At 43.9% G+C, this 124972-nt stretch overlaps 1 protein-coding gene and 1 long non-coding RNA gene across 7 annotated transcripts; one reads left to right on the top strand and one right to left on the bottom strand.

Annotated features, from left to right (window-relative positions):
- Nucleotides 1-4870: 4870 nt before the first annotated feature.
- On the top strand, nt 4871-66011 carry hmg20a (high mobility group 20A). 6 transcript variants are annotated; one of them, XM_033015080.1, is made up of 11 exons: nt 4871-4966; nt 11135-11207; nt 37599-37722; nt 42374-42521; nt 48759-48971; nt 50168-50300; nt 50693-50730; nt 54507-54585; nt 56359-56574; nt 60751-60883; nt 63037-66011. In XM_033015080.1, exons 2-11 carry the CDS (start codon nt 11189-11191, stop codon nt 63038-63040), a joined length of 1107 nt encoding a protein of 368 aa, XP_032870971.1. In that variant the 5' UTR covers nt 4871-4966; nt 11135-11188; the 3' UTR covers nt 63041-66011. The 6 variants fall into 6 exon arrangements, with proteins under 6 accessions (XP_032870971.1, XP_032870969.1, XP_032870970.1 ...); XM_033015078.1 differs by having other exon boundaries at nt 42374-42524; XM_033015079.1 differs by lacking the exon at nt 63037-66011 and having other exon boundaries at nt 42374-42524; nt 60751-60887.
- A 50161-nt stretch (nt 66012-116172) lies between these two features.
- On the bottom strand, nt 116173-122782 carry LOC116968293. Its single transcript, XR_004410450.1, has 3 exons — nt 122736-122782; nt 121795-121799; nt 116173-116191 (listed from the first exon to the last, which is right to left on the bottom strand). It is a non-coding gene; the product is annotated as an uncharacterized LOC116968293 (long non-coding RNA).
- Between the last annotated feature and the right edge of the window lie 2190 nt (nt 122783-124972).

Raw genomic sequence — 124972 nt, 5'->3', positions numbered from 1 at the left:
CAAACAATCTCAGAGTGGTCCAGCATTACTGTGTCAGGGAAAGGGGTGCAGTGAGGTGAATTCGAAATGTTCCGTCTCTCTCAATATGAAGATGTTTAAATGTTTACTTTAATAAATAAACTGTAAAGTACCTGCATTAATGTAACATTCTTCATATCCTCAGGATGGAATCCCTATTTATCCCTCACAAAATGCTGTGTTTCAACCAGGTGTCAATGGCCCTTTCCATCTTGTGATGGGACATTGAAATTCCTGTGACTGCTTCCATTTAGTTCTGATTTTTTGCTAAATATAAACCATACTGTTTGTAAAGTCAAACTAAATATTACAGGAAAAAAGAGTCTGTCACCACCATGAAACACTTTAATATAACAATTTAAATCTCTCCCTCTCATTAGTCACTGAATTATTACAACATAGATGAGTCAAGTATGTACTAACTGTATGAAAAAAGGAATCCCCACTCTTTCTTCATAGCCCTGTAAATCTTTCTTTTAGTTACTATCCAGAAACATTTTGAATATTACAGTTTAATCTGCATCTATTACTACTTTTGCATTGCATTACAAGTCCTAATCTCCAGTATATATTTAAAAATACTACGTCTATTTTAGTTCTTTTGCCAGTCACCTTTATTTATTTTTTGTCCCCAGGTCTTAATTATTCTGCCAAAGGGAACACTTTAAGAAAGTAAGAACTAGGAGCAGTAATAGACCATCTGACCCTTCAAAGCTAATCCACCATTCATCAAGATCAAGGCTCATCTTCAGTCTGAAGAAGGGCCTCAACCCAAACATCACCAGTTACTTCTGCACTTTGTGTCATCTTCTCTCAGCTCCATTCTTCTGCACTTTTCCTATATCTCCTGTTTTCCTTAATATCCAGACATCCATTGATCTGTTTTGAATGAACTTAAGTCCCCTTCAAGGCACAGATATGAGTTGAGAAATGTCTCCTCATTTTATGATTAAATGGCCTACCCCCTAATCTGAGATTGTGTCTGTAGATCAGTGCATGCTCCTTTAACATAGTGACCTCACCACTACTAACCACGCCCCATTGTCTCCTGTATAATTGTAGCTTCCCCGCCTCTAGCTCTCTCTCTAGTCCCAGTGATGACCACGGACAGCTAGGGCATAATGTATGTAGTGAATGAATAAAGATACTTGGTAAGAGACTTTGAGTGTTGGATCAAACCCTTTTACATGGTGTCAGAAGTGGGATTAGGTGTCAGCGCGGTAGACTTGCGTCTCCTGTTTATCGGTTTTATTTTATTATTTGTTTCTCCCAGTTGTTTCCCCACCTTTACATTTAATATGGGCAACACTTTCACCATTGAAACGGACCACCAGCCGCTGGTTTCTATTTTGAACAAGCCTATCCATGCGGCCTCCTCGCGGTTGCAGCGAATGATGCTGCAGCTCCAACGATTCACATTCAACATTGTGTACCGCAAGGGCAAGGAAATGTTCGTGGCCGACACATTGTCCCGTGCGCCGCTCCCTTCCGTTGCCCGTCATCCATACGAATCGTCTGACCTGATGGTACTGAACGTTAACATTGTTCCCTCTTGGCAGATGCAGTCCCTGGTCGAACACACTGCCGCTGATCCTGCCCTACAACAGCTTGCGGGCGTCATCCGCCGTGGCTGGCCTGACCGACGCTCTTCTCTACCGGCCGGTGCCTTGCCCTACTTCCTGGTCCTGGTGGACTCCTACTCCAGCTGGTTCGAGGTGGACCAGCTGCCCTCCTCACGTCTGTTGCCGTCATCGGGAAGCTTCGCCGCCACTTTTCTACCTTTGGCTCCCCGGTGACTCTCCAATCCGACAATGGCGGGCAGTTTTCCAGCGCGGAGTTCGACGCTTTCGCCGCACTATGGAACTTTCGCCACATCACCAGCAGCCCCGAGTACCCGCAGAGCAACGGCCTTGCGGAGCGCGCTGTCCGCAGCGCCAAGGAACTGCTGGAACATTGCCGTCTGTCCCATTCGGACTTCCATCTTGCCCTCCTCAACCTCCGCAACATTTCCCGGGACCCCGCACTTGGTTCGCCTGCCCAGCGCCTCATGTCCCGCACCACTAGACCCCCTCTCCCGGTTTCTCAGCAATCTCTAACTCCCGCTGTCCAAAGCCCTGCCGCTGTCAAGGATCGCATCATCGAGAAACAGGTCATCCAAAAGCGCTCCTTTGATAAATCTTCCCGATTACTTCCCCGTCTGTTCCCGGGCCAGGTTGTTCGGATGATGTCCACCTCCGGTCATCACCGGCTGGCCGTTGTCGTTGGCAATGCCGACTCTCCACGGTCCTACCTGGTTAATTACGAGGGCACCGTGTACCGTCGGACACGCCAGCACCTGCTGCTAGTCAACGAACCTGCTCCACCTCCCGTGGACCCGTTTTCGCCGCCTGTTCATTCCCCGCCGCCTGCCCGCCCCCTCCGCCAGTCCGTTCACCGCCGCATGCGGCTACTCCTGCCCCTGTCACTCCTCGTATGCCACGGACCCTTCCCTCTCAGCTCATGGTGCCCAGCCCGCACGGTCCCCCTTCTCCTCCTTCACCTGCTGTGGATCCCGTTCCGTCGCCTTGCTCTCCTCCTCCAACTGGGCTTTCATCTCCCGGTTCCCCTATCTCTGTCCCTGCACCCGTTCCTGTTGCTCCTGCGGTGGAAGGGGAAGGCGGGTTGCGCACCCGCTCTGGGCGTTTGGTCAAGCCGCCTGTCCGGTACGGAGTGGGCGAGTAGTCTGCTTCATTATGTTTTCCAACTGTTTCTGGTTTGCCTCTAGCGTATGAGCCGTGGTCGCTTTGTTTCCAAGAGAAAGGATGTAGATCAGTGCATGCTCCTTTAACATAGTGACCTCACCACTACTAACCACGCCCCATTGTCTCCTGTATAATTGTAGCTTCCCCGCCTCTAGCTCTCTCTCTAGTCCCAGTGATGACCACGGACAGCTAGGGCATAATGTATGTAGTGAATGAATAAAGATACTTGGTAAGAGACTTTGAGTGTTGGATCAAGTCCTTTTACAGTGTCCTCGTGTTCTAGGTTCCTAAAATGGAAAACATCCTCCCTGCATCCAGTATGTAGAGTTTGTTTCTATCTGCTCTTATATCAGATCATTTATGTTCCAAGAACAACCAAGGCTGTATCACTCTAACCACATAAATCAACTCCATAATGCCTGGAATCAGTCTGGTAAATCTCTTCTGTAAGCAAAAGACAAAGTGCTGGAGGAGCTCAGCAGGAGCTCAGCAACATCTGTGGAGGGGATGGACAAGTGACGTTTCAAGTTGAATCCCTTCTTCAGAATCTTCTGTGCCTTCTCCAAAGTTCTCACATCGTTTTCTGAACTGTGGTATCCAGATCTAGGCACAATACTCTACTTGCGGCTAAACATGTGCTTTATAAAGGTTTATTATGTAGAGACAAGGAACTGCAGATGCTGGTTTACAAAAAATCTAAAGGCATAAAGTGGTGAGTAACTCATCTGCTCAGGTAGCACTTTACCTTTTATCTAGAGAACATGGATAGGTGACTATTTGGGTCAGGACCCTTCTTCAGACTATATTTTGATTGCTCCACTGCAAAATCTCTTCCAGTTATGCCAACTTTGAAGAAGTTCTTCCTCCAGTATGAAGAAGGGTTCCATCACAAAATTTCACCTAGCCATGTTCTCCAGCACTCTGTGTCTTATTAATTTTTACTAGACCATGTGCAGACCCGTTGGGTCTGTTCCTCCAACGCCCGGTTGCGGTGGGGGGCTCTGTGTCTTATTCATTTTTATAAGGCTCTTCATGTCTGTCGTGTACTTGCACTCAATACCTTTCTACAAAGCCCAGAGTCCACACTCCTTTTTTAAGAACGTTTTCAAACTGCCTTGCATCTTTCAATAAATCAAGTTCAAGTTCAAGTGAGTTTATTGTCACGTGTCCCTGTATAGGACAATGAAATTCTTGCTTTGCTTCAGAACACAAAACATAGTAGGCATTTACTACAAAACAGATCAGTGTGTCCATATACCATAATATAAATATATACACACATGAATAAATAAACTGATAAAGTGCAAATAACAGAAAATGGGTTATTAATAATCATAGTTTTGTCCTAGCAAATGTGGGGAAGTAGCTATTCCTGAATTAGCTATAAATGATGTACATCTAACCACAGACCTTTGTTCTTGCACCACTTGTAGAATTATATCCTCCAGCTTATATTGTCTTTTCTTCTTCCGACCAAAATATATCACTTTACATTTTCTCAGCATTAATCTTCATCTACCTGCCTGTCTGCATCTGCTGGAGTCTATTACTACTATCCTCCTTGCAGTTCACCTTACCTCCAACTTTTACATCATCTGCAAGTTTAGCCTTGATCTTTACATTACCCTTGTGATAGAAACACACTATGAAAACACAACAAGCATGTTTTGGGGCAATTATTCGATGCATTGCATGTACATAAACTTTAGAAAGTAATTCAGAAGACAAGGAGGACAATCTCTCTGCCATACTGACTGTGGATCATGGGAGTGTAGTTTTGCTTAACCTTTCGCACCCGTCTAGAAGTGAGCCAAAGGTTGACATAAACTACAACTCCCGGCAGCCTTCACGGCCGGCGGGTGATCCGGTTAAAAGACACAGTTGGCAGCTCTACCGCCAACACGAAATAATCCGGCAAACATTTCGCCCGCGAGTCTGATATTGACAAAAGGTGTACGCCTAAGATTTAAAAATAGTCAACATGTCAGTGAAATATAATCTCTCCGCCGAATAAAATATGTCTTTGACATTTTCGCAGAGTTGCGGTTGACAGTTGGAAGTAGTTCCGCTGGTGCGGAGGGAGTTTGCAGCCACCGTTTGGGTGAAGCGGTGCTGCAGGGTTCCACGCCATTTTGTTCATTTGTGGAACCCCCCCTCTAAGGAGCAGAGTGCAGCCAATAGTTGGAGGGCGGGCGGCTCTCTTGCAGGTCAGTGTGAGATCCTGCAGAGCAATGACCTTGACTGTCTCTAAACTTTCTCTTTCAAATAAACCTTCTCATTCATTCAGAGAGAGAGGGGCTAATGGGGCAAAAACACCAAATTTCATTTTCTCCCCAAAATATAATTCCTGTCTTAAAAGCTGATCAAAGTATTTGTTTGCTCTGACATTACATCTCTACGTTTTATACCTCACTTGCCTTTTTATAGCTATGTCTGTCAAGGCCAGCATTTATAGTCCATCCCTAATTGCCCTTAAGATGGAGGTGGAGGTGGTGGTGAGTTGATTTCCTGAACTGGTTAGTGTGGTGAAGGTGCTTCCACAGTGTTGTTGGGTGAGGAGTTTCTGGATTTAGACCCAGAAACAATGAAGGAACAGAATATAGATGTTCCAATGAGGATGATGCACTTGGAGAAGAACTGTTGTCCTTATTCGCAGGTGCCTGTGGTTTAATGGAAGAAGGTTATAAACTTGTTTAAGAAGGAACTGCAGATGCTGGAAAACAAAAATGCTGGAGAAACTCAGCGGGTGCAGCAGCATCTATGGAGCTATAAGGTTATAAACCTTACCTGTGGCACACCTGGTGGTTGTAGATCATCTGGCAATTTGATCAGATGAAAGGTGATGCAGAAAGATCAGTCAGTAGTGCCTGCCATTGAAGTAGGAGAACAGTCCAATGGAATAGTGACAATCTTTCCACTGTGACTTTAGATTCACTTGACAGAATGATCTCACTCTTGCTTTTTGGCCTGCCTTTGAGCATCAGATTGGTGCAAGTCCATAACAATGGGGTTGCTCTTCCCTTGTTACGAGCATCTCAAGGTAAATTGTGTTGGATTTTTCTGTTAATCTATCTGGAATTGCCCTTTGCGATATAGATCCTGTGCCATGCCACTTTATAAGTAAACACATTTAAGTGCCAATTTGTCTGGATTTGCCGCAAATTGCGTGCGAATGGCTGCACAAAATAGTGACATTGACCAAATTAGTGTTGAGCTGCATGCTTGCCAGATGTGGCTAACTGCATTTTTGATTAAAATAAAAATAAATGAAATATACTGTAGTTAATCTTATGAATTCAGTGTTTATGTTGACATGATACATGTTTGCGCATTTGAAGCTTTTTGTTGTTGTTTCTGGTAAAGTCTGATGCAAAACAATGTGCAAAGTTTTGTTTGATCGTTGTTAGTCCTCAGTTACTAAATTCTGGTGTATGCACATGTGAAATGTATTACTTGAATTATTTCACTGCATGCAAGATATTTGCTCACATTGATGCATGAAAACTCAAAGGCTTTGCTCAGTATGTGTAGTTGGTGTTTTGTAACCTCTTGTTCATTGCATTGAATACAGATTAATATGCTTGAAATATGAGGTTCAAACAAGGTGATTCTAGGTTTTTCAAAGTTTTATTCAGACCTCTCATGCACAGTAATAACCACATCAAATGTCAAGTTCACATATTTACAGACACTATGCTTCCTTCCTATTTTAAAATAACTAATTTATGAAGCAGAAACAAGCAATCTACTCTGGGCTAATGTCCAAAGAGAGGTTGATGTATGAATCCTTAATTATCTTTTTTTTCCCCAGAGACTCCTTTCAACAAAGTTATGAAATTAAGCTAAATACAATGTTCCCATCCATCCTTGCATCCTACAGCCAATTTCTCCTCAGCAGCCACTGTAATTGATCAATTCGTTTTTCCCCCGTCACAACGGATAATACGTTCTACTAACGTCATCTGGGTTTTGCCAAAATATTTCTCAACTTTAATGTGCAGTTTCATAATGGCACCTTCTGGTGATGTATATCCCCTCCAGGGGTTATCAACAACCATCTCAATGTTAAGATCTTCTGATCATCGACCTTGAGTTTAATTTTGATGTGTTTAGAGTTACAGCACAGAAATTGTCTTTTTAGCCCACCAAGTCCACACTGACCATTAATCATTCGTTCACACTAATTCTATGTTATCCCATTTTCTCATCCATTTCCAACGCTCTAAGGGTGAATTACAGAGTCCAATAAACCTGCAAACCCACATACGTTTTCAAAGTTTTAAACAAACAGCTATGTAAGTAAGTTTATTGGCCAAGTATTCACATACAAGGAATTTGCCTTGGTGCTCCGCCCACAAGTAACAACATGACATACAGTGACAGTTACCAATGACTCAGAAAACACTACACAATAATAATAATAAAACATTAATGATAAAACACCATTGATCAGGCATGTGAACCAACAAAATACCGGATCAAATGGAGGCTATAGATTTTTGGCTGTTGAGTAGAGCAACTATTCGTGGATAAAAACTGTTTTAATGTACTGAATGAGTGCAATAGCAGCAGATTTCCCCACCAGACTCACTATTATTACACTATGCTCAATGTTATAGGCTCAAAGAGGCCTGCCAATGCTTCGATCACTGTTCTATGTACCATGATCAACAAAACTTTATGCATTAACTAAAGTTCCTGCACACTTTTTGGATGCGGTTTATATAGATGTATAGTGTACTCTCAGCTATCCAGCATCAATGGGGAATGTGAGATGCCGGTTGCATGAGAGTTTCTCCAAAGTTCACGTAATAATATTCCATGCATACATTTCCCTAATCTGTCATTCCCTTCCCCTTTTAAATGACAATTTTTGATCATGTATTTCCATATTTTAAGGTTAAATAGTATAAATGTAAAATGCAGCAAAAATTAATCAAATGAATGAGAAATGTCACCACCACATGAACTGTCAAATCTTCAAAGTGGATATAGACTGATTAGCAGTAACTGCATTGACCTTGTCTATAAATATAAATAAGCTGAAAATGTCTTTGCATGCTTATTTTGCATGGCACGTAAATTAAGCTCACTTTGAGCTTATTTTCTGATGTTTAATATACTTAAAAATATTTGTACTTTGCATGAGAATTCTGGATGCATAAATACCTTGATGAACAAGGTTATTGTCGACTCAATTCTGCAGATGCAGGAACCTTGAGCAAAACACGGTGCTGGAGGAACTCAGCAGGTCGGGCAGCATCTGTGAAAGGAATGGACAAGCCATTTTTGGGATCTGAAGAAGTGTCCCAACGCTAAATGTTGTCTGTCCATTGCCTCCACAGATGCTGTCTGACCTGCTGAGTTCCTCCAGCACTTTGTATTTTGCTCAAGATTCCAGCATTTGCAGTTCCTTTTGTCTTTGTTCCTTTGTTCACCATTTCCGTTCCCCCCACATAAGTTACTAGATCATCAACCTCTCCAATCTGGTTTCCACCTTCCCACTTTCCACACATCTAACCATCTGGGTCTATTCTCCTTTGTCCTACCCTTCCTAGTCTCTCCCATACCTAGGTCCACCTGCCCATCATCCCTCCCTTCCGTGGTTCCACTTAGCACTTTCCAAATTTGGAAGTCAATTTGCTGACAACTTACAAGTATTTGGTGCTCTGTCTGCTAACTAGGTCATCATCGTGCCTTTGTGTATAGCCTTATTCCATTATCTGCAGTCTCTGTCTTTATTAGCTAGTTTTGCAATGTGTTCGTTAGCTGGTCTTGCCATGTATGATCAAAGAAGGAAGGTACTGAAATGCCAATTCCATACGAATCTTGTTAGGAAAACTCAACAGTCACTGATTGTCTTTTCTGACTTTTGTTGCATTACGGACCGAGTTTTCGTAGTCCTTTGATGCTGTGGTCAAATGATTATACAGCTTTGCTGATTTTGCTGACAACATACAAGTATTTGGTTCTCTATCTACCATCATCTTGCCTTTGTGTATAGCCTTATTGCGAACATTTTCACTGTCATAGTTGCCCTAAAAAAAACCCCGATGTATTAATTTGAAAGTTCCTCAACTGTTGTTGCTCCTATGATTTCCAATATATTGGTCTGAGACTGGACTGTCATTTGCTGTGGTCTTTCACTTTCCCTGTTATTAGGTTTGGCGTGATAGAAAAAATTGCAAATGCTGCTTTTCTTTCCCCTTGAGTCCACATCTCAGACTTGCCGCAATTAATCACCAGCTTTTCAGTCTCTCTATCAGCACAGTTGTGTAATCGCTTGACTGTCCTCAACGTCATTGTCACTTTCAATAGCTGTTTCTTTGCTATTGCATTCTTGTCATCAGCATAAGTTATGTGGGCTCTCTGAGTTCTTAACCTCTACAAAGCTCATTACAGACTGTACTGTGATAAAAGTGATATAAGCTCAAACAAGGGTGTCTTTCGTGTGTTTAAAGTTTGCCTTGTATATCTTCTGCACATAGAAACATAGAAAATAGGTGCAGGAGGAGGTCATTCGGCCCTTCGAGCCAGCACCGCCATTCATTGTGACCATGGCTGATCGTCCCCTATCAATAACCCATGCCTGTCTTCTCCCCATATCCCTTGACTCCACTAGCCCCTAGAGCTCTATCTAACTCCCTCTTAAATCCATCCAGTGACTTGGCCTCCACTGCCCTCTGTGGCAGGGAATTCCATAAATTCACAACTCTGGATGAAAAAGGTTTTTCTCACCTCAGTCTTAAATGACCTCCCCTTTATTCTAAGACTGTGGCCCCTGGTTCTGGACTCGCCCAATATTGGGAACATTTTTCCTGCATCTAGCTTGTCCAGTCCTTTTATAATTTTATATGTTTCTATAAGATCCCCCTCATCCTTCTAAACTCCAGTGAATACAAGCCTAGTCTTTTCAATCTTTCCTCATATGACAGTCCCGCCATCCCATGGATCAATCTCGTGAACCTACGCTGCACTGCCTCAATCACAAGGATGTCCTTCCTCAAATTAGGAGACCAAAACTGTACACAATACTCTAGATGTGGTCTCACCAGAGCCCTATTCAACTGCAGAAGAACCTCTTTACTCCTATACTGAAATCCTCTTGTTATGAAGGCCACCATTCCAATAGAACACATTTGATATTCTGTCATAAACGATGGCACTTATTTTAAATATACTGTGAGCATATAATTGAGGTGTTCAAAGTGAATTCCATTTTGTCAGGTGGGATGAGCGAGAAAGGGGAAACTTGGTCGGTATGGACAAGTTGAGCCGAAGGGCATGATTCTATGCTCTATGACAATATTTACAAAATGACAAAATAATTTGGAAATGTACAGGGATTTTTAATTTTAATAAAAACTAAATGGTATTCTGTGGAATGGATTTCTAGCAGAGGTGAAGAAACCATAAACCTAGTGTTTCAACAAGAAATAGAACAGGTTGTTGTTAGAAATTAGGATTTGATGTGTAGGAAGGAACTGCAGATGATGGTTTACATTGAGGATAGACACAAAATGCTGGAGTAACTCAGTGGGACAGGCAGCATCTTTGGAGAGAAGGAATGGGTGACTTTTTGGGTCGAGACCCTTCAGAATGAGTCGGGGGGGGGGGGGAGAGGAACTAGAGATATGGAAGGGTAAGGTGTGATAATGACAGATCAAAGCAGACGATGATCAAGGAAACGTAGAATGGTTGCTTAATATCAGCAAAGACATCAGTAAGGTTTCCTAGAATATGCAAAAGCTCTGTACTTGAAAGTTGCGGGTTATTTTTTTGCCATTTATGTCACCACTGCAAAATAAAATGTTTAAAAAGTAATATTTTCGGTTATGCCGTCATTTTTAATGAGGTGTTAGTTTTATTTGGAGTTTCCCTTTGAACTATCACTGAATGCCTAGACTATTTGATGGCTCTTTGGATGGAAGTGTTGTTTGAGCCATGAAGACCAAATTCAGTCATTTTTTTACCCTGGATTAGTGAATCATGCTCTGATGTCAATCTGTTGAGAACATCACACTCTGGCTGAATAATTTTCAATCTTTTTTTGTTGTGCCTATTTCCACCGTTAGTCACATTGATAGAGTTATGTTAAAACTATTTTGACCCACTATAAATGCATCCGATCAGCACATGATGTGTTAGTTTAATGATGCGATCTGGACTTGGTGCCAATGGCTATACTGCTGGAATCCAAATGAGCAAATAATGATGGTAGAAAATTGTGAATCGAACTGTACATATTCGCCGAAACTGGCTGTCATTGACCATCTTTGTAAACAATGACTTACATTTGTGTCAATTAAGTTATTGTAATGTTTGCAACCTTCAGAACAATGATAGCAGTCCTTGTCTCTGCCTCCTTGTTTCAGGAACAAGTCAGAGAATTCCTGAGCCTGCAGATTACTTTGCTGGAAAGCATCAGAATGGCTGATCAGAATTGCAGTGGGTTCTGGCCTTCACTTGGCTTTTTCTCTTTCTTGGCTGCCTGCATTATTGTATGTTACAATATCCACTACATTTCCGTAAGGCCACTCATTTCATTGGCCTTGAGCGAAATGTCAGATATTTAATCTGTTTTTTGCACCTGCTGAGAGCTTGACTCGTGTGTCCTATTTAGCTTGTAGGTTATTTATGCGTATGTTGTCATAAAATAAAATAGGCTAGAATGGATTGTACGAAAGTAAAGAAGGTTGACGTTCCTCCTTAATGAGGGCAAAAGAGCATGTACTGGCCTTATACAAGGGCATAACCTTCAGAAATTTAAATTTGCTGAGTTTATAAGGACAACACAGATGTGTTCTTAATGTTATGGTAAAATGGGTGAGTGCAAGTCCACACCTTCAGTTCTTTAAGTGATTATTGGGGATGTAGGTTTAATGTGCCCCTGCTTTCTTCCATTTATCTCTTTCTTTTCATGTACGTCCCGACACAAATATTTATCTGAGATTCTTTGAAGATGTTGCAAGAGGAGAGGTTGGCTGGGACAATTCTTTGAACAAAGGAGATTGTGGAAAGATATAAAAATGCTTAATATCCCGAGGTTACTGGTAATAAATTTTCATCCAGAATCATAACTGTTGGACATACCGATAGCAAAACTGGTAGAACAATAGGAGAGAGATTGAGGTGAAGTGTTTGCATTCACTTCTGGAACTAATTGCCTGAAAGAGCAGGAGGCAGATGCAAACGGGGAAGTTTCCTGATCGAGGACTTTGCGCCACAATCTATGGACCGAATGCTAAGAAGTGGAAGTTGTCAAATTAAATCTATTTTTTGACGTTCTTGAGCCAATGAGCACATGGCTTTGTGTTGTAAACTTGAATATTTACATACAAGAGTCTCCATAGAGCAGGAGCAGCAATTGATGCAGCTTAAATCTTTACAGATGCAGGTTTTCATCATTGCCAGATAAAAAGCTGAGTTTGCCACCATCTAATCTGGTTGTTTTATATTATTTATTTAACTGTTACAACACGAAAGGAGATTCTTTTGCTCCTATCACTGCCAGGCTTTGTCCCACCATGTTTCCAGCTTTCTCCCTCTCACTATGACTTGTCTGAAGAAGGGTCTTGACACAAAATGTCACCTATTCACGTACTCCAGACCAAAGGTCCTATAGCTCGCTATAGGATCTTTGCTCTAGACATGCTATCTGTCCCGCTGAGTTCCACCAGCACTTTGTGTTTTACTCAAGATTCTAACATCTGCAGTTCCTTGTTTCTTCATTTTGCCAATTGGCATTTGGCACAACTGCTCCCAATAAACAAATCCCACCAGTCTAATTTTCCTTATTTCCCCATAACATTGTAACACGTTCTCACATTCCCTTTATTTTTGCCACTTGCCAACTCTTAATAATTGGTAGTTGCCAGTTAAGCTACTAGCAAGTCTTTTGACATGTGTGAAGAAACCTGCCTTGCAGAAACCCTTGTGGTCGTGGAGAAATCATGCAAGCTTTGCACATAGTAGCCAAGGTCAGGTTCGAACCTGAGTCTGAAGAGCTGTGAGGCAGCAATACTAATTGCTGCACTGTTGTCCCACACTGTTGAAAATGAATTCCACAGGGGATGATATTCTTAAGTTGTTACTGGATGTACAATATTGGTGGAAAGCTTCAAGAATGAATATGATTTTTCTCCATTGGAGCCTTTTTCACTCTCAGAATGCAGTGACTGCTATCAAAAATCTTGCAGAATAAAACAAATTTCTGGTATCCCTAGATTTTAGAAATGAAGCATTTGGAAATTGTCCAAAACTGCTACGACAGGTCCAATGAATTTGCAGATTAATCAGCATATTGGGTAACTACAGTTGTTAAACATTGATACTATTAAACCTTGCATGTTTAAGAAAAGGTTCCGAGTTTTTGGCCGAATGCCAGCTCATTGTCTGATGTTTTGTTGAATGAACAGCAGCTTGAGTTAGATCATGTTTCTAAATAATGAACACGAGTTGCCCAATGACTACAGTGGAGATCAGTACCACATTTATTCACACAAGATATTTAGTAACTTTCTCTTGGATTACCTGGACTGACTGAATTTGATTGTAATCTATCATGGTTGAATTTCATTTGAGATCACTGAAACATTGATGGCATATGCAAGTTAACTTTCAGCACTGCTGAAGAACAGAGAGGAGCAACTCATTTTTCCATAGCTGCAGCAGCTGTTTTGGGGCCACAAGAAAGATTCAGTCACCCACTTTGGTTCTTCCTTTAGCTTATTTATTTTGAATGTATTCTACTAGTTTCTGATATGGACATTTGTAGCTTTATGAAGATCAGTGGCCCGGAAGAAAAATATTTCGGAAATTGCAATTAATTTGAAGTCATTGTTAAAGATTATCATTATTATGATATATTTTTCAAATTCATTTCAAATTTTTATCAAATTCATTTCATTTGCACTTTATGTGACTTCAAATTCAGTCAGTCCAGGTAATCCAAGAGAAAGTCACTAAATATCGTGTGTGAATAAATGTGGTACTGATCTCCACTGTACTTTATGTGCAAGTGACGAATAAAACTGATTGTATTAAAGATTTTAACCTAGATATTCTGGTGCACCCTCAATGGTTGGGAGGCAAGGAGGATGCATCAAGGGTTAAAAGGCTAGGACTTGACTGAAAGGTGTGTCAATCCTTGATTGCGTTGGGCTCAGCAGGTTGTCGGGGCTTTGTGTCATATTCTGGAAAATAAGTAACTTTTGATATTTACAGAGCTGAAGTTGAATTAAAAACATTCTCTATATTCAAAGGCCAACATCGTTTGGTGCAAATTTAGGTTAATATATCAAATGAATTTCTGTGTGCTGTAACTTTGGGTTATCCCAAAGGACTTTGCAGCCAGTGAAGTACTTTAGAAACATATGAACTGTTGCATGCAGAGAATTGAACAGTCAGATTGGAGTAGGAATGTTAGTAAAGCCGCAGTCTGATAATCAGCATACTGTGATATTGCTTGAGGCATAAATATCGGCCAAGTCACCAGGGCCATAGCTGTACTTTTTTTTGCATGCTCTGGAGCTTTTGTTTCTGTCTGGGAGACTCAATAGGATCTTGGTTTAATATCTTGTCTATCGTGATCTTGCTCACTTAACTAGCTTGTCTCTAACCCCTTGATATCTTTACAACCACTCTACAATTCTCATTTCCATTGAGCTTCGTGCCAACAGTAAACCTTGGAATATTACTTTTGGTCGTCTTGGCTGAATTATTGACGCAGATTGTGAATTATTGGGTAGGCCACTGGCACATCAAGAAACTGGAAAAATACTGCAAAATAATACTCCAACTCCACAATGTCAGTGTCCTCTCCCAGGCCAACATCCCATTAATGAGGGTACACAAAAAAGCTGGAGAAACTCAGCGGGTCAGGCAGCATCTCTGGAGAAAAGGAATAGGTAACGTTTCTAGTCAAGACCCTTCGTCAAACCCAATTATTCAGCTATGCTCAATTGGTTACAATGGGCATGAAAATCCAAATACACCATTCTCACAATTTTTAAGAAATTAAATTTCTCTCCCCCCCCACCCCTCTCATCTGTTTAATTAGATAAGTCAAACATTTTTTTCCTTTCCACTAGTTCATACCAACTCTACTCACTCATTATTATATTCCGAGTGACTTAATATCACATCCTTTATTTTTATTTCCAACCTTTATGTAACCACCCATGTCAGACAAGCAGACTGGTAGTTACTTGTTTTTTCTCTCTGTCAACACTTCTGTTTGATTACTGACTTGCAACATGACAGAAGTTCAAAATCTATGTCTCGTTTGGGACTATTATTTTCGGGGCGGCACATTGACATAGCGATAGAGCTGCTGCCTCAAAGCGCCAAAGACCCAGGTTTGATCCTGACTGCGGAGTTTGTACATTCTCCCTGTGATCGTGTAGATTTCCTCTGAGTGTTCCGGTTTCCATTCACATTCCACAGACGTGTGTTTGTAGGTTAATTGGTTTCTGTAAATTGCCCCTGGTGTGTAGGTTGCGCGTGGGGTAACAGAGAACGAGTGTATGGGTGATCGATGGTCGGCGTGGACTTGGTGGACCAGAGTCTGTTTCCACGCTGTATCTCTAAACTAAACTGATCACTCTTGGAATGGATCAGTCTGAGAAGGGTCTCGACCCGAAATGTCACCCATTCCTTCTCTCCAGAGATGCCGCCTGTCCAGCTGCGTTAATCCAGCATTTTGTGTCTATCTTCGATTTAAACCTGTATCTGCAGTTCTTTTCTACACTGCTGGAATGGTCATGGGTGTACTATACCATATCATGACACACCCCAATATGCATTAAAACTATTGTCACAAACTATTTGCAAGAAATGCTTGAGTGGACCATGGAAAAGAACAACATGTGTTTGTTAAAGGACACAGAGTGCTTGCGTAACTCAGTGGGTCAGGTAGCACCCTTGGAATACATGGATAGGTGATGTTTTGGGTCAGGACCCTTCTTCCGCTCTTTCGGGTATGAAGAAGGGTCCCGACCCAAAACATCACCAACCTGTGTTCTCCAGGAATGTTGCCTGACCCGCTGAGTAATTCCAGCATTTTGTGTCTTTCTTTGGCAACCAGCATCTGCAGTTCCTTGTTTCTATACTTTATCATGAATCATCTACAACAAATGCTTGAGTAGAACATGGAAAAGAACAGCATGTATTTGTTGGTCTGCTCGCCTTTAAATGTTCCCTATCCAGGCTTAAAAGGAAATAAGACATTTCTTTAATGCTTTCTGCATCCCTTTCAGAACATTCCAAAGTGTTTTCCAACCAATTTTGTACTTCGAAATTTTACACACACGCACACACGCACGATTAACTTGAACACCAAGAAGAATTCCTCTGCTCTTTTTGGAAATATGTGATGCTTTTCCTCTAACCCAGTGAGAATGTGGGCCCCTCATTTAATGTCTTGACTTAAAGATGACAGCTTATCAGGTCTAATTTCCTTATTAATGCACTGGGAACATCAGCGTAGATTTTAGTGCTTGAGTCTTGGACGGGATTTGAACTCGTGACTATCTGTCCCAGAATTGAATGTAATCAACAGCCCAAATTAGAAATTCAGAACTCTGTTATTCTTGGGAGTTGTTCTTGCCAAGACTTATAAATTTGAGAACTTTTCAAAAGATTTTCTGAGTTTACTCACTGGCTTCTATTTTGTCCCCCTGGCTACAGTGATAACTTGTTATTTTTTTCGAGTTCGCTTTTGTGATAGATGTCATGTCATTTTAGTTTAATTGATGAGATCTGGCCCACCACCCATAGTTACTGCTTGCCTACACCTGCATGAGCCAGACGCGAAAACATTTTGAGTTGGTCCTCAGGAACCTAGACGGTGTTAGGTGAGGTACAGCACAGCATTTGTGGTAGTGTCATGCACTTGAAAACCATTGATATTTTTTGATTGGGGACAAAGATGTGGTACTTTGCCTCATTATGGCTTTGTAATACATTAGAAGTGTCTCTGATATTTGATTGAAAGTTACAGAATGGAAACGGACTATGCAGCTGACCTAGTCCACGCCGACCATCGATCACCTGTTCACGCACGTTCTATGTTATCCCACTTTCGCATCTATTCCCTAAACACTAGGGGCAATTTATAGAGCCCAATTAACCTACAAACGCTCGTGTCATTTTTGGGATATATAAGAAAAACAGTACCTGGAGGAAACCCACTCAGTCACGGGAAGACTGTGCAAACTCCACACAAGCAGCACCTGAAGTTGAGATCAAACCCGGGTATGTGAGGCAGCAGTACTACCGGCTGTCCTGTTAAGAAATGTGATGAAAGACAGTTGTTATCCAGTCCGATGGATTAAGGTTTATTGCATTATTGTTTAACCGTAAAGAGTGGAATACATTTAAAATAATTCACTTTAGAAAAGAATTAAAGCATAAAATAATTTTAAAAATATATTGACACAAAATAATAATTATTTCCAAATTTCAGTCCAGGAATCCTCATTTAAATGAATGAACGCTCTGTCTCATGCGAAGTCTGGCAGAATTGGAGAGGTAGATGGTCAGATGATTTGGTGGGGAATTCCAAGGGAAAGTTCTACTGTTAAACTATGTAGATGCGGACTAGTATCAGGAACCAGCGCATCGCATACTCCATGCAAATCTGGGACTTAGTTACCTGAGGATTTGCCATTCTACAAGGACAAATGGGGCCATATATGTTACTCGGCAATTCGATCGCCCAGGGACGAAGAAGAATGCAAAAAGTATTGAACACTGCCCAGTCCATCATAGGTACTGACCTCCCCACCATCGAAGGGATCTACAGGAGTCGCTGCCTCAAAAGGGCAGATCGCATCATCAGAGACTCACACCACCCTTGCCACACATTCATTTCACTCCTGCCATTGGGAAGTGGTACTGGGTCATGAAAATGTCCAGCTTCTTCCCATACAAGCATCAGGCTATTAAACATTGCAACCTGCAAATTAGCTCCCAACTGCAGGTACATGATTTTTGTCTTTACACTTATTATTTTATTTAAGTACACACACCCGCATAATAATAATAATAATAATAATATATTTTATTGTCATTGCACATATGTGCAACGAGATTTGGTATGCAGCTTCCATCCGATGTCATAACTTAAACTACTAATAAAATTTAGATACCCCGAGAAACATGATTTATAAAAAATAAAGAACAGTAAAACAGTCTAAAGTGCATGCACTCACACAAACCTTTTTGTTCATTCTGGTTTACAGAGTGCTATCTTTACATATCTGTTTTGCGGCTGCAAGTAAGAATTTCTTTTTTGGGACATATGACAATAAAACATTCTTGACTCTTGATATCTCTCTTTACTTTTTTTTTCCTCCATCTGCCTAACTCTGACCTGTTTGAAATGAGGTTTTTGAATAGCCATTCTTGTTGTTTCTTTATAAAATTGTTGATTTCTTTGCACATGTTGGGGCAAGGGTTAGAGCATTCTCTTCCTCAAGTCAAATGTTTCACTGAACAGTAAAATTAGAGGTTATTGGGGTATAATGTGAACACAATGAGCTGCGCGAATCATAAAATTGAATGGACAAAAGCAATGGGAAAAGAAGATAATGAGCGAGTATACAGTTTATGGAAAAACATCTGGGAAAGAATTGGTTCTTTTGATAAAGGAAACAAAACAGTCTCTGGTCACTAATAGAGCTAAAAATAAAACTCAAATGACCAGAAACATTCCTGCATTTGCAAACTTGGCTGTGCTTTCTTTAATGTTCATTATCAGCCTGAATCGCTAAATTATTGCCCAATGTCGAGAAGGCTGTTCCCATGTAACCAGTGTTCACAGTATAGTACTTGGTTGCTAATTACTGTCGGGCTGTTAAGGCTGGATAATTACCTTATAGCCATGCTGGGACTGTTTAAAAACCTTTGTTATACGACATTATGGACGGTACAAAAAATGTTTTATTTTTAAAGAGACATGCCTGTGACAGGCTTGCAAAAGTCATTGTGCAAGCGCAATTTTGTTTATATGCAAGGAACTTTGCCGTAGGTTTTTAATCTTAATGCTCAGTCACAGAATAATGGCAAGCTGATAATAGCATCCAAGCAGCAATGCTCAGCAATTGTTTTGCGAAACTATTCCCATTATGAAAATGATATTTACACATTGGGCAAGATAATGAACATCACTTTATAAAACGGCTGTATGAATGGGGCGACACATTGGCGGGGCTGGTGGAGCTGCTGCCTCATGGCACCAGAAACTTGGTTTCGATCTTCACTTTCGATGCTGTAATTGTGGAGTTTGCACATTAGAGTCATAGAATCGTACAGCTCAGAAACAGGCTCTTCGGCCCATGCTGACCAAGATGCCCCATCTACGCTAGTCCCACCTGTATATATTTGGCACTTATCCCTCTAAACCTTTCCTATCCATCTCACTGTCCAAATGTCTTTTAAATATTATTATAGTACTTGCCTCAACTATCTCCCCTGGCAGCTTGTTCCATATCCTTATCAGCCTCTGTGTGAAAAGGTTTCCCCTCGGGTTCCGATTAAATCTTGCCCCTCTCACCTTCAACATATGTTGTCCTCTTTTTGATTCCCCAACCCTGGCTAAATGGCTCTAAGCAATCGCCCTATTCCCCCTCATAAGATCACCCCCCCCCCCCCCCCCAGCCTCCTTTGCTCCAAGTTATAAAGCCTTGGCCTAGCCCACCTCTCTCTACAGCTCAGGCCCTCGAGTCATGGCAACATCCTCGTAAATCTTCTCTGAACTCTTTCCAGCTTAATTACATCCATCCTATAGCAAGGTGACAAAAAAACTGAACATCGTACTTCAAGTGTGGCCTCTCAGCTGCCTTGTACAACTGTGACATAACATGCCAACTTTTATACTTAATACCCATACTGATGATGGTCAATGTAACAAAAGCCACCTTTACCACCCTATCTAAATCTGATGCCACTTTCAAGCAATTATGTACCTGCACTCTTAGGTCCCTCTGCTCTACAACACTCCCTGGGGCCCTGCGATTCACTGTGAAGGTCCTGTCCTGCTTTCACTTCCTCAAATGCAACACCTTGCACTTCTCTGCATTAAACTCCATTAACCATTCCTCAGCCCACCTGCCCAACTCGCTATGTACAATACCACCCACTTTAATGTCATGTGCAAACTTACACATTCTCATCCAAATTGTTGATATAAACCATAAACTAATGAGCCCAGCATAGATTGCTGAGGCACGGCGCTAGTCACAGGCTTTCAGTCTGAAAAACAACCTTCCACCATCGCCCTCCGCTCCCTTCCATGAAGCCAATTTTTCTGTTGAAGCTGTCCCTATGAACCTCCGTTGCTCCAGTTTCCTCCCACTTCCCAAAGACGTGTGGGTTGTAGGTTAATTGGCCACCAAATTGCCCCTAGAGTGTAGGTAGTGGATGAGAAAGTGGGATAACATAGAATTAGTGTGAGCAGATGATCGATGGTCGGCTTGGACTCGGTGGGCCAAAGGGCCATTTTCCATGCTGCATCTTTCAATCATAATGCATCCAGATCCTGTGATGATCACATTCCTGTACATTAAGTAGACATCAGGGAGGAAATCATTAGTGAACTTGGCAAAGGGTTTGATGTTTTAAATTATGTTTTGAAGATCTAACCTGTGTCGTCTTGGGTGTCAAAAATGAACCCCATGGGATTGGAGATAGGTTTGGGATAATTGGGTGATAGGGTGAGACAAACAATGAAGGCTGAATGTGACATGGTTCCTTGTGTGGAACTCTAGCAGCTTCATGGATGTATTGAAGGGTTAGAGAATTTTGTATCTCAGTTCCAACAGGAAACAAGGTTCCAAAAATTTGAAGTATGTAGGAGAAAATTAGCTAATGATACTCAGTGTGGGAAAGTGAGTATTGGATCTGAGCAAGACAGATCAGAATATCTCCTCAACGCTGTCAAATTTATGGAGAAACAAAGTTAATTATGGCTTTTTAGACGAATAGATAAAAACTAGTTCTCAAGGTAGTTGACATAAATGTCAGATACCATTTGAAATATCATTTTCCGTTTAGAATGTAGATTTTAAAACCAATTGTTAAACTCGCAGATGTACAATACAAAGCACCAGAGTTCTATTGCCATAATAGGTGAAGTTATTGCACAACCAGCAAGGGAGAGCAAAAAAAGAGATAACATAAAACAAAGACCAATAAAAGGGATAAAATAAAACAAAAGACCAATAAAAGGGATAAAATAAAATGAAGGAAGGAGACTGCAGTATATTTTAGAATTCTTTGCTTTTAGAAAGAGAATACAACTGAATTTACAAATGTACGAAACACAAATATTCTCAATAGCTGGGGGGAAAAAAAATCAAACTTTCAAACTTAACAGGCCTGGCAGGAAACTGATGGAGATTTCGCTATCACCTGCGATGGAGATAGTAAGGTCAAGAAATGGTAGGGAATTGTCGGAAATGGTCCAGGTGTATTTGAGTGTCGGATGGAAGTTAGCGGTGAAATGGATGAAGTCTGAGTTGTGTGTGGGTGCAGGAGGTAGCACCAATGCAGTCGTCGATGTAGCACCAATGCAGTCGTCGGTGTAGCGGAGGTAGCACCAATGCAGTGCAGCACCTCGTATTTCGCTTGGGCAGCTTGCACCCCAACGGTATGAACATTGACTTCTCTAATTTCAGGTAGTCCTTACTTTCTCCTCCCCTTCTCAGCTCTCCCTCAGCCCTCTGGCTCCACCTCTTCCTTTCTTCCTCCCCACCCTCACATCAGTCTAAAGAAGGGTTTCGACCCGAAACATTGCCTATTTCCTTCGCTCCATGGATGCTGCCTCACCCGCTGAGTTTCTCCAGCATTTTTGTCTACCGAGAAAACTGATGGAACTGGAGTGCATTCCATCCTGTGCCCAGCTATGATTTCTGGTGAGAAAATGCTGAAAATGTTCATCAGGTCGGGCAGCAACTATTGAAAGAGAGATTTTTTCCAGTTCTTCTGAATAAGTCACAGCCCAGAAATATTAACTCTTGTTTCTCCACAGATAATTCTTGACCTGCAGACTACAATATTTTCAATTATTTCAGTATTTTGCTTACAGATGGAAATTGGTATTGGCTTATTGTTGCCACGTGTACCGATATAAAGTGAAATGCTTTGTGTGCTAGACACAAAGAGCTGGAGTAACTCAGCGGGTCAGGCAACATCTCTGGAGAAAAGGAATAGGTCACATTTCAGGTCGAGGCCCTTCAGAAGAAGATGGGCCTCAACCAGAAACGTCACCTATTCCTATTCTCCAGAGATGCTGTCTGACCCGCTGCGTTTCTACAGCTTTTTGTGTCTATCTTTGGTTCCTTCCTACAAACTTTGTGCTATCCAGTGGTATCATACTGTGCCATCAAGCCATATACAATCAATGCTGTACTATCAAGCCATCTATGTTTCTATATTTCTATACCAATCCAATATACCATACACCATTTTGTGTCTACCTTCGATTTAAACCAGCATCTGCAGTTCTTTCCTACACATATACCAGTACAACAGGTAGTGCAAAAATGAAAATACCAGTGTCCGGAATATAGCTTTAAACCCCTGTCCCACGGTACAAGTTCATTCCAAGAGCTCTCCCGAGCTTGCCCTGATTCGAACTCGGAGATTTACAGCAATGGCCACTCATCCATACTCGGGGATCTTGTGGACAATTTTCGACAGGTTGAAAAATCTTCACGGGTCTTCCCGAGCTTACCTGCCGTTAGCGAGTCTTCCCGAGTACCTGACGTTCGCGTTATGAGCCGGTAAGAGACGTCCCCGAGCTCCGCTACATTCATTCTCCGCGCTTACCACGAGTCAGATTTTTTTTAAACCCGGGAGAGCTCTTGGAATGAACTCGTACCGTGGGACAGGTGTTAAAGTTAGAGAGAAAGTGCAGCTAAAACAAAAGTGCAATAATAATAATAATAATACATTTTATTTATGGGCGCCTTTCAAGAGTCTCAAGGACACCTTACAAAAATTTAGCAAGTAGAGGAAAAACATGTAAGCGGAATGAAATAAATAGTAGAGACATGACTAGTACACAAATTAAAGACAGAATTACAAAGATCACAATGAGGTAGGCTGGGAGATCAGGGCTACACTCTGAACTTCTGAGAGGTCTGTTCATTGTCTGATAACATCCCTGAATATGAATAGCGTTAAATATTAAAAAATAAAGACATTCCTTTGAGATTCTCTACACATTTTGTCTAATACTGCTGGTCCTTCAAAAATATTATGCAAACATTACACCGCATTAAATGATTAACATTATTATTAATAACACACTAGAGGAAAAATATGTCTGCTTTTGTAATATGTGGTATGATCAATGGCTATCCCTACAATAAGTGCCATTTAGTGTGAATTGTAACTATAATTATGGTTTATATCATCAAAGTGGCAACGTTGTATTTCTGTTTTACTTTTCAAGTCTCTGTCTCTCTGGCAGGATTAAAAGTAGTTAACATTTCCACAGGCATTTGTCTTACTTTGGTGACCAGCCCAGTGTTCCTGGTGACTTTCTATTAATACTATAACTGCACGCCTGAGTACACAATTTGTTTTGGCTCTGCAGTCAAATAGCCTGGTATACAGTAGTCCACTATTTTGGCAAGCATTCACGAAATGGTGTCTGTTAACCATGGAATAAATGTTTCACCTTGATCACCATTGCAATAAGTATTTGATATTGGATTTGTTCAGAGGTGAAAAAAAGACAACTTTAACCTGAAATGACTCCCCGGTCCTCTTCGATGTAGGAACTTGAAAGGTTACAATTCAATCGCTCTGCGATTTGGTGATATTGCCTTAGAAGCAACAGTGACTTAAATACTGCTTCATTCCTCCACTAGGTTCCAGGCACTCACGATAGGTTTCAGAATTTTGACGGAAGCATCCACAATGGAAAATATGTAGGAAGGAACTGCAGATGCTGGTTTAAATGGAAGATAGACGCTAAAATATCCACTCTTGACTTGAAAAGCTGGAGTAACTCAGCGGGACAGACAGCATCTCGGGGGGAGGGAAAGGAATGGGTCACCCATTCCTTTTCTCCAGAGATGTTGTCTGACCCACTGTGTTAATCCAGCTTTTTGTGTCTATGGAAAATATCCAGCTCGGTGGGGGGCTGGCAGCCCTGACATTCAGAATGCAAGTGGGCTACCTGGTGCAAATGGAATATTAACAGTGAGATGTCATTTGAGATGGTGAACATGAAACTATTGTTAAATCTTAGGTACACAAAATTGCTGGGGAAACTCAGCGGGTGCAGCAGCATCTATGGAGCGAAGGAAATGGGCGACGTTAAATCTTTGTGCTTTGGGGCTTAATGATGTTCTGTTGTATTAATGCTTTTTATATTTGAGGTCATGTTGTAACGTTAGTGAATTTATTGCTGTTCAATTGTCATTGAATTCTAATTCTTGACCAAGCGCTGGAAGTTGGCTATTACAACATTCATGCAAGTCACAGTAATAGTCATTCCATCCTTTCGATGAAGCACTTTCAATAACGGATACTTTACTGGTGCAGAGGTTAGGATATCATTCCAGTGGTCTGGCGATCTAGACTAAATTCAGAGACCTAAACTGAAATCACACCACCATGGCCGGTGACATTTTTAAGTTCAATTAATAACCTGGAATTATTATTTTTTAAATAGTTACAGAAGTGCTGCATTATAATGGCACCCATCTGGTTCACTAATGTTCAATCTGCCATCCTTAACTAAATGTTACACCAAGCCAATTAGCTTAGTTTAGAAATACAGCATGGAAACAGGCCCTTCGGCCCACTGAGTCCACATCAACCGTCATCACCCGTTCACACTAGTTCTATGTTATCCCAATTTCTCATCCACTACCACGCACTTGGGGGCATTTTTACTGAGGCCAATCAACCTACAAATCCACACATCTTTGGGATGTGGGAGGAAACCGGAGCACCCGGAGGTAACATTAATTCACAGGGAGAGCATGCAAACTCCACACAGACAACAATCAAGGTAAGGATCAAACTCGGGTCTCTGGGTGCTGTGAGGCAGCAGCTCTACCAGTGGCAGCTCTGTGCATGTGGAAGAAATCTGCCATTCTCAACCAGTCTGGTTTCGATGTGACACCCAAACCAGCTAATAACTCAGACCCGAAACGTCACTCCTCTCCAGAGATACTGCCCGTCGTGCTGAGTTACTCCAACATTTTCTGTCCACCTTCAATGGGTTCAAAGTCAGTCATGTCCAGAACCCAAAACCCCCCCAAAACTTAAACTATTCTACAATAATTAAAAGTAGGTTCACTTTGTCAAACTAAGTATTTTAAATATCTGTTGACAAAGTAAATGAATGTTCAAACTGATGGAAATTTCTATCATTGAGCAGCTGGAAGTAACTCAAATTTCACTGTACCTTAATTGGTACATGTGACAATTAAATTGAATCTTGAATCTTGGGCCAAATGGCCCTGTTCTGATCTGTAATGCTGTGCAAACTCCTCTATACATGGAAATCAATTCAAATATCACAATTGAAATGGTGTGGTAAAATAGCATTTCATTTCCAAGCATGGATACAGAAGCTTGCTGTGCTTTGCTTTCTGCTGAGATATTATCTGTCAGAAAAATGAAAAAGTATTTGGAGCAGGATATGCAATTTAGACCAATCCCCAAAGGCACCTGTATGTTAATGCATATAAATGGCACAACTTTCAGGATAATGATGCATCTCATGAGATTGAACAGTATCTATCCAACCATGTTCCCATGCTGTAATATTCCTTTATGAGTTACTACATTTTGCTGCTTAATTTTCATAATGCATTATTATTCACATACAATACAATTCAATTTATTGTCATTTGGACCCCTTGAGGTCCAAACGAAATGCCGTTTCTGCAGCCATACATTACAAACAAATAGACCCAAGACACAACATATTTTACATAAACATCCATCACATTGCTGTGATGGAAGGCCAAAAATACTTTTCTCTCCACTGCACTCTCCCCCCCCATGTCAGAGTCAAAGTCAAAGCCCCCGGCGGGCGATGGCGAATTGTCCCGTGGCCATTAAAACCACGCCTGGTGATGCAAGGTCGCACACCGGGTCTTGGTGTTAGAGCCCCCGGCGTGCGCTCGCAAACTCCCGCGGCCATTCCAAGCCGCGCGGGGCGGTGATGTAGGCCCCGCTCCAGGTGCTCTTCAACCCCGCAACTCGGGCGGGAGAAGTCGCCGCTGCGGAAGCCCCGAAAAGCGGTCTCCCTCCAGGGACCCGCGGGCTCCCGGTGCCGTCCGCCAAACCCGCAGTTGCAGCCACCGAATCTCCGGGGGTCGGGTCGCAGCAGCGTCCACCACAGCTCCGCCCGCTCTGGACTCGGCCAGCTCCGCGACGGTGAGGTGAGTAGTCGGCACCACAGCCCGGTCTTCCTGTTGGAGGCCGCTCCTCGTTGCAGCCCCAACGACAACGGAGACCCGACAAAGAAAAGGTCGGGTCTCCCGTGCAGGGAGAGATTTAAAAGTTACCCCCAACCCCCCCATACCACCCCCACCCCCCCACACACATACCCCAACAAAAATAACAAAAACTACATTAAAACATAGACATAAAATAATAAAAACGCAGACGGACTGCAGAGGCCGCTGCAGACGAGAGTCGCGCCGCCTACCGAAGTTAACAACATCTGATTTCATGTTACACCATGCTACACCATGTTAACAACATCTGATTTCTATTGGGATGCTTTTGGTCCTGTTTATTTTTATAGGAAAGTGAACATTACTGACAAGGGCAATGTTGACCTTGACGAGCTGTGAAACTGTGAAACAGTTGTGGTGAAACTGACCGATTTGGATTCCAGATATTTGCCCTGGTGACAATGAAGGATACCTGGCCATTCTTGGTGTCTCGGCCAAACAGGGCTGCCAAATATATCGTGTTGATATTTCAGATCTTAATTTAGGACAATCATATGGTTAATTAGAGTTAAGCAGCAAATAAGTTTATAACTGATTTTCTATTAATTTGTCACCTTATTATTCTAATTATTATGGATGTTGATTGTTATAGACGAGGCGGGTGCTTTTGATCTATTGTGGAAAGTCACAACCTTGCATGCATGGAGATGGACCATCTTTGAGGCATTGCCAAATTTCACCCTTGTCTGGAAATCTCTTCCTTGCCGCTATCAACTCCGTCCAACGTGTGTGAAATACTTGTTATAAATTCCCAGCACAGAGCACCTGTTCACTGCTGCTAGGAGTCCACTGGTAAATATTTAACAGCCGTAAATAGCACTGCAGTGCATTCCTGTGATGTGAGCCAGCAGAATCGTCTCATTCTTTGCTGCTGCTGTTGTACTGAAACTACTTGTGTAGTGAAATCTTTTGTCCTGTTTAGTCTCTGTGTGGCATTCTTTTGGAATGAGATATCTGGTGCTTTTGACCAGTTTCAATATAAACTATTAAACATTTCAACCAGTTGTGAAACTTATGACTACATTGTAAGAAAATGTTAGTTCCTGCCATAAACCCTTTTCGATTTTGGACTAAAAAGGATATAATTGAGGCATCGTTATGAGTCTGAGGCAGTATCGGTTCAGGGAACTTTGAACTGTGAGACATTTTGATGTCATAGTGTTGAATTATCACATTTTCCCTGCTATTCCTTTTTCCATAGAGGCACCCACCACAGCCCTGGTCATTAAGTGGCCATTCTTTATAAGTGCTTTGACTATTTTAATATGCGGTCATTTAATTGCAGAAGTATCACAGATGACTCATTGTCCTGGTACATTTAAGATGAATTTAATCTGACTCTGGAAGTTGGGGGAAAGAATATTTTTCTTGACGATTGCCACAAAGCTTAATCAGATAGAAGATACGATCCACAGTTTGAGGAGCATCCTCTTTTTTCAAGACCATCTCCAGTGAATCCAACTCCACCTCTAGGATGGAGCCAGCCTTCCTGATGTTAATTCTGTTGCCGTCCGCGGCCTTCGCCCTGCTACCTCAGCATGGCAGCAAAGAAGATGACACTGGCCACCACCGATTGTTAGAAAATCTGCAGCATCTTACTGCAGATGTCGAAAGAGCGGAGCCTCCTCCGAAAGTACAGATGGCTCTGTCCCTTATACAGTGCCTCAATGTTCCTGGACTAGTCCAGTTTACTGTCCAGGTAAATTCCAGGGTACTTGTACTCCTTGGTAATCTACACATCCACACCATTGATGGAGACAGGAGTGTTCCTCTCCTCCTAAACTCTACCACTAACTCCTTCGTCTTGTTGGTGTTAAGCTGCAGGTGATTCAGCCCACACCACTCAACAAAGTCGTTGACTACACCTCTGTATTCAGCTTCCCTCCCCTCACTGATGTAGCCCACAATTGCAGTCATCCGAAAACCTCTACAGGTGGCAGGAGTCTGAGTTGTATCTGAAGTCCGAGGTGTAGATGATGAACAGGAAGGGCCCCTGTGTTGCTCGCTATCATGTCCGAGACGCAGTTCTATAGCCTGACATACTGTGGTCGTCAAGTCGGGTATTGGTGACCCAGGACACCAATGGAGCATCCACCCCATCTTCGTCAGTTTGCTCTCTAGCAATGCAGGACGGATGGTGTTGAACACTGGAGAAGTAATAAAACATGACTCTCACTGTGCTTCCCGGCTTATCCAGGTGAGCATGGAAAGATGGAGCAGGTGGATGATGGCGTCCTCAACCCCCATCTTTGTTGGGTAAGCGAACTGCAGGGGGTCCAGTTAGGGTTTAACCAGGGGTTGCAGGTGAGTGAGCACCAGCCTCTCATGATGTGTGAGGGCAGCACCACTGGTCTGTAGACATTGGAGGAGCTAGTTTGTGTCCTCTTTGGTACAGGAACCATGCAGGATGTCTTCCACATCACTGGAACCCTCTCCAGGCTCAGACTGAAGATATGTCTGAGTACTCCGCGCAACTGGCTGGCACACGCCTTGAGTACCCTAGGGCTGACACCGTCGGGACCTGTAGCTTTGCCTGGGCCCAGTCTGCTCAGCTCTTTCCTCACCTGCTCAGCCTTGATGGTCAGGTGCAACAACGAAAGGGGAGAGGAAGTGGACCAGGGAGGTTGAGGGGGAAGAGTCTGTCGGGGAGCAGGGGAGAGGGTGGACAGATCTATTTAGCTCATTGGCCCAGTCCTGATTGCTTTCCCTCCCCAGATCACTGGTCATCTTGTAGCCTCTAATGCTCTTCATCCTACTCCACACATCCCTCATGTTGTTCTGCTGAAGTTTCAGTTCCAGCTACCTCCAGTAGTTATCCTTGCCATGTCTTAGTCTCACCTTCAGATCTTTCTGTACCCGTTTCACCTCCTCCCTGTCACAATTCCTGAAGGCCCTCTTCTTCTGGTTGAGAAGGGCCGTTATGTCACTGGTGACTCTGGGCTTGTTGTTGGGGAAACAGTAATGCAGTCTCTTCAGGGACCACTTTATCCACACAGAAATGTATGTAACTGGTAACACAGTCCGTGAGTCCATCAATGCCCTCTCCATGGGAACCACGGAGTGCGTACCAGTCTGTGACTACAATGGTTTAAGAATATAGCTTGCCAGCATTTCCCCTCCATCTCCCACCCTCCACAACCTTAGGGGTAAATAAAAATGGGCAATGAATGCAGGCTTTGCCAGTCAGGCCCAAATCCTGAAAACTTTAATGAATGAAAACAATTGCTCAGGTCAATTGCAGCATTTCTATAATCAGCAAACTTCAAAATGAGGATCAAAACTGGAAGAGCTTCTGACCTTCCCTTTAACCTGAGGACAGTCCATTTTGTTTTCAAGGGCAGTGCAACTTAATCCAGTTGTCTCTGTTCATTCATGACTCAACATGAGTGTGACAATGAGAGATTTTCCTCGGGTTACAGTCTTAGCCTGATATTCATCCATGTGCACTTTGTTTCCCAGCGGTCAGCCATGTTTCTAAATTACCAAACTGCTTTCAGTGATATGTTGACCCTCTGAACTTGTGTTCTTGTGGTTTATCCCTATATCCTACTTGATGTTGAACATCCGTTTGCAGTTGGCTCCTGTCCAAGAATAGCTAGTTAAAAACCACTGTCATCTTGTAGCAGAATAAATAGATTCCCAACTCTGCAGACGCCTTGGATTTTTTGTTGTTGTCTGTAATTTAAGCTTAATTCTGCAGCCTGAGAGCATCCATTGCTGCCTCTGAAACCATGCTAAATGATCTGAGCAAATTCTCCAGAGTAACTAAAACCTCAGCTGGTGAAACATCCATATTTTGTGGAAACACAAACCATCTACAAGTGGATAGTATAAACCATTGAGGTCACTAGTTTATCTTCTACAAATGCAAGTTAATTCATCTTCAAATATTTTGTCTTTAAGTTCACGTGGACTTACTAAACTGAGCATCTACTATTCCATGTACTGCGAAATGTGAGCACCAACCTTGTATGCTGTTGTTTATTGCTGGAACCGTGGACTTGGAATTACCAGTCATTTCCTTTCAAATGGTTATCAGTTCCCTGCTAGCAATCATTTTCCTGCAGACTTGCATCAAAATATTTTTGACCTTGGGACACATCTAATAATTTAATTCCTTGCCTCCATGTTTTGATTAAATAGCAAGCAATTGCAGTTCTTCCGTTTGTGCTGAAAATGTCTTTGAAAGATAGAGCCACCATTGGGTTCTATGACTAAATATGGCTATTTAGCTTAATCTCATGCCAAAGTATGCATGTGATTCACTGATTCTCAGCTTCAAGCAGATTCCCACTGAGAAATATTTCCATTTTCATTTGCAGATTCGTTCTTTAACCCCTAATATCTGGACTGCCATTTTAGAATAGACTTGTTGTGAATCCAACCTGTTGAGTCCCAGCTGTTATTCTGGCTGTGATACTTTGCCGGCCACAATAAGGTTGCCATAGTGTGAATAAATACCCAAGCGAGGGCGCTATTTTTGATCCATGTTCTTTTCCCCTGAAAGTGGTGGTTCATATTGAGACCTATTTTAATAAATGTTGACATCCTCGTCTACTGCCTGGAGATAGTTTAAAGAGCACAGTGACAACGCTGGTTGAGCCGCTGCCGCAGTGCCAGGGACACGGGTTTGTTTCTGGTCTCATGTGTTGTCTGTGTGGAGTTTGCACACTCTTCCTGTTACTGTGTGGATTTACTCGGGTGCTCTGGTTTTCTCCCACGTCCCAAAGACGTGTGGGTTTGTAGGTTAATTGGCCTCTGGAAAATTTCCCCTAGTGTGTAGGGAGTGGGTGTAAAAGTGGGATAATATAGAACTCATGTGATTGGGTTGGTGAGGACTTGGAGGGCAGAAGGGCATGTTTCTATGCAGTATTTCTAAGTGCATAAATACTGAGCACAAAGAATGTGTGCCAATGATTGGGACTGACATAAATATCAGCATCCATGTTTCAATCAGGCACAAGAGTTCTTGCTCGCTTCTCCCTATAAACTTGGGTGCATTGAGGATAGTTGTAGATTCAAGGAACTGCAGATGCCGGTTTAGAAAAAAAAGACAACATGTTTAGAGTAACTCAGCAGGTATCCACGTTTCTCCAGAGATGCTGCCTGACACACTGAGTTGTTCCAGCACTTTATATTTTTTGCAGCAGAAATTGGCGAGACACAAATTTCTATGCACAAAGTCATGCTGACATTTTGAGGATAATTCTGTTGCCCGTTCGTTACTTTGGCTAAGATCAGCATAGTTTATTTCTGAGTGCTATCTAATTGAAACTGAGTGCCGGAGACCTGGGAGAGCAAATTGCCTGCCACGCGATCTTTTGCGAATATCACAGAAGTTTGAAATAAAACAAAGTAACTTCTGTCTTTTAAAAAAGAAAAAGATCTACCTACATTACTGTGGAACAATGCTAGACCACATTTTCCTTACATTATCCTTGTTGACGAGTAAACCTCCAGAATTGTACTGCTAACGCACACTAAAGGTAAAAATATGTGATTTTCATAAAGGGAATGAGTTATGTGATTTGTGTTAATGTTATTTGTGTAAATGGTAACTCGCCCTTCATTGAGGTCTGAGCTACAAAACATTACCAGCATTTCCTCTCATGCCTTGAACTGTCTGTTTGCTTTGGTGATGTTGGTCAACCAGATGTTGCTCCATGGGAACTGAATTAAGAGCTCAGCAGGAAAATGGGAAAAGTATTCTACTCTGACTTGATTCCCCAAAAAAACTTATTAAAGAAGAACAAAGTCAACTATCCGCAACCCACCTGTCTCTTCCATGTCCAATTGTCAGGAGGTTACTGATGTCTGCTTTAATACTTCCATGTACTGTTTCCCTGTCGCTGGAGTCTAACGCTCTATTTACAAAGCTGTTATGTTTTAAATCTTCTCAATCGAAGTTATGCAACATTCCCTTGGGTTTTACTGCTTGGATATTTGTTATTCCGGAGGCAGAGAGGGGGACGATATATATGCAACATGAGTCCTGGGAAGCAAGAATGATTTATTCTTTCCAGCTATTTATTCCTGCAAAACAAACTCTGACCATGAGCATATGTTCAGCTTTGTGGTTTTACAGTTGTGTATGTTGCCCTTGCCTCAACCCAGACCACAGATAGTTTCAGGAATAAATAGGGTTGTAATAGATGGTACACAAAAAAGCTGGAGAAACTCAGTGGAGCGAAGGAAATAGGCAACGTTTCGGGACGAAACCCAAAGGAAATAGGCAACGTTTCGGGTCGAAACCCAAAGGGTTTCGGGACGAAACGTTGCCTATTTCCTTCGCTCCATAGATGCTGCTGCACCCGCTGAGTCTCTCCAGCTTTTTTGTGTACCTTCGATTTTCCAGCATCTGCAGTTCCTTCTTAAACGGGTTGTAATAGGTATTTGGCTTTCCAAATGTCGACTTGGACTGCCAAAGTAGGGCTTGGATGGGGTGGAATTTAAGTGTTTAGGAAAACGTTATTAAATTAATATGTAGATAGCAAAACGTTGGTCATTTTTTGGTCCATAAAGCATCATTCCATTAGCTTTACAATAGTTATGGAAAAGGATCAGACTGTCCACAGGTTGAAGTTCTAAATTGGAGCTAGGCCAATTATTTTGGTATTAGACAAGAAGTTTTAAAAGGTGATTTGGTGGGGCAGGTAATGGGAGGTCTGGTAAGTTGGAGCTTTTTAAATGAGATGGAGAGAGCTCGAGGACTGCATGTTCCTACTGGATTGAAGGCAAGGCTGGAAGGTATAGGGAACCCTAGATGATGAGATTTAGGCTCTGGTCAATAAAAAATGGGGCATATGTCTGGTGTAGGTAGTTGGGATCAAATTGATCCCTTGAAGAATATTTCCCTTAAGAAGGAAACCAGAAGGGTGAAAAGGGGACATGAGATATGTTTGGCAGATAAAGTAAAGGGGAATCAAAAGAGATTCCACAAGTTTATTAAGGACAAAGGTCTAATTAGAAAGCAAATATGGCCCCTTGAGATGAATAAGATTGGTTGTGGCTCCATACATGGTCAAGGTAAATTTAGTGACTTGACAATGTGTGGATCCACAGGAGATGGTGAAATGTTAAATTCATCGGTTTTATTATCCATGGAGAAAGTCATGGATGCTGGGGAAGTCAGAAGTTAGTGATGTCTTGAAGAGAGTTCAGACGACAGAGGAGTACGTGCTGGAGATTGGAAAACACATAAAATTAAATAAATCCTCTGGACATGATTAGGTGTTCATTGTGGGAATGTAAGGAAGAAATGCTGGGGCCCCAGGCAGAGACAGTTATAGCATTCATAGACTCAGGTGATGGCTAAAGAAGTGTATTTAGGATTCGGAAAGGTAAGGATTGGCTTTGGATAGTCAGCATGGCTTTGTAAATGGAAACACGTGGCTTACCACTTTGACTGTTTGGGGTCAACTTTTTCACACACAGGTGGGTATACGGAACACACTGCCAGAGGAAGTAGTTGAGGCAGATAGTATGACATTTAGAAGATAGTTCGATAGGTAAGGTTTAGAGGGATATTGGCTAGCTGCAAGCAAGTGAGACTCCTTTGATGAAACAACTTGGTTGGCATGTTAAAGGGGAAAGCATGAATTTCATCAGTCTGTTGGAATTAAAAAGGCCTTTTTAAACTGCTATTAATCTACTTAGCTCCCAGAAAATATAAAATGTATGAAGTCAAAGAATGGAATCCTTTCATTTCCACTTGCATGAATGTTTCAGAATGACACTTCACTGTGCTACTATGGTTACCTGCCAACCAGCAGTATAAATGCAAAAAATACATTTTGAAGTTCCCATATGTTTTTCCCGATAACTACTCGAATGCCTTTCACTCCAGTGTGCAATTCCGTTAACAACTCCTCCAAATGATACAGTCTGAGTGCAGCATGTCCTGGAAAATGTGCAGTGATGGGTTAAATGGCAAGTTATGTCTATGCCACACATGTCAAACCAACCTCCCGCTTCTCTTCCCTGTGCCCAACCTGGATGCGCACTCATTCCTCTCATTATTCCTCTCCTCACCCCCCTGGCTCTCCCCTCCCTCATCCCCTTCCACGCATATTCCTTACTCTGACCACATTTCACTCCTTTTCCCCTTTTCTTCCACCCTTTTGTCTCCCTCCAGCGTAACAAATCATCCCTCCCCCCCTCATCGTTTGTATCCATATATCACTTGCCAGATTGTGTCCAGCCTCCACCTCTCTTTTCTAGACTTCTCCCCCCTACTACAATCACTCTGAGTAGGGTCCTAACCTAAAATGTCATCTATGTATGACCTTCAGAGATGCTGCCTGTCCTGCTGAGTTGCTCCGGTACTTTGTTTTTGTCTATAAACCAGCATTTTCAATTCCTTGTGTCTACCTCCCCTTGGTATTTAGTGGTATTAATATTGCTTAGCGTTTTGGAATCCCCCCACTATCACCACCAACCAGAAAATGAATCAGGTACGTTACTAATATAATGTGTATGAAGGAACTGCAGATGCTGGTTTAAACCAAAGATAGACACAAAATGCTGGAGTAACTCAACGGGACAGGCAGTATCTCCGGAGAGAAGGAATGGGTGATGTTTCGGGTTTGAGATCCGATGACCTTCAGTCTGAAGAAAGGTCTCGTCCTGAATCATCACCCGTTCCTTCTCTCCAGAGATGCTGCCTGTCCCGCTGAGTTACCCCAACATTTTGTGTCTATCTTAGGTTACAAACATAGGCCACTGCCTGATATTCTTTCCACTGCCTTCAAGTATCAAATCTGAATTATCATGAAGAATGCTTCATCAACATTCACGCAACTGATCAATCTAGCCCAGCTGAATGAGACCCCCTCCTCTCACGGCGGCCAAACCACTCAGTCTTCCACCACCATTGCATCATGTCCTTTTGACTTCAAGAAGTCAACTCGCCACCAGAATCTCAAGGGCATTTAGGAGACCTTGCTGAGACGCCTCGTTCCCTAAAGACTTAAAATTAACATCCAGTGTTTCAGAGATGCTGCTTGTGCTACTGAGTTAATCCATGTTTTGTGTCTATATTTTATATTCAGGCTAATGTGATACATTCACCAAATGGCATCTGAGGATATGACTAGCCTTCTTGACTTTGAATATTGAAAGGGAATTAAAACCCATGGGCCTGTGTGATTCTGTTATTTCCTCATTTCCTTCCTCGACCTCCCAGCTAACTGACGGGATAGTGAAGGGCGTAAAGCTCACCACCTAGTTTATAATGCTCTTTCTAACCCATGGCGTTGAGCAACATTTAACATCCTGACTGCTCTGCCAGTTTCAGGGACTTAAAGTTCCTGCCATTATCTTCAGCTGGATCTAAAATTGGACGGAGAAATTTCCTCTTTCAACGGGGCACTTCTTTATGTACACTCATCAGAGTCTAGGGCCATTGTTTGGAAAGAATGAGACTTAAGTGAGCAATTGGAAACTCACAAAATGTTTGATTTTTTTTGATATATATTCTTGATTTTCCACTTCCATGACAATAGTGCCATGATTGCCAATTCATCTACAAGTACAAGATCCCCACTCATATAAGCAGCATAGTGCCTTAAAGTTCCAGTCTGAGTGACATACAATTCCATCACAAAAACAGCAGCACATTGGCCTTGAGGGTAGAGGATTAAGGTCAGCGGGGGAAAGTTTAAAGGAGGTTTACGGGCAGGTTTCTGTACAAAGAGTGGTGGGTTCCTGGAATGTGCCTATGGAGGTGGCATATCTGGTGGTGGTGTTTTAATAATCTTTTAGGTAGGCATGTGGATATGGAGGGAGATAGATCACATACTGACAGTGGAGATTAGTGCACTAGGGTTGATTAATGAGAAGTTACCCAATAATCTACACCTTGGCTGGGAATGGCAGCAGGAGCAGATTTCATGGCGTTATATCATGACATTGGTACAGTTAGTTTATTGTCACGTGTACCGAGGTACAGTGAAAAGCTGTGATCTCCAAGCTAATAGTTTCTTGCTTCCATCCTGCATATTTTTTTAACCATTTCCAATCCCCTCCAACAACGAATTACCAAGTCAGAATATTAAAAAAATATGAATTGGGAGTTAATTTTGCAGTTATGAAAGTTTAGTTGCAACATGAGACTGTCTCCACGACACCTTTGCATTTAACTAATTGATATGAATGTGTTCCAGAATAAAGAACTGCAGATGAAAGACTCCATGATGCCCTGTGTTTAGCCCAGCCATTTACAATTCTAAGTGAATACTCGGGCATGCTGTTAACTGCAAATAACCTGACCAGCCATCCTGTCTGATCCCAGATGGGCAATCATTAATATACAAAAGTGTTTGTTGAACCAAATTATACTGATACAGTTTCAGCAATTTTGAACATGAATTTGGTGTTTAAAATCTTTAAGCAGAAAGGCATTGAATTCTCCGACTTTAAGTAACTTAACTACAAAACACTAATCCAGCTCTCCATTCTCTCTTCCGTTCACCACCTCCACTCCCCACACCTTCCACTTATATTCTTTTGATAGACACAAAATGCTGCAGTAACTCAGCAGGACAGGCGGCATCTCTAGAGAGAAGGAATCAGTGACATTTCAGGTCGAGACCGTTCTTCAGTCTGAAGAAGGGACTTGACCCGAAAGGTCACCAATTCCGTCTCTCCAAATATGCTGCCTGTCCCGCTGAGTTACTGCAGCATTTTGTGTCTATCTTCGGTGTAAACCAGGATCTGCAGTTCCTTCCCACACCTATATTCCTTCACAATTCACCTCTTCTACCCTAATCTCACACCATCGTGTCTTTTCATCTCTGGCCTTTGTCCGACCATCTGCCTATCAAAACCTGCCCACCCCTGTATTCACCTATCACTTGCCAAGCTTGGTTCTTCCCCCTCCTCTCTTCCGGTCCAGCTTTCATCCCCTTACCCCACCTCCCACCACAATCAGTCGGAAGAAGGGTCCCGACCTGAAACAATACCTACCAACATTCTCCAGATATGTCGTCTGACCCACTGAGTTATCACAACACGTTGTGTCTATTTTTGTAATCCAGCATCTGTAGTTCTTTGTTTTTCCAACTCCTGTTTGGACGACATTGTGATGACCCAAGATAGACACAAAATGCTGGAGTAACTCAGCGGGACAGGCAGCATCTCTGGAGAGAAGGGATGGGTGACGTTTCGGGTCGAGACCCTTCTTCAGACTGAAATTAGGATGATTGATTTTTTGGAGACTCTATCAATAAGTGACACACAAATGCCTGCCAAACTAGTTTCAGTTGAACTAATATTTTAACCTATTGAGCTAATTGATGAAGCAGTCAGTAATATTATTAATTCCCAACTTAAATTGCCTGTGCAGGAAAGAAATTAAAGCATAATCCTCTTAGAATGATGGGTGGACTCGCATCAAACACAACGCTGCCTTCACTTTTTGCTGATGATGATGTATCAAAGGAGAGTGCGGACCTGACAGTCGATGCTGGGTATGTTTTGCATTCTTTTACTAAAAATTACTAAAACACTATAATGTTGCACACAACGAATAAATAATTGGAATGCAACAGATGCCAAAATCTGGATAAATAAGTCGGCAGTATCCCTTTTTAAATAAACTCGGAACGTTGTTTTATGCTTGCGGACTGTGAGATGTGGTGACTGTTGTTGCAGGATGGATCCATAGATCTCGACTTACCCCCAGCTTTCCTATATTCTGAAAGGCTGCAGAATCTTTCAGTCATGCCATATTCAGACTTGGTAGGAGTGTTTTACTGATAAGAAAAATGTATAATTGTGCTAACTTTCCTTTGTTCTGTGAGTGGGAGCCCGAGAAGCACTGAGCAACGTTTGTGCTCATTGTAATCTTGCCGCTCCCGTCTAACGAATCAATTAGAGATTGCCATGGTTGACCTTTAACAGTTTTTGTTGCTATCTGCTTTGACACAATGGGGGTGGAGGGGAGGGGGCAGCTGGGAAGGTGGGTGGAGTGGCAAGATGGGAACTGGAGGTGTACAAAGCAACTGCAGATGCTGGTTTAAACCAAGGATAGACACAAAATACTGGAGTAACTCGGGCAGCGTCTCTGGAGTGGGTGTTGTTTTGGATCGGGACCGGTGGATAGAGGATGGGTGACCAATAACTTGCAGACTGAGCCAGGCAAAGGAGGGGCTGGTGTATTGCAGAGCTGAGAGATGGAGAAAGGAGGATGATGAGGGGGAACGCAATGACTACCAGTGCTGGAATCTGGTAAGTAAAGAAGATGATAATGGGAACCATTAGGTGCAAGTAAAGATCAGACAAAACCAGACCAGATGGGGAGGAAGCCTGTGGGTGAAATGTGTGTGTAGTGGGTGGTTGGAACCAGAAGGAGGGGGGGGGGGGGTAATGGGGACAAAAATGAGTGATGGGTGGGTGGGGGGGGGGGGCTGGGAAAGGGCAGCAAAAATGCTTTGTGCTCGCAATGCTGCTGCAAGTAAGAATTTTGTTCTTCTGGTACACATGATAAAAACATTTTGTGGACTCTTGAAATGAGAAGCCCAGAGTAAAGTTGGAAGGGGAAGGGGATAGAGAACTAAACCAACACTAGGTCGGGGAGACTAAGCGTAGGTTGGGCGATCGTTTCGCCGAACACCTCCGCTCAGTCCGCAATAACCTACCTGAACTCCCGGTGGCTCAGCACTTCAACTCCCCCTCCCATTCCCAATCCGACCTCTCTGTCCTGGGTCTCCTCCATTGCCAGAGTGAGCAACAGCGGTAATTGGAGGAACAGCACCTCATATTCCGTCTGGGGACCTTGCGTCCAGATGGCATTAAAATTGAATTCTCCCAATTTTGCTAGCCCTTGCTGTCTCCTCCCCTTCCTTAACCCTCTAGCTGTCTCCTCCCACCCTCCAATCCGCCCGCCCTCGGGCTCCTCCTCCTCCTCCCCTTTTCCTTCCTTCTTCCCCCCCCCCCCACCCCCCATCAGTCTGAAGAAGGGTTTCGGCCCGAAACGTCGCCTATTTCCTTCGCTCCATAGATGATGCTGCACCCGCTGAGTTTCCCCAGCAATTTTGTGTACCTTCGATATTCCAGCATCTGCAGTTCCTTTTTGAACACTAGGTGAGCTTGCCTTCCGTTGTACAATGCAATGTTCCTGCCATTGTGGTGCACGTAACCCAGGCAGAATATGAGGTGTTGTTCCTCAAGCTTGTGTTGGCAGTTGGGAAGACCGTGGATTGCCGGGTTGGTGTGGGAATGGAAAGGGGAATCAAACTGAAGTAGATCTTCAAAACCTTTCTTAGGAAATGAGTTCCAGCGCTGATTCTTATGAGGTATAATTTTAGACTCTAGTCTCCCAGGATCCTTCTCAGTTTCCTTTCTTCAGAAACAGCCACGGCTAGCAGCAATAGCAGGCTATTTAAACGTGGGGATTCCAAAAAAGCCAGTTCTTTCTCAATCTGTGTGCATTCAGAAGCAGTACATTTTTAAAAATCCTTCGCTATCCCTGGAGTGCAAATGGTATTGTGGATACAGTGCTGTGTAAACCACTCAGCCAGTAATTCATCTCCAACCTGCTGCCTGGAGAGATGCCATGTATTCTCACTTTCTAAATGGTACATATAAACCGAACCAAACCGATTCACACCAACTAGATCTTGAACTCAAAAATGTGTACATCGTTATATTACAGATTTGCCACCATATTTTTTTAGTCTTGTTGAATGATTGCAGCAATTGTATGAGTTTATCGGTTTCATCATCATTGAAGTCTTGACTTCTGTTTATTGAAACGTAGTGAAGTGTGTACATTGACAGTAATTTGCCCATTTCCAAATCATAGTCATTGTAAACGTGTATGAACCATGACCAACCGTAGAGTAGGGTGCAAGTATTAGAGGTACTATAACTGATCTATAAGAGTGTGCGTAAATGGGAAGTCTTGTTGTTTGACTTGAATCAATGCTGTCACTGGATTTACTTATTATTCCTTGTATGCTGCAGGAAAAAATAGGATGCACTAAAGTTTGTGATAACTTCGATTGACTTCATCAGCACCACTGCTGATAACAAGGCTGTTACTGATGGTCCTTTTGTGTCACAAAGTCTATATTATAGATATAGATACACGCACGCACATACGTACACACATATACGTACACACATATACGTACACACATATACGTACCCACATATACGTACACACAAATACATACACACACACACACACACACATATACACACACACACACACACACACACACACACACACACACACACACACACACACACACACACACACACACACACACACACACACACACATATATATATATATATATATATATATATATAATGTGTAATGTATGTGCAATGGGTGTGTGTATATATGTGTGCGTGTGTGTATATGTGTGTGTATATATGTGTGTGTGTATATATATGTGTGTGTATATATATGGGTGTGTGTGTATATATATATATATATGTGTGTGTGTATATATATGTGTGTGTGTGTATATATATATGAGACCAAATCGTAATTTCAATACTTTAATTTGATATGACAGTGCTAGGTGCTAACACACAGTTTAAATGTACATCATGTTTAAGAGGGAACTGCAGATGCTGGAAAATCGAAGGTAGACATTCCTTCGCTCCATAGATGCTGCTGCACCCGCTGAGTTTCTCCAGCATTTTTGTGTCCCTTAAGTGGACATCATTTGAAAATATGATTAACATCATTATAAGCAGAAAGTAAATCAATTATCTTTCAAAAGTCTATGAAATGCATTGATAAATGTTGTGATGGAATGTCCTTGGGCAGTTTTACAATTGTATTGTGGTAGCTTTTGTGATTTCTCCAGTGGTCTGCCTGCCAGGGAAATCACCAACGAATGCAAACTGCTGGAGTAACTCAGCAGGTCAGGCAACACCTCTGGAGAACAGGGATAGATGACGTTTCGGGTTGAGACGCTTCTTCGGACTGGAAGGGTCTTGACCTAAAACGTCACCTATCCGTGTTCTCCAGAGATGCTGCCTGATCCACTGAGTTACTCCAGCACGTTGTGTACTTTTGTGCAGTAGTTTTTTTTGTTTTTTTGTTTTTTTACAATACAATACCTCACATGAAGTTCAAACAAAATTTGGTTTCTGCAGCCATACAAGAAAAGAACCAAGACGCACACCAACACAATTTACACAAACATCCATCACAGTGAATCTCCTCCTCACTGTGATGGAAGGCAAAGTCCCGCCTCTCCCCTGCTCTCCATTCTTCTCCCGAAGTCAAAGTCAAAGCCCCCGGCGGGCGCTAGAAAGTCCCACGGCCACTTAAAGCCGCGCCAGGCAATGTAAGGCCCTGCTCCGGGTCTTGATGTTGGAACCCCTGGCGGGCGCTACCAAGCTACCCTAACCCACCATCTGCAGTTACTTGTTTCAACATGGGAATCACCAGCCTGGAATGCATTCAGTAATCACATCAAACTGTTTCCAGCTGGATTATTTCTTTAAAAAAAAGCTCCGTCAGCATCATAGACACAAAACATAATGAATTTGCTGTAACAAATGTCCACGGGCATTGACCTCAGTCAACCTGAATACAGAGATGTGTGTATCTGTACAGATGGACAAAGAGGCATCTGAAATGTTCTCAGCCAGTATGTAGGATTTATCTCTGGGGGAAATTGGTGGGGATGTGAATTGCTTGCACTGTGCTCTGTGAGAAACATCAGTGTAGCAATCTTATACTTCCGGAAAGATACTTAATGACGGTGATTTCATGGCGGTTTCATGTCTTAATGGTGGTGAGAACAGCTTATGATGGGAGAAAAAAAATCAATGCTCGAGAAGCAGATTTCAGTGGAACTTTTGTTATTTGTGCCAGTTCAGTAAACAGGCATGAGAATATCAGTGGTACACAAAAAAGCTGGAGAAACTCAGCGGGTGCAGCAGCATCTATGGAGCGAAGGAAAAAGGCAACGTTTCGGCCCGAAACGTTGCCTTTTTCCTTCGCTCCATAGATGCTGCTGCACCCGCTGAGTTTCTCCAGCTTTTTTGTGTACCTTCGATTTTCCAGCATCTGCAGTTCCTTCTTAAACAACATGAGAATATCAGTATTCTTTGAACAACAAATGTTTTTTTTCTTCCTTTTGAATGCAGATTTTCAGGCGCAGAAGGCTCGTACAGTTCAGGGGTGTCTCAGTCTATGAACAATCCAGAGTTTGTGGAGGATCTGTCTCAGGTGCAGTTACTGGAGAATGAGTCCCCTCGGGCAGCAGATACCAACGAGCAGAGAAGTGAGGAGGAGGAGGTGAGTGGGGAAAACCATCTGTGTTCATCCCTGGGTTGTTAAAACCACACAGTTAAACCATTGTATCCACGGGAACAAGCAGTCCTACTTTGTTTTTGCACAAAAGTCCGCACTCCTCTGCCAATTAAATTTGCACTATTCAAGTCCCACATTTTGTGCCATTCATGAGAACCTGTGAATTGCGAAAGCTGAACATGAAGTGGAAACATTAAAAAAATATGGTTAGTTTTTGTGCGGAGGAGGCAGATCAGAGCTGAGTGGATAAAGAGCATGGCAGTGGCCAACAGAGATGTCATCCATTGTCTCGGTGTTGGAGGAAAACAACATCAGCTGCAAAGCTTTTTCTTTATTTATCTGTTCCATTCCGATTTCTCACCGGTAATTGTGACCCCCCCCCACCGCCTCCCAAAGAGGAACAAAATTCTACCTATCATTTAGATTATTATCAAGGGCGGCACAGAGGCGCAGCTGATATAGCTTCTGCCTCACAGCACCAGAGACCCGGGTTCGATCCTGACCTCGGGTACTCTCTGTGCGTGCGGCGTTTTGCTAATTTGACCGCTTGGGTTTCCTCTGGGCGCTCCGGTTTCCTCTCATCTCAAAAACAATCGGACTTAAGTTAATTGCCCTCTATAAAATTGCTCCTAACGTGAAGGGAGTAGATGAGAAATCAAGATAGCAGTGTGAATTGGTGAGTGTGGCTAAGTGGGCTGAAGGACATGTTTCCATGTTGTACCTCTATCTAAATTATGGTTCTTATATGGTGTTGTATGTCCCTCTGTACCTCACCCAAGTACCCATATTGCAGTTATAACCTGACATCTACAGCGCAGACTCCCTGTGCAATATGTAGATGAAGAAATTATTGCTGTCTGTGTGGCATCCTTTCACTGGGTATCTCATCAGGCTAGAAATCAAATGGCCTTTCAAGACTGAGTATAGGTTGACACAGTGGTGCAGCGGAAGAGTTGCAGTCTCACAGCACCAGAGACCCGGGTTTGCATGTTCTCCCTGTGGCCGATTGGATTTTCTCAGGGTACTCCAGTTTCCTCCCACATTCCAAAGATGTGTGGGTTTGTAGGCTAATTGGCTTCTGTAAGTTATTCCGAGAGTGTAGGATAGAACTAGTCTACGGGTGATTGTTGGTCGGAATGGACTCAGTGGGCTGAAATGCCTGTTTCCAACTCGAAATCGCAACAAAATGTTACCAGTGCAATTAAAACCGAGGACACGTCATATCTTCAGTGGATGAATTGAGAAGGTTCATATTTTCATCACTGTCAAGCAATATTCTGAGAAAAGATTGATCATAAATCCATTTTTTTCCTATTGAAGGGAAAGTGAAAATATTCAAAACTAATCCGAACCTTATTTCTAAAATGCTGCAGCATTCTCTCCTGTGGTGATTGTATTATGATTGCAATAGTTGGCTGGCCAGGAGGATTTTATGTCAAAGTGAATGACCAACCAAACTCAGCAATCACGAGTGTGTAGAAAAGAATTGCAGATGCTGGTGTTTATACTGAAGATAGCAAAGTGCTGGAGTAACGCAGCGGGTCAGGCAGCATCTCTGGAGAAAAAGGATGCTTAACGTTTCGGGTCAGAACCCTTCTTGGTTCTTGGTTTCTTGGTCCTCCAAAATATTCCAAATGGAATTTAAACTGGAGGTGGTGAAAGGAGGGCTTAAGCCAGAAAGGGTTATTGGGAAGAAAGAGCTACTTTAAATGTAGTTGCATCTGGTTGGGTAACTATAGTTGGGTGGAGATTATTCCATGCTTTAATTGTACGAGGGAAGAACGAATTGCTGTACACATCTGTCTTTGTAGCTGGGATCACAAATTGGATTGAATGCCCTCGTCTGCTCCTAATTGGTTTGGGTTTGGTGTAGGTCTTGTAGTCCATGTCGAGCTGACCATTTAACATTTTATAAAAACAGGTCAAACGGTGAGCTTCACGTCTGTCTTGGAGAGGGTTCCACCCCAGAGAATTCAGAAGTTTGGTGACACTCGCTTCTCTCTCTCATAGGTGTTAGTAACAAATCGAGCTGCCTGTCTTTGGACACGTTCTTCAGACAAGCAATCACAAGGCAGTTATGGTGCTGCAAATGCACTCCAGTTGAGTTGAGCTATTTCATTCTTGTTGGACTCCCAGTCCAACTAAGATGCCGACTCCCAAGTAACATATCGTAAATGATGAGAACCTAATTATGCACCTTTTCAATTGCAATTCACCACAGGTTCACAGGCAAGCTGGCATCTTAATTTTGGTATGTGTGCTGGCACTGACTCAGCTGAATGGAGACATTGAGTCAACTATTGACATAGGGGTTATTTGGGAACTGTAAAATAGAACGAGCTGGAAACTGGCTCCTATTTTGAAATCCAACCCAGATTGGTGGGATGAAAGTCTTAGCCTCAAGGCTGTAAAGGTTCCATGTGAAAATGACTTCTGAGAGTCTCAGTCAAGCTTGCAGCACAAAATTGTTTTGTTTGGCACTTAATTAAAATCCCTTCAAGTGCCAATAGGTTATGGGGAAAATGACACATTGGTGCAGTCAGATTGGAGCTGAGACATTACAGTGTTTAATTCCTCTTTACCCACTTGTACTTGATGTTTACTCTGTGTGACTGAAATGATTATTGTTCTGTTCCCCAGTTCTGATGTCTTTTAAATTGATGAGCACAACATTCACATCAAAAAACAGTCCCTACAGGAAAGAGCAGTATTGAACATTTAGAATATTGTGCACTGTAATCCTTTTGTCGTTCAGCACAGTGCATGCCTTTGTTTTTAAAATCACAAGGATGACCTCATGGTTTTCATCCTGGTTATCCTTCTTTTATGTCCAGAGACTCAGTAATATATTTGCTGCCTGCCAACATTATTATGCGTAACATGATAACCAGCTTGGTGGTTAGAGTAACTTTAGGAAAAGTTCAATTGCAAACACCGACACAGGTGCAAAAATAAATCACTCACAAGTTCGGACTTTATAAATGCCCAGAAACTTGTTCCCTGTGGGGTCATTCTGCTAAACATCTGAAAGACCTGTTAGATTGTGGCCGAGGTTTGGGTTTATAGATGCACACACCTTTGTAATAAACTCACAATCCATCAGATCATTAAGACTGTAGTTTTTGATGTTTGAAGGCCCTCTTTGCACGAGTCATCTTCACATGTGCTGCTCTATTAGTTAACTCCTATAAACCAGTGCAAATGCCAACCAAATGACTAATGCTCATTCCAAAGCTGAGTCTAATCCCCTCTGAGAGTCATAGAACAATGCATCATAGGAGCAGGCCCTTCAGACCGCCTTGTCCATGCTGACCAAGTTGGCATACTGGACTAGTCCCATTTGCCTTCATTTGAGCCACATTCCTCTAAACCAGTGGTTCCCAACCTTTTTTAGCTCATGGCCCCCTTGGGATCTTTTAATTTTTCTGTGGCCCCCCCCCCCCCCCCCCCCCCCCGACATTATTAGCGGAAAAAAAGTACTTCAATATTATAATACCTTCCATAAAAATATCAGTGTGTATTAATTGCACATATATTCTCTTTTATTCTATTCCACAAACATCAAAAATATTTCAACTACATAGATTTAAATTTATTAGAACTAAAATTTAGGAGGCAACAGGGTGGTAGCTCTGTGGCCCCACTTCATTGAACCTGTGGCCCCCTAAATCCCCAAAAATGTCTGTGGCCCCCCCTGAAATTCTCCATGGCCCCAGGTTAGGAATCACTGGTCTAAATCCTTCCTATCAATATATCTGCCCAAATGTCTTTTAAAAGTCATAATTTTATCCACTTCAATGTTTAAAGGAGATGTTCGGTGCAGGCATTTTTTTACACATATGGGGTGGTGGGTGCTTTGAATGGGCTGCCAAGGGTGGTGGTGGAGGCAGAATAGATAGTATTATTTAAGAGGCTTTCAGATTGGCATGCGGATATGGAGGGTATGGAATATCTACAGGCAGATGAGATTAATTTACTTAGCATGTTTGGCACAGACTTCATGGGCTGAAGGGCCTATTCCCGTGTTGTACTTCATGTTCTATCTTCTATAGCCTCGTGGCAGCTCATTCCAGATACAGACAACTCTCTAAATGAAGAGTTTACTAACACAGGTCTTGAAAGAAGGGTTGCATCGAACAATTCCAGTTGTCAGTAAGAAAATCAGGAAAGACGATGAATTTGAGACATTCTGTTGTTTGCCATTTTATTTTATGGGGCACTATCTTCACTGTGTGCTTGTGTATACATGAAAATTATCTTTGGCAATTTGTGCTAAAACTGTTCTGGGTCTTGCATTGATAGGGAGACAGTCAAACTTTTTTTCCCGTAGATGGAAGTGTCAAATACGAGAGGAATAGCTTTAAGGCGAGGGGGGGCAACGTTTAATGGAGCCGTGCGAGGCAAGGTTTTTTTTTTACACACACAAGGTGTTGGGTGCCTGGAACACGCAGCCACGAGTGGTGGGGGAGTCAAATATGATCGTGGCGTTTAAGTGATTTTTGGATCGGCAGTGAATGAAGGGGTATGGTTTATGTGCAGGCAGATAAGTGTTGGCCTTGGCATCGTGTTCAGCACAGAAATTTTGGGCCGAAAGGCCTGTTCTTGTGCTGTACTGTGTGTTCTAATAGAACTTTGTGGCTGCAAAGATGGAAAGCATTTAATCTGATTGCCTTTGCATACATGATTGCTGTGGTTCATGCACAGCAGTGGCAATTATCCTCTGTTCCCACCGATTGGCAACCCACGCATCATCTGCATCACTGATGCACTGTGGCTGCAACGTGCATTAACTGCATAATGAGCTGCACTTACTCCAACACTACCTATTACCAAGTGTTCAAGAAGGAACTGCAGATGCTGGAAAATCGAAGGTACACAAAAATGCTGGAGAAACTCAGTGGGTGCAGCAGCATCTATGGAGCGAAGGAAATAGGTAACGTTTCGGGACGAAACCCAAAGGAAATAGGCAACGTTTCGGGTCGAAACCCAAAGGGTTTCGGGACGAAACGTTACCTATTTCCTTCGCTCCATAGATGTTGCTGCACCCGCTGAGTTTCTCCAGCATTTTTGTGTACCTATCACCAAGATGGTTACGATTAGCAGGCAAGTGTAAATCAGTCGCAGCCTTCCTTAAGATTAAATACCCCGTGTGACTTAGAAATGTCAGCGATCCTTCCTTGCAGGATCTAAATTTTGTATTATCCTACCTAACAACATTGAGGGAGCACTTTCACTGGAAGGATTATGGTGGTCGAAGAAGGAGCTCATCACCAACTCTCGTTAGCCAGAGGGTGGTGAATCTGTGGAATTCATTGGCACAGATGGCAGAGGAGGCCAAGACATCGGGTACTTTTAATCCTCAAAGGCCGTTGGTTATGGGCTTTAATGTTACTTTCATAGCAACATCCACATCCTGTACTTTCTTTAAAAAAAGTAATCGTAGACATGCCATACAATAGGTTATGCCCCTGTCCCACTTGGGAAACCTGAACGGAAACCTCTGGAGACTTTGCGCCCCACCCAAGGTTTCCGTGCGGTTCCCGGAGGACCTCCGGGAACCGCACAGAAACCTTGGGTGGGGCGCAAAGTCTCCAGAGGTTTCCGGAGGTTGCAGGTAGTGGAAGCAGGTAGGGAGACTGACAAAAACCTCCGGGAACCGCACGGAAACCTTGGGTGGGGCGCAAAGTCTCCAGAGGTTTCCGTTCAGGTTTCCTAAGTGGGACAGGGGCATTAAACTACTGATTTGAATGGAAGCTGGGCAAGGCAATATTAAATCGGTCAGAAGAAGAGTCCCAACCTGAACATCGTTTGTCCATTTCCTTCTAAGCCTAACCACTGAAAAGCACTTACAGTGTTTTGCTGAAGCCAATACTAAAGTTGGGTGATTCTTCTGGCTGAGAATGAATCAAGTCTACAGTGAACATTAGCTTCTGCTTTTGCTTGTGGCTTGGGAGTGTTGAGTGTAATGTGTGTGTGTGTGTGTGTGTGGTGCACAGAAACTGGAATGCCATGTATGGAAACTTACATAAAGCCACTCTAGTTTCTTTGACTTTAAAAAAAAAAAAACTTCCTTCGAGGATCTGAAGATGGGTCCCGACCCAAAATGTCACCTCTCTATGTTCTCCAAAGATGCTGCCTGACCCGCTGGATTACTCCAGCACTTTGTGTCCTGCACCTGCAGTTCCTAGTTTCTATTTTTCTTTGACTTTTATTGCGCAGAAATCTGTCAAGAAGGCAGCCTGGCCCAAGGGAAGGAAAAGGAAAAAAGCGACCAAGGACAGCAATGCTCCCAAAGCCCCGCTCACTGGGTATGTGAGGTTCCTCAACCAGCGCCGGGAGCAGCTTCGATCCCAACGGCCCGATGTGCCATTCTCCGAAATCACGAGGATGTTGGGGAATGAATGGAGTAAACTGCCTGCGGACGATAAACAGGTATTGAAACGTTGGGTTGGAAACCAAGTGTAACGTATCTGACATTCCACAGCTGTTGACAAGTCCACAAGTTATAGGAGTAGAATTAGGCTATTCAGTCCTTCGAGTCTGCTCCGCCATTCAATCATGGTTGAACTCTGCATCCTAATCCCACTTTCCTGCCTTCTCCCCAAAACCCTCGACACTCATACGAATCAATAATTTGTCGATCTCTGCCTTAAAATCCACTTGTTGACCGCATAGATGCAATCTGAGTGATTACTTACAGTAGAAGACCTTCTCCATAACATGATCAACAGAGCATGCATTAATGTATGGGATGGTGAGCATGAAGATGTGATTTGTTGCAGCAACAGATTTGTATGCCTACAAGTGTCTAGGCATGATTTCTCCTGTTGATAAAATTGGTTTGTTTAAGTTTAGATTTTTAGTGTGGAGATACAGCATGGAAAGAGTCCCATACTGCCCGTCGATCACCTGCAGGATTGAATCTGGGTCTCTGGCACTTTGAGCTCTACCAGCTGCATCACTGATCCGCCTAATGTAGTTGCATTCAGTTGCATTTGAATGAATCTGGAATGGTTTCCTCTACCATCGACACCTAATGTTTTATGGACAAAGTAAAGACCAAGGTTCCATAATTGGGGTCAATGTAAAGACTAAGATACAAAATAAATAAGAACACAACCATCATCTTAGACTGAGGTTTTGAAACATTTTAAGGTTGGGAATGAAAAGAAAAGTGGTTCTGTGTGGTTTGAATTAAATATGAGATTTTGTATGGAAAGCATTGTTCTTTAACATCTAACGTGTTATCACACAAGCTCTGTCTGCATGCATTTAGCATTAGAGCAGCCTGCAGTCATACAACTGACTGGGGAATTGATTTGGTTCATTACAATTCTTTGCTGGAATCGTATGTTTACTTGGGTCAGCAAGGACATGCTATCTGCAGTCAGGTATTGTTAGTTTAAAAAATCATAAAACCACCAGGCAGAGATCGTTACAAGTGGCTATGAACTGAGGTTTTTAATCACAGTGTACCCCTGTGACTACGCAATTTGTCTGTCTGCCATGCCCCGCCGCTGATGTCTGGGTGAATAACTGATCAGTTTGTGTTCTTTGCTTGGCATTATCCCCGTATAAATTCTTAATGCACCCCATCCCTGATCATTCTTTTCTGTCTGTCTGTCCAGCATTATTTAGATGAGGCAGAGAAAGACAAAGAGCGTTACATGAAGGAACTGGAGCAGTACCAACAGACTGAGGCTTACAAAAGATTCAGCCAGAAAGCAGATGATAAACGACGGACAAAAGGGCTTAGCCAAGGTAATAATTGAAGCTTGTTTTGACTGAAGCTGTGTCAGCTGTTTCATTACAGCTTGAATTAGCTCTCAAAACCTGAAATGTGTACCTTTTTTCACCCCTTTTATATTCAGTGTACTCCTTTTTAAATGTCTGCATGAAGGCATTTTATAACGCTAAACGTTTGTAGCCAAGTGCAGACACAACTCCCTCAGATGGCCAGAATATAAAAGATTGAATTTCTCAGATTAACGTACATATTCAGCAGAGAAGGAATAAAACTAGCCCAAAGAAAACATTGTTCTTTGACTTGATCCAGGGAGCGATTGGAGGTTAGAATCTGACATTATAAATGGATTGACTTCTCCAAATATTAACACGTGGAATGTTATTTTTATATCTCCCCTGCCCTTTAGATGAAGGATCTCGAGCCAATAACATTCCTGTTACAGAGGTAAGGCACGTCTTATATTTTTTCAGCACCAAAGCGAAGGAACAATATATTTAATAAAAATCTCTAATAAAGATAAGTTTGCGTGATTGAAGACAGGAAGCAATATGCCAGAGTCTATCTGAAGGACATCAGCAAATGGTTGGGAAAGCAAATGATTTAGCTGCCACCTTCTACTGAAAGTACAGACTGGGGGTCTTCAGTCATCCAGTATCTCACCAGGGTGGTAGATGTGGAGGGCAGGCTTTATCATGGGTTAGGTTTTAATGTGAAAACTTAACCCATCACTTAATTTGAATTGGTTTTAGAAATTGTTGTATTCAGAAAGATGTCTCTCTTCAGAAAAGGTGTTCTCTCAATTTTGCGCAACGGTTTATAGGAAATTTCCATCAGGTTAAAAAAAAGGACGGGTTACATCTCGAGGATCAATGGATTTCATAAGGTCATAAGGAATAGTCTACTCAGTCATTCAATCATGGCTGATCTACCTCTCCCTCCTAACCCCATTCTCCTGCCTTCTCCCCATAACCTCTGACACCTGAACTAATCAAAAATCTATCTCTGCCTTAAAAATATCCACTGACTTGGCCTTCACAGCCTTCTGTGGCAAAGGATTCCACAGATTCACCACCCTCTGACTAAAGAAATTTCACCTAATTCCCTTCCTAAAAGAACGTTCTCTAATTCTGAGGCTATGACGTCTAGAGCTCTAGACTTCCCACCAGTGGAAACATCCTCTCCGCATCCACTCTATCCAAGCCTTTCACTGTTCTGTACGTTTCAATGAGGTTCCCCCTCATTCTTCTGAACTCCAGCCAGTACAGGCCCAGTGGCAATAAGCGCTCATCATAGGTTAACCGACCCATTCCTGGGATCATTCTTGGAAACCTCCTCTGGACCCTCTCCAGAGCCAGCACATCCTTCCTCAGAAATGGTGCCCAAAATTGCTCACACTATTCCAAATGTGACCTTACCAGCACCTCATAGAGCTTCAACATTACATCCCTGTTTTTGTATACAAGCCCTCTTGAATTAAATGCTAGCATTGAGTTTGCTTTCTTTACGACTGATTCGACTTGCAAATTAACCTTTTGGCAATCCTGCACCAGCACTCCCAAGTTCCTTTGCACCTCTGATTTCTGGATTCCCATTTAGAAAATCGTCTACACGCCTTTATTCTTCCTGCCAAAATGCACGACTCCACACTCTTCTACACTCTATTCCATCTGCCACTTCTCTGCCCAATCTCCCAACCTGTCCAAGTCCTTCTGCAGAGTCCCTGCTTGCTCTATGCTGCCTGCTCCTCCGCCTATTTTCATATCATCCGCAAACTTTCCCACAAAGGCTTCAATCCCCTCGTACAAATCATTAATAAATACATTTGTAGGATCTTTCCCAAATAGTTTTTGAAAGATGCTGCACCAAAACAGCCATTCAACCCACTTAGTCCATGCTGACAAACAACCACACATTTTTTCCCTAATCCTACCATAATCCATTTTATTCACCCCACCGTCTCAGCTCCTCCACAGATTCTCATTCTCACCTCCATGCCAGGGGCAATTTACAATATAGAGAATTCAACTACCTGCACATTATTGGGATGTGGAAGGAAGCTGGAGTACTCGGAGCTAAACACAAGGAACTGCAGATGCTGTTTTTCAAAGAAAGACATTATTGGAGTTACTCGGGTCAGATAGCATTTCTGGAGGACATTTCTGGATAGGTGATGTTTCATGTTGGGACCCTTCTTTAGCCTGGTCCACACTAACTTTGAGAACATGCAAACTCCACATTGACAGCAATGGAGATCAGAACTGGACCTGTGAGGCACAAATAGCTTACAAATGTTATCTGATGATAATAATAATAATAATAATATATTTTATTGTCATTGCACATAAGCGCAACGAGATTTGGTATGCAGCTTCCATCCGATGTCATCCGATCAGCAGTACTATCAATGTGGAGTTTGCACGTTCTCATAGCAGATTAGTCTGAAGAAGGGTCCCAACCCGAAATGTCGCCTATCCATGTTCTCTAACGATGCTGCCCAACCTGCTGACTTACTCCAGCACTTACAGTCTTTTTTTGTAAGCCAGCACCTGCAGTTCCTTGCTCATTGACTAGTGCCATGGTGAAATCCTATTTGGTAGTAGGGTTGAGTGTGATATGTTTCAGGCTCATGTTGCAGCAGATATTTTAGCCTCTTCTGGTCAGTCTTTGATGAACAAAGTATCATAAGGAAAGTGGCAGATGCAAGGTTAACATCATCAAAGAAAACCCTATGCATTGAGAGATTAGATTTCGCAACCTTGGCAATAACACCATCTCCACAGGGGAATGTGCTATTCCTGAGAAAATAAGCAAATAAATTGCTTTCTGGGCATTATAATTGTATATGGGAATGATTTTCCAGACTCCAGCTCATTGCCTGCTGCCATTAACTGGAATCTATGTATCGAAATAAACCGTGGAACTTGTGAGAGTCAAGAGGCTAAAATGTCTGTCCAGATAATCACAGACTCAACTATCTGTAGCTTTGAGCTGCAAGACTCCAATGGTTTTCTACTGACATTAAGGCCATCTTTATCAATGAAGTAATAATTAATAGGCATGACATTATGATCATGCAATTTCTAATGTCGCTTCAAATAGGGTCAGTGAAAGTACAATGATTTGTAATTTGTGAACAAAATGGATTTTAATTATCGTGTAAATTATTTAATTACTGTGTAAATTTAGCAGCACGCTGCTTTACAGCGCCAGAGACCCGAGTTCGATCTTGACTACAGGTGCTGCCTGTATGGAGTTTGTACGTATTTCCAGGGTCTTCCAGTTTCCTCCCACGCTCCAAAGATGTGCAGGTTTGTAGGTTAATTGGCTTTGGTAAAGAATGTAAATTGTCCCCAGTGTATAGGATGGTGCCAGTGTACAGGAATTGTAGGTTGGCATGGACTCCAATTAATTAAAAAAAAATCATGATTTTGTGCCTTTGTCTGTGAAGTGTTCTGTGAAGCATAAAAGTGAAATGCATCTTGATTGAGAGATGCAGTTAAAGGAAAAGGGGACTAACCCTAAACAGCACATGGATACCTGTTGCTCAACAGCACACGACGTCCGACACTGAACAGCTCATGGGGGCGCAAAGGTAATTGATAATTTTGAATTCCAAGCAATGTACTTGAAGACATGGAGTCATAGCGAGAACCAACATGGATGTTTGCTCTGACCTTCACCCACTCATTTACACTAATCTGACATTAAACCTATGTTTATTCTCCATTCATTCTCATCAATTCCCCCTAGAGGCTACCCCACACCTAAATATAATTAGAGGTAATTTACAGTGGCCAATTGATATCAAACTGCACAGCTGTGGGACATAGCAGGAGACCAGAGCAAAATACACACTGAAAACGTGCAAACTCCACACTCGGAACCCAAGTATATCTAAGAACCCAGGGCAGCACAGTGGCTCAACGATAGAATTGCTGCCTTGCAACGCTTGCAGCACTGGAGACCCGGGTTCGATCCCGACTATGGGTGCTGTATGTACGGATTTTGTACGTTCTCCCCGTGACCTGTGAGGTTTTCCCTGGGTGCTCTGGTTTCAAACACATACATTAGACCAAGTGAGAACCGTTGGGTCCCTGTCACACGGGAGGCTTGGTTCCCCAAACCAACCCGTTCCCCAACGCAATATTGCACCACAAACTAATATATATAGATATATATTTATATCTATATAAATATATTGGGCACATTTTATGTTACAGAAGCAAGGTGTTGGCCTGAAGGATCAATCAGTGTTGGATATTCCTATTTTCTCTGAAGAATTTTTGGACCACAGTAAAGGTAGGAAGAGCCAATATAAATATTCTAGACGGGCCAGAATGGCGCCTGGATTATCTATGAAGAGAGGTTGCACATGGACAAACTTGATTTGTTTTCTCTGGAATGCCAGAGTTTGATAGGAGACCTGATGGAACTATGAGAGGCATAGATAAAGTAGACGGGTAGAACCTTTTGTTGGAGACTAGAGGGCATAGCTTTAAGGTGAGAGGGGCAAAGTTGAAAGGAGATGAGTGAAGCAATTTTCTTTTACACGAAATGGCTCATGCCTGGAATCCTGCCCAGGGTGGCAGTATAGACAAATTTGATAGTGGCATTTAAGAAGCTTTTAATAGGCATGTGGACATGCATACAAGCGGGGGGGGGGGGGGGGGGGGGGGGGGAAGAGATATGAATAATGTGCAGGAAGAGGAAATTAGTTTAACGTGGCATCATATTTGGCATGGACAGTTTGGGCCAAAGGACCTTTTCCTGAGCTGTACTTTTCGACATTCTAATCCTTTCAACTTTGGGGGGAAGAGGTGGGGGGGGGGGGAGGGGGAATAAAAGCAAAGATACACATAGAAAACATGTTTTTGGTCCAAACAGACCATTTCAGCTAAGTTCTTGTCACATTTGACCATTCTGTTCACATATCCTTTCAACTGCCTTTGGTCTAAAATACCACTAGCTGACCCGGGATTCCACAGCTTCATTATTCTTAATGTGGGGAATTTTCTCATGCCTTTCAGTTCTAAATGGTTCCGATTCAAATTTGTACCAAGCCTTTTGTTCCTGTAGTAATAACTGGAAACAATTGACTTCTGTCTACCCTGTTCAATCTTCCATCATTGTAAACATTTTAAAATAATTTCAATGCTTCTTTATTATCACTTGTACCTAAGCGCAGTGAAATGTTGTTTTTGCATACAGTTCAGTATATTATCACAATGCATAGCACAATCCTAGATTAAATACAAAGTGTATAGAAACAGTTCACACTCATCCCATAATCTGAATACTAAACAGAATAAACTTATTTCAGGTTTGCTCTTATTTATATTTCCTCATTAAAAAGGGTGTGCATTAATAATTATAATACTACTAATAATAATAAATAATAATCCAAGAATCTCTCGAAGGCATTCCCCCCCCCCCCCCCCCCAGGTTGTTGGGATGAGCAAAATTACATGAATGTTGAGTTGTTAAGTATATTTGGGTCTGAGATCAACTGTGTGAGACTTGAGATTTACAAGGATCAGGCAGGAAACGAGTCCAAGGATGATTCGGGCAAGGTTTTATTAAATGGGTCATGGGTCATTTAGCATTCTTCTGCTTTATATGAGGAAGGGTCTCTAGGCAAAACATCACCCATTCCTTCTCTCCAGAGATGCTGCCTGTCCCGCTGAGTTACTCCAGCATTTTGTGTCTATCTTCGGTTCAACCAGCATCTGCAGTTCCTTCCTACACACTGCTGCTTTATTCCCCCTGAAGCCTCCACCTTTCTGACTGACTGCACACAGCACTCTGTAATTCTAATTGTAGAGGTCTGCCGTTAAAACGTTGCTATTTTATATGACTAATATTGAGATATAAACCTAGAATGCTATTAGTTTATTTGTGTAATCTAGAATGCATGTTCCACTGCTCTCCTATGCCAATAGGGCTTATTCATCTCTGTACAATTACGTTTTTCTATTTTAAGTTTCTGTACTTTGAGTTAAAAAAAAAAAATACTACGTCTCCTCACCACTAACCAAATCTAAAATGTAATCATTTTATTTTTTTCATGTGCAGCTCGGGAGCGGGAGCTCCGCCAGCTACGGAAATCCAATATAGAATATGAAGAGCGAAACGCGGCTTTGCAGAAACACGTGGAGAGCATGAAGACGGCGGTGGAGAAGCTGGAGATCGATGTGATGCAAGAACGCAACAGGAATGTGCTCCTTCAGCAGCACTTGGACACCTTGCGGCAGGCACTGACGTCCAGCTTTGCCACTGTACCGTTGCCAGGTAATTAAACCTTTGTCAATTCAGGGCATAGACTTTGTGAGGTGGAAAGGTGAAAGCATTTCAAGTTAGATTATCCAACATAACCATATAACCATATAACAATTACAGCACGGAAACAAGCCATCTCGGCCCTACAAGTCCGTGCCGAACAACTTATTTCCCTTAGTCCCACCTGCCTGCACTCATACCATAACCCTCCATTCCCTTCTCATCCATATGCCTATCCAATTTATTTTTAAATGATACCAACGAACCTGCCGCCACCACTTCCACTGGAAGCTCATTCCACACAGCTACCACTCTCTGAGTAAAGAAGTTCCCCCTCATGTTACCCCTAAACTTCTGTCCCTTAATTCTGAAGTCATGTCCTCTTGTTTGAATCTTCCCTATTCTCAAAGGGAAAAGCTTGATCACATCAACTCTGTCTATCCCTCTCATCATTTTAAAGACCTCTATCAAGTCCCCCCTTAACCTTCTACGCTCCAGAGAATAAAGACCTAACTTATTCAACCTATCTCTGTAACTTAGTTGCTGAAACCCAGGCAACATTCTAGTAAATCTCCTCTGTACTCTCTCTATTTTGTTGACATCCTTCCTATAATTGGGCGACCAAAATTGTACACCATACTCCAGATTTGGTCTCACCAATGCCTTGTACAATTTTAACATTACATCCCAGCTTCTATACTCAACATACCAACAATAGCCGGGCACAAAGGGCATCCTGATTACTATTGGGGAAAGTGTAGTGCACCTTTGATGCAAAATAAACATGGTCTGTTGCATGCACGGTTTATATACTCAGACTGGGAGTTGGGACAAAGATAGACACAAAGTGCTGGAGTAATTCAGCGGGTCAGGCAGCATGTCTGGAGAAAAAGAATAGGTGACATTTTGTGCTGGTACCCTTTTTCAGTAGGGGTGGAGGAGTGAGGGGGGAACTGGAGGTGGAAAAAGACTTCGGAAAAGAAAAAGAATAATCTAATCTGACAGGTAATTTCTCACCTCAAGATCTCCCCCCCACCCCCACTTTAAGTCTGAAGACGGGTCCTGACCTGAAACATCACCTATCCCTTTTCTCCAGGGATGCTGCCTGACCCGCTGAGATACTCCAGCAATTTTGCGACTATCTTTGGTATAAACCAGCATTTGCATGTTGGGCTGAAGATGGCCATCACATTTTTAGTGATATCTGAAATCTAATCTGCAGGTTGCGGATTAGTTGCGGTCCGACCAATACAGGTAAAGTCTCCAGTTTCAATCTCTATTTTTGAAGCTAGGTCAGAAACAGAGGCGTTCATGTAGAAACAAGGAACTGCAGATGCAGGTTTGCACAAAAGGCAGAAGAAACTCGGCGTAGTCTACAATCTGTCTGAAGAAGGGTGCCGACCTCAAGTCAAGTCAAGAGAGTTTACTGTCATGTGTCCCAGATAGGACAATGAAATTCTTGCTTGCTGCAGCACAACAGAGTATTGTAAGCATAAATACAGAACAGCCCAGTGTGTCTATATAGCTTAGACCATATATATACACAGAAATAAGCATGACCTATGATGCCGCCTGACCTGCTGGGTTACTCCAGAACTTTGTGTCGTTTTGTGGCTTTTATGTCCCTTTGCTAAATGAGAATCAGTAAAGTAATGTAGGTACACAAAATTGCTGGGGAAACTCAGCGGGTGCAGCAGCATCTATGGAGCGAAGGAAATAGGCGACGTTTCGGGCCGAAACCCTTCTTCAGACTGATGGGGGGTGGGGGGGAGAAGGAAGGAAAAAGGGGAGGAGGAGGAGGAGCCCGAGGGCGGGCGGATGGGAGGGTGGGAGGAGACAGCTAAAGGGTTAAGGAAGGGGAGGAGACAGCAAGGACTAGCAAAATTGGGAGAATTCAATGTTAATGCCATACGGACGCAAGGTCCCCAGACGGAATATGAGGTGCTGTTCCTCCAATTTCCGCTGTTGCTCACTCTGGCAATGGAGGAGACCCAGGACAGAGAGGTCGGATTGGGAATGGGAGGGGGAGTTGAAGTGCTGAGCCACCGGGAGGTCTGGTTGGTTATTGCGGACTGAGTGGAGGTGTTCGGCGAAACGATCGCCCAACCTCCGCTTAGTCTCCCCGATGTTAATCAGCTGACATCTAGAGCAGCGGATGCAGTAGATGAGGTTGGAGGAGATACAGGTGAACCTTTGTCGCACCTGGAACGACTGCTTGGGTCCTTGAATGGAGTCAAGGGGGGAGGTGAAGGGACAGGTGTTGCATTTCTTGCGGTTGCAACGGAAAGTGCCCGGGGAGGGGGTGGTACGGGAGGGAAGGGAAGAATTGACGAGGGAGTTGCGGAGGGAGCGGTCTTTGCGGAAGGCAGACATGGGAGATGGGAAGATGTGGCGAGTGGTGGGGTCACGTTGGAGGTGGCGGAAATGGCGGAGGATTTCCTAAGTATGTAGGTGTTTACTCATTGACAGCCATTGATTCCTTTCAGTGAACAAATGTCTTCAAAGATTCTATAGAGGTTTGGCTATATTACATTGACAATGAAGTTCTGATTTTGGTCAAGAATAAGTAGATTTGATTATTCTAATGGGAAAGGGGCCCCCTATTTTGGATATATGTACGAAGAGGGAATGTTGCCAAGATTCTACAATGCCTTTTCACCAGCTCTGAGCTTTCAATAATGGGCTCTAATGACACCCTATAGATTGTATTGTTCATAAATAAAGGTGGCAACAAAAGGCTGGCAGGGAAGACCATTATGTGCAAAGCACACTGTTGTCTGTTTGCAAAATGTTGTTTCACTCAAGATAATGGAATGGAAGATCAGAAGCAGAGTTCAGTGTGCAGTCACTATTGTGCGATTAGCTCATACAGCTGAGGACTAATTTCCATCCCATAGTTCAAATAAATGGTGTGCTGCAATTTAGTCTGCCTGTGGACATCAGCTCAGATCTTGTTCGTAATTTAACAGCAGATTTGTAAACGAGGCCAGTTTAGTTTATATTTTTGCACGTGTATCGAGTGAGGTATAGTGAAAAGCTTTTTATGCTGTTGCGGCCATCAAGATTGTACATGAGTATAATCAAACTGTTCACGGTATTCAGGGTAAAGGGAATAATGTTTAGTGCAAGGTATCGTCCGATTAAAGATAGTCTGAGGGTCTCCAATAAGGTAGATGGAAGGTCAGGACCGTGCTCTGGTTGGTGACAGGATGGTTCAGTTACTTGACAGCAGCTGGGAAGAAGCAGTCCCTGAATCTGGAGGTATGCATTTTCACACTTCTGTACGTCTGGCCTGATGGGAGAGGGGAGAAGAGGGAGTGTCTGGGGTGTGACTGGTCCTTGTTTATGCTGCTGGCAGCGAAGCAAGGCAGCGTGAAGTGTTGATGGTGTCAATGGAAGGGAGGTTGGTTTACGTGATGGTCTGGGCTGCGTCTGCAATTTTTTTCGGTCTTGGATGGAGCTGTTCCCAAACCTTGCTGTGATGCACCCCGAAAAATGCTTTCTGTGGCGCATCAGTAGATGTGGGTGAGAGTTATGGGGGCATGCCGAACTTCCTAAGCTGCCTACGGAAGGAGATGCGTTGGCGTGCATTCCTGGCCATTGTTACAAAATGGGTGGTCCAGGACAAGTTGCTGGTGATATTTACTCCTTGGAACTAGAAGTAATGGTAAAATGGATGGTAGGGATATGATTCCAAAGCAAAGATATTTCAGGCCACTTCAGTGCTGAAAATTGACAGATTTTGTATCTGTGTAGGTTATTTTCCTCATTAATGCACATTAAAAAAATCTACTTTGCAAATCTCTGAAAGGCACCCGATTTTCAGGATTTTCTTCCTGAAAAGCTATATGTCATTCCTAATCTAACAGGATTTGGTGAAGTGAGTTACTTTTCCAAGTGTTCCTAACACAGGTGTTGATGCAGATTCTTGGGGAACTCGTATACTGTAGTCACCACTTAATATGAACCTTAAAGTGCCTCACAGTTGACCATCCCCTGTTCCCATGAGGAAGCCATGTGTACGAAATCTGTGAAACTCGGGAACCAGGCATGGTTAAGGTTAAGGAGGTATTCCGTCTGGAACTGATGCTCTCTGGAGGAATGCCAAGACCATTGTGAAGCCACCGGATGGCATGTTTTTAACCGTGCTTTTAATTCTGTATTTAGAATCTTTTTCTAACGTTGCAGGTTCTGGGGAGACGCCCACCTTGGATACCATTGATTCCTACATGAGGAAATTACACGGCATTATTCTGTCCAACCCACAAAGTAGTGAAAATCTCATTACCACAGTGCGTGACTTAGTTAGCCGACTTGACAGGTGAGCAGATCAGGCAGATGCGTGCATCAAAAAGCACTTTGAGGTTATCTTGGCTGTTTTTGTCGATTCTGTGTGTTGCTACTTAATTTGCTTTTTTTCTTAATTGGGTAGTCACTTGAATGAATGTTTGCTGGTTCTGTTTCGACAATGATTGGGGACTGTGGAGCTATATGGTACAGACTGAAGGTACACAAAAATGCTGGAGAAACTCAGCGGGTGCAGCAGCATCTATGGAGCGAAGGAGATAGGCAACGTTTCAGGCCGAAACCCTTCTTCAGATTGAATTGACAATTATATAAAGAAATGTGGGGAGGCACTTTGACGCATCTGGTAGAGCTGCTGGCCCACAGCACCGGTGACCCGGGTTCAATCCTGTCCTCAGTTGCTGTCTGTATGGAGTTTGCACGTTCTCCTTGTGACTCCAGTTCCTCCCACACCCTAACGATGTGTGGGTTATGGGTTAATTGGCCTCGGTGTGTAGGGAGTGGATGAAAAAGTGGGTCAGCATAGAATTAATATGAATGGGTGATTGATGGTCAGTGTGGACGTTGGGCCGAAGAGCCTGTTTCAGTGCTGTATCACTAAACTAAATGCTGTAAACTATACTGTCCAAGTGTATTAAACCTACCTCAACAATTTCTTCTGGCAGCTCGTTCCTTATACCCACCCCTGTCTGTGTTTAAAAAGTTGCCTCTCAGCTTCCTGTTATATCTCTTCCCCTCACCTTAAACTTATGCCCTCTAGTCCTTGATTCCTCTACCCTAGGAAAAAGATTGTGTACATTCACCCTGCTTATTCCCCTTGTGATCTTGTGTATCTCTAGAAGATCACCCCTCAGCCTCTTATGCTCTGAGGAATAAAGTCCTTAATGGACGATGGATACAGATAAGTTAGCTGAAAGCTTTAGAATTGAGTATTGAGCACAGAAGGCTGTAATGTGCTCAGACAGACGATGAAATGTTGTTTCTCAAGCTTGCATTTGGTCCTAGATAGGCACAAAGTGCTGGAGTAACTCGGTGGATCAGGCAGCATCTCTGGAGAAAAAGGATTTGGGTCGGAACCCTTCTTCAGACACTTCTTCGTTGGGATGGACACAATATGCTGGAGTAACTGGGCAGGACAGGCAGCATCTCTGGAGAGAAGGAATTCTCTGCCTCCGAGGGCAGTGGAGGCAGGTTCTCTGGATGCTTTCAAGAGAGAGCTAGATAGGGCTCATAAAAATAGCGGAGTCGGGATATGGGGAGAAGGCAGGAACGGGGTACTGATTGTGGAAGATCAGCCATGATCACATTGAATGGCGGTGCTGGCTCGAAGGGCCGAATGCCCTACTCCTGCACCTATTGTCTATTGTCTATCGAATGGGTGAAGTCTCGGGTCGAGACCCGTAGTCTGTCCCGCTGAGTTCCTCCAACATTTTGTGTCGATCTTTGGTGTATAACCAGCATCTGCAGTTCTGTGCTACACCCTTCTTTATTGGGCCTTATTGTAACTGCAGAAGAGGCATAGACTGACGGGTCAGAATCACAGTGTCTGGGCAAATAAACTCAGGCCCACTGAGTTCCTCCAGCATTTTTGTCTACCTATTAATGTTCCAGGTGGTTTCCAGTTGAGTCATTGTGCAAAAATGATTGCCCCAGCATATGTTTAGTGCCCTAACCTTGCCAGAGGAGCAACAAAATGGAGATTTAAAGTTTCCCTTTGAAGCTGCAACACAGATTCGACGTGCCTTTAAAAAAATAAATCTATTGATTGAAACCATTAAAGCTTCAAAAATGAGTTGCTCCACGATGGAGTTTGAAGTATGAAGTTTAACGGGTGTGGGCGGCCACAGTGTGTGCATTCCCAGCAAGGAATTGATTCCACCGTGGGGGAAAAGCGGAAGAATATTGGAGGGGGAAAGGAATGTTTATTTGACTCGAAGCCCATCAACATAAAACTATTTTGGGTTTTAACATCTGTTTTCAACAATATTGCCTGATAGTGGCAGAAACCAGATGCGAAGGAAAAATATGTTGGATGATTAAACTGAGTAGTTTTAACTGGAAAGTCCCTATCCAGATTATTAAATCTTTTTCATGTCGTAAGTCTTAATGAAACATAATGGGTTTTTTAAAAGTTATAATGTATTCTTTCTCTTTGCTCCCTTCACCTAGTTGAAATTGTGGTTGACCGTCGACGCATCAACATCTGTACACACAGCTGGGCAGTGAGAAATGGAAGGAGCCACTGGATTGTCAATGGAAATAAAATGGCAGCTACTGTTTCTGGCCTTGAAATTTAGCCTGACCTGGAGAAGGATTGTTCCTTTCATTTCAAGAGACCAAACATCGGGGTGCAACAGGCGATGGCTGGGTTGTCTCTTGTTAGTTGGCAGCGTTGATGTCGTGGTTAACTCCTCCATCATTGTTCTCTTGCCAAATTTCCTTGTGTTGATTGTATGTTATGTTATGTAGCTATTGAGCCATTCTGTGCTCAAACAAAATCATTTATTTAATTACGTTTTGTTTTAAAAGGGTGTTTTCTCTCTTCTCTTTACGGGGCAGCAAATAAGCTGAAGTTGGGAACTCACCGGGTCATTTTCAGAAACACTGGCTGGTATGCCAAATATCAGACTATTTATGATATGAACAGGGTAACCTGTTGATGGAATTGGTCATAATACCATCCGAGTAGGGCCTTAAATCAAACAATGTTTGGTATCATCTTTTATCCCCAATGCTAACTAATGTAGCAGTGCCATAGAATTGTAAAAATTTGAAGCACAGGCCATTCTGCCCATTATGGTCATGTCTGGTATAAACGAACTACTTAAGCTAACATCACTTCCCAGCCCTCAGTCAGTTGCTTCTTGCGTATGGCGTGCACAGCCTAAAGTTGTCGGACAACTTGTTCTATTTGATTGTGCACGCCGGGTTGATTGCATTCGTCGAAACAGGGCGGAACACCTGAAGGTTGCAATCTCCCACCCCAGTCAGTTGCTGATGAGAACAAAAATAGCCTTCCTATCCGCTGTATTTCTGTCATTTACTTTAAATGTGTGCACCTTATTGAGAGTGTTCTCCGCAAGGGAAATGTCTTTCCCTGTTCCTCTTTGTCAAGTCTCCTCAAAGGTTTACGACCTTGCGTAAGTACTGCACCTGTTTTTCAGGAAAGCCGATTTCCAACCAGCCTCTCACGGTAACTAAGGCTATCGAGTCTTGTAAATCTTCCGACAATATCGTGCTATAATTGGCTCCCATCCCCTGAAAGTTGGGAGGAGTGAATAACACGTCTTTTCCATCCTAGTTGAAGTATCTCCTTCAATATACATTTTCATAGGAGCTGAATTAGGCTATTCGGCCCATCAAGTCTACCCCGCCATTCAATAATGGCTGATCCATCTCTCCCACCTAACCCCATTCTCCTGCCTTCTCCCCATAACCCTTGACACCCGTACTAATCAAGAATCTATCTCGGCCTCAAGTAAGAGAAAAGAACCATCTTTAATAAGGAACTAAATCCATCCAATGAAAGATGATTGCCCTGAAATGTTCAATTTGTTTCTCTGCAGCTGCTTTCTAATCCTATAGGGCATTTATCAATTATTTTCTAGCATTTCTTGCTTGTATTTTAGATTTCCATCATTTACAGTGCTGTGCTTCTGTAAGTCAGCATTGATGCATCTCGCAGCGAGATGGTCACTGTTGCTGGAGAAGGAATCGGTGCTGATTGTAGAATCCAAGTGCATCCTGATTATCCACGCTACCCCCATCTTGTCTCCCTGGCCCTACTGTGGAATAGATTACCCAAACTCTGCAGGCTTCCATGCAAAACGAGAACTTGACCAACCTACGGTGGCGCAGTGGTAGAGTTGTTGCCTTCACAGCCCTTGCAACGCTGGAGACCCTGGTTCGATCCTGACTACAGGTGCTGTCTGTACAGAGTTTGTATGTTCTCCCCCCGACCGCGTGGATCTTTTTTCTGATATCTTCGGTTTCCTCCCACACTCCAAAGACGTACAGGTATGTAGGTAGATTGGCTTGGTATGTGTGTAAACTGTCCCTAGTGTGTGTAGGAAAGTATTAATGTGCGGGGATCGCTGGTCGGTGCAGACTTGGTGGACTGAAGAGCCTATTTCTGCGCTGTATCTCTAAACTAAACTAAAGGGCTGCCCTTTCTGAGCAGCACCTCGACTGAAGTACGTGGGGAAAAAACTGATGTGCTTTGTATGATGTTAAAGCCTGCACCCCAAAATAAGTTTGACCTTGTGCAATTAGTATTGTAAAGTATTATTTTAATTAACAGTTAAATGACCCAAAGAAAACCTTTTGTGTTTGGTATTGCCACTGGAACTTATCTAGTGGGAATACTTTTTCATAAATGTCATTGCAACCACAAATGTTTTTATAATATACCTGAGCTCTGCAAACAGAGGCAGTGGGTACTGCTGTATCTGCTCGAGTTTACTCAGTGAGACATGCGGAAAGGATGAAGGAACCAGGAGTTATTTTTGAGGGTTTGCCTCTAAGCCAGAGGGAGTGGAAAGTAGGGATACAAGAGTACTTCGGATGCTGGAATCTGGAGCGGAAAATGAACTGCTGGAACAACTCAGCAGGTCAAGCAGTATCTGACGAGTGAACGAGATGGTTGGTGTTCTGGGTCGAGACCCTAAGAGTGTCGAGGGGGAGATGGCCGGTATATAGAATTGAGCTGGAGGGGTGAGATAAAGGTGGAAGGCACATTTCTTGAAGCTGACATTCCTGACATTTCAGGAGTCCTTGAGGAGTAAGCTTAATTTTGAGAGCAGATGCTGATTCCCAGAAAAATGTGGGAAAAATCCCAAGTAATGATATATATGGATAGATTATATAGCAGCTGAAGTTCAGGGCTATGTTCAGAGTTGTACCACCTTCACATGGCATAATGACATAGTCACTCACCCGTGCCAACACACTTTCTGATACATAGTTGGAAAACACGACCCAAAGTGGGACTGTCCTCATTCCCGAACAAACGTACGTGTCCACGTCACATCCAGTGATTCCCACTAGAAGTTGCCCGTGGATATCAGGTGAGCAGAGGGTTTGATGTGAACATGGAGCCTTTGATAGTCAAGTCAAGGAGTGGAACTAACATTCCATAAACATTTTCAAACTTTCCACAAAGGGATATTGAACCAATTTCAAGATGAAATGACACCACTATCTCCAATGAGAGGGGAAGAAGGGTCTCGACCCGAAACGTCACTCATTCCTTCTCTCCAGAGATGCTGCCTGTCCCGCTGAGCTGCTCCAGCATTTTGTATCTACCTTCGATTTAAACCCGCATCTGCAGTTCTTTACTACACACACACAGAGGTTAATTGGATAGTCATTTACAATTTTATTAAAATGTTTATTTTACTCTCTCAGATACTGACTACCTTTGCTATTTTGCAACCCACTGTTCTTGGGTGGTAGCTGGCAGACTGAATAAAGCATTGCAAATAAGCTTCAGGCTGCATTTCAATTCAACACAGTGCCCTCCATAATGTTTGGGACAAAGACCCATCATTTATTTATTTGTCACTACTCCACAATTTGAGATTTGTGATAGAAAAAAAAAAATCACATGCGGTTAAAGTGCACATTGATTGTAATAAATGCCATTTTTATACATTTTGATTTCACCATATGGAAATTACAGCTGTGTTTATACACCATTTCAGGACACCATAATGTTTGGGACACAGCAATGTCATGTAAATGAAAGTAGTCGTGTTTAGTATTTTGTTGCATATCTTTTGCATGCAATGACTGCCTGAAGTCTGCGATTCATGGACATCACCAGTTGCTGGATGTCTTCTCTGGTGATGCTCTGCCAGGCCTGTATTGCAGCCATCTTTAGCTTCTGCTTGTTTTGGGGGCTAGTCCCCTTCAGTTTTCTCTTCAGCATATAAAAGGCAAGCCATGTGTCCCAAACATTATGGTGCCTGAAATTTGTGGACTGTGTATAAACACTGCTGTAATTTCTACATGGTGAAACCAATATGTATAAAAATGGTCTTTATTAAAATCTGCCAATGTGCACTTTAACCACAAGTGATTTTTTTCTATTACAAATCTCAAATTGTGGAGTAGAGAGGCAAATAAATAAATGATGGGTCTTTGTCCCAAACATTATGGAGAGCATTGTGTGAAGATACTCCCACTGGGGGGGACAGAAGAGGGGGCGGTGGAAAGAGACTGAAGGAATTCTGGCTGACCTGAGGTACTACAATTACTCTTCAAGAAAAACTGGCTCCGATTTCTTCACAATCTGGTCGCTCCAGCTTGATGTATATTGATTGCCTTACCCATCTAATAGTCCACAGATGTTTGTCATGTATGCTGCTTAAGACTTAACACCAATGCTAGTACCACTTATGTACGTGGATTATTATAAAAGCAAAGAAACTATAACTAAAAATTCGGTGCCAAATGTACCACATGCCTGTCTGTCTTCTCCAAGTAATATTTCACTCTGAAGTGTAAATATGTATGGAAACTTGGCTTTCCCTTTCCAAATCCTTTATCCTACAGATAGATTTGTGAGTGAAGTACTGTACAGAGATGAGAAGAAACACGCTCACAATTTTGTTAACAATTTCTGTTCTCTTTCCACAACCTAATCTTGTTTAGGTATTATTTAATCCCCTGAAGACCAGTTTTTACGTTTTGTTTGAATACGGATTAATTTTATGGCCTTGCCATCGAGAAACGTTAAAACAAGAGGGTTTTAAACTACAATAATTCCATTTGCAGTAATGCCAATCTCGTAATATTTTGATAAACTGTTTCCTGAAGATTGTTGGAAAACGTTGTCTGAACCAAACCATTGCCAGTAGACATGATGGCATTAAAGGGAAAAGTCCAAAATGTTCTGAAGAAACAGTACAGATGTTATTTCAAAGTGTTCTGATCGAACAATTGATGTATACAGATTGCATTTTGGATTCAGAGTGCAACTGCAGTTTAAAATGAAAGCTGTATTAAATATTTATGAAAGTTAATTTCTTCCTGTGTCTTAAATAAGAATTTGTCTCATCGTCCAGTCGAAAGGGTCGCATCATAAAACAATTCTGTTGACTTTTATGGAAGCTGGTAGAGCTGCTGCCTCACAGTGCCAAAGACCCAGCTACATTCCTGACCTCGTGAGCTGCCTGTGTGTAGAGTTTCTACCTTCTCCCTGTGACCACGCGGGCATGCCAATCCGGGTGATCAGGTATCCTCCCACATCCCAGATTGATAAAAATACATCTATTGATGCTCCTGAATACATCATCAGTGATGTAACCTGGGGTCATTGGGAGTTTCGGGTCTTTCAACATCAGACACCCTCGCCCAGGCGACCCAGCCGTGGTTGATCAGACCATGACTTGTGTTCAGGTGGCATTCGCTCCTCCCCATGGACCTCCTCTCCTGATCCAGAGCCATCTCGAGGCTTTCTCCGCTGCCTCTGTGGTGTTCTTGATGGCCCTTCTCGCCATTCCGTTGATGCCCAGCGCATTCAAGGCTTTGTAGAGCGATTGCCCTGCAAAACCTCTGCAGCCAACCTCGATGGGCAGACACCTTGCCTTCCAGCCCTGCTTACGGCAGTCTATGACCAGCTCTTTGTACTTGGTCATCTTCCTCTCGTGGGCCTACTCCAGACGGTCCTCCCACGGCACTGTCAGTTCCAACAAGACAATGTGCAGGTTTGTAGATTCATTGGCCTCTGTAAATTGACCCTAGTATGTAGGGAATTGTATGCAAACTTAAGATAACCTAGAACTATAGCATGAACGGGTGATTGATGGACAACATTGACTTGGTGAGCCGAAGGGCTTCTGACAATGACTGCTAATTATAACTCTCCACATCATGGGAAAGTTACTCATAACCCTCTTTGTCTGTATGGAAAAATTATAAAAATTGAATTGTACAAAAACAGCTTCAAGAATTTTTCTCTGCTATTTTTGCCAAATTCCACCGAGCATAACCTACTTGTGTTTGAGTTTTTCCTTCAAGGTTCTGCCGATTGATATTTGGAATTGAATAACTCCATGACACTTTGGATTGATCAGTAAAGTACATGCCTGTGTTGAGATGCTGAGGCGTTTTCGCCAGAAAGATCCCAGGGTTCGGTCCCAATCTGTTCGGTTTGACCTTTAGTCTGTCTGGGCATGGAGTGAACGGATGATTAGTCATTGAGTGATTGAATCTTGGAATGTTTGCATTGTGGCCAGAAGCTTGTGGGATCATTGCCAAAAGACATGACACTCGCAGCTGAATAGTGCCAGCTTTTGTTGCCTAGGCTCCCACAAGCAATGGGCTTTTATAGCTCAGTGGGACAGGCAGCTTCTCTGGAGAGAAGGAATGGTTGATGATTCAATAGACAATAGGTGCAGGAGTGGGCCATTCGGCCCTTTGAGCCAACACCTTCTGAAGAAGGGTCTCAACCCGAAACATCACCCATTCCTTCTCTCCAGAGATGCTGCCTGTCCTGCTGAGTTACACCAGCTGTTTGTGTCTTTTCGGTTTAAATCAGCATCTGCAGTTCCTTCAGACACAATGGGCTTTTATCCCAAGTACCAGGCAGTGCCCATGAAAGTCCACTGCAGGAATGTATTCATCTCTTGTTTGGAGTAAAGGAGAAAGTTAAATCAGTATTCCATTTAAATCAAGTATTCTATTTCATTTTTTGGTTTATTTATTATAAGAGTCACGTGTACTGAACCAAGGTGAGAAGTTTTGTTTTGCATGCTGTCCAAACAGGCCACATATAATACTACACATAAATACAATACAATCAAGTCATGAGTGTTTTATTGTCAAATGTCTCAAGACAGTAATGAAATTCTTACTTGCAGCAGCACAACAGAATATGTAAACATAGTACACTGTAAACAATATAATAAGGTGTGTGTGTGTATGTATATATGTATATCTGTGTGTGTGTGTGTATATATATATATATATATACTCACACATACACTCACAGAAACACACACACACACACATATACACACACACACACACTATACATATATACATGTGTATATAATGAGCATAATAGACCATTGGGGAAGATACAGAATGCAGAATATAGTTCTCAGCATTGTACTGCATCGGTTCCATAGACAAAGTCCAATATCCTCAATGGGGTGAAGGTGAGTCAGACAGTTGTATGCATGCATGCCTGTTATGCTCAACTGCGGTATTAAGGGACATTGCAAATGTAATTGGAGCCATCGTACTCTTAAAAAGGAAAATTAATTCTTCGAGCCAGCATTTTAGTTCTTCCAGTCGACAAGATTCCAGACTGTCCGTGTTGAGTCTCCAAATTTTTATAAAAGGATGAACTGGAAATACTTATTTCGATGACGGCTTAAGGTCCAAACCATGTATGTTACTGTGAAACTGTGTTAGACAAAGCCCCACTAATAGGTTTGTAAAGCATTTTTTGCGTTTTATGGCTTCTCCCGGACAACCAGTGCATCCACTGTTCATAAAGAACAACAATTGGTTTGCACAAGCACTGCATTCACACCAGGGTCTCTGCAAGGTTAGTCATTCAATGCAGTCAGCAGCACCCTGTGACTACCATGTGAAAACAGCCCCTGTCTCATTCACAAACCCTCCCAATCTTTAGTGGCAATTTACAGTCAAGTAACTATTTTGAATCATTGCACGTTCCTTGAGATGATTTCCTGTTTATCTATTTTTGCTTGAACTAGATTTTTTTCCCTCTTTTTAAAAAAAAGACTGTGCTGGAATAACACAGCATGTCTGGCAGCATCTCTGGAGAACATGGACAGATGCCATTTCAGATTGGGTCTCTTCTTACTGCAGTCTGAAGAAGGGTTGCAACCCGAATCGTCAGTCCATGTTGATGGTGACCACATGATCCATGATCACATTGAATGGCGGTGCTGATTGGAAGGGCCAAATGGCCTACTACTGCACCTATTGACCTGCTGAGTTGCTCCAACACAATGTTTTGTTTTGTTTTTGTAAACCAACATCTGCAGTTCTTTTTTTACTCTCCCTGTTAATACATTTCCACGTGGATTAATAAATAGCAAAGCTCTCGCTTTCTGCATTGAAATGGTGTGGCTGTTACTGGAGTCCGAAGTTCCAATAAGATTGCTGATCTAACTCTGACCCATTGAACCCTCTCCTTCACACAGCCCAGCTTTTATCCATCACTTTCTGAAGCGACACTGCTACTTCAGTGCACTGTGCTTAGGCTGCTTCACATTTGGGGTTAAAACTCCCATAAAAGGCTACCCTTTTGACCATGGCATTCATTTCTATCTTCTGCAGATTAAACGCCAACTTAGTGGTTCTGTGTAGGAAGGAACTGCAGATGCTGGTTTACACTGAAGATAGACACAAAATGCTGGAGTAACTCAGTCGGACAGGCTGCCTTCCTTGCTGTCAACTCAAACTGCAAATTAACCTTTAGGGAATCCTGCACCAGCACTTCCAAGTTCCTTTGCACTTTCAATTTCTGAATCCTCTCCCCATTGTGAAAAGAGTCTGCGCCTTTGTTCCTTCTGCCAAAATGCATGACTTGCACGCATTACTGCACTGTCACCTGTACCTGCATCAGTCATGACATGCTGGGAACAACATTTAGAAGCAAATGGCTAACAACATCTTAGGGTCTTTTGGTTGTCCTCAGTGCCATTGTAGTATAACATCCCATGATGCTTGACAGGAGAGTGAGCAAGTTTCCAGGTGTGTCGAACAGCTGGAAAACTGACATTGAGAAAATGATGGTGCATTTTCCTACGATGCATCACTGTGCTTTGAATAGCGGAGAAAAGCCAACTGCCGCTGGGAGTGAGGAGAACTGGGAAATGATTCATGTTCGCTTATCCTTGCAGTGCAAGTTATTATACTTCCCCATCTGTTTCCCCTTGCATTCATGATCTTAAAATTGCTTTTACCTTGTATTCGTCCATTGAACACAAGATGATATCAGTTGCTTCCCTGGGGGACTACAATGAAGAGTTTTGTATTCTATATTTCAGCTGCAAAGCTGAACATTTGGCTACTTTGTGCTTTGAGGAGTAAAGGTGCCGGAGTGTGACTGCTGGTGATGTGACCAATTACTGACGCACAAAACGACAATGCACCTTGAGTGCTTTAATTACTTTGAAAACTTCTCGAGACACCATTGACTGCAGATGCAGACTGCAGGGCAACGGGCCTTTACGCCCAAGTTAAGACTAACATATTTTCAAAACTTTAGACTTGAAAGGTGCGAGATGTTTCCTGAAATGTGGCGACTCTTGTGCACTGACTCAGTGTGGTCTACTGTCTTACACTCTGGTACTAAAGAGCCCTGTCCCACTGTACGAGGTCATTCAAGAGCTCTCCCGAGTTTAAAAAAAAATCAAACTCTGGGTAAGCACGTAGAATGTACGTAGCGGGTACGTCGGAGCTTGGGACGTCTCTTAGCGGCTCGTAACGCTAACGGCAGGTACTCGGGAAAATGCGGTAAGCTCGGGAAGATTTATCAACATGTTGAAAAATGTCCACGAGAGCCCCGAGTACCGACGAGCGGCCATTACCGTAATTCTCCGAGTTTGAATCAGGGGAAACTCGGGAGAACTCTTGAATTAGCTCGTACAGTGAGACAGGCCCCTCTAGTCCGATTGTACCTAATGGATAGTAGGCTTGTCACTGAATGTTGTAAACAGAAGAGAATTTCACTGTGGCAATAGAGGGCCATTGATCCATTAATGTGGCTGTAGACACCACAACAGTTCAAAGATAGCTCGGTGGTTGGAAGACCATGACGATGTTTCCGTGTGCCTTTAAAGCTGGCAGAGGTTAGTATCAGAACATAAATGCTTTATTCCTCACTTAGGAAAATCAAACAGTGTTAGATTGATTCACATATCTGAAGAAGGATCTCGACCCGAAATATCACCCATTCCTTCTCTCCAGAGATGCTGCCTGTCCAGCTGAGTTACTCCAGCTTTATTGTGTCCATCATCCCATTATAATCCTTTGCATTTTAAATGTCTGTTCTGTAATGGGGGAAATGGGCGGCACGGTGGCACAGGGGTAGAGTTGCTGCCGCACAGCGAATGCAGCGCCGGAGACACGGGTTCGATCCTGACTACGGGTGCTGTCTGTACGGAGTTTGTACGTTCTCACCGTGACTTGTGTGGGTTTTCTCCGAGATCTTCAGTTTCCTCCCACACTCCAAAGACGTGCAGGTATCTAGGACATTTGGCTTGGTAAATGTAAAAAACTTGTCCCGAGTGGGTATAGGATAGTGTTAATGTGCGGGGATCGCTGGTCAGCGCAGACCCAGTGGGCCGAAAGGGCATGTTTCCGCGCTGTATCTCTAAACTAAACAAAATATGGATGGATGGTTTTTTATCCGCAAGTCACTGCTGACTTTAAAAATCCAACCTATCTCATCAAATTCAATTTAGAAGAACAACATTTTGTATAATTACTGAACTCCCTTTGGGATGTATTTTGGTTGTGAAGGACACTATTATGCAAGTCTAACCTAATGGTTCAGGTGCCTGGGAAGGAACTGCAGATGCTGGTTTACACCGAAGATAGACACAAAATGCTGGAGTAACTCAGTGAGTCGGGCAGCATCCCTGGAGAGAAGGAATGGACGATGTTTCATGTCGAGACCCATCTTGAGACTCCGTAGAACCAGATAACAGGAGGAATCACAGAAGAAGTGCAGCGAAAAAAGTCCAGCATTCATAATGAGGTAGGTTGGAAGATCTGGACTACACTCGAACGGGAGGATTATTCCGTCATCTGATAATGGCGGGGAAGAAACTGTTCCTGAATCTGGTGGTGTGTGTTTTCAATCTTTTGCCCGATGGGAGAGGGAATGAAGATCCTAGATTATGTTGACTACTTTCCCACGACAGTATGAAGTGTAGGTGGATTCCTTGCCTGTTCTGGCCCATATGCGATTCAGAAGCACAAGGTTGTGGCTGAATCTCTCTGAAGTGACCCTCACACTCTCAGTCCAAGGCACACAGGCTCATGCTGGTGAATACCAGTGACTTTCACATCCGTCAACAGTAGCGGCATCAGGTTTGTCCTGGAGTCAGGCCAAGATTGGTGTTGACTCGGGGAAATTCCTGTTGTGGAATTGTTTTGTGGAGTATTCCGTCCGAAGATGGACACAAAATGCTGGAGTAGCTCGGCGGGACAGGCAACATCTCTGGAGAGAAGGAATGGACGATGTTTCAGGTCGAGACCCTTCTTCGGACTCCTGGACAGGTGCATGGATAGGGAAGGTTTAGAAGGATATGGGACGGGCTTAGATAGGGCTTCTTGGTTGGCATCAATGAGGAGGGCTAAAGGCCTGTTTCCATGCCATTTGACACCCTGGCTCAGTGTAGCAATATCCCCAGCAAAGCCAAAGGGCATGTTTGGGGGAAAATGGGGCAAAGTGTCGTCTACATTGGGTCACCTACTCTTGGTCAAGCACTGGGCGGCTGCAACATCTCTCTTTGTTCCCAGCAATCTTGTCCTTGTATCTTAAGCTCATCACTGCCTCTTCCCCTATTCTTAGCTTCGAGGAAGTCTATAATCACGAGATGTTAATGAGTCCGTAGGAGATGAGTTGATGCAGTTTGACAAAGTAATTAAAGGGGTTTTGTCATCTGGCAAATTGCATTTCAAGGGAATTTATCAGGTGAGTGAATGGAAGGAGAAGACAAAGGCACACTTAGCAATGCGATGTTATTACTGCATAAATAATGTTATGAATAAGCTTTCAGATAAATTCCCCAGGGAAGGGCTGAGCTCCCTATTTTCTCCCTCGTCTTTGAGCTCCAGACTGTATTCCTGGTGAGTGAGGTGGTCAATTGATTTGGGTTAGAAAATCATTGAGATCAGCATAGAAACAGGCCCTTCTGCTCACTGAATCCAAGCACCCATTTAAACATGGCAACACACAGTAGTCTAACAGTACAGCACAGGAACAGGCCTTTCGGCCCACTATGACCGTACTATGACCGATCAGTCTGTGAGACCGAGAAGGCTCTCGACCCGAAACATCACCCATTCCTCCCCTCCAGAGATGCTGCCTGTCCCGCTGAGTTACTCCGGCATTTTGTGTCTATGACTGTACTGAGGTTGAAAGACACAAAAAGCTGGAATAATTCAGTGGGTTTGACAGAATCTATGGAGTGAAGGAATAGGTGACGTTTTGGATCGAGACCCGTCTGAAGAGTGGTCTCAACCCGAAACGTCGCCCCATTCCTTTTCTCCAGAAATGCTGGTTGACCTGCTGAGTTACTCCAGCTTTCTGTGTGTATATTTGGTATAAAACAGCATCTGCAGTTCCTTCCTACACGTACCGAACTTGATGCCGAGGTAAACTATTCTCACCCTGTACGTGATCCCTATCCTGCCATTCCCTGCAGATTCATGTGTTCATCTAAAAACCTTTCAATCATCTCTCATGATCCTACATTAATATGTTTAATTCCATCACACTCCCATCAACTCTGTCTCCAGCTTCCACCACTCGAGGGGTAGCCAGTTAACCCACCGACCCACACGTTTGTGAGATGCGGGAGGAATCTGGAGCACCTTGGGGGAGACCCACACAGTCACATGGAGAACATGCAAACTCCACACAGACAGCACCCAAGGTCAAGATCGAACCAGGGGCTCGGGAGCTGTGAGGAAGCAGCTCTACCAGATTCCATCACCGCACTCCCCCCCGACAAGTTATCTTCCGCGATGGACAGTCAAGAAAAAAAACGATTCATTCCCAGTGATTCTGTACGAGAACATCAAGATATTTGGTTTAGAAAAGAGGAACTGCAGATGCTACTTTCCAAAAAAAAAAAGACACAAAGTGCTGGAGTAACTCGGTGGGTCAGGCAGCATCTCTGGAGAACATGAGAGGTGACATCTCTTGTTGTGAAATTTGGTTTGTTTTGGTTTCCAGCTAACTCGTCTCTTCTCAATGTTTTTGACCCGAAAGAATAGCAGTGTATCTCCCTCCATTGATGCCGCCTGACCTGCTGAGCACTTCCAGCATTCTATCTTTTTTTGTGGTGGACAATGAAGCTGGTAGACCCGCTGCCTCACAGTGCAGAGACCCAATTCCATCCCGATCACAGGCGCTGACTATGTGGAGTTCGCACACTTTCCCTCTGACTGTGTGGGTTTCCTACGGATGCTCCGGTTTCCTCCCAAATCCCAAATACATGCAGGTTTGTAGGTCAATTGGCCCCCTGTAAAAACTGCCCCAACTACGGGGAAGCGGATGAGAAGGTAGGATAACATCGAACTATTGTGTTCAAGAAGGAACTGCAGATGCTGGGAAATTGAAGGTAGACAAAAAATGCTGGAGAAACTCAGCGGGTGAGGCAGCATCTATGGAGCGAAGGAAATAGGTAACGTTTCGGGTCGAAACTCTTCTTCAGACCTATTAGAACTATTGTGAATGGGTAATCGATGGCTGGCATGGACATGGTGGGCCGAAGGGCCTGTATCATGCTTATCTTTCTATTAAATGTTGATTTATTTTTTTGAGTGTTGCAGGAGCTGTACCTCCATCATATACATTAATTATTTAAGTTTTTGGTATCTATTAAGCATGATTTTTTTTTTAATGTTGATTCCATCTCCGCTCAAGGATGGAGAAGTTACCAAAAAAATGTGGTTGTAGAAAACGACTTTTTAGTGCATTAACCATCGCAGGATGGAACCTGGTTTGTCATTCTGCCAAATTTTAACAAGCATTGTAAGTCCTAACAAGAAGGTCAGGAAATAATTGTTTAGCTGACAGGATGAAGTGATTTATTTTCGAAAATACAGAAATAGCACATATTTATTTTAACATGATCTGACTATCACCTCCCATGTTTTTAAAGTCATTTGTTGCATCTGTTTCATCCCTCGTGTAGAAGTGCGCTGCCTTTTGAGAGCTTGGAGGTTATACTGCGCAGTTATACTGCATGGAAACACTTGACCCCAGAGAGAGTTGTGAGTCTGTGGAATTCTCTGCCTCAAACGGCGGTGGAGGCCGGTTCTCTGGAAACTTTCAAGAGAGAGCTAGATAGGGCTCTTGAAGATAGCGGAGTCAGGGGATATGGGGAGAAGGCAGGAACGGGGTACTGATTGGGGATGATCAGCCATGATCACATTGAATGGCGGTGCTGGCTCGAAGGGCCTACTCCTGCACCTATTGTCTATTGTCTATTAATTGCAGGGCAGTCCTGGATGGAAGCGTAGTTGGAAGGGCGTGTCAGCTTCAATAATCCTTAAATTATTGGTGAAACAAAAAACTAGGGAATGGGAAGGGGGCATAGGCGTGAAGAGGAGTTGTGGATGAGATGGCAAGTCATCCCGAGCTTCCTGGAATGAATGCAAGTGCCTGACTACACCCACTTCCTGTTCTGCTGTTTCCTGACGGTCACGTTGTATTGAAATTTTTAATGTTGCATTTTCCGTTGCCAGGAAGCTGGAAGAATGTTCAAACGTGGGGGAAGAGAAACCAGACGCAAACTACAGGAAACCTCTCAGGACACACGTGTCACAGGTCACCAGCTTCCTCTGGCACTGAGGATGTAACAAGTGATTCAGTGTGGACAAAATCTACCCCTTTCATGAGGGGCCGTATCCGTCAGCAGAAATAACCCTGTCCATTCAGCAAGAATTTATTTTTATTGTTGTGATTCATTGAGTCAGTGCGTGACTCAGACCGAGACAAACTCAACAGTTAGTGAGGTATTCGAAGGGATTAACCTCAAAGAGTGAAAGGCCTGGATAGAGTGGATGTGGAGAGGATGTTTCCACTAGTGGGAGAGTCTAGGACCACAGAATAAAAGGACGTTCCTTTAGAAAGGAGATGAGGAGGAATTTCTTTAATCAGAGGGTGGTGAATCTGTGGAATTCATTGCCACAGAAGGCTGTGGAGGCCAAGTCAATTGATATATTTAAGGTGGAGATAGATTCTAGATCAGTATGGGTGTCAGGAGTTAGAGGGTGATGTCAGGAGAATGGGGTTGAGAGGGAAAGAGAGAACAGCCATGATTGAATGGTGGAGTAGACTTGATGGGCCGAATGGCCTAATTCTGCTCCTAGAATTAATGAGCCTCCTTTTTTCTTGAAACCGGGTGGAGAGGCACCAGGATGTTGTCTGAAGAAGGAGCTCGATCTGAAACGGCACCTATCCATGTTCTCCACGGATGCTGCCTGACCTGCTGAGTTACTGGAGCAGGTCTTTCACCAGGATGTTGACTAGATTGGAGCATTTCAGTCATACGGAGAGGTTGAACACAAAGCTGGAATAACTCAGCGGGACAGGCAGCATCTCTGGAGAGACGGAACAGGTGACATTTTGGGTCTGGACCCTGAGGAAGGGTCTCGACCTGAAACGTCACCCATTCCTTCTCTCCAGAGATGCTGCCTGTCCCGCTGAGTTACTCCAGCTATTTGTGACTATTTTTGGTTTAAACCAGCATCTGCAGTTCCTTCCTACGCATGAGGAGAGGTGACCCTCCTTGAGGCCGAGGGGTGACCTGGTGAACATAGCTAAAAGTATGAGGGGAGATACAATAGACAATAGGTGCAGGAGGAGGCCATTCGGCCCTTCGAGCCAGCACCGCCATTCAATGTGATCATGGCTGATCATCCCCAATCAGTACCCTGTTCCAGCCTTCTCCCCATATCCCCTGACTCCGTTATTTTTAAGAGCCCTATCTAGCTCTCTCTTGAAAACATCCAGAGAACCGGCCTCCACCGCCCTCTGAGGTTGAGAATTCCACAGACTCACCACTCTCTGTGAGAAAAAGTGTTTCCTCGTCTCAGTTCTAAAACTCCTTATTCTTAAACTGTGGCCCCTGGTTCTGGACTGTCCTAACATCAGGAACATGTTTCCTGCCTCTAGCGTGTCCAAACCCTTAACAATCTGATATGTTTCAATGAGATCTCCTCTCATCCTTCTAAATTCCAGAGTATACAAGCCCAGCTGCTCCATTCTCTCAGCATATGACAGTCCCGCCATCCCGGGAATTAACCTTGTAAACCTACGCTGTACTCCCTCAATATCAAGAATGTCCTTCCTCAAATTAGGGGACCAAAACTGCACACAATACTCCAGGTGTGGTCTCACTAGGGCCCTGTACAACTGCAGAAGGACCTCTTTGCTCCTATATTCGATTCCTCTTGTTATAAAGGCCAACATGCCATCCGCTTTCTTCACTGCCTGCTGTACCTGCATGCTTACTTGGGCTAAGGCTGGGAAACTTTTCACCGGCACACTCACCTACACTTACTTGCTGCAGAGTTTCAAGTGTTAAATAACCATGTGATGAAAAGAACATAGAATTACTTCCCAAAACAAATCAAACACACACGAAGAGATAAATCAGATATTTTCAAACACCATGTAAAAGAATAACTAAAGAGAAGGAGCGAGCATTGTGGAAGATCTGAAGATCAGATTCAGATTCAGATCAGATTCAACTTTAATTGTCATTGTCCGTGTACAGTACAGAGACAACGAAATGCATTTAGCATCTCCCTGGAAGAGCGACATAGCATATGATTTGAATAAATATTACATTAGCATATATACAGACATAGTGTTTTTCCCGTGGGAGGAGTGTCCAGGGGGGGGGGGGGGCAATCACCGAGGTACGTTGTTGAGTAGAGTGACAGCCGCCGGGAAGAAGCTGTTCCTGGACCTGCTGGTCCGGCAACGGAGAGACCTGTAGCGCCTCCCGGATGGTAGGAGGGTAAACAGTCCATGGTTGGGGTGAGAGCAGTCCTTGGCGATGCTGAGCGCCCTCCGCAGACAACGCTTGCTTTGGACAGACTCAATGGAAGGGAGCGAGGAACCGGTGATGCGTTGGGCAATTTTCACCACCCTCTGCAATGCCTTCCGGTCGGAGACAGAGCAGTTGCCATACCATACTGTGATGCAGTTGGTAAGGATGCTCTCGATGGTGCAGCGGTAGAAGTTCACCAGGATCTGAAGAGACAGATGGACCTTCTTCAGTCTCCTCAGGAAGAAGAGACGCTGGTGAGCCTTCTTGATCAGAGTTGAGGTATTGTGGGTCCAAGAGAGGTCATCGGAGATGTTAACACCCAGGAACCTGAAGCTAGAAACACGTTCCACCTCCGTCCCGTTAATGTGGATGGGGGTGTGCGTGCCACCCCTGGACTTCCTGAAGTCTACAATGAGCTCCTTGGTCTTCTTGGAGTTAAGGGCCAGGTTGTTGTCAGCGCACCATGCTGCTAAGTGCTGGACCTCCTCCCTGTAGGCCGACTCATCGTTGTTGCTGATGAGGCCAATCACCGTTGTATCATCTGCATACTTGATGATGGTGTTAGTACCATGTACAGGTGTGCAGTCATAGGTGAAGAAGGAGTAGAGGAGGGGGCTCAGCACACAGCCCTGTGGAACGCCGGTGTTCAGGGTGAGGGTTGAAGAGGTGTGCTTGTCTAACCTAACAGACTGTGGTCTGTTGGTTAGAAAGTCCAGTATCCAGTTGCAGAGGGAGGGATCGATGCCCAGGTTACCGAGTTTGGTGATCAGTTTAGATGGTATAATGGTGTTGAATGCTGAGCTGTAATCGATGAACAGCATTCTTACGTAAGTGTCTCTGTTGTCGAGGTGGGAGAGGGCGGAGTGAAGTGCCGTTGAGATGGCATCCTCCGTACCCCTGTTCTTGCGGTAGGCAAACTGATAGGGATCCAGTGTGGGGGGTAGGCAGCCTTTGAGGTGTGCCAGGACCAGCCTCTCGAAGCACTTGGTGATGATGGGGGTAAGTGCAACTGGGCGGAAGTCGTTGAGGCTCGCCGCAGTGGAGTGTTTTGGCACTGGCACGATGGGGGTGGTTTTAAGGCACGTGGGGACAACTGCTTGGGCAAGTGACAGGTTGAAGATGTCAGTCCAGACGTCTGTCAGCTGCGCAGCACAGGCCCTGAGCACGCGCCCGGGGATGCCGTCAGGGCCAGCAGCCTATACCACGCAACGTCACCCATTCCTTCTCCCCAGAGATGCTGCCTGTCCCGCTGAGTTACTCCAGCATTTTGTGTCTATCTTCGGTGTAAACCAGCATCTGCAGTTCCTTCCTACACATTATGTTAGTAACCTACCTGGTTCATTTTCTGGTTAGTGGTGACTCGTAGACGGTGATAGTGGGGGGATTCCACAACGCTGAGCAATGTTAGTTCCTTCCTGCACATGTTCTCTTTAACACAGTGTGGAAATGGTTAATGTTTCTTTCCTATTCCTGCCAGGTCGGTCCAGTATTCCCCTCGTCCACTCCACCCACAGAGTCGATGCAACACCATTGTATTCCTCAGGAAACAGCCCCAGTCTAACTCCCTCCGCTTTTGCCTGTCGATAGGACAGGCGGCCTGCAAAAGAAACATTCCTCACAGTGATATGATTCATATTCCTCTGTTACCAATTAAAAAAACCCCACTGCTTGCCTCCCTCACTTCCCTAACATAGCTGTGTGATGTTAGCCCGCAGAGCAGGTAGACAAAAGTGCTGGAGAAACTCAGCGGGTGCAGCAGCATCTATGGAGCGAAGGAAATAGGCAACGTTTCGGGACGAAACTCAAAGGAAATAGGCAACGTTTCGGGACGAAACTCAAAGGAAATAGGCAACGTTTCGGGACGAAACCCAAAGGAAATAGGCAACGTTTCGGGTCGAAACCCGAAGGGTTTCGGGACGAAACGTTGCCTATTTCCTTCGCTCCATAGATGCTGCTGCACCCGCTGAGTTTCTCCAGCACTTGTGTCCCCTTCGATTTTCCAGCATCTGCAGTTCCTTCTTAAACAGAGCTCTATCGAACTCTCTCTAGAAAACATCCAGTGAATTGGCCTCCGTTGCATTCTGTGGCAGAGAATTCCACAGATTCACAACTCTCTGGGTGAAAATGTTTTTCTTCATCTCAGTCCCAAATGGCCTACCCATTATTCTTAAACTGTGACCCCTGGTTCTGGACTCCCCCAACATCGGGAACATTTTTCCTGCATCTAGCCTGTCCAATCCTTTAAGAAATGTATATGTTTCTATGAGATCTCCTCTCATCTTTCTAAATTCCAGTGAATATAAGCCCATTCGACCCATTCTTTCATGATATGTCAGTGCCGCTATCCCGGGAATTAACCTGGTGAACCTACGCTGCACTCCCTCAATAGCAAGAATGTTCTTCCTCAAATTAGGGGACTTGACAACTAACCCTGCCAGAACCACACTCAACCCCAACTCTGACCCTCACCCTCACCCAGACCGACACCGAACAGCAGGAATCCCTTTACTTTGGGAATGCAGTGTGGAAACAGGCCCTTCAGCCCGCCAAGACCATGCCGACCAGCGATCACCCGTATACTATCCTACACCCTAGGGACAATTTTACAGAAGCCAAATAACTTGCAAACTTGCACGTCTTTGAAGTGTGGGAGGAAACCGGAGCACCTGGAGAAAAACACACGCGGTCACGGGGGGGGGGAACGTGCAAACGCCGTACAGACAGTACCCGTAGTCAGGATCGAACCCTGGTCTCTGACGCTGTGAGGCAGCAACTCTACCGCTGCTCCACCGTGACGCCCCCTCTCCAGGAGCCTGAGAATCCGTCCCTGTTATTCTCAACCAATAGACAATAGGTGCAGGAGTAGGCCATTCGGCCCTTCGAGCCAGCACCGCCATTCAATGTGATCATGGCTGATCATCCCCAATCAGTACCCCGTTCCTGCCTTCTCCCCATATCCCCTGACTCCGCTATCTTTAAGAGCCTCTCTCTTGAAAGCATCCAGAGAACCTGCCTCCACCTGAGGCAGAGAATTCCACCCTCTCAGCCCACAGACCAAAGACAACGCTACCTCTTCAGGTGGCGTTGGTAGTCTGCGATGAATAAGAGTTAGACATCCAAGGTTAGTAGGTTTAACTCCTGAGCACACAGAAGCTCAGAAACACACGAGTGCACAAGAAAACTCTCTGGTGACCTCTACAGCAAACAGTGAAAAGAGTCTTCTTCCTAACATAATTAAAACTAACATAATTAAAATTATAATTAAGACCATTAATAGTCATGGGGGATTAACTTAACAGCATGCAGATTGCTGGCTCACTTGCTCCCATTGCAACAGTAATCCTATATCCTTGATGCAATAGCATTGAAAGTTATTTTCATTGTATGAGCTTATTATTGAGGAAAGTGATTCAGAGCACCAGAGTAGTGGGTTCGATCCTGACCTCGGGCACTGTCTGGGTGGAGTTTACACGTTCTCCCTGTGACTGCGTGGGCTTCCTCCTGGTGCTCCAGTTTCCTTGCATCCCAAAGACGTGGGTTTGCAGGTTAATTGGCCTCTGTAAATTGCCCCTAATGTGTAGGCAATAGACAATAGGTGCAGGAGTAGGCCATTCGGCCCTTCGAGCCAACACTGCCATTTAAAGTGATCATGGCTGATCATCCCCAATCAATACCCCATTCCTGCCTTCTCCCCATATCCCCTAACTCCGCTATCTTAAAGAGGCCTATCTAGCTCTCCCTTGAAAGTATCCAGAGAACCGGCCTCCACCGCCCACTGAGGAAGAGTATTCCATAGACCCACAACTCTCTGGGTGAAAAAGTGTTTCCTCATCTCTAAATGGCTTACCCCTTATTCTTAAACTGTGGCCCCTGGATCTGGGCTCCCCCAACATCGGGAACATGTTTCCTGCCTCTAGCGTGTCCAAACCCTTAATAATCTTATATGTTTCAATAAGATAACCTCTCATCCTTCTAAACTCCAGAGTGTACAAGCCCAGCCGCTCCATTCTCTCAGCATATGACAGTCCCGCCATCCCAGGAATTAACCTTGTAAACCTACGCTGGGCTCCCTCAATAGCAAGAATGTCCTTCCTCAAATTAGGGGAACAAAACTGCACACAATACTCCAGGTGTGGTCTCACTAGAGCCCTGTACAACTGCAGAAGGACCTCTTTGCTCCTATACTCAACTCCTCTTGTTATGATCATGGATGATAGTGGGATAACGTAGAACTGGTGTGAATGGGTGATCGATGGTCAGCATCGGTGGGCCGAAGGGCCTGTTTCCGTGCTGCATCTCTAAACTGTAAGCTAAGACTAAACACACAGAAACCCTACATGAATAGCTGAAAGAACGCAGCGCCTACTGAACTGTGCCCTGACCCACCCCGCCAAGACCCTCCTGCCCCCACTGATGCACTAATGGTAGTCCCACTTATGTTGGTCCCACCGTGGTCTCAGCTCGCACAAGACTCCACCGAACCAGAGTGGAAAAGAGACATCTCCACATTCCACCAACTCCCAAAGTATAGAAGATGAAACATATTCGAGGTTGTGTTGTTTAAGAAAGAACTGCAGATGCTGAAAAAGGTAGAAGGTAGACAAAAATGCTGGTGAAACTCAGCGGGCGAGGCAGCGTCTCGACCTGGAACATCGCCTATTTCCTTCGCTCCATAGATGCTGCCTCAGCCGCTGAGTTTCTCCAGCATTTTTGTCTATACTCCAGGTTGAGGTGAATTGTGGATGGTGTGGGCTGGGTAGTAAGCTGTAATTCATTCCAAAGATCTGATTGACCAGATGAATGTTCCCAGCCCAAAACGCCAAGTATCCATTCCCGCCACTGATGCTGCCTGACCTGCTGAGTTCTTCCAGCATTTTGTTTCTTTCGGTTGAGATTCCTCCATCTGCAATCTCTTATTTCATCATCAGTTTAGCCATGAGGATATTGAATAATAATAATAATAATGGATGGGATTTATATAGCGCCTTTCTAATACTCAAGGCGCTTTACATCGCATTATTCATTCACTCCTCAGTCACACTTGGTGGTGGTAAGCTACTTCTGTAGCCACAGCTGCCCTGGGGCAGACTGACGGAAGCGTGGCTGCCAATCTGCGCCTACGGCCCCTCCGACCACCACCAATCACTCACACACATTCACACACATTCACACACAGGCAAAGGTGGGTGAAGTGTCTTGCCCAAGGACACAACGACAGTATGCACTCCAAGCGGGATTCGAACCGGCTACCTTCCGGTTGCCAGCCGAACACTTAGCCCATTGTGCCATCTGTCGTCCCGACACAACAAGTCTGTGTGGGCGGGGGGGGGGGGGGTCTGTGAGCTGTTTGTGCATCTATTTCCAATCTAATTAATCAACCTTATACTCCATTCTTTTATCCCATCTAATATGACCTCTGTTTTCTCCAGCCCATTAATGTATTAAACTCTGCTTGACTTTTTTTCGTGACAATTTTCTGGGACTTTCCCAGGAATACTCTCAATATTGAGCTTGGGCACTGGATGAAATGAGGTTTGAGGTTTTGTGCGATTGCAGCGTTTCTCGGGTCTCGGCCAAGGATTGGTATGTTGCGTCCAGTCGACAAACAGTACAAGATATTCCCAGAAGAAAAGCCCTTTTCTCAAGGCCTCCCATTTGGGCTTTGAGGCAACGTATGATCCCGTCTGAAAGGCTCTGCGGAACATCAATAGTCTGGAATGTTCGACCCTAAAACTGGGAAAAATCCCTTCAGAGAGCTTTATTAATCTCATTAACTTTCATTGCAATGATATCTGAAGATTTTGTTCGGAACCTACGACAGCCAAAACAGCAGTACAAATATCCGCCAAGGGAATTCATCAAATTAATTTTTATTGACAATAATCTTCGAGGCACCCACCACCCTCCGCATAATTAATAATAATAATAAATGTTAAAAACCTGCATTGCACATCCCCTTTAAACGTTGCCCTTTTTACCTTTCACCATGATGCCCCTGTCCCACTTAGGAAACCTGAACGGAAACCTCTGGAGACTTTGCGCCCCACCCAAGGGTTCCATGCGGTTCCCAGAGGTTTTTGTCAGTCTCCCTACCTGCTTCCACTACCCGCAACCTCCGGCAACCACCTGCAACCTCCGGGAAACGCACGGAAACCTTGGGTGGGGCGCAAAGTCTCCATTCAGGTTTCCTAAGTGGGACAGGGGCATTAAGCTATTCCCTCTGGTCTTTGGACTATTACAGGGTTCCTTCCTAAGGAGATATTTCTTGGAGGACTATGCACAGTTTTGGTTAAACTGGTAAAAAGCAGGTACTAATTTGGGAAGCTGTCCTGGAAAGATTCACTTTGATTCCAGGTAATTCCAGGACTGAGAAGGATGTCTTATCATGATTTTAAAAAAAGACCTACGCTTTTTGGAGTTGAGAAGAGACTGAGATCATCTTAATGAAAATATCAGATCATGAGGACACAAGACAGGGTAGATGTCAAAATGTTCCCCTAGCTTATACTCAAATTTTGGAAAAATGCACCCACCCCAACGCTTAAAATGGATAGAGTGGATGTGGAGAGGATGTTTCCACAAGTGGGAGAGTCTAGGACCAGAGGTCACAGCCTCAGAATAAAAGGACGTTCTTTTAGGAAGGGGATGAGGAGGAATTTCTTCAGACGGAGGGTGGTGAATCTGTGGAATTCTTTGTCACGGAAGGCCGTGGCTGTCAATGAATCTGTTTAAGGCAGAGATGGATCAGTTCTTTATACTAGATTAGATGGACTAATCATTCTTGAATAGTACTGGTGTCAGGGGTTATGGGGAGAAGGCAGGAGAATGGGGTAGAGGGGGAGAGATAGATCAGCCGTGATTGAATGGCGGAGTAGACTTGATGGGCTGAATGGCCTAATTCTGCTCCTATCCCTTATGAATTATGAGCCATATGAGATGGAAAAGTAGATCAGCCATGACTGAATGGCGTAGAGTAGACTCGCTAGGAGCTGACTGGTCGAATTCTGCTCCTATGTCTTATTGTCTATTGTCTTGTGTGCTTCTTCTTGTTGTCGAGTCCACACACAAGGTTAGTAGTTGTACAGCCAGAGCTGAACACGCTTCTCGGCATCTGCACACAATGGTGTCTGGCTTGTCGCTTCTTGTGCGTGGTGGTGGAAAGATTGGTGGAAAGATTGGTGGCCGCGACGTGAACGCTCTTTCCTTGACCCCGTCTTGCGTGCTGAAGCCTAATCCTCGTGCAGACCCTAGTGGCAGAGGTCAGGATTGAACCTGGGTCGCTGGAGCTGTGCGGCAAGGGCCTGACTGGCTGCACCATTGCGTTCACTTGGTGAATTACTCTCTAGAGGATCTTTGGTGACCCTTGGACTATCTTTGATTGGGCTTTGCTGGCTTTACCTTGCAGTAAACCTTATTCCCCTATCATAAGCAATAACTTCAAATGGAAAATCAATTCAAATCACATCTACAAAAAAGCCAACCAAAGACTCTTCTTCCTCCGCCAGCTCAAGAAGTTTAGAGTAAGGAAACACCTCCTAATCAAATTCTACACAGCCATCATCCAAAACATGCTCACTTCATCAATTACAGTCTGGTTCAGCAGTTTAGACACTCACTCCCGTAATAAATTACAACGCATAGTTAACAAAGCCTCCAAAATCATCGGCACTCCCCTTCCATCAATAGAATCACTCCATCACAAACGGTCTGTGTCAAGGGTGAAGAAAATCATCTCTGATCCCTCCCACCCAGCTCACCACATCTTCCACCTGCTGCCATCAGGAAGGCGCTACAGCTCACTGTCCGCCAAGACATCTCGATTTAAAAACAGTTTTTACCCACACGCAATCCGAATTCTGAACACACTATGACAACAGCACATATCCTCCCCATGCATGTACTGTATATTGTATGATGTTGTGTTTTATGTTATGTTTGACGGGAATCAGCCTACCTTGTAACATCCTGTACTGAACCTGAATTCCACCAGCTTGACTGTGTGGTCATTAAATAATCTAATCTAATCTAATCTAATGTATCTATACGCTGCAACTGGATGGCACGCAACAAAAGCTTTTCACTGTACCTCGGTACACGTGACAATGAACAAACTTACTTGCATTGAAGAAGGGTAGAACTATCTGCTTGGGATTCTGCAGACCTTCAACTGTTGATCATTCAAGGAATAGCCCATCTTCTGTCTAACGTGAACCTCTGCTTGTTTTCTGTGTTTAATGATTGCTGAGGGCTGATAATCACATTTTTGTAAGAATGTTCCCTCGGAGAACAATTTGCTGAGCCTTGTGAAATAACACAGAAAAGTATGTGTATTCTATTGGACCCAGAAGGGAGATTATCCGATCGGGAAACGGGAAAATAACATTCCGCTGCAAAGTAAACAATGATCACAGTCTAATTCCCAGCCGCATTGCTCTGTACATAAGCCTCTGACTGCATGCTACTGAGTTCATTTAAACAAAAAATTCTGCGCATTGTTTCAAGAAGAGAATCATTATGAGATGTTCCCACAGGCTGCAGCTCAATTAAAAAATTGCAATCCTGCTCATTTTTTGCAAATCAATCCTTGAAGGCAAATGGGAGACATTATCGCTAAACACTGGTACGGTTTTAAACACGGGTGGGACATTGAATCTCCCAGGAAGACTCAGCCGGTCAGGCAGCATCTGTTGAGGGAAATGGATAGTCCACATTTTTTGGTCCTGACACCTTGTCTAGTCCAACACCCAACATAAGAAGGGTTTCGGCCTGAAACGTTGCCTATCTCCTTCGCTCCATCGATGCTGCTGCACCCGCTGAGTTTCTCCAGCATTTTTGTGTACTATGAACTATCGATGCCGGCTGCCTGCCTGCCTGCCCCTGTTCCGGGGATACGTCCCTGCCCGGGTGCAGTTAGAAAGGGAATACGCCCTGTCCACGGGCACCCTGTGGGAGTTCCGGGACCGCTGGGCTCCGCAGGGTGTTGAATGCACCCTTGACAAGGAATGTAAGATAGTCGTATAGTAGCCTATTAAGGATATATGTTTGTATTGTATTATGGTGGTGGATTCTGGCTTGTTTTATTGTAGTGTAATATTATTTTTTTTAAACAATTGAACGCATTTTTTGTAAAAAATAAAATTTTAAAAAATGAACTATCAAGACCCCAATATGTCTTCCGTCTGTTTCCCTCCGCAGATGCTGCCTGACCTATTGAGTGTTTCCAGCATTTTTCTGTTTATTTTTATTTCAGCTCTCCATCGTCTGCAGTAGTGTTTAAATTTTCTTTCATATCTAGTTTATTTTCACGTCTACCGAGGAGGAGCAGTGAAAAGTTTTTTGTTGCGGGCTAACCAGCCAGAGGAAAGACAACTCATGATTACAATGAGGCCATTCACAGTGTTCAGATACATGATAAGGGGATAATGTTTAGTGCAGGGCACATTGAAGATAGTCCAAGTGTCCCCGATGAGGTAGATAGTTGGTCTGTTTAATAATCCTTCTTATTTCCTCATGACATGGAAGAAGGCCATTCTGCCCATCGAGTCCATACCATCTTTCATAGCATTCCCACTAATCCCATTATCCCATTTATTTCTCTGCAACCTATCCCCTCTCATATACTCATCAACGTGTACCATGAGACCTGTGTGTCATTGAAAGTAGGCATGCAGGTGCAGCAGGCAATGAAGAAAGCAAATGGTATGTTAACATTCATAGCAAAAGGATTTGAGTATAGGAGCAGGGAGGTTCTACTGCAGTTGTACAGGGCCTTGGTGAGACCACACCTGGAGTATTGCGTACAGTTTTGGTCTCCTAATCTGAGGAAAGACATTCTTGCCATAGAGGGTGTACAGAGAAGGTTCACCAGACTGATTCCTGGGATGTCAGGACTTTCATATGAAGAAAGACTGGATAGACTCGGCTTGTACACGCTAGAATTTAGAAGATTGAGGGGGGATCTTACAGAAACTTACAAAATTCTTAAGGGGTTGGACAGGCTAGATGCAGGAAGATTGCTCCCGATGTTGGGGAAGTCCAGGACAAGGGGTCACAGCTTAAGGATAAGGGGGAAATCCTTTAAAACCGAGATGAGAAGAACTTTTTTCACACAGAGAGTGGTGAATCTCTGGAACTCTCTGCCACAGAAAGTAGTTGAGGCCAGTTCATTGGCTATATTTAAGAGGGAGTTAGATGTGGCCCTTGTGGCTAAAGGGATCAGGGGGTATGGAGAGAAGGCAGGTACAGGATACTGAGTTGGATGATCAGCCATGATCATATTGAATGGCGGTGCAGGCTCGAAGGGCCGAATGGCCTACTCCTGCACCTATTTTCTATGTTTCTATGTTTCTATGTAAGTCCCAATTCTCCCCTACCCATCCATACCAGTTAACCGATTATCTGACCAGTACCAATGCCAAAGTAACCATACTTGCCACTTACCTATGTGCTAAATGAGTTATTTTACTTGAGCCCATCTCTCATTGTGAGGTAGCAGTGGCACCGTGGCACACCGGGTAGAGCCGCAAACTCACAGCCCCAGAGACGTTGGTTCAATCCTGACCTCCGGCACTGTCTGTGTGGAGTTTGCACGTTCTCCCGGGTTGAAAGGCTAGGATAGAGTGGATGTGGAGAGGATGTTTCCACTAGTAGGAGAGTCTTGGACCAGAGGTCACAGCCTCAGATTTAAAGAACGTTCCTTTAGGAAGTAGATGGGGAGGAATTTCTTTAGTCAGGGGGCGGTGAATCTGCGGAATTCTTTGCCACAGAAGGCTGTGGAGGCCAAGTCAATGGATATTTTTAAGGCAGAGATAGATAGAATCTTGATTAGTGCGGGTGTCAGAGGTTATGGGGAGAAGGCAGGAGAATGGGGTTAGGAGGAAGAGATAGATCAGCCACGATTGAATGGCGGAGAAGACTTGATGGGCCGAATGGCCTAATTCTGCTTCTATCAGATGACCTTATGACTCCGGTTTCCTTCCTCATCTCAAAGAGGTGCAGGTTGGTGTGTTAATTGTCATTGTAAATTGGTCCTGTGAGTGGTAGAATTTTTTGGGGGTGGGGTTTTGATGAGAGGGTAGGGAGAGTAAAATGATAACCAAAGATTGTGCTTCCTCGGTAAAAAGTCTCTCCAGAATTTCCCCGGGGAAACTAACTGGGTGAGGTTAAAGGTGATACGTCAGTGCAGGACTTCATGGATTTTGTAAAGATCACTTTCAAAAGAAAGATTTACACATCACATTACCCGTGCAGATGGATATAAAAGTACTAAAATCCTCAGATATTTAACATTATAAAATTCTCAAGGACTCGTATTTATTGGATCTATGCAGTGACAATTATTTGCATTTTCTGTAGGTTGGTAACTTCATGAATATTTAATATTTTCAAGTACAGGTTTTTCTTTTTGATGTGTTATATTGGTTGCCTTTCAAGATCACCAGGGAGACAGAATTGTCTGAAACATTGCAAAATGGTGCGGAGGTGTAGGTAACTCTTACATTGCCAGAGAAGGGGCAGAATCATCTATACATGGACTTGCTCAAGAGTCACTGCAATTAAAGACAATGTCCTATAATATAAAAGACACTTGGACAGATAGCTAGGTAGGAGGGGATTGGAGGGAGACAAAAGTGCTGGAGAAACTCAGCGGGTGAGGCAGCATCTATGGAGCGAAGGAAATAGGCAACGTTTCGGGCCGAAACCCTTCTTCAGATGGGTGGAGATTGGAGGAATATGGGCCAAGCACAGGCAAATGGCTGAACCCGCAATGCCACCCATTCCTTCTCTCCAGAGATGCTGACTGCCCCTCTGAGTTAATCCAGCTTTTTGTGTCTATCTTCCTAAGTGCGACTAGCTTCGATGGGGCATCTTGGTTGGCATGGATGACTCTTTCTTCCCAATAACCCTTTCTGGCTTAAGTCCTCCCTCCACCACCTCCAGTTTAAATTCCATTTGGAATATTTTGGAGGACCAAGAAACCAAGAACCAAGAACAAGACTTGAGTCGACGGGCCTTGTTTCTGCGCTGTGTGACCCTGCGACTCCATATTCTCTGGATTACCGCACCTGCCAATTCAATCCAATGTTGGGCATTTATAGTTTGCACTCTAATTTACAAGAAGGGTTTCGGTCCGATGCGTTGCCTATTTCCGTCGCTCCATAGATGCTGCTGCACCCGCTGAGTTTCTCCAGCGTTTTTGTCTACCTTCGATTTTCCAGCATCTGCAGTTCCTTCTTAAACACTCAAACTTACACCTGTTCAAATGTTTAAATGTATGTTACACGTTTTTGAATTACGCGGTACTATCCAGGAACGTTACCTCTGATTGAAACATCTAGAAATGTAAAGAGTGATCACTGGATGTGGGATAGTGAATCACTGTAATGGGGGTTGATGGCATATCAGAGCGTTAATAACCATGTTCACACACTTCAAGGATATACCTCAGGCACTTTTCCAGAGGCAAAGTGATCATACGGGGAATATTTATCTGTTTCAACTTGAATTTCAGCAGATAAACATTCCTGGATTCAATGCTGAGAACTATATTCTGCAGTCTGTATCTTACCCCTTGCTCTGTCTATTGTATTTGCCTTTGACTTGATTGTGTTTGTGTGTTCTGCATGCAAAACATAGAAACATAGACAATAGGTGCAGGAGTAGGCCATTCGGCCCTGCACCGCCATTCAATATGATCATGGCTGATCATCCAACTCAGTATCCCATCCCTGCCTTCTCTCCATACCCCCTGATCCCTTTAGCCACAAGGGCCACATCTAACTCCCTCTTAAATATAGCCAATGAACTGTGGCCTCAACTACTTTCTGTGGCAGAGAATTCCACAGATTCACCACTCTCTGTGTGAAAAAATGTTTTCCTCAATGCAGACATCCAACCACGTATTGAAATGTGCGATTGGATATGTATATTGCTTTTGGACCCACCATCTTTTGTACGCGGAGCCAGGATTTTCTGACTCAAAGCTAACCTCTCCGCTTCTTGACCTAATAATCCGATAATGTAAATTAAAAGCCAGACTGTCTTTATTGCCAGTGGGTTATGAAAGGATTACATGCAAAGGGAACGAGAGGTCTTTTAACTTTTAATAAGTATTTGGCCTCCTACTGGCTCCTATCCAATTGCATGTCCCAAAGTCCAGTCTCTTGAAAGCCTCAGGAAATACAAATTACAGGATAATTTTTTTCCAGCGTCTCTGATGTAGGCAGAATCAGTGCCCCATCTACATTAAATTGCTTTGAAATTTTCTTTGCAAAGAGGTGAAGGTTATGCCATTGTGTGCTGTCGAAAAAAAATGCTGGAGTGACTCAGCGGGTGAGGCAGCATCTCTGGAGAGAAGGAATGGGCGACGTTTCGGGTCGAGACCCTTCTTCAGACTGATGTCGGGGGAGGTGCTGCCTGACCCATTGAGTTACTCCAGCACTTTGCATCTTTTTTGGAAACCAGCATCTGCAGTTCCTTGTGTCGTTATTAAACACTTTGCTAATGTGAAAGGTGTTTTTGTAGGTCAAATCCTTGTGTGCAATCTGACAGCAAATTGGAGATTGGTTTATTGGGTCTACCCAACTGCTTTACCGATGTTTGCAACGAGGCTTCACTTGTCTGAAATATTCCTTTGAAGTGCCACTCACGTAACTCTTCTCCCTTCGTTCCAGAAGAGAACTTGTGATCTGTGAGTCATTTCAACAATCCTGCACCAACACACGCACCTCTCATCACCTGCAGCACTCACGATATCACAGCTGTCATCCAATGTCCACAACATGGGACTTGTGCCGGACATGCTCCGGTAATTCCAACTTGAGAGGGAAGCAGCTGTCTTCTAACTCAGTGCAAGAGTGGATGGATTATAATACCAGAAGATCATAAGCCAGAGGGCCATTTGGCCCATCGAGTCTACTCCGCCATTTGATCACGGCTGATCTATTTTTCCCTCTCATAGACATAGACATAGAAAATAGGTGCAGGAGTAGGCCATTCGGCCCTTTGAGCCTGCACCGCCATTCAATATGATCATGGCTGATCATCCAACTCAGTATCCTGTACCTGCCTTCTCTCCATACCCCCTGATCCCTTTATCCACAAGGGCCACATCTAACTCCCTCTTAAATATAGCCAATGAACTGGCCTCAACTTCCTTCTGTGGCAGAGAATTCCAGAGATTCATCACTCTCTGTGTGAAACATGTTTTCCTCATCTCGGTCCTAAAAGATTTCCCCCTTATCCTTAAACTGTGTCCCCTTGTTCTGGCCTTCCCCAACATTGGGAACAATCTTCCTGCATCTAGCCTGTCCAACCCCTTAAGAATTTTGTAAGTTTCTATAAGATCCCCCCTCAATCTTCTAAATTCTAGCGAGTACAAGCCGAGTCTATCCAGTCTTTCTTCATATGAAAGTCCTGACATCCCAGGAATCAGTCTGGTGAACCTTCTCTGTACTCCCTCTATGGCAAGAATGTCTTTCCTCTCAACCACATTCTCCTACTTCTCTCTGTATCCTTTGATGCCCTTCCTAATCAAGCAATCTCCATTTTATAAATATGCAAAGACTTGCCCTTCACAGCCTTCTATGGCAATGAATTCCATAGAATCAACACCCTCCGACTGTAGAAATTCTTCTTTATCTCCATTGTAAATGTACGTCCTATATTCTGAGGCTGTGCCCACTGGTTCTAGACTCTCCCACCAGTAGAAACATCCTCTCCACGTCCACATGTCTTTCCGCTGACTGGTTAAACCCCTGTCCCACGGTACGAGTTCATTCCAAGAGCTCTCCCGAGTTTGCCCTGATTCCAACTCGGAGATTTACGGTAATGGCCGCTCGTCGGTACTCGGGGCTCTCGTGGACATTTTTCATCGTGTTGAAAAATCTTCACGAGTCTTCCCGTGTTTATCTGCCATTAGCGAGTCTTCCCGAGTACCTGCCGTCAGTGCTAAGAGACGTCCCCGAGCTCCGACGTACCCGCTACGTTCATTCTCCGTTGGGTACCACGAGTTTAATTTTTTTTTAAACTCGGGAGAGCTCTTGAATAGGAATGATTAGTGAGGGTAGACACAAAATGCTGGAGTAACTCAGCGGGACAGGCAGAATCTCTGGAGAGAACGAATGGGTGACGTTTCGGGTCGAGACCCTTCTTCAGACTGAAGTCTCGACCCGAACCATCACCCATTCCTTCTCTCCAGAGATGCTGCCTGTCCCGCTGAGTTACTCCAGCATTTTGTGTCTACCTTCGATTTAAACCAGCATCTGCAGTTATTTCCTTAAGATTTTGAGAGGTGTGGGCCAAACACAGGCAAATGGGACTAACTCAGGTAGGCAACTTGGTTGGCATGGGCTGAAGGGCCTGTTTATGTGCTGTGTGACTATGACAAGAATAATTTGGGAAAATTGTTGTTTAAGTTGTCCTTGTACAAACCCCATTTTCTCACTACAGATTCCCCCCCCCCCCCCTCCCCACCCCCACCCCCTGCCCAGTGTAAATGTTATCTCCGCGTTTGCATGGTGAGGTAACATTTGGCCAAGTCCATTAGCTATCTATGCTCCTTGACACTAAATGTCAGCAGGTTAGTCAACTGTACAGGATCACAGCCAAAACCTGCCCTCTTGTCATTTGGCCCCCGCATGCCTTTCCATTAGGGGGTCAAGTTACAATTAAGGTTGTCTGATTATGTTTGTACTTCACACTTGTTGCCAAGATCAAAGTACCATCCCACCCACTACCAACCGCTCATTTAGGTATCCCGACATTTGCCATCTGGCAGCCCCATGCTGCTACACTCACTTTGAAGTGCTCAGGCCCTTATTCCCGAGCTGCCTTCAACCCTCTGTGCTTCTAGTTCTGGCACCCTCTTTTAACACACTAGAGCTTCGGAACTTCCTTTAATACACAAGGACTCCAGTCCCCGCACCTCAGGCCCCCTTGTTTCCACACTATCCTTACACTTCCACATACTTGGACCTCAGTTCCCACATTCTCTTCATCACACTGGGGAGCCCTAGTCCTCATGTTGGCTGTCACACTGGTCCCCATTCTTCCTTTGTCTACAAAGCCCTCAATGGGCTTGCCCCCACCTACATTAAAAGTCTTCTCACCCACCACTCCACCTCCAGGCCCCTCAGATCGGCCGACTTGGGGCTGCTGAATATCCCGCGGTCCAGGCATAAGCTCAGGGGCGACCTCGTCTTTGCGGTTGCAGCCCCTAGACTGTGAAACATCATTCCCCTTCCCATCAGAACTGCCCCCTCCATCGACTCCTTTAAGTCAAGACTAAAGACTTATCTATACTCCTAAGCCTTTCCTGACGTCCTCTGAGCGAGGGCTACATGTATATATGTATGTAGTCTGTTTGTTGATACTATTCTTATAACAAATGTAAAGCACTTTGGCCAACGAGAGTTGTTTTTTAAATGTGCGATATAAATAAATGTGACTTGTGACTTGACACACCAGGGCTGCAGTGCCCATGCTCCCTTTAAACTTATCACTTTAGTTTATAGGTAGACAAAAATGCTGGAGAAACTCAGCGGGTGAGGCAGCGTCTATGGAGCGAAGGAATAGGTGACGTTTCTGGTCGAGACCCTTCTTCAGTCTTAGGAAGGGTCTCGACCCGAAACGTGAGTCTGAAGAAATGTCTCGACCCAAAACGTGAGTTTGAAGAAATGTCTCGACCCAAAACGTCACCTATTCCTTCGCTCCATAGATGCTGCCTCACCCGCTGAGTTCCTCCAGCATTTTTGTCTACCTTCGATTTTTCCAGCATCTGCAGTTCTTTCTTAAACACTTTATAGATTCATCATATAAACAGGCCATTCGGCCCACCGAGTCTGCACCGACCAGCGATCCCCGCACACAACCACTATCTTACCCACACTAGGGACAATTTGCAATTTTACCAAGCCAACTAGCCTACAAGCATGTATGTCTTTGGGATGTGGGAGATGCTGCCTAACCCGTTGAGTCACTCCAATGCTTTGTGTCCTTTTGCGAAATTTAATCTTAAATCTTTAAGGTTTAATGACCTTGAATATTAACACTAGTTTCTCTTCCCACAGATGCCGCCCGACCTGTTGAGTATTTCCAGCATTTCCTATGTTCTCCTTTTTTGCTTTAGATTTCCAGCATGTGCAGTTTTGATTTTGAAAGTCATAAGCAAAGGAATGGAACCCATTACCGTCTAATGTAAGAGAACAAAGGCACAATGACTTTGGTCTCTATTTCCCACTGAGTTTGGACCTTAGGGGCAGATGAAAGGGTTGCTCAGTCTAGTCATTCCTTCGTGACACAGTCAAAAGGAAATGGAAGGTTTTTCCTCACTGGCTGGTTTGACTGAATTGTTGCTGTGCTTTGTAGAATCTGCTAAGTTTCACTAACAAGCCTAATTAGCCTCAATTCTTTTCTGGGCATTCCATTAGTAAGGAGTTGAGGTTTATGGAATTCATCGACACTCGTTGTGACCTTAAGACTGGGATAGGTGCAAATAGAATCCTTCGTCCCAGCTTCAAGCTTGGCTTACCTGAGGTGCAATTACTGTGCGATTTAACAGGCTCCACGTTCTAAGTGGGCTGGCGAGCTGTCGTTTTGCCTTGTGGCTACTTTGCGGGGATGAGGGGAGAAAACTGGTGTCAGAAAATCACGATGACCCAAATGAGTCTGTGCTCTGGGCCAGCCAAGTTCTGACAGTCATTCCTTTCATTCCCACCCCTTTGAAAATCCACATCCTCTCCTTTCATAACAGCACAGCAACCTTTGATTTTCTCCAGATGCTGAAGTCAAATGAGGCAAATATTTTCATCAGAAAAAAAAGGATTGTTCTGTCCAAGGCATGCTGGAAATAACACTGAAAATAAAGTTTTATTTTTGAGTGGTAAAATGAGGCACGACTTTGCCGTAGAGCCAGACATTCTTTATCCTAAGATCAAGACTTAAAAGGGTTTTCAGAAAGACCCAGTGAGTCTATCTGTTAGTGATTAGAGGCTGGTTTGAAGGCTTTTATGTCTGATCTTACCACCCTGGGGTGAGGGAGAAGATAATTGATTGACCCTCCTGGAGCTGAAAGTCAGATGAGGTTAAGCTTGCTGTACCAACTGCGGGCAGTGGACATCACAGTAGTTATTGGGTAGTGTGTCGGAAGGAACTGCAAATGCTGGTTTACACCGAAGATAGACACAAAATTCTGGTATAACTCGGTGGGACAGGCAGCATCTCTGGAATGTGTGACGTTTCAGGTCGAGACCCTTCTTCAGATTGAGTGAGATACAGAGATAAGGAAGGGTAGGGTGTGAAAATGAGACATCAAAGGGGATGTAGATCAAGGAAAATGTAGAATAGATCACTGTTAGCGAGGGGAAGGTGACAACGAAGCAGACAGAGATAACATTTCATCAGGTGGACAGTCAGACGGGACGGAGAACTAGGAAGGGGAGGGATGGAGAGGGAGGGAAAACAAGGATGACTTGAAGTTAGAGAAGTCAATGTTCACACAGCTGGGGTGTACGCTGTCCAAGCGAAATATGAGGTGCTGCTCCTCCAATTTGCGCTGGGCCTCACTCTGACAGTGGAGGAGGCCCAGGACAGAAAGGTCAGTGTGGGAATGGGAGGGGGAGTTAAAGTGTTCAAAGTTCATACCGCTGGGGTGTGAAGCTATCCAAGAGAAATAAGAGGTGCTGCTCCTCCAATTTGCGCCAGGCCTCACTCTGACAAAGGGCAGAATGGAGACTTGCTGTAAAAGTTCCAAGAGCAACTTTCCTGATTCCTGGGATGTCAGGACTTTCATATGAAGAAAGACTGGATAGACTCGGCTTGTACTCGCTAGAATTTATAAGATTGAGGGGGGATCTTATAGAAACTTACAAAATTCTTAAGGGGTTGGACAGGCTAGATGCAGGAAGATTGTTCCCGATGTTGGGGAAGTCCAGAACAAGGGGTCACAGTTTAAGGATAAGGGGGAAGTCTTTTAGGACCGAGATGAGAAAATCATTTTTTACACAGAGAGTGGTGAATCTGTGGAACTCTCTGCCACAGAAGGTAGTTGAGGCCACAGTTCATTGGCTATATTTAAGAGGGAGTCAGATGTGGCCCTTGTGGCTAAAGGGATCAGGGGGTATGGAGAGAAGGCAGGGATGGGATACTGAGTTGGTTGATCAGCCATGATCATATTGAATGGCGGTGCAGGCTCGAAGGGCCGAATGGCCTACTCCTGCACCTATTTTCTATGTTTCTATGTTTCTATGTTTCCCTGAAATGCGTGTTCGCAGCATTTGAGTCTTAAAACAATTCAGCAAATTCTCGCAGTCAATATTTTCCGTGTTATTGAATTAAAGCAGGCAACAATTGCGGTCGGAATGTGAACCTGGGCTGCACACACTCCCCTGTCTTGACGTTGGCACTGTGAGGTGATCCAGTGCGTGCTGATAGGAAGCATGACCGGAGGAAATGACATTGACTTTGCTCAGGGCGTGGGAATATGCGGAATGCTGCTGAAATGTGCGGAATGCAATTAATCCGAGCTGAACATCGCAGAGCACAAATGCCGATTGGTTTTCTGGAAGTTATTACTCAATCCTCACACCGTGGGGTCCTGGGGGAGCTCGGGGGAAAAATAATTCCATTCCCTTATGCCTCTCAGTGGCTATACAGCTCCCCTGAGTGAATTGAGGACAGTGCAAATACATTTCGTGGTTTAAGGGCCTGTCCCACTGTACGAGGTAATTCAAGAGTTCTCCCGAGTTCTCCCCTGATTCGAACTCGGAGAATGTCCGTAGCGGGTCCATAGGAGTCCGTGGATGTCCCGTAGCGGCTCGTACGAGTAAAAAGTAACAATTTTTTTCATCACGAGTATTTTTTACTCGTGGACATTTTTCACAGTGTTGAAAAAACGTCACGAGTTGACCGGATTTCCCGAGTACCTGCCATTACTCGTACGAGCCACAACGGGACATCCACAAGCTCCTACATACCCGCTACGTACATTACACGAGCTCGAATCAGGGGAAAACTCGGGAGAACTCTTGAATTACCTCGTACAGTGGGACAGGCCCCTTATTAGATTGGAAACGAGAGGTTTGATCTTCTAAAATATAAATCAAAAATGCTGGCAATACCCAGACCGTTCGAAGAGAATTAACTTATCGGGACAAAAATAGACACAAAATGCTGGAGTAACTCAGCGGGACAGGCAGCATCTCTGCAGAGAAGGAATGGGTGACGTTTTGGGATAAAAGTCTGTCAGAAGAAGTGTCTCGACCTGAAACATCACCCAATCCATCTCTCCAGAGATGCTGCCTGTCCCGCTGAGTTACTCCAGCATTTTGTGTCTATCTTTGGTTTAAACCAGCATCTGCAGTTCCTTCAGACACATAACTTAGCAAGCCAATGGCCTTCCATCAAAACTTGGCCACGTTCCGAGCTGTTAGGTTAAAGTCTCATGAAGATCCCGATTTAAATGATGAACAGAGCTACCTCCATCAGGTGCATCTTGCAGCAGCTTGCTGGGCTGCATAAACGATAGTGCTACAAAGCAATATGGTCTGTTTGCCTTCGTGGTTGGAGCGTTGCGTGTAAGAGTCGGCGAAGACATGATGCAGCTTTATAGAACTTCCGTGAGATCGAATTTGAGGAATTGTGTGCCGTTCTGGACGCCCCTATTACAGGAAGGTCGTGGAGGTATTGGAGTGAATACACTGTGGCGCAGCGGTAGAGTTGCTGCCTCACAGCTCCAGAGACCCGGGTTCGATCCTGACCACGGGTGCTGTCTGTACGGAGTTTGTACGTTCTCTCCGTGACCTGCGTGGGTTCACTCCGATCGCCCCGGCTTCCTCCCACACTCCAAAGGCGTACAGGTTTGTAGGTTGATTTGCTTTGGTAAAATTGAAAATTGTCCCTAGGATAATTCATGTGTGTAGGATAGTGTTAGTGAATGGGGATCGCGGGTCGACACGAACTCGGTGGGCCGAAGGGCCTGTTTCCACGCTGTATCTCTAAACTAAACTAAACTAAACTCAGAGGTGTACAAGAATGCTGTCTGGATTCGAGGGTATTAGCTATAAGGTGAGGTTGGACAGCGGGGATCGTTTTCTCCAATGTTAGGTAACTTCTACAAACAACCCTCCCCCCCCCCCCCCCCACCTTACTCCTCCTCTTTCTCAACCACCCCCCTCCCCCCACCTCTTTTGTTTCCCACTCCCCTCCCCTGAATTCTGCCTGACCAAATTCTCCTCTGCTCCTCCACCTCCATCTACATTCCTTCCTCCAGCTTCACAATTCGCAACGTTTCTATCCTCCAGCTTCACAATTCGCAATTCGTTATCCTTTTGGCTTGCGCCTGCTCTCACCTGTGTTCACCTATGACTGGACTTGCCCTCTCCTGCCCCTCCTGTCTTCTAGCTTTCTTCCCCCCCCCCCTCACCCCCCTCACCTCCCTCCAGAGATGCTGCCTGACCCGCTGAGTTACCCCAGTACTCTGTGTCTCTCTTTGCTTGTATGTCTGCTGGGGAGCTGCCTGCAAAGATCACACCTGCTGAGATACACCACGACAGCATTGTAATATTACAAAACATCTAAAGAGAACGAACGCTATGCTGAATCCGGTAATGTCGCTTTCATTGTGGCGATACAGCAAGCAACCAGAGGTTTGAAGTCATGTCTGAAGTTCGGGCGTCTGATGTAGTTTTTGTGAACAGCATTAAATTGATCCATAATGCTGCTTGAATGTCAAAAGCAAGACAGGGGGGCCATGGTTGGACCAGTGGACGGTAAAATCTCACTCCAGGTGCATTTTACATGTTGAGTTCTGGTTGGCATCATTTTTAAGTCACAGAGTCATAGACATGTCCAGCACGGAAATACTGTAGGTTCATCGGCCCGTGGAGGGGCATAGATAGGGAGAATACACAGAGTCTTCTTAACACAGGGTATGAGAATCAGGAACCAGAGGGCACACGGCTAAGGTGGGAGGAGAAAGATTTAATAGGAAACTGAGGGGCAACTGTTTCACTCAGCGAGTACTGGGTGCATGGAACGAGCTGCCAGAGAAGGTAGTTGAGGCAGGGACTATAACCACATTTAAAATACATTTGGACAGGTACATGGATAGGAAAGGTTTAGGGGGATAAGGGCCAAAGGCGGGCAGGTTGGACTAGTGTAGATGGGGCATGTTGGTAGGCATGGGCAAGTTGGGCCAAAGGGCCTGTTTCCACGCTGACTGACTCTATAACTCACCAATACCAACTGGTCCCACACCACAATTTAATATTGTTTATTTATTTATTTATTTATTTATAAAAATATTTTTATTAGAAGTACGGTAAGTTACAATAATACACAACACATATGTCTTAATACATTTTTTTTTTGTACCGCTTCATTTTTTAAGCTTTAAGAAAAAGATAGAAGTAAGGAAAGTGCGCAAGAGTCGTGCAGGTGCAAGAGAGTGTTGAGAAAAAAAAGCCCCTTAGAAAAGAAGTTAGAGAAGGAAGTAAAGAAAGAAAGAAAGTAGACCCTAGAAAAGAAGGAAAAAGAAAGGAGAGACAATCGCTCTATTATAACATTAAACTCCGCAGAAAGGGAACTACCAACCAAGTCTGTTTTTGTTGTTGTTTTTGTTGCCAGATCCTGGCACCATCTATTTATTTATTTATTTATTTATTTTTAAAATTACTATTGCGCCTCATGCTTGTAATAGTTCCAAAAACGTAGACCACGTCCTTTGGAATTGGTCTGCTTTGCCCGCTAAGAGGAATCTCATCTCTTCCAGATGTAGTGTTTCAAACATATCTGATATCCACGTTTTTATTGTTGGTGTGGGCGCATTTTTCCAAAATTTAAGTATAAGCTTTTTTCCCATTATTAGCCCATAATTGAGTCAATTCTTCTGAAACACGTTTAGTTCAGGGTATTAAATGGTGGTGTGGGACCAGTTGGTATTGGTGAGTTATAGAGTCAGACAGCGTGGAATATTGTAATATGTTGGCTGCTTTTCAAAGGTAGATGGAGTCAATCTGTGGAAGGAATTACAGGCGATGCTTTGGATCGAGACCCTTCTTCAGTACAGGGTCCTGTGACCTGACATATCTTCTGTCCCAGTGAACAAAGTCACTTGGGTGTGGACACAATTGGATATTTCTGTATTTGAGTTATACATTTTAAGTCTGGTTGGTCTTTGTCTACATTGGTGCAGAGGGGAATTCCAATGAAGGTTTGGTTTTACATTCCGTTTTCCGAATGGTTAGGTCTCGATATCTAAACAAACAACTGTGATCTTTACGGGCTGTGTGGCCAGGCAAAGGTCAGCAGTTAGTTCCTTATCCAAAGGCCATCAACTGAGGAGCCACAAACAGGAACAGTGATACCCTTCCTCCAGGCTGGTTTCTGGCCCCAGGAGCATTGACTGTGGTTTGGGAGCATGCTCCACCCATCTGGACTACATCTGGCCAGTTTTATTATTGTAATATGCACCAAGATACAGTGGAAACTTTTATTTGCATGCTATCGAGTCGAATCATACTCCACAGTGCAATCAAGTACAACTGGTGAAACGAGAAAAATACCACAGCACAGATTTTACTGTTACAGTACATTCACAGAAAAAGTGCAGATAAGAAAAAGTGCAATGTTCGTAATGAGGTAGGTGGGAAGACCAGAACTACACCTTATCTTATGGGAGGACCATGTTTTCCTCATCATCGGTCCTAAAAGATTTCCCCCTTATCCTTAAACTGTGACCCCTTGTTCTGGACTTCCCCAACATCGGGAACAATCTTCCTGCATCTAGCCTGTCCAACCCCTTAAGAATTTTGTAAGTTTCTATAAGATCCCCCCTCAATCTTATAAATTCTAGCGAGTACAAGCCGAGTCTATCCAGTCTTTCTTCATATGAAAGTCCTGACATCCCAGGAATCAGTCTGGTGAACCTTCTCTGTACTGCCTCTATGGCAAGAATGTCTTTCCTCAGATTAGGAGACCAAAACTGTACGCAATACTCCAGGTGTGGTCTCACCAAGACCCTGTACAACTGCAGTAGAACCTACCTGCTCCCTGAACTCAAATCCTTTTGTTATGAATGCTAACATACCATTCACCTTCTTCACTGCCTGCTGCACCTGCATGCCTACTTTTAATGACTGGTGTACCATGACACCCAGGTCTCGTTACATCTCCCCCTTTCCTAATCGGCCACCATTCAGATAATAGTCTACTTTCCTGTTTTTGCCACCAAAGTGGATAACCTCACATTTATCCACATTATACTGCATCTGCCATGCATTTGCCCACTCACCCAGCCTATCCAAGTCACCTTGCAGCCTCCTAGCATCCTCCACACAGCTAACACTGCCCCCCAGCTTCGTGTCATCCGCAAACCTGGAGATGTTGCATTCAATTCCCTCGTCCAAATCATTAATATATATCGTAAATAGCTGGGGTCCCAGCACTGAGCCTTGCGGTACCCCACTAGTCACTGCCTGCCATTGTGAAAAGGACCGGTTTACTCCTACCCTTTGCTTCCTGTCTGCCAGCCAGTTCTCTATCCACATCAATACTGAACCCCCAATACCGTGTGCTTTAAGTTTGTATACTAATCTCTTATGTGGGACCTTGTCGAAAGCCTTCTGAAAGTCTAGATATAACACATCCACTGGTTCTCCCTTATCCACTCTACTAGTTATATCCTCGAAAAATTCTATAAGATTCGTCAGACATGATTTACCTTTCATAAATCCATGCTGACTTTGTCCAATGATTTCACCACTTTCCAAATGTGCTGCTATCCCATCTTTAATAACTGATTCTAGCAGTTTCCCCACCACCGACGTTAGACTAACTGGTCTGAAATTCCCCGTTTTCTCTCTCCCTCCCTTTTTAGAAAGTGGGGTTACATTAGCTACCCTCCAATCCTCAGGAACTACTCCAGAACTTCCTCCAGCATTTCGTTTTTTCATGAGTTATCGGAGCAGAAATAGACCATTCGGCCCATCAAGTTTACCCCGCCATTCAATAATGGCTGATGTATCTTTCCATCTCAACCCCATTCCCCTGCCTTCTCCCCGGTACCCCTGACACCCGTACTAATCAAACATCTTTGTTCCAGACTTCAGCATCTGGGTCGACCCGAAACGTTGCCTATTTCCTTCGCTCCATAGATGCTGCTGCACCCGCTGAGTTTCTCCAGCATTTTTGTCTACCTTCGATTTTCCAGCATCTGCAGTTCCTTCTTAAATAGATTTATTATGTGCAAGATTATACTGCAAAGGATGCAAGGAGCTATGATTTTCTTTAATTCAGATTCTCAAAGCCATAAAACTTCAAGGTTAATTCTAAACCATTGAGAATGATATCAGCTCACCAAATAAAGTTATGCGCAGATGGTTTAATGATCGGCCTTTTATTGAAAAGCCTACTACTCAACGGGGAATATCTGCAGCTTTCACAGAACAGATTTCATAGCAACTTAATATTTTGTACTTGGCTAATTCAGAGAAAGCCTGGGATTGAATTTCTGCCTCAGTAAATGCCTGAAAGTTAAGCATGATTTTTTATAACAGTGCTGGGGTTATATTTTAAACCTCACAAGAGAGATCCCATTTTCCCCAATTTCTACAATTTGGTAATAATTTGTGAGGGGGTATAGAGGGCGTGGAACATCAGCAGTACTGCTGGAGTGCCTAATGATCGCAAATAAAGGAAACCCCATTTTTATCCCCAGTCTGTGCAAAGCATGTCTGGTTAGTGCATTAGATGACTCAACGTAAATGCATTCATCCCTTAGGAGTCACGGAAGGCATTGCTTAGATTATTCAACTCTTGGATAAGAGTTGGTCTTGGCATTAGCTGCAGCACAGACACTATGAGCTGAAGGACCTGTTCCTTGTGTAGGAAAGAACTGCAGACACTGGTTTAAATCGAAGATAGACGCAAAATGTTGGAGTAACTCAGCGGGACAGGCAGCATCTCTGGAGAGAAGGAATGGGTGACGGTTAGGGTCGAGACACTTCTTCAGAGTACTCGACCCGAAACGTCACCCATTCCTTCTCTCCAGAGATGCTGCCTGTCCCGCTGAGTTACTCCAGCATTTTGTGTCTATCTGTACTGTTCTGTGTTGTATTCATAGCTTTATAATCATGCGACATGGTAAGAGGCCCTTCAGCCCAACTTGTATTTCCCGGCCCCAATGTCCCATCTAAGCTATGTACCTGCGTTTGGCCCATGTCCCTCTAAACCTTTCCTATCCATGTACCTGTCTGTATATCTTTTAACTGTTGTTATTGTACTTGCCTCAACTCCTTCCTCTGGCATCTCATTCCATATACTGTGTGAAAAGGTTGTTCCTTAAGCTCCTGTTAATTTTTTTTTACTCTCACCTTAAATGGTGGACGACAGATGGCAAAATGGGCTAAGTGTTCGGCTGGCAACCGGAAGGTAGCTGGTTCGAATCCCGCTTGGAGTGCATACTGTCGTTGTGTCCTTGGGCAAGACACTTCACCCACCTTTGCCTGTGTGTGTGGATGTAATTATGTGAAGCACTTTGGGGTCAATGCAAGTTGACTAAAAATGTGCTATTTAAAATAAAGAAATTTAAATCTATGCCTCCAGTTTCTTAATTCCCCTACCTTGGGTATACGACTGTGCATTCACCCTATCTATACCCTTTATGGTTTTATACACCTCCATCAGTCCCCTTAGCTTCTTGTGCTGCAAGGAATAAAGTCCTAGCCTGCCCAACATCTCTATATAGTGTGGGCCCTGAAGTGCCAGCAACATCCTCGTAAATCTTCTCTGCACACTTTCCAGCTTAATAATATCTATTCTATAGTGGGGTGATCAGAACCGAACATAGCATGTTAACATAGTGAGGTAATACAGTATGGAAACAGGCCCTTCGGCCCAATGACTCCATGCTGACCGTAGATATCCCTTTCACACCAGTCCTGTATTATCCCACTTTCGCATCCACTCCCTACGCAGTGGGGGCAATTTACAGAGGGCCAATTAACCTACAAACCCGTACGTTTTGGGGATCTGGGAGGGAACCAGAGCACCCGGAGGAAACCCACGTGGTCACAGGGAGAAGCTGCAAACTCCGTACTGATAGTCCCTGAGGTCAGGATTGAACCAGTATCTCTGACACACTGAGACTGCAGCTCCACCAGCTGCACCTCTGTACCGTCCTATAGAGAGCATAACCTTAAGGTGAGAGTGGCAGGAGATGTGCAGGGCAAGTTTTTTTACACGGAGGGTGGTGGGTGCCTGGGACACGTTGCCAGGGGTGGTGGTAGAGGCAGATACGAGAATGGCATTCATGAGGCTTTTAAATTAGTTAATCTAATCTCCTCAGCCTATACATCATCCATATCCCTCCAATCCCTGCATTCGGATATGCAGGGAATGGAGGGATATTGGTCACATGCGGGCAGAGGAGATTAGTTTATAGAGTCATAGAGTGATATAGTGTGGCCCCTTGCCCACACCGGCCACATGTCCCAGCTACACTAGTCCCACCTGTCTGCTCCTGGTCCAAATCCCTCCAAACTTGTCCTATCCATGCATCTGTCTAACTGTATCTTAAATGTTGGGATAGTCCCAGCCTCAACTACCTCCTCTGGCAGCTCGCTCCATACACCCACCACCCTTCGTGTGAAAAGTTACCCCTCAGACTCCTATTAAATCTTTTCCTCTTCACCTTGAACCTATGTCCTCTGGTCCTCGACTCCCCTACTCTGGGTAAGAGACTCTGTGCAAATACCCGATCTATTCCTCTCATGATTTTATAGATGTATTCACTGGAGTTTAGAAGGATGAGGGGGAATCTTATAGAAACATACAAAAATTATAAAAGGACTGGACAAGCTAGATGCAGGAAAAATGTTCCCAATGTTTGGCGAGTCTAGAACCAGTGGTCACACAGTCTTAGAATAAAGGGGAGGCCATTTGAGACTGAGGTGAGAAAAAACTTTTTCACCCAGAGAGTTGTGAATTTATGGAATTCCCTGCCACACAGGGCCGTGGAGGCCAAGTCACTGGATGGATTTAAGAGAGAGTTAGATAGAGCTCTAGGGGCTGGTGGAGTCAAGGGATATGGGGAGAAGGCAGGCACGGGTTATTGATAGGGGACGATCAGCCATGATCACAATGAATGGTGGTGCTGGCTCGAAGGGCCGAATGGCCTCCTCCTGCGCCTATTTTCTATGTTTCTATGATTTTATCCTGGCATCGTGTTCGGCATGGACATTGTGGGCTAAAGGGCTGGTTCCTGTGCTGCACTTAATTCAAGAAAAACATGGTTCTACACAGACAAAGGAAACGGGGATGAGGTCGAATTTCACAGAGCAGTATATAGAGAGGTAGTACTAAGAGAAAAAAACCCCCCAAATGATTTGTTGGAACGTCCCAGCCAGACCAAGTTGCCAGACACACAGTAACAAGTATATGGACTCTGATTTCAACTAAGATCTTACAGAAACAAAGTCTGATAACAAGCTGTTGTAAGTATTTGACCACACATGAGTTCAGAGAAAACCCAAGAGTCTTAAACTGCCCTCCATTCATCACCGATCTTTTCTGTCCAATTTCATTTTATTTTCACTTTGTGTCCGTTAACACCAAGGGCCTGACAACGACGGCTCCCCAAACTCTGAAATCCATCTATCTTGTTATTGCTTCTGCCAGTCACACCAGAAGCTAATATCTTTTTTTGTAGCTAGCTCTAAATTTTACTTGGTGGTACACAAAAATGCTGGAGAAACTCAGCGGGTGCAGCAGCATCTATGGAGCGAAGGAAATAGGCAACGTTTCGGGCCGAAACCCTTCTTCAGACACGAGTCCTCTAAATTTTACTTTCTCCCCCCCCCCCCCCAGAGCTGGATGCTTCCTGCCTTTCTCCCAATGGCATTGAGTCTGGGGCTGGGTCATGGGTTGTTTGAGCTATTCCACCATGGGAAAGCGTTACAAGGTCACACACAGGAAGGGGAGGGGGTGGGGGAGTATTGACTCCGTCTTTGGTACAATGGTGGGTGTCAAAGTGGCGCAGTGGTAGAGTTGCTGCCTCACAGCGCCAGAGTCCCGGGTTCAATCCTGACTACAGGTATCCTGCACACCAGGGACAAGTTACAATCTTTACCGAAGCCAATTAACCTACAAACCTGAGGTAGACAAAAGTGCTGGAGAAACTCAGCGGGTGCAGCAGCATCTATGGAGTGAAGGAAATAGGCAACGTTTCGGGCCGAAACTTAGGTTTCGGCCCAAAACGTTACCTATTTCCTTCGCTCCATAGGGTTTTGGCCCGAAACGTTGCCTATTTCCTTCGCTCCATAGGGTTTTCGGCCCGAAACGTTGCCTATTTCCTTCGCTCCATAGGGTTTCGGCCCGAAACGTTGCCTATTTCCTTCGCTCCATAGATGCTGCTGCACCCGCTGAGTTTCTCCAGCACTTTTGTCTACCTTCGATTTTCCAGCATCTGCAGTTCCTTCTTAAACCTACAAACCTGTACGTCTTTGGGAGACCAGAACACCCAGGAAAGCCCAGAGCTCCCGGAGAAAAGCCAGGCAGGTCACGGGGAGAACGTGCAAACTGTACAAACAGCACCCTTCGTCAGGATCGAACCCGGGTCTCTGGTGCTGTAAGGCAGCAACTCTACCCCTGCCGCCCCAGTGTTGATCAGCACTGCTATTATGACAAATATATTTAATGACTTATGCAAGGAGGGAAAATCATTTTCTTTCAAAAAGAGACAGTAAATATATCTGAAAGCTACAAGTTAGGATGAGGAATTTGTACCGACAGATAGCATTCTTTTTATCGAGCTCTCAAAGTTCTGCCAAGTTCAGTAATTGCTACATTAACCGGTCACTTGCGTCATTATGTAAGTTACCAATCATGGCCTCTCCTTCAACTGTTGAACCTCTGCAATTCCCCTCTCCAAAACACTTCTGACTCTCTGCAGTTCTTCTGCAGTTGTATCGGACTCTGGTGAGACCACATCTGGATTATTGTGTACAGTTTAGGTCCCCTAATTTGAGGAAGGACATCCTTGTGATTGAGGCAGTGCAGCGTAGGTTCACGAGATTGATCCCTGGGACGGCGGGACTGTCATATGAGGAAAGATTGAAAAGACTAGGCTTGTATTCACTGGAGTTTAGAAGGATGAGGGGGGGGGGGGATCTTATAGAAACATATAAAATTATAAAAGGACTGGACAAGCTAGATGCAGGAAAAATGTTCCCGATGTTGGGCGAGTCCAGAACCAGGGGCCACACAGTCTTAGAATAAAGGGGAGGTCATTTAAGACTGAGGTGAGAAAAAACTTTTTCACCCAGAGAGTTGTGAATTTATGGAATTCCCTGCCACAGAGGGCAGTGGAGGCCAAGTCACCGGATAGATTTAAGAGAGAGTTGTATAGAGCTCTAGGGGCTAGTGGAGTCAAGGGATATGGGGAGAAGGCAGGCACGGGTTATTGATAGGGGACGATTAGCCATGATCACAATGAATGGCGGTGCTGGCTCGAAGGGCCGAATGGCTTCCACCTGCACCTATTTTCTATGTTTCTATGTTTCTCTACCTCCCTTTTCGAAGCTCTTTAAAATTTACCTCTTTGCCGTAAGGTTTTTGCTACCTATCTCGCCTGTTTTTGTTGTGAAGTACGTTGAGCTGCTTTTTACTAAAGTAAAGACAATACTGTGTATGTATAAAGGTCCCGACCCAAAATGTCCTCCAGAGATGCTGCCTGACCTGCCGAGTTCCTCCAGCACATCCTTCCTCAGATATGGGGCCCACATTTGCTCACAGTACTCCAAATGCGGCCTGACCAGCGACTTACAGAGCCTCAGAAGTACTCGATTGTAAGTTATATATTTTGAATGATTTTTGGATGCTAATTCGATAACACACACGACCTGAGAACAAGATTCAAGATTCAAGAGAGTTTATTGTCATGTGTCCCTGATAGGACAATGAAATTCTTGCTTTGCTTCAGCACACAGAACATAGTAGGCATTGACTACAAAACAGATCAATGTGTCCATATACCATAATATAAATATCTACACACATGCATAAATAAACTGATAATGTTCAAATAACAGATAATGGACACTTTTTAACTATTCGTACTGTTTTATCAATGTAAAGGAATGGAGGGTTATGGTCTGAGTGCAGGTAGATGGGACTAGGGGAGAATACATGTTCGGCATGGACTAGAAGGGCAGAGATGGCCTGTTTCCGTGCTGTAATTGTTATATGGTTATATGGGACTGGATTGTATTTATTGTTTTTATTTAATGTGTGAAATGTTTAAGTTGTATGTGCGATGCTCCAGTATTCCCATGGAAACGTCTTCTCATTTTGCACTGTACAACTGTGCTTTGCAAGATGACAATGAAGGTTGAATGATTGATTAATGTTCAGAGTTTTGTCCGAGCCAAGTTTAATAGCCTGATGGCTGCGGGGGTTAAAAAACAAAACAAAATGACAGTAAATTATTTTTGGATTTAAACAAAATATGGCCAATGGCAAGTTGGTTAAAATAAGGGAGCAGACTTGGAGAAGGTATGGGTTAGAAAATCAGTCCTGTGCTTTCAAGGTGCTTTGGGCCAACTGTGCAAGAAGCCATGAATGTTAGGCCTACAATTTTCCAAGCCTTGTGTTTAATTGCCATTCGCAATCGTAACAGAACAATTAAATTCTTACTTACTGTGGTTTAATAGGTTTAATAGGCCCATTAATGCAATAACACATAAATAAACATAAAATCAATAAGACAATAGACAATAGATGCAGGAGTAGGCCATTCGGCCCTTCGAGCCAGCACCGCTATTCAATGTGATCATGGCCGATCATCCCCAATCAGTACCTTCTCCCCATATCCCCTGACTCTGCTATCTTTAAGAGCCCTATCTAGCTCTCTCCTGAAAGCATCCAGAGAACCTGCCTCCACCGCCCTCTGAGACAGACTCACCACTCTCTGTGAGAAAAAGTGTTTCCTCGTCTCCGTTCTAAATGGCTTACTCCTTATTCTTAAACTGTGTGTGGCCCCTGGTTCTGGACTCCCCCAACATCGGGAACATGTTTCCTGCCTCTAGTGTGTCCAAACCCCTAACAATCTTAACAATAAGAAGTAAATTATAACAGTAATACTGAATAACCATAATAGCGCAAAATCAAAGTATGTTGTGCAGTTAAAGATTGTTCATAGAATATCTAATATACTGTAGCTGTTGCTATTAAGGTTAACATATGTTGCTCATCTCTTGTTGCCTCTTGACAAGCCATTTTCGTGAACCACTACAGTCCTATGTTTTTGGAGAGGTATATATTTAGTTTAGTTTACAGATACAGCGTGGAAACAGGCCCTTCAACCCACCGAGTTCCCGCTGACCAGCGATCACCGCACCCTAAAAACTCTCCTACACACTGGGGACAATTTACAACTTTGCCGAAACCAATTAATCTACAAACCTGCAGGTCTTTGAAGTGTGGGAGAAAACCAGAGATCTCTGAGAAAGCCCAGGTAGGTCACGGGGAGAACGTACAAACTCTGTACAGACAGCACCCGTAGTCAGGATCGAACCCGGGTCTCTGCGCTGTGAGGCAGCAACTCTACCGCTGCTTGCCGCATCTTGATTTGGTAACCATTATTCCATGACCAGGAATGGAATTAGTCTCAATTACAGATGCTGGAAATCTGACATAAAACCACCTCCCTCCCCTTGGTCTTTCTATGACTGTTCATTTGCTTTCACACAAACTAGAAAAACGGTTGCTGCTTTGTGAATGTTTCATCTGCTTAATACATGCGTTCATTTTTTTGGCAAGGATCTTGTCCTTGATATCTTGTCCTCAACATTCTTGTTAATAATAATGTCTGCAGCATGTTGTGTAATATTATAAATTCGATCAGCTTTCCAGTGATAATGTTTCTGGGATGTGTTTGTAGGCAAGAGAGAGGCCTACAAGACAAGAAAGATATTAGATCCTAAGTGCAATTGTAATTCTTCCACTGGGATTTGGCACAGTTGATAATTATCTTGCCGATGAAAGATAAACCAGCATGGACTGTACAATGGCGCATCTAGTAGCCTGCTGCCCTGTCGCTCCAGTGAGCCTGGTTCAATCTTGGCCTTGGGAGCTATCTGTGCGGAGTTTTCATATAATCCCTGCAACTTAGTTTAGCTTAGAGATGCAGCGCGGAAACAAGCCCTTGAGCCCACCGAGTCCGCACTGACCAGCAATCCCCGCACATGAACACTACCCTGCACAAACTAGGGACAACTTTTACATTTATACCAAGCCAATCGACCTACAGACCTGTATATCTTTGGAGTGTGGGAGGAAACCAAAGATCTCGTTAAAAAAAACCCACGCAGGTCATGGGGAGAACGTACAAACTCCATACAGACAGCACCTGTAGTCAGGAGTGAGGCAAATGTCGGGAGAATAAAATGGAGTTAGGATTAGTATAGATGGGTGTTTGACTGTTGGTGTGCATTCGATGGGCAAGAGGGAGTACAGAGAAGGTTCACCAGACTGATTCCTGGGATGGATATTTCTGGTGACATATTTCTTCAGTCTCATATGAAGAAAGACTGGATAGACTCGGCTTGTACTCGTTAGAATTTAGAAGATTGAGGGGGGATCTTATAGAAACGTACAAAATTCCTAAGGGGTTGGACAGGCTAGATGCAGGAAGATTGTTCCCGATGTTGGGGAAGTCCAGAACAAGGGGTCACAGTTTAAGGATAAGGGGGAAATCTTTTAGGACCGAGATGAGAAAAAAAATTTTCACACAGAGAGTGGTGAATCTCTGGAATTCTCTGCCACAGAAGGTAGTTGAGGCCAGTTCATTGGCTATATTTAAGAGGGAGTTAGATGTGGCCCTTGTGGCTAAAGGGATCAGGGGGTATGGAGAGAAGGCAGGTACAGGATACTGAGTTGGATGATCAGCCATGATCATATTGAATGGCGGTGCAGGCTTGAAGGGCTGAATGGCCTACTCCTGCACCTAATTTCTATGTTTCTATTTGTACACTGTATCATTCTACAACTATCTGAGTGATAATTCTTAAATGAATTTTATCAGTGGTTTGATGAGTGTTTGGTTTCAGCTTTCTTCATGGCTGTGGGAATGTATTCAAATGTACATACAACATCTAGCCTACTTGGTTTTTCCTATGCGCTTCTCCTTTTTCCCCCCAAACCTTCATGTTACCAAGCAACGCTTTTCTGAAGCCAAGGCTGTTTATAACTGCGGAGGAGGTTGGGCCGTTTCCATGTTGCTGTGTGACACAAATGAAGAACTACACCCAGGCCACGTGTCTGATCTCCCTGAGTGTAGATTTATTATTGTCCACGTGTACCGAGGTACAGTGGAAAGCTTTGTTCTGATCCAACTAGATCAGACATATCATCCATAAATACAATCAAGTCAAATTCAAGTACAATAGGAAACCAAAGATCTCGGAGAAAACATACTCGGTCACGGGGAGAACGTACAAACTCCATACAGACAGCACCCATAGTCGGGATTGAACCCGGGTCTCTGGTGCTGCAAGCGCTGTAAGGCAGCAACTCAACCGCTGCACCACCTTGCCGCCTGTATAAGCAGAGGAGATTTGTTTAACATTATCTTCTGTGTGATCATTGTGGGCTGAAGGGATTGTTCCTGTGCTGTACTGTTTGTATGCATGCCCAGAAAGATCTCAGCGAGAAGCAATGTGGTGGGTGTACAGTCTGTTGGTCGCCCTGGACAGATAAAGGGCAGGACATCTGACAGGTGGAATTCCGTGACATTGTCTCTTTACACACTGCGTTCGGATGTGGGAGTGGGGCTTGAACTCACGACCTCCTGATGCAGAGATGTGAGGGTTTGAAGTGAAGCCTGACAAATGACAGGGATGTAATGCTGAGGCTCTACAAGGCGCTGGTCAGGACACATTTGGAATAGTGTGAGCAATATTTGGCACCATATCTGTGCTGGCTCTGGAGAGGTTTACAAGAATGATCCCAGGAATAAATAGCTTAACCTATGATGAGCGTTTGACTGCACTGGGCCTGTGCTTCTTCTTCTTCTTCTTTCATGTGGCGTGCACAGCCTAAAGTTGTTAGACAACTTGTTCTATTTGATCTTCCGTTTGTGCACGTCGAGTTGATTGCATTAGTCGAAACAGGGCGGACCACGTGAAGGTTGCAATCTCCCACCCCGGCCTGTGTTCACTGGAGTTTAGAAGAATGACAATTGGAACATGCAGAATAGTAAAAGGTTTGGATAGAGTGGATGTGGAGAGGATGTTTCCACTAGTGGGGGAGTCTAGGACTAGTGGTCATAAGCCTCAGAATTATAGGACGTTCTTTTAGGAATTAGATGGGGAGGAATTTCTTCAGCCAGAGGGTGGTGAATCTGTAGAATTCTTTGCCACAGGAGGTTGTGGAGGCCATCAATGGATATTTTTAAGGCAGAGATAGAGAGATTATTGATTAATACGGGTGTCAGGGAGTATGGGGAGAAGGCAGGAGAATGGGGTTAGGAGGGAGAGATAGATCAGCCATGATTGAATGGCAGAGTAGACTTGATGGGCCGAATGGTCTATTTCTGCTCCTATCTCATGATTTTTGTGAAATGAAAACAGAGGCTTTGGATTATTTTTTGGATTGAGTATGAATCTGCTGTGAGTCATTCAGTGTGGGAAAGCTTTATTATATCTCATCGTGATGCATTAATAGTTGCATTAGCGATCTTAATCAATGATTCTACCTTTAAATATCGGAATTCCGTTTTCATTTCATGGAACATCTGACTTAACAGATCAAATTATACTGACTAAAATGGAAAATGTAAGAGTCCATTTACTAAAACACGATCCTATTATTTATTTTGTATTCTACATTTTTAAACATCAAGGAGGCAGACTCTTGCAATAAAAGCAGCACTCACAGGATTTAAATACATCACTGACTGCACCATCCTGATTACTGTTCGTATCGGGTGCATTGCTATCTTTAAATATTTTGTTCAAATGTGAAATAACATCCCCATATCTCGTTCAAGCTCAGAAAACCTGGCAGGCTTGGGACTTTTTGATGGTGCTGGACTTGGAGTTTTTCTGGATATCTGTGCTATTAATACACTTTATTTCATTTTTTTATCCGTTGCACAGTTGTAATATAAATATAAATTTCTTCCGGTGGAACCCGAGGAGTTTAAAGGGGGACGGTGAACATGGAAGCGGTGCAGACCCTTGCAACGGCTGCAATCCGCTCATTTTTTGATGCCTGGTGTTCTGGACCTCAAACCAAGCTCCATCCACGCAGCCAGCCCACGCTCCCACCCCTGGGGTATGAACGCTCTCCGGACCCTTGGGGTCTTGCCACACTCTTGCCCCTGGTCTGGCCCCTGCGTCTGACCACTCTCCTGTCCCTGGCCCATGACACTCTGGCCCCTGGGGTCTGCCTATTTCCTTCGCTCCATAGATGCTGCTGCACCCGCTGAGTTTCTCCAGCATTTTTGTGTACCTTCGATTTTCCAGCATCTGCAGTTCCTTCTTAAACACAGCCCTTGAGGGTCTGACCTCTCTCTGGCCTCTGGGTATGACCACTCTCCGGCCCCTGGGTCTGGCCACACTCTGGACCTGAGTCCCCGCACTCTGCACCCCCCAGTCTGAATACACTCTGGACCTCCAGTTAGGCTACACTCCAGCACCCCAACCCTGACCAGTCTCAGGAACCCACCCAGGCCCACACTCCAGCATCAACCCCTGGCCATCCACATTGCACCCTGTATTCACCACTCACAGTCTGGGCCACTGAGTTAGTCAGAAGACGGACAATCGTGCTATCAGTACTACTGGACAATTGGAGTTTAACTACACTGTGGGATATAGGATCCTGCGTGGAGGAGGAGTGTTTCAACTTTTTGACCAAAGTGATGAATGTGCCCTACAATGATAACATCTAAAACCACATAGCTGTGTCATTGTGCAAAATATAGCCTGTTAATCTCCTCCTGGCCAGAGTGTATACAATGCATGGGAAGGAACTGCAGATGCTGGTTTATACCGAAAATAGACACATATAGCTGGAATAACTCAGCGGGACAGGCAGCATCTCTGGGGACATGGAATGGGTCTGAAGAAGGGTTTTGACCAGAAACGTTACCTATTCCTTCTCTCCAGAGACGCTGCCTGTCCCACTGAGTTACTCCAGCTTTTTTGTGTCTCTACACAATACACGTGCGCTACTCACCAACATTGAACTGCAGGCAGAAACCAGCATTTACCAGTGTTAATCTCCCCTCTAGGATCTTTGGTGTGTTAGTCTGCAGCTCTTGGCATGTGACCAACTGCATGAAAGGGTTTGCTGTTATTGGGTGGTATCTCTCCAGTTGCGGAGAACAATCAAGCAGCCCTCTGGTTTTTGTTTAGCGAAAGAATTCCAAACACTCGAAAATGCTCAAAGCCTCGAGTTCAAAGATCAGCTGAAGTTCAGTGGTAGGTGCCTCGTTGTTGGAAGCTTCCCATCGGTTTTAACTCTGCCAGGCATCTTTTCTACGGTTGCCCCTGGTAACGCATTCTTACCGTGGGGCCTGCTGGTGACAGGTCTACGGTGGAATTCCATGGAGCCGGCTGAATTGTTCGCTGAGTGCCCTTTGGGAATTTGGCTGGGCAGTGGGGAAACTGAGAGCCGATTTGTTTAATTTGCTCGAAATTTTTTATGGGAACAGGTCAAAGGTGGAAATTGGGAATGGAGCTGTTGGCTTCTTTAGCGCAGACGGCCATAATTCAATTAATTCTTTTATATTCTTTTTTTCTCTGGGCAGGATTTTATTTAGTGGGTTATATTGGAACGCAGCCCAATAAATTATATTGTTAACCCTGCAGGTTTTCAGCCAGAATAGAAATGGTTCTCAAACAGGAGAATGGGTTTGAAAAGGACTTTATGCTTCTTTTCATGTAAATAAAACAGACCAGGGTTCTCAGAAATAGGCACACAATAAGGCTGATGGTGGAACTATTTGAATCTGAATGTGGTGGTCACTCAGGATTAGACTCGGTTGCAAATGGTTTGAAAGTGAATGTCGGTCTTTGGATACAACAGGGTGAATGGCTGTCTGTCTCCAACAGTTAAACGCTCGGCCAACTGGGAGTGCTGGCGGTCGGAGCCTAAGAAGGGAGCACACTCTGATGCCATTCCAGGGCTGTGGCAATGGATGTGAAGACTGGGAACCGAAGGGTTGGTGCTCATTGAGTGGGAGAACAAGCACAATGGGACATTACTGATGGAGCTCGGCCATGGTAGCTGTTTTTCCATACGAACATCATGCTGATGAGGTGTGAGATCAAATTTCCTGTGTCTTGAGTTCAGCACAGTTCATCATCCTCTCCACCGTACGCTCATCTCCATTCTGAAGTAGACACAAAATGCTGGAGTAACTCAGCGGGACAGGCAGCATCTCTGGAGAGAGGAATGGATGACGTTTCGGGTCAAGATCTTCAGAGCATTCCTTCTTTCCAGAGATGCTGCCTGTCCCGCTGAGCTACTCCAGCTTTTTGTGTCTATACTGGATAATAATGTCCTGTGTTAATGCAATATTACAACGGAAGTGGATGCAATGTTTAAACATCTCGTTGACAAATTGTTCTTGATATGCCATTTGTCTCCAAAATTGATAAGGTTTACCTCAATGTCATGAGTCAGGATTTGTTCATCTTCTCAAAGATTAATATTTCATCTGATGGGCCTTTTCAAAGAATTGAATACTATTTTCACAATGCACTGTCACGTTGACTATCATAATTCCTGCCTCTTCTCAATCATCATGTTATGTTTCCACGCCAACTTCTGCCTGTAATTTTGCATATACCTCTGTCTTCCACTCATAGACCGCTCCTTAAGGATTTTGTTTTCAATTGGGGAAGCACGTTGGCAAACTAGTGAAGCTGCCGTCTCACAATTCAGACAACCTATATTGAATTATGCCCTTTGGTGCTGTCTGTGCAGAGTTTGCATGTGAATGAATGAATAAATACTTTCTTGTCACATGTGACAAGTCACGGTGAATTTCTTTCCTTGGTTACCCAAGGTATGCAAAGAGTCTCCATATAAAGGGCGATGACAAAGTTACAAAGTATATCTTCCCAGTGAACGTGTGGGTTTTCCTCTGGGTGCTCCAGCTTCCTTTCTTGTCACAAAGATGCTCAGGCTGGGAGGTTAATTGGCCCTTGTGTCGTGGTAGAGTGGTAGAATCTGGGGAGAATTGATAAGAATGTGTGGAGAATAGATTGTGATTAGTATAGGATTGGTGAAAATGGATGCATGATGGACAGCAATGAACTTGATGGGTTGAAGGACCTATTCCCATGCTGTAAAATCCAATGACTATGACGTGAAGTGGGCTTGCATATGACACATGAGATTAATAATAACTCATCGAATAAGGCATTTCAATATACCAATATTTATACCAATATAGGGAGATACAAAAACCACACTGACAGCAGCAATGATTAGTGAAGAAGGATCTCGACCCGAAACGTCGCCCATTCCTTCTCTCCATAGATGCTGCCTCACCCGCTGAGTTTCTCCAGGAATTTTGCAACGTAGGATCAAACCAAGGTCACTGGAGCTGTGAGCCAGCAGTTCTACTAGCTACACCACTGTAGTAGCCATTTAGCTTAACTCAGTATGTTATAACTATAAATTTTATCTGCCTGTAATTATGTGGGTGGGATTTATACGTAGTTTGAGGCATGTTTGCGGCTAGGATTCTCGCGCACTCATAGAAACATAGAAAATAGGTGCAGGAGGAGGCCATTCGGCCCTTCGAGCCCTTCATTATGATGATGGCTGATCGTTCCCTATCAATAACCCGCGCCTGCCTTCTCCCCATATCCTCTTGACTCCACTAGCCCCTAGAGCTCTATCTAACTCTCTCTTAAATCCATCCAGTGACTTGGCCTCCACTGCCCTCTGTGGCAGGGAATTCCACAAATTCACAACTCACTGGGTGAAAAAGTTTTTACTCACCTCAGTCTTAAATGACCTCCCCTTTATTCTAAGACTCACTGATAGCTTTAGTTTTGTTCGAAGAGGCATGGGGGAAGAGGTCACAGCTTTCGACCATGCATGAGTTTGACCACGAGTAAGATCAAAATGTACTTACACAAGAAGAAGTTTGGATGAATATCTTACTGTTTTTACTACTACAATAAAGAAACTATTAATTAGGAGACTGAGTTTGGAAGATTTATCTTTCAATGGCATTGATTGTCTCGTGGGGAGCTCGTGAGTGCGTTTCGATTATCTCCTGAACCCCTGTCTTCAATCAAAGTAACTAAAGGAAAGATCCCTTGAACAATGTGAAAATCTGTCATTATAACCACTGTGTCATTTTGTATATACTACTATAACGTCATGGAGTCATACAGCATGGAAACAGGCCCTTCGGCCCATCTTGTCCAGGCCGACCAAGATGCCCCATCTATACTAGTTCCACCTGCCCGCATTTGGCCTATAGCCCTCCAAACCTCTCCCATCCATGGCGTTTAAATGTTGTTATGGTACCTGCCTCAACTACCTCATCAAAAGTTGCCACTCAGGCTCCTATTAAATTGTTCCCCCCTCACCTTAAACCCATATCCTCTGGGTCTTGATCTCCCTACTCTGGGTAAACCAATTATGCATCTCCCTAGTTGTATATCCACCCTATCTATTCCCCTCATGATCTTATACACCTCTAAAAGATAACCTCCCATCCTCCTGGTGCTCCTAGCCTTCCCAAACTCTCCCTATAGTTCAGGGCCTCTAGTCCAGGCAAAAACCTTGTATGAAATCTTCTCTGTACTCTTTCCAGCTGAACATCTTTCCTGTAGCAGGGTGACCAAAACTGAGCACAATACTGCAAATGTGGCCCCACCAACATCTTGTACAACTGTAACATAACGTCCCAATCGGGCACCTTTTGTGATCCCAGTCTAATGAAGTGCACTCACATTCAGGCATTCTGTACTTTGTGCCTTTACATTGTCTCTGTGACTCAGTTGGTAGCATTTTGTGTTGCAAGATTATGTTCACATTCCACTCCAAACATGTGAACACTGAACTCCACATTATCACACTTGAGGGAGTAGTGCATTCCTGAAAGTCTTGCCCTTCAGAAAAATAAATCAACTCAACTCACTCGCCATATATCCCACAGCCGATCGGAGAGTGGAGGATTTATCCTGGCATATTGGGCCAATATTTGCCTTTTGAGCAATAAATCAACATCATTAAGCAGATGTTCTGGTTGTTATCAGCTTGTTGTTCACGAGACATTGGCTACTGTGTGCCTTTTGTACTAACAAACAAGTGCACTTTTCTGGATTCTTGGGAGATTTTTGAGATCATGAATGTGATGGAGATGCAGGTCTGTTTTTTAAATGTGACTTATTGTTTGATCCTATCCTTGGATCACACTCTGTGAGAAAAAGTTGCCCCTCAAGTTCCATCTTTTCCCCCCTCACCTCAAAGTCATAGAAACATAGAAAATAGATGCAGGAGTAGGCCATTCGGCCCTTCGAGCCTGCACCGCCATTCGATATGATCATGGCTGATCATCCAACTCAGTATCCCATCCCTGCCTTCTCTCCATACCCCCTGATCCCTTTAGCCCCAAGGGCCACATCTAACTCCCTCTTAAATATAGCCAATGAACTGGTCTCAACTACCTTCTGTGGCAGAGAATTCCACAGATTCACCACTCTCTGTGTAAAAAATGATTTTCTCATCTCGGTCTTAAAAGACTTCCCTCTTATCCTTAAACTGTGACCCCTAGTTCTGGACTTCCCCAACATTGGGAATAATCTTCCTGCATCTAGCCTGTCCAACCCCTTAAGAATTTTGTAAGTTTCTATAAGATCCCCCTTCAATCTTCTAAATTCTAGCGTGTACAAGCCGAGTCTATCCAGTCTTTCTTCATATGAAAGTCCTGACATCCCAGGAATCAGTCTGGTTCTTGGTTCCCCTACTCTGGGCACAAGACTGTGCATCTACAGAAGGGTCTCGACCCGAAACGTCACCCATTCCTTCTCTCCAGAGATGCTGCCTGGCCCGCTGAGTTACTGAGTTGTGTCTATCTTTGGTGCATCTCCCTGAGATGGGCACCTACCCTACCTATTCCCCCTCATGATTTTATACACCTCTCTATAAGATCACACCTCATCCTCCTGCACTCCATGGAATAAAGTCCTCGACTGCTATCCTTGGAGAGTTCAAACTGTGCAACAAAAACAGCAAATGTTAAAAACATTGAGACGTCAGACAGGCGAAGTCTCTATTTCAGGGCTATGACTCCATTTTTTCAATCTGAAACGTTAACTCTGTTTCTCCTTCCACAGATGCTGCCTGACCTGCTGAGTATTTCAAGCATTTTTTTTAGGAATCTCAGCCTTCCATTCCTCTGTTTTTTTGAGTTTCATACTTGAGTTGCAACTCGCAATCAGGAGTTGAAATTTCTAGCGATGCTCAAGGTGGGCGGCATAGTGATGCAGCGGGTAGAGCTGTTGCCTCACAGCGCCGGTCCCGGGTCTCACCCTGGCCTTATGCTGTCTGTGTGGAGTTTGCACGTTCTCCCTGTGACCACATGGATTTCCTTCAGATCCTCCGGTTTCCTCCCACATCCCAAAGACGTGCGGATTTGCAGGTTCATTGTCCTCTGTAAATTGCCCCTAGTGTGGAGGGAGTGGGTGAAAAAGTGGGACAACACAGGTGATCAATGATCAGTGCGGACAAGGTGGGCTAAAGGGTCTGTTTCCATGTTGTATCTCTAAACTAAACTAAACAAAGTGAAGTCTGACTTCTGTATACTGGCTATCTCCCATCCAGTCCCACACATACTTCCTCCTCCAGTCTGCAAGCTTTTGAAAGTAAAACTTGGTACCTGTAACTTATAAAAGCAAGTTTCTGAGTTGGTTTTTTTCTCCAAATCTTTTGGTAAAGTCCTAAACTCTTTGGATTTCCCAATCTATTAAACTCTCCTTTTGAACAAAACCCAACTAGGTATACTGCTGAAGAATTAATCCTGGTGGATCACATGTTGTATTAACATACAACACAGGAACTGTCCCTTTAGCCCACAAAGTCCATGCCAAACATGATATCAGCTTAAAATAATCTACTCTGCCTGTGAGTGATCCATATCCCTCCATTCCCTGCATCTCAACATGCCATATATACCATAATATAATCTCTCCGCATAGATCCATAAATGTAGAAAATAGTTAACAGCACTTTAAGGATATAGATTATGATCAACTAAAAAGGGACATTATTAGAGTATAACTCCAATTTGTTTATTAAGAAACTTGATGGTTTGGCATTTGGCTCACTGGTAATGCTGGGTGCACTCCCTTGAAGCTACCTGGGCTCTGGAGTTCCCAAACTCCCTTGAAACTCACCCGATTCACTGGAGATTATAACACTGTGTAACATTTTTAAGAAAGTGAATTAAAAGTATTGGGGGTATAAGAATAATATCGAATGGCCTAGAAATCTTCCAGTCCAGCATCTTGAAAGTCTAAAGCACGCTATTTTATCAGAGTTTTACTCCATATTTATTTCTTCTCATTCATTACATCCTGCCTTGATTTCCCTCTTCTCTAATCTGCACAGTTTTCATTATTACCATGAATTTTTAATCACTCCAAGGTCTTATGAGGACTCCTTGTGGGAACTTGTGTAAATGCAGCATTTTGCCCTGAGCTCACAGATGGGCTTGGAACTCAAGCTTGCCAGCACCGCAGAGTTTAGTTTAGTTTGGAGATACAGCATGGAAACTGATACAGCTTTGGCCCACTGAGTTCACGTCAACCATCGATCACCTGGTCGCACTAGTTCTGTGTTATCCCGCTTTCTCATCCACCTCCTACACATCAGGGGCAATTTGCACCAGTTTCCACAAATTAAAGATTCATCTCCAACGAACAATCCCGACAAAAGAAATGTGGACTGTCAAAGAAAAACTATAGATTTAAAATTTTATCTGAATAATAACCTGCACGTGTTTGGAGTGTGGGAGGAAACCAGAGCACCTGGAGAAAACCCATGCGGTCATGGGCAGAACGTTGAAACTCCGTACAGACGGCAAACGTAGTCAGTATTGAACACGGGTCTCTGCCGCTGTAAGGCAGCAACTCTACTGCTTTGCCACTCTGCCGCCCCTCATTTCATTATTTCCTTTTCTTTTCCTCACTAGTACTGTAATTGTTGGTTCAATGCCTGGGGTGGAATCTGGTTTGGAACCATAGAAAAAGAATGTGGTGTTTGAGCAGCCTTTCCAGTATTCTGGAGCAAACTCTTTAGCAATGTGTGTTAGCAGAGTATTTCATCATGGTGCTTAACTCAATTCTGTCCACACATGCTTCATTGACAAAGAGTTTGAATTCCAGATAGTTTTTTTTCTTTGCCACCCTGGCCAAAGGTAAGTCTTTAATTTCACTCCAGCTGACTATTTAGTCATTATCAGATTATTGCTTTTGGAAGCTTGCAATATAGAATAGAATAGAATAGAATAGAATAGAATAGAATCTTTAATTGCCACGCAACCAGGGTTGGTGGTATTTGGGTTCGGTACATGATGGTACACTGCTTTTGTTACATACCACTAATAACACAGATCACCGTAATAAGTGCATCCATACCACATCACAAATCACAAATCTCACCAACAATACATAGTGCAAAAGAACAAACAAATTGCTGCATTTCCCACATTAAAAGAGTGACTACATGTCAAGACATATGTGGTCATGGAACGATACAGCACAGAGGTAGCCCTCATTTGCACGCTCGGTTGCTGTAAGATTTTGTTCTTACTTTGTAGAATTTAAGTAGCAATATGTTACCAGCACAATAAATGAGTTTATCAGATAAACCCCAGGGTCCTGTGAAGCATAGGATTGGGATTAAATGGATAAACCTACTGAAGAGCTGGTACAGGAATAGCAAATGAATGACTTTTTTCCCCTGCAGTATGAAGAAGGGTCCCAAACCGAAATGTCATCTGCCCATTTCCCTCCATAGATGCTGCCTGGGCTTCCTCCAGCACTTTGTTTTTTTGCTCAAGATTTCAGCATCTGCTGTCTCTTGTCTTTTTTTCTCTATCATTCTAAGATTCACCCTCTAGATTCCCACAGAATCTTAGAATGATAGAGAAAAAAAGCCAATCAGGCTTATTCCATCCACCACTGTAACATGGGCAGATTCAGTCTCCTACAGGTGAGCGATCACACATATGCCAATATGATAGATATTGCCAGTGGCGGGAGAGTCTAGGACCAGAGGGCACA

This window comes from Amblyraja radiata, chromosome X (genome assembly GCF_010909765.2).
Source record: "Amblyraja radiata isolate CabotCenter1 chromosome X, sAmbRad1.1.pri, whole genome shotgun sequence".
In the NCBI taxonomy this organism is placed as follows: domain Eukaryota; kingdom Metazoa; phylum Chordata; class Chondrichthyes; order Rajiformes; family Rajidae; genus Amblyraja; species Amblyraja radiata.
The sequence above is the reverse complement of the archived record's forward strand: the minus strand, read 5'-3'. Positions and strand labels throughout refer to the sequence as shown.

Bases quoted from the DNA above. Each gene is read 5' to 3' on its own strand.
- hmg20a (XM_033015078.1), top strand. The intron at 37,723-42,373 runs GTATGTTTTGCA...TTTTGAATGCAG, and splicing joins GACCTGACAGTCGATGCTGG to ATTTTCAGGCGCAGAAGGCT. The intron at 56,575-60,750 runs GTAATTAAACCT...CTAACGTTGCAG, and splicing joins TGCCACTGTACCGTTGCCAG to GTTCTGGGGAGACGCCCACC.